The sequence below is a fragment of the Eublepharis macularius genome, chromosome 6 (genome assembly GCF_028583425.1).
Source record: "Eublepharis macularius isolate TG4126 chromosome 6, MPM_Emac_v1.0, whole genome shotgun sequence".
NCBI classification, from domain to species: Eukaryota; Metazoa; Chordata; class Lepidosauria; order Squamata; family Eublepharidae; genus Eublepharis; species Eublepharis macularius.
In genome coordinates, this window is record NC_072795.1 from 105,174,157 (window position 1) to 105,296,382 (window position 122,226).

The following is a 122,226-nucleotide window of genomic DNA, read 5'->3' on the forward strand; positions in this document are numbered from 1 at the left end:
AATTCTGCTTTCTGTTCACTTTTTTCTTTTTCTATAGTAATAACTTACTACTTGGTTTATTGGTAATAGAAATGGGCACGAACAGCAATACGAACAAAAAAAAGCCACAAACAGCCCAATCCGCTGTTCACAAGCAAGCTGTTCGTGAGGCCCTGTTTCCCGGCGAACATATGTTCATTCCAAGCCCTCTTTGTGGCGTTCGTCAGCCGTTCATAAAGCCAGACAGTCTGGTGCCTTTCAATCAATTTCCCTGGCAACAGGTTCGGTTTCGTTTTCTCCGCCATGTCGGACGCTCCTCTTCGCTGGCTCGAGAGGAAGCGGCCGAGCACCCTGTCCGGGCGGCTGATCTGCGAAGATTAGCCCCCAAAACTCCCAGTGAGGGAGGCTGGGTCCGGGACGCTGCGGGAAGAGCCCCCCGGAATCGATGCGGGGGGTTAATTGCCCGTTTGTCCCTACGGAGGCCGGCGGACGTGCGCGGCGCCTCGAGTGCTGCCGGGCCATGAGAAACGGCAAAGAGCAGAACTAGGCGAGAGCCTACAAGTAAGCGAATTCCTTCTGTTATTACAAGCGTACGTGAAGGAGAGGTGAGATCTGAAGCTAAGAAGGCTCACTCTTCCCCTTTGCTGAGTCTCAAAATTTGGTTGGTGCCCCCCCCCCAAAATGGCAACAAAAAAACAAAGTCCTGCCCTTGGCAAGTCAGTTTCGGCTGCCTTAAAGGGAGAATCGCTGGAGGAAATTGTACGGAGGGCAGTTGGTGAAGCTATAAAACCCTTTGTTGACAAGCTGAATGAAACAGATCAAAGGGTGGGCTTAATTGAGAGCGAAGTGAAAACCATCAAGGAAGCAGCGGGGGGGGCAGAGAAGTCTGCTCGGGAAAGTGCGTCACTCGTGAAGGCTACGAATAAAGAGCTTAAACTGGTGGAGAATCAGTTGATCGGGCTACAAGTGGAACGAACACAGACAATTTTGCGCCTCCAGAATGTGAAAGAGGAGGAAAACGAGGACTTACGGGGTCTTGTCTCGGAACTATTGGCGATACCCGCGAGGGCAACTAAAGAAGAAGTTAAAAGCGCCATTTTGGAAGCCCGTCGGGCTACTTCAAAGTATGCAATGAAGCGTCAGTTGCCGCGCGAGATCATCATCGATTTTTCATCTAAGAGGATCCGGGACACTATCCTATACAATTCATATAATGCGGATTTGGACTTTTTGGGCAATAAAATTAAGATATTGAAAGACGTCCCATTTCTAGTCCGGAAAAGACGTTTTAAGTATAAAAAGTTCGCAGCTCTTCTGAGAGAACGTGGAATAAAGTACAAATGGTTATTTCCAGAAGGAATCTGGTTCACCCATAAAGATCAAGCCTTTAAGATATTATCAGAAGATCAACTAAGGGATTTTGAGGACAGGAACCCAGAATTCCAGTGCACCAAGCTAGACGAAAAGGAGAAGCCTGAGGGGGAGGGGGAGGAAACGAGCACTGCGGCTGCAGTTGCGCAGAGAGAACTCCGTCCGGGACCCAGGAGGGGAAGAAAAATCTAACTTGAAATTAAATTGTAATTTGCATTTAGTAAGGTCAACCACTCCATCAATATAATATAAAGCTTTAACTTTTGAATAATGGCAGTATGAAGGGAAAACAGAAATGTAGTGTTTAGTGTTTAGTGTTTGTAGGGTACCTTCCCCTTTTCTCCACCCCTCCCTCCCTCTCTCTTTTTTCTCTCTTCTTTCCTACCCCTTGTGCTATTGTAGTCTTTTGTAGTTACTGTTTTGTAGGGTATGTATGTATGTAGTAGTTGTATGTTAGATATTGAAAATAAAAAAACTATTATAAAAAAAAAAAAAAAATTTCCCTGGCAACATAGGCATGGACTGTCTGAACTATGTCTGAACTCCTTCTGGCTTTCCTTCTGGCTTGTAACCCCCCAAAGTAGCTTCCAGCAGACAGTCTAGTTTTTGCCACTGTGAAAAGAAAATGACAGGAAAGGGAGGGACCCATGGATCATGGCTTTCCCAGGGTCCAATCTCTCTGAAACTTGAGGGGGGGGGTCTTCAGAGGGCAGTGAGGACTATGTCCCCTGCAAATTTGGTGGGTATTGGACATTGGGAAGGTCAGTTTGTAACCCGTCAAAGTAGCTTCCAGCAGACAGTCCAGTTTTTGCCACTGTGAAAAGAAAATGACAGGAAAGGGAGGGACCCATGGATCATGCCTTTCCCGGGGTGCAATCTCTCTGAAACTTGGGGGGGGTCTACAGAGGAGAGTGAGGACAATGTCCTCTGCAAATTTGGTGGGTATTGGACATTGGGAAGGTCACTTTGTAACCCCTCAAATTAGCTTCCATCAGACAGTCCGGTTTTTGCTACTGTGAAGAGAAAATATTATGAAAGGAGGAGACCCATGGATCATACCTTTCTTGGGGTGCAATATCTCTGAAACTTGGGGATCTTCAGAGGACAGTGAGGACTATGTCCCCTGCCAATTTGGTGGGTATTGGACATTGGGAAGGTCACTTTGTAACTCCTCAGTTAGCTTTCAGCAGACAGTCCAGTTTTTGCCACTGTAAACAGAAAATGACTGAAAGGTGGAGACCCATGGACTCTCCTTTCCCCTGCTCAAGTTCAGCTAAGTCCCAAGGGGGCTGTTCTGGCTCCCACGAACCTCCAACTACGAACATGTTCATGAACATGTCATGTCCATCGATGTTCATGAATCCCTGTTCATGGATGGCAATGAACAACAAACATCATGTTCATTTTTTTCATGCCCATCTCTAATCAATAACCCTAGGGGGTTTGCCCCAGGGGGTTTGTGGATCACTGGCGATTGGCAGGAGGTGGCAAACTCCCCCAGCGATCACATGTGGGCAACCCAGAAGAGCACGCACTGAGCATGTTTTGGGTGGGGTGCAATAACATCACTTCCTGAAGTGACATCATCATGCTGCCCACAGCTGTGCTTCGGCACTTTGCTGGATCCAATTTTGTCACCAAACAGGCCAGAATTAGTCATGCACAAAGCATGGGAGCATGCCCATGGCCAGTGTGATGATGTCGCTTCCTGGAAGAGATGTCATCACGCCTCTGTGGGAGCACATGCATACAAAACTACAACAGGTAAGTCCTGGGTCTCCCTCCTCCTGCCAGGTGGGTATAGGGAACCTACTTACTACCTTCAGTGCCATGTTTCCATGTGTTTACTCACAGGGAAATGTCTTTAGAATTGCACTGTATAATTGATTGGGATTTTATCATTTAATTGATTCAACAGACCATTTCTCTCCCCTCATGGCACTTTTCCTCACAGCAGAGGAGGAAGGAGACAGGTCTATGCCTGGGCAGTGCTGCAAAACAAACCAAGATGAACTTCAGCAGGTCTACTCAGATGTAAGTCCCATGTTATTTAATAGTGCTTATTCCCAGGGAAGTGCCTTTCAAGTTGCAGTCTCCCTTCCAAACATTTCCAAAGTTGATAGGAGGGGAGGGGTATCCCCTTGCAAGGATCTGATTGCAGGGAGACAATGCCATTTCCTGGGTAGCAATGAGATGGGGAGGGAGATGCATTCACATACATTGTGCTCATTCCCACTTCCTGCCAACAGTAAATTAATAACATAAGGGCTCTCTCCCCTTGAGATTGGTGAATGCTGTTCAGGAAAAACAGATGCTGCCCAGTGAGTTGAGTCCAGTGCTTACTTGCTGTTGCAAGGTATGAAACAAAACAAAACACACATTTTGGTGGAAGTGAATCATTACGATTTAGTTTCCCGGATTTGTTTCAGTGTTCCAGAAGCTGCTTTAACAAAACCAAACAGCAATTTCCGGGTGTATTTTTGTCTCTTTTTTTCTATTACGTACACCCCTAATTACCATGTCAGAAAGCAAGTAGAGTGATTTTATTTATGCATGCTTTCCATTAAAATAAGATAAAACTATGCATATGAAAATAAAAACTAGCCTAAGAAGAAGAGTTGCAATCTTGTCTTCTTCTTGACATGCTAATGTTCTATACCCAGAGAATGGCAAGATTTGAGTCCAGTAGCACCTCAAAAACCAACCTGAAATCATACCCAGGGAGTTTTCTCTTGGCATAAATTCCAGATGCCACATTAAACCTCCAAGATTTCTTCTCTCAAAAATTTGAGAATTTAAAATGTAACGAAGGAAATTAGCATTTGCAATCAACCTGTATGAAGTAAGTTTAGCCTCTGCTGACACATACAGATTGCACTTACCTAATTTCTCTTAGTGCTTTTACCTGCCAAGATACTAAAAAGCTAAGAACAAATAAGCAAGAATGATTAGGCACACACACTGCATTCTAGAATAAAGAATCACGATTGTAGAGTCAGGATTTGGAAAAGGTTAGGGTTCCTGCTGAATTGCTTTAGACCCTAAACAAAAATTCTAGAAGGGCAGCTTTTGCAGCAAAAATTATAAAGATTCTTGTGGCACCTTAAATACTAACAAAATTGTATTCCAGCACAAATGGTCATAGACTAGAGCTTACTTCATGAGATGCGATGAGTGTATTGTCACTATGTGATCATTTTATGTAGTGACATTTGAGATACCTGTTGGAAGAGAAGGATCCAGCGCTGTCTCTCTCCTCAGGTTTCAGAGGGGGACAAACAAAAGAGTTAGAAAGATAGAGAGGTCAGGGCACTCTGTTTACTGTTTACTGCTCTGACTGTCCTTTGATATATAGATTGCTATTCTCAGGATTTCCTCCTCCTTACTTCCTCCCTCTCACTCCTTCTCTTCCTGGCTTTGTTCCAGGCAACACCTCTCTCCTTCTCCTCCCTCCATCTTGGCAGCATGGATGCAGGCCTTGTCCTGCAATCCATGTCCATTATTAGACTAGATAGGTAGTTAGGATCTGCCTCTCCTCCTTTCCTATCAGAGTATGGAGTTCTTGCAATAAAGAACTCTTATTTCTTTTCTAAATATAAATCAAGTGTATGCTTTTGTTATTTTCTCTCCTCCACACACACCAGCCACCAGAACAAGCTCACAACTACCTATAATCACACTTCCTATGGAATGGAAGTGTGATTAAAACATGGCATCCTTTAATTAGGTTTCTGGGGCCTACATAACGATTTATTTATCAATACCAACCTCCAGCTGTAGCCTTGAGATCTCCTAGAGTTACAACTGTTCTCCAGATGACAGAGATCAATCCCCCTGGAGAAAATGGCTGCTTTGGAGGATGGACTATATGGCATTTTATCCCACTGAAGCCCCTTCCCTCCCTATATCCTTCCTTCCCCAGGTTTCACCTCCAAAATCTACAGGAATTTCTGAACCCTGAGTTGGCAATCCTAAGGGGCATGATTTTTTTTTTAACTAGTGGTAGGGTTAAGGGGCCATGAAACACAAGCAGTACACTGCAACCAAGATAAATATAGAAGGTTATGCTAAGCTAATTAACATCTGTAATGGGTGGGGAATCCTAGATATTGCTAAGATAGTTATAAGTAAGAAATCTTAACTCTTTGTCCAAAGGAGAAGAGAATAGACATGTGAAATCTCTTAAGGTATCTAAGTTCAGCAAGTGTCTCTCAGCAACAATTAACCCTCTGGGGTGTCTATGTGATATACCCCATGAGGTAAAAAGAAACTACAAGCATGAGAGACAATATTCTTCTAGACATACCCTGTGCTTCCCATACTGCATGAGGAGCGAGATACAATCAAAGGATTTTTTATTTATAAGTTTTTATAAACAGGACAATCAGCTGCATAAATGAATGAGAATTAATGGGAACACTGCTTGTAGACTTTCACTTTGAAAGTTTACTCTGGGCTTTGACTCTGTTTTCACTGAGGACACGTTGTATACAAATGCTTTCCTGAGTTTATTTCCGCTAGTACAAAGTAGGCGCCAATTCATAAAAATCATGGCTAAATGTCCATGTGATTATTTGGTGGTTTACCAGGTGGGGGGAATACTTTGGGATAACCCTTTCCTCTGTGATAACAGTAACCAGCATAGACCTGTAAAAATTTGTAAAGAGCTATGAGACAAAGAAGATTCCCCACCACCACCATGCACACACTCCTTTTCCGCCCTCTACTTATGTTTCCCAGAGGGAAGCAGCTCTGGAAACAACTGCTGTAGCTCTTCTACTGGAGTCTGAAAGCATCTGACAGAGGGGCTCCAGCAGATCTCCTCTGGAAAGAAACTTGTCTTTGGCAAAATGGAAGGGGGCAGTTCTGGGGCTATTTTTACCCTCCTTTGTGGTCATTTTCTCAGCTGAAAGAATCCCATGAGGGGTAGGCTCTGAACTCCTTCCTCTTCTTGCCCAATCCCTCTTCCTCTTTCCTTGTCTTCCTTTTCTCACCTAATCCCCTTCACTCCCCGCACCCTGCTCTTCTGCACCTCCAAAGTAGCCAGCCATTGAAAGATATCAGTGGATTTCCTGCCTGTTCAAGAAAGTGGCTCCTTGGCAGGAGATGGAATTAGCCCCTCAGAATGGTTTTACTCAGGGTTTTTTTTCTGGGAAAAGAGGTGGTGGAACTCAGTGGTGGACCTCAGGACCGCACAATGACGTCACTTTGAGTCAGCTGGAACAAGGGGGGAGTTTTTTAAAGTTTAAACTGCCCTCGGCGAAAATGGTCACATGGCTGGTGGCCCCGCCCCCTGATCTCCAGACAGAGGGGAGTTTAGATTGCAATCTAACCTCCCCTCTGTCTAGAGATCAGGGGGCGGGGCCACCAGCCATGTGACCATTTTCAAGAGGTGCCGGAACTCCATTCCACCAAATTCCCACTGAAAAAAAGCCCTGGTTTTACTGCATATCTCAAAGTTGCCCCTCATTGGAAGGAATGTATCTTCCTGTTTTCTCTCTTGCATTTGCACATGGCACACAGTATAAAATCAGTGGTAAATAATAGATATTTATTTATTTACATTATTTATAGACCACCTTTCTCACTGAGACTCGAATTGGTTTACATAATGTAAATCAATACAATCAAAAGGATGAGACATCTAATAAGCAATGTAATAGGACTGGGATTGCAGAAATAGTTAACAAAGCAGGAATCTGAATAAAACATACGTATTAAACATTACATGTTAAAGAAGCAGTTCATGGTATTACCGATGTAGAAATACAATGTACAGTGACAGATAACACATACAATATGCAGTAGTCTACAGACCTTTAAACTTCCCCTGAACCATTCCATTATAATATAGCCCATTATAAAAATGTCCTGCTGAACAATTATGTTTTACTTAGTTTGTGGAATACCAGAAGCATGGGAACCTTCCTCGGGCAGGGCATTCTACAAGGTGAGGGACCCTACAGAGAATGCATGTGTACAGTCAGTTGTGGATCTTGCCCATTTGCAGAGTAACACTGCAGAATAACACTCAGATGAGCTAAGTTGTGGTGGAGGAGCATAAGAATAGAGAAGGTCCTGCAGATATCAGGGTCCAAGGCCATGAAGGGCTTTAGATGTGATAGCCAGTACCTTTAATTGGATCCAGTAGCTGATGGGCAGCCAATGAGTGTGATATACATGTTCTGGCTAGCTCCTGGTAATGCTGCAACATTCTGCACCAGCTGGAGTCTCCAAACTGACTTTGCAGGGAGATCTATGTAGAGTGCATTACGGTAGATTAGTCTCAATGTTACCCTGGTGGGGATTCAGGCGGCCAGGTCATCCAAGTAAAGGTAGGGGGCCATCTTCCAAGCTATACTAAATTGGAAGAAAGCATTTCTTCTCCAGCATTGCTTCTCCAGCAGTAACGCTGAATCCGTTATAACCCCTAAGCTCTTAACCAAGTCAGCAAGGGTCAGCTGAAGTCCATCAAAAGTAGGAAGCACAAGGTCCTTCATGACCTCAATCTTCCCAACTGGCATTACTTCTGTCCTGTCAAGGATCGTTTTCAATTTGTTTATTCTCATTCATTTTGTTATTTCTACTGTTTCAAAATTTTTACAACAGTTAGAGAGTTTGAGTGGTTGTGGTGGATACTGTTATGCTTAAATCTTGCTGCACACAGTAAATAATAGCACACAGTAAAAACCAAGACACCAGCTTCAATTTCCCCCCTTAGGTTACCGACAAGAATTGTTACAGAATCTTCAGCCAATTAAAAGTTTATGATGTCCTTAGGGCTACTAACGATGTTATTTAATTCTACCTAGGCCTTGATAGTTGAAAGTTAACATTCCAATCCAGAGAAGTCCAGTTGAACCTGTACTAATACAAACACAAACTGAATATATCCTTTTATTAATATTACTGTTATCCAAGTTGAAATATGAATGACAATAAACATTAGGAAACATTAATACATGTTGAAAACTATAAAGAGTCTAGTAGCACTTTTAAGACTAATCAACTTTATTGTAGCGTACACTTTCGAGAACCACAGTTCTCTTCATCAGATGCATGATGCGACTGACGAAGAGAACTGTGGTTCTCAAAAGCTTATGCTACAATAAAGTTGGTTAGTCTTAAAGGTGCTACTGGAATCTTTACTATTTTGTGACTACAAACTAATATGGCTAACTCCTCTGGATCTATGACCATTGAAAACTATGGCAACTACTGCACCTACAGTGTTGGCAACCTAAATCTTCTTGAACAGCTGAAAAGAAGGTTCATATATCCCCCAGGATCATGGTTGGGTCATTAAAGTGACCTACATTTTGAGTGCAGAATCAAGATAGTTCATCCCTTTTTTGTGCCTACACAGTCAGATTGACTGTATTTTGTACTTACATGCTTGGTGGCATTCTCATGATGGTGCATGTACAAGATTTCCAGATCTAAATGCACCTGTGTGATTGCTTGTGATTCACCTCTGCTCATCGGTGTGCTATGTACCTTTCTGTAAAGAACACCCCCAAGCAAAAAAAAATCAATTCAAAAGAAAACATTAGAAATGACTGCAATATAACAAGCCCATAGACACATCTTTTTGTGAGTATAGAAGTATGAACAAAAAAGATTTTTGCAGACAAAATCAGGGAAATAACCTACAATTCCCACGAAGCAGTGCAAGAATACATGTGTGAATTTATCCAGATCTGAACAGCTCGACATAGGGTTCCGAGCTGTGGGTTGGGAAATTCTTGTCGATTTTGGGGGTGAAGCCTGGGGAGGGAAAAGACGTCAGTGGGATATAACACCATACAATCCACCCTCTAAAGAATCTCATCCTCCACAGCACCCGTTATTTTTGCTCATTTTCTTTTCTTTTTTTTGCCCTTCCTGTGGAGGATCCTTTGGATGTGGGAATAATCTTTGAGAATTTCATTCCAAATGGATGGAGAAAAATATTCCTGCCAAAACGTTTCCCGTTATACAATGAAGAAAATTAACTTGTACAAAATTAAACCTAAACTGAGCGGGGGGAAATACAATTTTGTATAAACTCCTACTCCATTTCTGAGTCACGGGTATATTAATGGTTACTCTGAATTCCTGTGTGCATAGGGTCCCCCATTCATTATAACAAAGACAGCAGTCCTATGAGTACACAGAAAACACGTTCATGTGCATCCGATGAAATAAACGAGGAAGCTGTTCCTAGGAGGACAGGTTCATATTGACATCAGATCTGCTTTTCCCTCAAGAGGCTGATGGACCAAATAGTATGATTTACTTCAGCCAACTCCACGTTCATGTTTTTCCAGAATAGATTCTCCATCCGGGGAATAAGATGACAATAGAAGGGAAAGGTGCTCAAAGCATTTTCTAGATGAAAATGAGAAACAACCCATAGTCATGTCCCACAAATATCACACTTGGTAGAAGGAACTCCTTTTACTTCTGTAGAGAAGGCCCCAAAGGAGGATCCAGCCAACAAACACTTCAGCCATTGTAACTGCCAGGTGAATGACTTCCATCCTTTTTCTTTTGTTAGTCTCCCTGAGAACTAGACAGGAAGCCAAGTGGCAAAGAGCCTTTTTAAACAATGAGCTGAACTTTTATATTTTCTGATCAGATAGAACTACCCGAAGGCCTCATATGGTCAAGAAACAGAGACTCTATGAGCAGATATTTAAATGCCGCATGCAATTTCTGCCTGCTGTAACTTTGACCAGATGCGGGTACTTTCTGTGCCCATGGAAATGAGACAGATCTCTTTCTTTTCAGCTTGTCCAAGAATCTTTGCACTCTGACTCATTCCAAAAAAGAAAGAAAGAAAAAGAAAGAATGGAAAGAATGTGAGGCAACTGTGTTCAGTACACAGTATTTTATGAGTTCAGGGTCTATTGAAAAATGGGAATCTGAGTATGTAAGCAGCAAAAAATTAGATATTTATAATGCTAAAAACATTGTTTTGCAGTGAACAATATTTTGCCCAAGATGGACCAGAAACAGGAACACGGATAATGCTTTATTAATTTCTGATTTGCATTTTAACTCTTGCATGGGTAAAAGTAGATTAATTTGCTGATCTTGTACTATTGTTTCATTTTCAACAACCATATTACCTGATAGCCAAAAATCTGCAGTACATTTGTCCTAGCTTGGAACAAATCTGAATTCAGTATCTGAATCCTCAAATATGTGGAAACTTAAGGTGATGATTTGGGGATGGTTGCCTAGGATTAATATAATGTTCAAAATAGATAGATTTTGGTTATCTGTGTCCTCTAGTAGCCTATCTATTATGTACAGATGCAGTTGCTTCTCTTGCGGGAGAATATCCACAGTATCCACACAGTTGCATTGTCAGAGAAGGGCTTAATGAGCACAGCCTTTTTCTTTCAGTGGGCACAAGGAGAAATGCAAATCTCTGTCCTCAACTGTTGCTTCAGAAGCACATGGCGGTTGCATCCCCCTTCACCTGCGAAGCAACCATGAAGAGGAGGGCTAATGGCTTTAGCGATCGTGTGTGCACTTTGGCAGGCTATCACCTAACCCAAATCTTCTGTAACAATCATTTCAGGGTTCAATGGGGGTCAGTCCTTCCTTCCTCTCTGAAGCAACTGCAGGGAAGAAGAAGAACACAAGCAGTGACACTTTGTTTGTAGACACAAATGTGCTCAAAATTTATTGCTACCTAAAGGTATATTGACTCAGCTTAAGCCAAATTCGGAGCAGGGAGAGGTACTAGTGTTTAGAAGTCGAAACTCCATTTGCAATGAAAGTGTGGATATGTTTGAGTTGCCATGCTGGATCATATTAAAGGTCCAGCAATAGTCCAATACCGTTTAATATGGTGGTGGTCATCTTATTTGTCAAAAGATCATGAACATGTCAAATTTGTTCTCATAACCTAGCAGTCAGAGGTATTCTAACTCTAAAGATGAATTCTAATTATTAATAGGCATTGACAGAGCTGTGTTGTATGGATCTTACTATTCCTTTCGTAAAGTTGTCTATGCCAGTGGCCACAGCTTAGGGTTGCCAGGTCTCCTTACCCTCCTGGCAGGAAGTGGGAGAAACAGCACTCACCTTTCCCATAGTGCTTGCACACGTGCAAACTGTGCACGTGCTTCCGGGCTGCACAATGATGTCACTTCTGGGAAGTGATATAATTGCACAGGGCATTGTATTACTCTTGGGAGGGCTCCTGCACTCTGCAGCGGGTTGATTTTGGTTCGTTTGAGGCCAAATGGAGTGCATTTGGTGCCTAAATTGCCCTGCGGTGACACACAGGAGTTCTTCAGGGCCCTTCCAGCCATACTCCCACACTCTGCAGCAGGCCACATTGGGCCCATTAGGGGATGAAATCAGCTCACTGCAAAGCTCAGGAGCATTCCAGGGCCCTGCATGACGATGTCGCACCACCCCAGCAGCGCTCCAGTGCTCTGTAGTAGGCTGTTTCAGCTCTAAACGGGCCTGATTCAGCCTGCTGCAGAGCACTGGAGCACTGCTGGAAGGGCCCTGGATAGCTCCTGTGCTTCACAGCAAGTCCATTTAGGCCCCAATTTGGCCCTTTTGGGGCCCAAATCAGCCCACTACGGAGTGCGGGAGCACTCCTGGGGTGGCGCATTGCATTACCAAGGGAGCACGGCCCAGGAGGCACATTCCTCCACTTTTCCCCCCCTCCACCAGCCAGGTGAGCAGTGGTGGGGAGTGGGAGGTGGGAGTGGGAGACTGGTAACCCTACCACAGCTAGTTGCAATGCATTGCATAAAATCATTGTGTACAGTGTGAAGAAGTTGTTATGTTTTATTTGTCCTGAAGGTTAACCTACTTAAGAGAGCAAAGTCAGGAACCTGTCGTGCTGAAATTGAGCAAGATTGTGATACCTTTACCTGGGAGTATGCCCCACTGAATAAACTGGGACTTACTTCCAAGTAAAATACATAGGATTGCACTGCAAGTCAGGTAGTAAAGTAGATAATATTTTGATTCATTTTGTATTAAATTAAGGAAGGCTTACTGATGGATCAGTCCCTTTCTTGTGCTCCTGGAAGATGAATGGAAATATATACCTAGAAGGAAATTCATTTCCCTTGTAATTTTCCTGAAATTTCATAAATAATTCATGATGAGATGAATACAGTAATGTTCATTGTCCCATCCGAAGCAGTCAAGTGTCATTAGAAACTAGCAACCCACACAGAATTTTCTGCCAAACTGCAACAGTTGCCAAACTGGAAGTATGAGACACACCAATGCATTACAAATAGGACTGTTAATCCTACTGTACTATGGCCCATTGTAATCCCGTTCCAACACTGGGATGTTGGCAAGGATGACTCCTGTGTGATCCAGTGGATCTCTGCACACTCTGTGCACATAAACACTGTAGCCCACCCACTATAGAATTTCTGTCATTGTGGACTAGATTGTCCACAATCAGGGAAGAGGGTATGTTTTGCCATCACCACAAAAATGTTGCCAAGTGCAGCAATGAATCATATGAATAGCTACCATATGGGTTGCTGCCATATTGCAGTGGAGGCTTAAACCCACTCCTATCTTGATGAACCCCAGTCATTAAGAATTTTGTTCTTGGAATAGCCCCACCTATTCATGTGTAAGGCCCTTGAACTCTGTTTCTTGGCCATGCTACAGTGTGAGAATTCAATGTTGGGAAATGGCTTATTTAAGTATATAAGACTACAAACTCCCCTGACCATTCTAACGGGGGAAGTGAGGGGAGCTTGGAGAAAGTGCTCATGTTACAAGCAGTTATGAAGAAGCCCAGAAACAGTTCGGTAACCTATCAGAAGCAAGTTCCAGATGCTTTCAGGAAGATACCACATGGAACAGAAGAGAGATATGTTAGTCACTGCTGAAACTATCAAAGTCTTGGCAGAGATCAGTGAATACTGGCTTGTAATGAGCACAGTTTGGAAAGCAAAGAAAATCGCAAGAGAACAGAAAGAGCCCATAATGAAACAGATATGCACAAGAAATGTGATGGACAGCATGGCTTGCATGAAACAAAACAAAACAAAATCAGAGAACATTCAAATCCATCAAATACAAGAAGTTCAGTAATCAGAACAAAAAAGCAGTAATATAAAAACAGTAAAGGCTCCAACTTATTTTGCTGTCTATCAGGTTTATAGCTTGACTTATAACTGAAGAGACTAAAAGATAATAATAATCTAATACAGCAAACAATGTATATCGTTTGACATAGTTGATCCCAGTAATCTCCCCATAACCCTGTTGTGGATCCAGGAATTGTGAGTTTGACACAAAGCATCATCCTGGTGACCTTTTTCTTTGGAATGTCAAATATTGACAGACTTCATCTGTTGCAAGGACCACAAGTAAAACTGGGGCTTAAATTGTGGAGGGACAGCTCAAATGAAACAGCAAGACTTTTACAAGTTCCCGCAAAACACCATACAGCCTGATAGCTGCACCACAGCATCTCTTTAGTTCATTTGCATAGCTGCATCTTGAGTTGTTTCTTGGCCACACTACTGTGTGACACTAGAATGCTGGGATATATATATATATATATAAAAACTAGGGAACTGCAAGACTCACAGGAGATGGAAATTACTTCAACCAGCCCCACTCTTCCTTCCCAGATCTTTCTCTACTTTAGCTCCCTCATTTTTCCACTCTTCCTTTCTCTGTTGCTACTCTTCCACTCTGTTGCTACCGTTTTCCTGCATCCTGCAGAAACTCCAGTGCCTGTGTTGCTAGGCAACCTCACAATGCTGACTGATCTTGTGAGATTTCATGGGATCTCACTCAGCATTCTCCATTTTGAGGGGTTCTAACACATTTGGTTGTTTTATTTAGCTCCCCTACGTTTGCAGAAAAATCCCTCTATTTGTACATGACCCCATTGTGCATATTTTTGATCTGCCCTTGAGGGTCATTGTTCAGAATCAGATATATTTAAAATCCTGTCCATTATAGTGGGTGGAGTCATGGGAGACTGGAGGAAGTGCCCATGGTACTCCTTGGATCATATAATGTAAGTGCTTGGAGCAAAAAAAGTACCCTGGGCCCTTCCCAAGCGTGGGTCTAGACTTCAGCACATTTTTTGTTCTGGCAAGCAAAGCAAGAAAAGGTTCAGGGAAGTGTATAGGTTGGAAATTCTGCATTGATGAATGACAGGAGATATGGTGAGTTACAAAGCATTGGCATGAGGTACAATAGGGAATTCAACCATGAACTATAAGGATTTTTTAAAAAGAAATATGGAAAAGGCTGTGTTCTCAGAATGCTGAGAAGGAAAATGTAGTAGATAGTGCTTGCTTTCTAAGAAAAGATCTATTGGGGTCAGGCTTGTATTGTAGCACTGCCATTTGTTCTGTATTCAAGTCCTGTTCTAAGTGATTAAAGCTATAGTTGCTCAGTGGTAAGAGGAAATGCATGTACAGAGTCATGTTCTATATTGGTATTTGTTTCTTTCAAGGAGCATAGACAAAGATGAGTGGGAAGGAGTAAATGGTAGCAATTAAAAAGGTGTCAATGGAACTTCAAACTATTTGCGCATGACTGCACAAACTACCAAAATATAGGAAGACATAGAGTTGGGTTCATAAACAGAGTGCTTCCGTTAAGTGACATAACTAATTAGGAAAACTAATACAGAATATTAGATTCAGATGAGAAGCATAACTACAGATTCGCTTGCTAGGGTCTTGTTCATTTACTTATTTATTTTACCTACCTATTTTTCTCTCCAATGGAGACTCCAAGTGGCTCACAACATTCTCCCCTCCCTCATTTTTTTCCTCACAACCACCCTGGGAGATAAATTAGACTGAGAGGGTGTGACTGGCTAAGGTCATCCAGGAAGTAATGACTTGAACCTGGGTCAGTCTAACACTTTCATCACTGCACCATGCTGGCTTTCATATCTCTTATATTGGCACTGCAGTGTTGCCTCTTCCTGATAAGATTGCTTAGAGAAAAGTGCCATGTCCCTTTAAAAGAATCATAATGTGTGGAAATGAACAGCTGAAGCTCTTCATAGCATGAGGTAAATAACGTCACCTGGATAACAACATCCTATTAGGCTTCTTTTAAAGAGACAAAGCATTTTTCTGCAGGCCTGTTGGCAATCTTACTTCCTGAGCTCCTGGGTAACATAACAAGCCAGGGACCATGTAAAGGGAGCCCACACTGCACTTCATTGTATATCCAGTTTCCAAAGGATTGCTTCCGGCATGAGGAAGGAGCCATAATGTTGGCTCCTCCTACACAGCCCAGAGCTTCTCACATCACCCAAGTAACATAACAGCTGGTCTTAGGTGGCAATCCGAACAACATCTTCTTGGATGTAAGCCCTATTGAATAATATGGGATTTACTTCTGTGTAGACCTGCCTAGGCATGCTCTCTTCAAATATATAACAGTGATCAAAACTAACAATACCCACATTTTTTTCTGTTTAAATTCTAAGGGCCATGTTCATGGCTGTATGAGGTCAACAGAACAATGTCCAGCCTTCTGGAATAGCCTCTTATACATCAAGCCAAAAAACGGAAACAAAAAAAACCCAACCCTGGCCTTTTCTGCAACTTATAACAAGATAAGAATATCCTTCTTTTTGCTAAAGCAGATCCATGAAATTTCACGATAAACAAAAGCCCTCTTGTGTGTAACAGGACATGGTGAAACATGCCAGCAAGAGAACTGAAGGTTAAAGTGTAAATTCCATTTGCACAGACAAATTAAGACTAACTTTTTATACTACCCCATACGAACAGTGTCCTGCAAACTCACAATCAGCACTTTGCAATGGACGGAACTTTAATTTTTCTGGGCTTTGTGGGGATAGGCTTAGCTAAGTGGCTTTTTTTAAAAAAGTGGTTTGAATACAATGCATGAGTCTTTCAGATGCTTGTGTATTCAGTATGGAATGCGAAAGATTAAAGCATCTTTAGTTGTTTTTAAAGTTCCTACATGAGGGAACAGAAAGAGAAGGAAGAAAAGCAGTGGCAAAAAAAGAGATGAGTCTGACAATAACAAACAAGTGGATTAAAAATAACAGATGGAAAGGAAAACGCCCCTGGCCCTTCCAAAACCACTATTACAGCCTCCCACACCCTGGCCAAATTAAAGCGAGTTTGACATAATTAAGTCAAATGCTGCGTTTGTGAGAGATATTTTCAACAAAAAGAAGCAAGAGTTGGGGGGAGGGTGCAGAGCAAAATGGCTGGATTTAAGTATGACGATTCCAAAGAGGATTGCTTCAGGATCACAGCCTAGGTACACAGGATTGCATCCCAATACGAGTTCTTAAATGAAACGCTTTGTTTTTTGTACTTTGCTTTAAAATGAAATGTTTTGATCTTTCTTTCCACATTCTCTGAGCATGGCTACTATCACTACTTTGTATTGAGGTTATGCCTATTTGATTGTCGTAGCTTTCCGTAAAAAAATCTCAGGAACTGTTGTATTGTAAGAAGCTGAAAATTGTCTGTTGGAAAGCCTGTTGAAAGTCTGCAAGGTAACATGCAAGTGGTGGGGGGGGGGAGAATTTGGAACCCCGCCACACAGTCTTATCAGTAATCCTATACTCCCGTAGGGACTTAAAGGGCCATACTTTTGTCACCTTCATTTCCCCTTTGACTGACCTGCAACTGTTCTCAACATTCTGTGCTTTTGAAGCATATCAACTCCTCATCAGGGTACCAAGCTAAACTAATATATTAAGTCTCTAATGTAGATTGATAGTTGAATTTATTAGTGTGTATCCAACAATCTTTTTGAAACAAGTCTTTTCTGTTTCCTCCCACCACAGCCACCTGAGTCCCCTGAAATGTTGTTCCTGGGAATTACTCAACAGAAACAGCACAGGGGACAAAGGACGTAGGCCGCAAATCAGGCTTCAGGACAGCAGACTAGGCCTGGGATTCAAGGAGTTGCTACGGATACCAATTGTAGCCACCTCGCAGGAGATTTGCAAACTGAGCCTAGAGGGATAAACACAGGAAGCTTGCTTCAGGGAATCCATGCTGCAGAATTCCTTAAGGAGCAAAGGCAAGATGAAACAGTGCAGATTTGTGGCAGAGGGCAGCAGAAACTTCTCAAGAAGAGACTATTGAAAGTCCTTGTCTATTCAAGATCTTAAAACAGAGACCATATAGAGTGTCTATGAGACATAAATGTGCTGCTATTTGAAAGCACAAACAGCTAGTAATCCCCAGGAAACATAGGATGCAACTTTTACAGCTGGCCCATGAGACACCTATGGCAAGGATTTTTGGGATCAACAAAATCAGAGATAGGTTCCAAGCCAGATTCTATTGGCCCAGCAAGGGAAAAGACAGGAGGGCGTTTTGCAAGTCTTGTCAGGCATGTCAGCTAGTGGGCAAGGCACAAGACAAAACGAAAGGACTGTACCACTTGTCTCAAAAGTGTTCTGTAAGATCGGAGCGGACATTGTCAGGCCAATTGCCAGAGCAACCCAGCAGAGGAATAACTATATTTTGACCATAGTGGACTATGTTACAAAGTTCCCAGAAGCAATACCTTTAACGGACATGGAAGCGACAACCATAGCGGAAGACTTACTGATGATGTTCACCTGGTTGGGTTTTCTATGGGAGATGGTCACGGATTTGGGAACCACATTCATGTCCCCAGTGATGCAGGAACTCAAGCACCTTACCACCACAGCTTACCACCCACAAGCAAATGAACTAAATGAAAGGTTCAATGGCACCTTGAACCACATACTGAAGACTTATGGTGTAGTGGTTAAGAGCACGGGACTCCAATCTGGAGAACCGGGTTTGATTCCCCACTCCTCCACCTGAAGCTAGCTGGGTGACCTTGGGTCAGTCACAGCTTCTAGGAGTTCTCTCAGCTCCACCCACCTCACAGGGTGTTTTGTTGTGGGGATAATAATGGCATGCTTTGTAAACCGCTCTGAGTGGGCATTAAGTTGTCCTGAAGGGCGGTATATAAATCGAATGTTATTATTATTACGCTATGAAACATCCTAATGACTGGGATCAGCAACTTCAATATCGTGTCATGAAGTGCCACAAGAAAGTTCTGGTTTTAGTCCCTTTGAGCTGCTGTTCCAACGTCAGGCCAGAGGGCCTATGGACATCCTTAACGATGCATGGACAGGATGAGAGAACATTGAAAGTAGAGATGTTCTCTAGCTATCTTAAGGAGCTACAGGAGACTCTGCAAGAACTGAGAGCAGCTGCAGTAGACAATGTGCAAAGGGCCCAGCAGAAACAGAAGACCTGGGATGACACCAAAGCCAGAGAGAGAGTCTTCATGCCAAGAGACCAAGTCCTCGTGTTTAAGCCTCGGAGAAAGTACAAGGTGGAAGTACCTTGGGAAGGACCTTTTAGAGTGGTAAATAAGGTTTCAAATCTAAACTATCTGGTAAATGTAAATTCTGAAGTGAGGGCAGTGTATGTTTCATGTAAACATGCTAAAGCCTTACCATGATAGAGGTAATCAGGTCCTTATGGCCAGAGAAGTACAGAGAGAGGAAATTGCATTGACGGGTTGGGGGAAGGTAACCCAAAGTAGCATGATTAGTGAGGTGACTTGGACACAAGAATGCCAGACTGCATTTGACCACCTAAAAAGAGTACTCGCCACAGATCCAGTGTTAAGGGATCCTGACTTCGTAAAAGCTTTTACCCTCTACGTCGATGCATCTAATTTTGCGATAAGGGCCATGTTAGGTCAGACTGGGGAGGATGGAAATCATCATTCCCATCCTCTACATTAGTAGACAGTTGGTGGAAAGAGAGCAACACCTTTCTGTGATTGAGAGGGAATGTTTAGCAATAGTGTGGGCCAAAGGTAAGTTAAAATCATACCTATGGAGAAGGAAATTCACTTTGTGCACTGGTTAAACCAGGTGACGAATTCAAACAGTAAACTGATGAGATGGAGTCGTCAGTTACAGGATTATAATTTCAACATAGTACACAGAAAAGGGAAGGAAAATGTCATTGCAGATGCCCTCTCCAGAACCACCTAAAAGGGGAGGTTGCAGAAGCAGACTGGTATGCCTTTTCAATGCTGTATCTATGTTGGTATAAGATGTTTTATCGGTATGCCTATTAAATGTTGTAGATATGTTGGTATAAGATGTTTAACTATGGGTATTAATGTCAACAGAGAGATAATATGCGCCCACTTGCTTCACCCAGTGCACAGGAGAGGCTTGTGAGAACCTCCCCTGAAGCAATGAACACAAAAAGTGGGACAGGGGGGTTGGCAGAATCTAGGAGAAATGACATCTGGTCCTGCAGATAGACGTTAAAGTAATCCATGGCATGAAGCACTGTTAAGCGCATTCAATTGGTATACCAGCTGTGGTCCTTCCTTGAGAAGCATGGCCTGCCCACTGTTCTCCATGCCCAGTGACATTCACATTGGAATATTATATTCTTTCTATAGAGTACTATCAGTGGGAATGCTTATGAAGGCAACCTCTAACATAAACACTCTTTTCTGAAAAGTTCAACCTGTAAGACAATCAACCAGTTAAAACACACAATTATTGCATAACATCCAAAGGCAGTAAGGCATAATATAACAGGATACAGCTGTGAGTTTGTTAATGGGAGCAAACAGAACGGAATATATTTTGCCATTGCTTAAAGATCTTCATCATTAGTTTATTCGGGGCCCAAATAAACAGGACAGAAACTGAACATTTTCCACTGTGTCCAACAGAAGGCAACATTTAGACAGCAATTAAAATTATGTGCAGAGCAAAGAATATATTTACAACTGAATGCACACCATTAAAGCTTGCAGCATGGCATAACTAATAACCATGCGCACAACTGAGTGAACTTGCCACATGACTAGTCTTAAGCAGCACCACACCATTTGGATCTCTAGCAGACAGCCATAAATCCAGATTAATGCCTTCAGAGCACTACATGACCCAATTACTCACTAAAGTAGGGACTTATTCCAGTGGTATAGGCTGTTTTCATGGTGCAAAGCACAACACTGAGCAGAAAGGGGACAAGAGCCTTGGCCCACACCTAAATTTGTTTTCTGATAACTTCAGGAATGCAGTGTGACTTCCTACTTCTAGAAAGTTCCTCTCCAACGTTGACTGGTCATGACTTTTGCAAAAACAGTTAGTGGTCTCCTTGTTGCGGAATTACAAGATGAGCAGCATGCGGCAAGGGTGAAGCCGTCCTAGTAAAACAAACAAAAAAAAGATTACTGACTGATGAAGCAAAAATATATTATTGATAGACTGTCTGGGGAACAAGCTAGGAGAGGGGAATGGCTTCCAAACACTGAAGAAGATCACATAGATGGCACCTGTGGTAGGGTTGCCAGCCTTCAGGTGGGGGCTGGAGATATCCCAGAAATTCAACTGATCTCCAGGTGACAGAGATCAGTTCCCCTGGAGAAAATGGCTGCTTTAGAGAGTGGACTCTGTGGCATTATATCATGCTGAGGTCCCTTCCCTCCCCAAACCCTACCCTCTCCAGGCTCCGCCACCCAAATCTCCAGGAATTTCCCAACCTGGAGCTGGCAACCCTAACCTGTGGATAGGGACGTCAGGTCTTCTTACCCTCCCGGTGGAAGGAGAACCTGGCACTCACCTGATTTCTCTCTAGATTCTATCACAACATGTTCATCTCATGAAATTCAGAGCATTATTTGCAGAAATTATTTACAGTGGGGGCACTGGGGGAGGAGCAAGGTGGTATCCAGCCCCCTTCTGGTTAAATCTCCACAGCAGGCTTTTCTGGCTCTCCCACTAATCTTTCCTACCCCAACAAGGGCACTGAGGTGAGCTGAAATAGATAATTACAAGCAACCACATTACCTTCCATGAGAGAAAATTTGAAGAGCCAGTGTGGAATGCCAGACTAGGCCTGAGAAGACTTGCACCATGAAGCTCAGCAGGAGATTCTGGGCCAGTCATTCTCTCTCAGCCTATCCTACCATTCAGGGTTGTTGTGAAGATATAACGGAGAAGGGAAGAAGCATGCACACGCTGCCCTGACCTCCCTTGAAGAAGGATGAGAAAAAATGTAAATAAACAATTTTAGTAGTAGTTACCGTACATCAAATAAAAACATTCCAATAACATACTGAGGTGTTTTCCCTTGCCTTTGAGACTGTAGATTTTCTGTGGTGGCCCCTGTGATGTGGAATATTCTCCACCCATTCTTAGCCTTTAAAAAGTACACTAAGGAGGATAGTAGGACAGCACAGACATTTTAGAACCTAAAATACATATTCAAAACATAGTGCTATGATTATCTGGCAGGAAAGTGTCTCTGAACAAAAGCTGTGACATTGCCTGCTTTTTTAGTAGCAAGCAATGCATTTTTCCTTAAGTTCCTAGCAAAGTGGTATTTATTTATTTATTTACTTTATTTATAATGTAAGACCTAGGTAAGAAAACTAGTAAACTTGTTAGTGGGCACTTTGGGATGCCAACCTTTTAGCCCAATTCCCAAAACATCCTTCGTATCTACCTATGAAGATATCGATATGCTGGCAATCAAAGAGAAGGGAGACAGTAAAACCGTAGTTGACTGAACATGCTGGGAGCAATCCAAGACTTGAACCCTGCCAGGGCTGGGTAAGTACAGCAGGCAATGCTAGGCATAAGTCGTACCCTCTCTTATGCCACCAGCCTATGTTTCCCTAGAAACACTGCAGGCAAGTTGCAGGCAGTAAGGCTGACAGATGTGTAGGACTAGGATATCTGTCATTGTTTAATTATTTTTATATGCAATCACGTAAATAATCCAAAGATTCAGAATATGAGGTCAATCTAACCCAGTAATGTAACACAAAGAAACAGCTCCGCTGGCAATTATTTAATCCAGTGTAATTGTTAGGGTTGTCAACTCTAACTTCGAAAGTTCTGGAGATTTGGGGGTGGTGCCTGGGAAGAGCCGAGTTTGGAAAAGGTGGGAACTCAGCTCCTGTAGAGTCTGTCCTCTGAAGCTGTATCATTTCCTTCAGGGAAACTAATATCTTAATTTCAGGAGGCCCCATTTTGATATTGTTAACTAGCAGTTGTACTGAAATCAGTTTATTTGTTTGAATACTTATTATAGAACACTCAAAAGAAATATGCCGTTTACCAAGGTCACGGATTTTTGGCAGATTATTTATTTAGTACATTTTTATTTCGCCCTTCCTCCAAGGATCGTAGGGCAGCCTACCTTTTTCTGTGCGCCTCCATTTTATCCTCACAGCAACACAGTGATGTAGGTTAGGATGAGGTACTGTGACTGCGTCAGAAAAAAAATTTACAGGAACAGTAAAGCAATGTCATTAGAGCCAAAGTTCAGAAATAACCTAGGCAAAATTCATCACACTTAACTCCACCGGTTTCAGTGGGAGGATTCAACATGTGTTTATATCTTTCCCACTGAAAAACACAGCTTGCAGTTCGGCTAAATGATATCCTATATGTTGCCTGTGAGCACTCCAGGTACACAGAATGGGTGTTCAAGGGGAAAAAATTAAGTAGGGAAAGGATGTTTTTGGGGTCTGAAGTTTATTTCAGTTAAGATTTTCATTCATAAAGGAGGGGCTGTTGCTCAGTGGCAAAGAACCTGTTTTGCATGCAGAAGAGCCCAGGTTCAATCCTGATCATCTCTAGTTTAAAGGAGAAGTAGTTGGTTGTGTGAAAACCTCTTCCTGAGACCCCAGGATGATTGTCCAGGAACAAAATGGTCAGATCCAGTTTAAAAGCACTAATTATTTCATTTCCACTCATTCCTGCTTCAGAAATGGACTATATAGTAACTTTTGCTCCTTCTTGTGCACATATTTTATCACGGAATACATGATCATTGTGATGGAAAAGATAACATCAAACTTAGAGCTGAACAAACTTAGAGCTGAACAAACTGGCTTCTTTCCTAGCCTAAGGAGTCGCTGATTTCCCAGGCTGCATATAACCTTGCAAAAATTATGTACTGTTGAATGGGAAACAAATAAATGAAACTTATCTCCTGCATAAACATCTGCAAGAGATTCAAGTGCGTGAACCTAGTCCTTTGTATAAATGCAGATGTACTTTGGGAAAACAATTAATAGCTGTGGATATGTGTGTAGTTCCTGTTGGGTGTCCAAACAGACAATCTTATACAACCATTTTAGAATTTTCACAATCAACACTTCTGTAGTGTTTTTAAAAAATCAAAGAGTTGGCTTGCTATTTCTGAATCTAACCCAAAAACGGTCAGAGCAGAGAACAATACTAATGCTAAAATCAATACTATGGAGAGCCCCAACAGCCTGCTGGAGAAAGATCAGAGTGCAAATACACAGCAAAGGTGGAAACCAAAAGAACCAAAAGAACTTTTTACTTACAATCCTTTGGATTTAAAATCCATCTATGGGGATTTCAGCGTATTGTACGCTCCCCAAATAGCTATCAAAGATTTATTTTTATTGTTCTAGGTAACATACCCCATTATCATGAAATATGAATATTCTTCTCATAAGGAAGTAATTTTTGCATACTTTTAAACCAAAACTGCTTTTTCTGCTTAAAAAAAGTTTATTACGTAGTGCATTTTGAACTAGAGCTGAGGTAATAGCTGTGATCAAAGTTTTATAACTGGAATGCTGTTGTGTAGGGTTAAGTGAAAAAAGGAACATATAGGCCAGGGGTTTCCAATCCTGATGAGACTGTAGGCACTTCTGGAATTTTGAGACCAGAGAGTGGGCACCGCCATGGGAGGCAGGACTAATCACAAAATGGCTGTCATGGGGGCATTTCAAACAGTCAAGAGATCCCAAGCCAAGCATTCACTTAAGATGGGGACAGCTATTTCTAAATGAGCACTCCTTAAGACACATAATGCGATGTTTCCCAAGATTTTCTGAAACACCGCCTGGTTCCAGTAAGGTGAAGACATACAAGACTGGCTCTTTGCTTTGGGGAAGCAGCAAGTGGGCACCAGGAAACATTGGTTGGGATGGTCCCAAACCATGTTGGGCCCATTGATGAAGGCTCTTGTTTAGCCAATGCTATACATATTTCCCAATGGACAGTAATAACTACAAGATACTTTTTCAATGGCTTGTAATGGCTGGTGGGCAGAGACAGCAATATAAAGAGAAACAGTTGAGCAGCGAGAACACAGCCAGTAAAAGAGGATGGAACTGAAAGCAAACCTTTTTGGAGTGAAAGGACCAGCTAAATTCCTTCTCTGCATTTGTTCCAAATATATGCTTACTTGTCCAAACAAGGACTGAAAAAATTTCTGCAGGTTTGCCCCAAAAGCTGATTGTGCACGGTACAGACTGGCTATTGCTTGTCACAAAGAAAGACCTTCTCCTCCTTCCTCCTTCTCCTTGAAGCAACTTTGCATTTACTAACTGCCCATGTGAGAAGCAGTCCTCCTTCAAGTCAATTTCTGCCGCCTTCAGTATGTGCCCCTGGGACTTGTTGACCGTCATAGCAAAGCAGACCTTGAGGGGGAACTGCAGTCTCTTGAACTTGAAGAGAGTATCTGATGGTATGAATGGTATGCGTAGTATGAACACCGACTCCCCCTGAGCACTACCGGTGAACAATTTGGCCTCGATGATGTTCCTGTGGAGGGCTTTCACTCATAGTTTGGTGCCATTGCAGAGTTTGGGTGGGCTGAGGTTCTGAAGCAGCATCACTGGAGCCTCCACTTTGAGGAGAAGCTTGTGGGCTGGGAAGCCAGGATGGTTGAGCACGTTGAGGAACTCCACAGGATAGTGGACCGCATCATCCAAATGCACCACTGAGTCCACAGATCTGTACTCCATTTCTGCCCCTTCAAGGGAGTTAAGTTGTGTTTCATTAATGATGGCAACCTTGTTGTTCTTGTGGGTCAGAATGGCACGCTTGCACAGCCAGTCCATGGATTCTCTGTGATAGTGACAATATCAGGGTATATCATGGCTATTAGGTCTGCTAGGGTTGTCACTACTGTGCCCAGGCCTGCAGGGATGGTCACCTTTCCCTTGGACCCAGGATATGCTCCATCTCCTATTTTTAGTAGGAGTTCAGAGAATTCTCCAGTGGATACCTCGTATCTCAAGTGGACCCTCATATTCTTTCTTAGCGAGAGTTTCCAGATGAGGGGCCACAGATACGATGCCGTGACACACAGTAACCTCATCAGCTCAAGTTCCCCTTGGGACTACTGGTAGAGTCTGCCAGAAGTCTCCAGCCAGCAGCACAGTGACTCCTCCCATTGCTCTCTTGTTGCCCCTGACATCTTTGAGGGTTATGCTGTACCTCAAAACACTCCTTAAGCGCCATGGTACTCTCATCCCAAACAATGAGCTTACAGTTCCACAGCACTTGGGCCATGTTGCTTTGTTCTGAAATGCTGAACAGGGGTGTTTCTGCAAAGATGAGGTTAATAGGCTGCTTGAAGGTAGCGAAGGATCATATGCCATGCCTGAGTGAGCCTTGATCTTCCATGGAAGTGAGCGCCTCTCTACTTGTCTTCCAGGATTGCTTTGCTCATAGAGAGACTCTGCTGCTCTGTGCACTTCAGGGTGATCTTGTTGGTACTTGGCCACTGCTGCTCGGTGCACCAGAGGAGTAGGATGTGCATATTTCTTTGCTGCATCTCTAAATTGTTTCCTCCTTTTAGCGTTGGTGTATCTTGCAGGACGTCTGCCAGGAGGCTTCTTGGCTACTATCTATACACAACCAGGGAAAGTAACAATTACAAAATGTTTAAATTTTATAAGTCTGTTAAACATGCAAAGTGCAAGGTGCAAAGTCAATTAATATAAATATACATATAGTATAGTCAATCAGAACATAATAATATATCCAACAGGTAAAGTCAAAAGTCCATCTGATGAAAATCCAACTGGTGGAGAGTCATACAAAAGTCAGTATTTCATAATCCTTTCTTTCATAAACAAAATTTTTCTTTCAATTCATTAGCAAGTTCTTATATATTGAACATCATGCAGTCTAGAAGGATTAAAGCTGGACGTTCCTTCAAACATACAGCCGATGGTTTTTTGCTAGCCAATTTCCAATTCCTGTTTCGTACTCTCACTTCCTCACAGGCAAAGTTTTTAAAGACTGAAATAAAAGTATTTTACAAAATATAAAGAAGCATTACATATTCTTTATAGTCCAGTTAATGAATTAATAAATTGTTTATGCAATACTCGCTGGTCTCCAATCAAGTTCACACACATCCCACAGTTGGAAAAATGACGGAGTCATACCGTGAGGGTTGCTGGACTAAAGCTCTTAAGTATTTCGCATTTAAAGGAGGCTTCTTGGCGGCCGTAAGAGGTGATGGCTGCGAGAGGTGTGAGGTGAAGAGGTGGTGTGGTGGGCACTTTGGCAGGTTCATATGAGAGGTTTGCATTGAAATGGCCCCTAGAAAGGTCGTGCACCATCTCCCCATGAACATTTAAAAACTCAGTGCCATACTGACTTATATAAAATCCCTGTTTAGGAGTCTTGTACTGTCTTTCTTCAACTGTCCGCAGTTTCCTTTACCTGATTTTTACCTCAGAACACAGAGTTCCACAGCTTACCCATCAGGGACGGGGAGGGTGCGAGCAGGCAATTAACAGCAATTATTGAATGGTTTTTGTGAAGAAGTATCTATGAATAACATTAATGAACTTTTACTCTCTGTGTGCTCTTTGACAAAGATTATATGAAACGGGTCACATGAGGATCTAGATAACCAGACCTTTGTTTTTGGATTCCACACAGCAAGTATATACAACAAGGATCGAAGTTGTTTTATTGGACATTCTCACTCACTAATTCGATTTTTGCTATCAAGGACCTATGGAATAGAAATATGCTGGGTTGTTACCATGCTCTTGCACTTTAATAGTTATATGTGCAATGAATTTATGTAGCAATTGCACCAGCAATTGCACAAGCACTTTATTATCTTGAGGTACCTGTATTTTAGCAATTGTATGAATGGTTTTCTACATGTGAAGTGTAGAATTAATTGTATTGTAAATTGTATTGATAATTGTTCATTGTACATGCATTTTACTGTGTATTGAGTTTATGTATTGTATTACTAAATACATTGTGACTGTTAGCAAGGCTAGTACATGGTCATTGCTGCTATAGCCGCACAGGAAAGCCAAGCCCCACAGAGAGATTGGTAACTCTAGAGGGGAAGACTGGGAGGTGTATTTTTACCTCAGGACACATCCAATGACTCCCAACAGCAACTGCATACTGTTTAGAATGTTGGGGTGATGACCAATCAGGCCGCATATGCAAATGACCTCAGGGAAGAGTGGCTGAGTTGGCAGTTGGCGGGGGCGGGGAGAGGAGAAGCCTGCTAGCCACACAGGGAAGCTGTATCCCTATGGGAAAACACATTTTACTCCTTTTTATCCCCTTAGGGGGCGAATTTCTTAAAATCCCTTCTTAGTGAGTCTCTGCATCACAAAAGGAATGTTATCTCCAAATTTCATGTTTCTAGGGCCAGGGGGTTGGGCTGGGTGTTGATGAGTCAGTCAGGACTTTATATATATATATAGACTAGCTTGATGCCTGAGCTTTGCTACAGTATTTAGCTACTTTAAATCCAGTTATAATACTTATGGGTATGTAACAATATGTGAACTTTTAGGGGAAGCCTGGGAGGTGCATTTTACCTCAGGACACATTCAATGACTCACAATAGCAACTGCAGACTGTTTAGGATGTGGGGAGTGAGGACCAATCAGGCTGCATATGCAAATGAGCTCTGTGTTCCAACTGTCTTTGTGGGGGGGGGGGATGAGGTGTGGAATGTTGTGAGCCCCAATCAGCCTGCATATGCAAGGCTGAAAGGCTGGCCCAATCAGGGAAGAGCAGCCTGTTTTTTGTCTCCAAACATCCACAAAAACCCAAATTATCAATCATGTCAAAACAAACCTTTGGTAATTTGCCTTGAGTATCTTTTATGTTTTTCTCAGAGCACCTATCTATTTGTGGAGAAATTACACCATTCCAATCACCCATCAGCCAACAATTTTCAAAGGACAAATCGACCAATTTTCTCCAAAGATATTTGTAGAACCTCCCCTTTTCCTCACTTTGTACATAGATTCCCAACACCAAAATTTTGCTCCCATTTAATGTCACCTCCACCCCCACAAATCTACCATGATTGTCAGATATAACAAGTTCTGTTTTCAATGCTGGGTTTAGATATAATACCACCCCATTTTTCTTTTTATTATCTGAAGACACAAAATTTCCCCCTAAAATTTTGTAATCCAAATACTTGATGTCTTTTTTTCTGATGAGTTTCTTATAGGCAAATGATATCTGCTTTCAATTTTTTCAAATAATGAAATATTTTCCATAGTTTTTAAGGAGCATTCACCCCATTTATATTCCACATTATACATTTGTAATCTATACTTGGGTTTTAATTATTATCAGAGTCCTCATCTTCTTGTTCTTTCTCATCTTTCTGTTCCAACAAGGGCTGTTGTGGATCTTCTGAAAACTCTTCTAAATCTTTCTTGTATCTTTCAAAAAAATCTCTTGCTTTTGGAACCGAATTCAACCTGAATCTCTGTTGTTTGAAAGTAAAAATCACTCCTTCCAACTTGTCCCATCTAAATGAGATGTTCTTCTGTTTCAGTTTTTCCATTAAAAATACATAGTCTCTTCATTTCCTCAAGATTCTGAATGGTATCTTCTTTAAAATAATCACTCCAACTTCCTGTATTCTCAATTTCTTCTTATAATGTTGTTGTAGAACTTGATCTCTTATCGACTTTTTGACAAAATGCACAATATGATATCTTTCAGTAGCTTTTTTCTGAGTTGCATACCTGGTGGAGACTGTATACTTTATCCAATTCCATGTCAACTCTTGGAATGTCCCACTGGATAAATTCTGCCAAGGCCTCTACCACCCTATGTTGAATATCTTCATCTTGTATCTCCCTAAGTCCTTGTAGTCTCAGAGTATATTCTTTCTCCCTTAGTTCCAATAAGGCTAAGTTATATTGATGTTTCTCCAACTCTCTATCAAACACTGCTGTTCTGCTGACCAGAGCCTCCATTTGATTGTTCAACTTCTTTACCTCCTAAGAGGGTTTTTAAACAGCATCTTCAATATTTTTAATTTGATCAGTTAAATCATGTTTTAAATTTCATAAAATTGTCTTCCATTCTTCTTTCAAATGAGTCCAGTTTATCACTTAGTTGATCAAAGAGTTTTTGCATCAAATCTGTGGATGTAGGTGTGTCTATAAAGGTAGCTCATTTTTTTGTATCTTGGGACATTTTCCACAAGATGGCTCTGTTTCTCTATGAATAATCTTGTGAAGTCTTTTTACAGATAGTATTGTTTACCATTAACTTTGTTTACATTCCAGTCCCAAGTTTCAAGGCCATTACTTCAACATTAGCTTCTTCTACACAGTTTTATTTTAACCAGTCTGGCCAAAACACTTTCTCCCAATACAAATTCACAAATTACAGAGAAAAACAACAGTATGCTTTTTTGTTCCCCTTAGTCCGTTAAATCTTTCCTTCTCATATGTAGTTTAAGAGCTTACTGCTACGGATGTATCATTAGTTTTCTTAGCTCAATTAAAAAGAAATAAAAAAGAGAAAGTCCAGGAAAACAGAGTATTATCTCACCACACAGTAAATAATTGTGTCATAGAGTTGGTTAATTCTTTGGAGTCCTTAGATTTAAGTCTTGGGGGTAGGCTTGCCTTTGACCTCCAATCGTAGCTGCAAGTAGATGTTTTCTTCCCATCTTCAAAATGCCCCAATTTCCAGCCATCACCCAGGACAAACCAGGGCAGTAAGACCTTCAGCAGAGCTGTCAAACGGAGCATAAGTGGGTAAATTAACGATCCTTCCTTATCCAGAGCAATTTGTCAGTTGGAGTTGCATCTCCAGCCGTTAATCAAAGCTACATTGTCTCAGCACAGAAAGCTTCAGGCAGCTATGCCCTCCCATCACTTATAATCTGAGAGCTTTATTTTTAATGTTGCATGGGCTCTGGGAGTCTCCTACCACAGAAGTACAGAACAGATCACTTAATAACCTTTTATAATTTTTACATAAAAAAGAACGCAAAGAAGGAACCAGTAGAAATGTTACAACACAACTATCTCCTTATATGGGAGAATTGACAGTTGTCTCAGTGTTGCCAATACTCCCTTGTACTTCTTCAAGTTGCTGAGATAAGGGAATTGGAACACCAAATGAATCTCTTCAGACTAGGCAGAGACTTGGCCATTCAGAAAAATCAGCAGTGGCTGAACATAGCCTAACTCAAACAGGACACAGTATCCTATTCCAGGACACTAAAATACTGGACAACACTTCAAACTACTTTGTCAGATTGAACAGGGAAGCCATTGAAATTCATAAGCATAAGCACAATTTCAACAGGAAAGAAGAGACTTTAAGAATGAATAGAGCATGGTTTCCAGTCCTGAAAAACACCAGGCTAACAAAATACTCTATACCCGACAATAGCCCTGCAGAGAAGATTAGCATATCAAGCACCAATCCATATGCAAAAGAACCTCCTCAGGATACAGTGAAGCCTCCCTCCATTAGCATTCCACACCCTGGGAAACTCCTACAGGATGACTCAGCCCAACCCCACCGTCCTGAGTAGATATAAATTACCTGCCAACATCTTCTCCACACTGTGACACTGAGAGATCTCTGTCTTTTGGTGCTACACCTCTGAAGATGCCAGCCACAGCTGCTGGCGAAACGTCAGGAACTACAATGCAAAGACCACGGCTATACAGCCCGGAAAATCCACAACAACCATCATTCTCCGGCCGTGAAAGCCTTTGACAATACATCAATTGCCATCAATTGCCAGTGTTGCCAATATACCCTTGGGCCTAGCATATGTACGTGACCTGCTCACTTTGAGCTTATGGCTCCACTCCTGATCTCCATCAGGAGCTTAGTCAGATTTCCCAGGACAATTTGTATCAGAAAAAGTCAAACCACAGAAGTTGTTGGGCTAATTCTAAAGTGCACAATTCACATTGATGAAGCCTAATTGGCCTGCCCAGTGTTCTGCCTCCCCCATATGTTCCAGAATCTTCTTCAAGTCACAAAACTTCTCTGCTGGCATGCAAGGGTCCTTGTTAATATGGAAAGATTTCTTAAGTTTAAAAGGCTAAAAGAACCCAAAGCTTCAAAATACACATGCGCGCGCGTGCACGCACACACACACAGTGTTCCAATCAGAAAACATCCATCTGTTTGACGGCATGGCCTATTCAAAGTTTATTAATAACTTTCCACAGTACAGGATTACAAATCAAATATGATCTACAACACAGAATAAAAATCACAAATATATTTAAAATAATTCTTTTTCAGTTTTTGTGCAAATTATGCATGACCTGCAACAGCAGGAGCTTAAAACTAAAACAAATTGTCACCTTAGTTGGAAGAATATTTTGGCTGACCTATTTGGGCAGGAGGGGATTTGAGAAGAACATAGTACGATACCACAAACTTAAGTTTGGCACAGATATCAACAAATACAAAGAAAGAATCATTTACAAGTAGCTCTGTTCAACATGTCAAAGGTTCAGAGTGAAGATAGTCTTTTGAAAAAACAAGGCTAAACGGTAACTTTAAGCACGAGCTGGCCCAAAATATCAGTGTGGAATGAAAGCCATGTGCCAAATGGTAGCACAAGGAACACTGAAGCCAATTCATGATTCTGTATTGATATGATTAATAATGGCAGGAAATTTTATTGAATGACAGTTTAAGCAATGTTCATCATTACTGATATTTTGCAATGCATTTTGGATATACATCATGTCACAAATATAGCTAGAAATATAGGGGAACAGTTGCTAGACTTGACTAAAAATATCATGGAAGATGTTTCTACATACCAGAAACAAGAGTTGGTCTAGCCTGACATCTAAACATGCCAAAAAGGAAGTTTAGAAACCCCCATCCCCACCCCACACACACACACACAATGAAGATAGGCAAGAAACAAAGGAGTGACACAATTACACGACCTTTCAAAGATTAGAAACCATCCAATCCATATCAATGGATACTATGTGCTGAGAGGCCCAGGTGCAAAGGCATCTGAGAAGGCCGAGAATATCCAACTTCCCAGAAAAAAAGATATAAAATTAGTTGAGGGACAACAAATATTCATATGTATGAGAAACTTGTAATTACTATTTTTAAATAGACTGTGTGATGAAAACCAGTAGTGAGAATGAACTTACAGCTGTTATATGGTTTAAGAAGATATTCAAGTATATATAAATTTGTATGGTGTTCGAATAGATAAAATATTTTATTTTATTAATTATTTTATCTATTATTTATTTATTATTATCAACAAATTGTTATTTTAGAATATTAAATATGTATTAAATATTATAATAAACTAGTATATTAATATTTTATCTAATTTTACAAGCATGTACACCATTATCAAACAGGACAGCTATTTTGGGGAGATAATTTTAAGAAACTGTAAATATGGGAAGCTGAATTGATTGGGAGCTTCTTCTCAGAAGGGACTGCTTGTTTGTGACCTGCTTATCTTTGAGTAAGATAATTTTCCGGACTCATGTAACTGCACTCCTTTAATTATCTATGTAGCAATAATGGATGGCATAATTTTCTGTTGAGTTAATATGCAAAATAGTTGAGCTTGAATAAAAGATTAAAATGAAAGCAAAGATTCTCTAATAGTATCTCTTGTGTATTGTACCCATAACGAACTTAAAATGTTGTTGAGGTATATTTCTTGCCAGGAATTAAATGAGCTGATATAGGAAAGCCAACTAGACACCTAGAGTTTCTAAAGTGCACACCTATATCTGAATCAGGCCTGACGAGAGTTACCCAGAACAATCATACAATAGATGAAAATTTCAAAAGGCTTCTTGCACTGTTAGCAGAATGGAAGCTTTGGATCCACCCCCACCCCCCAATACAGTACAAAACTAACCAGGGTCCCCAGGCTTTTTTGAGACGTGGGCACCTTTGGAATTCTGACAAAGGGTAGTAGGTATAATCACAAAATGGCTACCACAAGATGTGGAGCCAACCACAAAACGTGAGGAAATGAAGTCATGCATAACTCTAATAGTAACTGTTCAACATTTGAGGCAGAAGCTCTGTTTAACGGGCTATATTGTCATTCAATGAAGAGCCTTATGTGGTGACAGCTGCTGCCAAAGCAAATTCTTAAAGATCTGCATAGCCAGTCAGGGCAATAACTCTGCCTGTCAATATCTATTTTCTATAAACTCTTGGCAGGTGACAGGAAAAGGGGTTGGTGGGCACAATGATGCCTTCCAGCACCAGGTTGAGGGGCCCTGCATTAGACAAACAAGCTATCCACAGCATATTTGCAAGTTTTCATTTAGTAACTGGACAGAAGTAAAATGTAATTCACATACCAATTCCCCCGACCACTACCTGCAAAGTTAGCTTTACTTCTACAGCACTTGCAGTTAGAAACCCTAATCTTTGATCTGTTGAAAAGGAATGCACTTTTAAGAGTTGAGACTTTTCAACATCACCAAAGAAAATGAAATGCATTTAAAATAATGTTTCAGACCTAGCACAGCCTTTCCCAAAAGGAGATGAACTTCAGTCCCAAACAATGCTGCTAATTCTGCCTTTTAAGTTGAGCAGAAAGAAACTTGATTTTGATTTGTGTATCATTGAGCACTCTAGAGCACATGTTAGTGTTTCATGTGGGAAATACTCGGGGAGAAAATTGCAATAGATTGTAGCATTGCAACAAATCATGACAGGAATAGAGAGTCTTCACAACTGTGGGGAAGAAAAACGTGATATGTGAAACCAGGCAGTGTAATCCTTCTGTTGCACCTCACAACTGCTGTTGGACATCTATTCAGCATATTTCCATTTACAAGAAGCAAGACAAAGAAGCAAGCAAGAAAGCAAGAAAGCAAAAAAGGAAGAAGCATAGCATAGCCCAGGCTAGCCTGATCTCATCAGATCTTCGAAGCTAAGCAGAGTTGGTCTTGGTTAGTACTTGGATGGGAGACCACCAAGGAAGTCCAGGGTCACTATGCACAGGATAGCAAAGACAAGTCATCTCTGAACCTCTCTTGCCTTGAAAACCATAAGAGGTCACCCTAAGTTGGCTGCAACTTGACAACAAACAAATAAATAAGAAACAGGCGTGCAGTTTAAGACACATAGGACTTTTCTGAATGAAAGCTGAAATTCTCAGGATATTATATTCCATGCCTCTCCTCAGAGAGGTGGACAGATGCTCTGAACAAGTATAAAATAATGGCTGTATGTGTGGAGCTGTACCAATGAAGAAGCCGTTTATAAAGAATTTTTTTATTTCAAACGTTGGAGATAGACTCTATGAGTCATGCTGTACGATGAGTTGTCTTGTCAGATGTTATCTTGGGGGTACAAATTAATGCATGAAGCTGCCTTTTCTGGAGTCAAGTCATTGGTCTATCAAGGTCAGTACTGTCTCTTTTGTCAGGTAGCAGGTCTCCACTCTCACGACCAGAGGTCTTTCTCATCACCTCCTACCTGATCCTTTTAACTGGAGAAGTCTAAAATTGAACATGGGACCTTCTTCATACAAAGCAGAGGCTCTATCACTGAGCCCTTCCAGTTGTGCCCATACCCACCCACCCACCCACCCCCACAAAAAAAAGAGTACCAATAACTGTAAATGTATGAACCAGGTAATATTTGAACCTTGGCATTATCTTAATAGCCATGTTCATAAATATATAATCCTCCTCTCCTCTGAAGATATTGTTGCTATTCGCTATTTTACAGTTAAAGATTTATACACTATTTAAAAGCTCAGGAAAGACTGAAGTCCTTAAAAACTACCCAAGGTATGCTGGCAAACATCTTCATAGAACAGGCCAAGAAATTGATAGCCCAGAGTATTCCCAGTCATTCTTTACCGCCTACCTCATTTATATCATGCGCCTTTTTTCCTGTCCTGTTTTGAACGGCATAGAAAAACATACATAGCCACAATGAGAAGGGGACAACGATGAACTGGGACCCTTCTCTAATCATGCTGGCTATTCCCCAAATAGAGTAACACAGCCTTGACATCCATCCTCAGAACTCAGGGGCACAAACCACAGTCCTTGGTGTCTATGGGCTGTCAGGAGGAACATTCTGCCTTTAATTTTTCCTCACTGGGTCTGCTCTATCATCAGAGCAAGCTACTGAGACCACAAAACAGATGTCAAATTCTGGCATGCATTTTTCCGAGAGCAGCATCTGGTTGGCCTCTTCCCAGGCTTGTTGTTTGGCTTCACAGCTGGCTGCTGGGTAACTACAGACCTACCCATGGGGCTTTGACAGAATTGCCAGGACACCAGATCTTTGTGCCCTTTTGAATGTCCGATTCCTTCTTCCTGACCACCAGCACTATCACTTTACAATTAGTATGTTAAGAGAACAGGGCATGTACCTGCCCTTCTAAAATTATGACTTGCCTTGCCAGTGTGATGAGAATTATTATTTTCCAGCTAAGAACAAGCTGCAAAGTTAAAATAAAGATTCCCAACGGCAGATGGTCGAGCAGACATGTGACCATTTGGAGACTCAGGGCTAAAGGTTTAGATGAACACTGTCACTTTAACAGAGTGTTATTCTTGTCATGGGATGGAAGCCAAAAGCTTACAGCAGTGGAAGATTCATAAACTTTAAAACATAATAGAGAAGCTCAAAAACATCCCTGTACACAAGCAAGTGTGGGTAGAACAGATAAACTATGCTTGCTTTGGGGTCTAACTTGAAGACTAAACAGAGCAGAAGAGAAGATTGAAGCCATGGGTTTGTGTGCATTGTGGCCTTACATGCATTCATCCTTATTTCTAACAGAGCTAAAACAGATGAGCTGAAGCCTCACATGATGAGTTTGCCACTGGGCTGAAACATTTCATATTGCTGGTAGAAGAGGAGAAGCTTGCCTGTCTCATCGCTTAAAATTATTTCCCCTGTGCACCTTAACAAAACTTGAGTATTAGAGAACTAGTTAGCCCAGAATTCTCCTCCAGCATTCTAGCTTTCAAACAAGCAGTCCTCCACCTGCAATATGAACCAGATCAGCCCTAGATGTGTCACATGGGGATTCTGCTCATCTGTTTTAGTTCTTAATGGGCATTTCATGAGTGGTGTCTGCATACAAAAAAGCATAGCCTCTGGCTGGGCACAGATAGGCCATAGCTTACTAGCAGAGTACATGCCTTGGATACAAACAGTCCCATATGTTTGATAACTGGAATGCTTCCTTAAAGGATCCTGTGCAGCAAGGCTGGGAGAAGTCCCCTGCCTAAGAATTCAGAGATCTTCTGCCAGTCATGGGCTAGAGGGACTCACTGTGTAAGTCAGCTTCGTGTACACATATTAGCAGGGCTTTTTTTCTGGGAAAAGAGGTGGTGGGACTCAGTGGTGGAACTAAAGACCACACAATGATGTCACTTTGGGTCAGCTGGAATGGGGGGGGGGGGGGTTAAAGCTTAAATTGCCCTTGGCAAAAATGGTCACATGGCCGGAGCCCCTCCCACTGAGGGCAATCTAAACTCCCTTCTGTCTGGAGATCAGGGGGTGGGGCCACTGGCCATGTGACCATTTTCAAGAGGTGCCGGAACTCTGTTCCACCGTGTTCCTGCTGAAAAAAAGCCCCGCATATTAGGATTGGGCCCACCGTCAGGGTTTCCAGGTCCCCTCACCTTCCCAGTGGGAGGGAAGGGATCTGGCACTCACCTTCAGAGTCTCTTTGCATGAAGTATCAACTCGTTTGGGGCCCAAATTGGCCCAGCACGAAGCACGGGAGCACTCCCAGGGCCTGTGCGATGACATCACTCCTAGGAGTGGCGCTGTTGCGCCAGGAGTGTGCCCCAGGAGGCTTATTCCCCTACCTTTCCCCCCTGCTGGCCAAGTGAGCTGCAAATATGACAGAAAGGCAAGGAGCAATACTATGACCTCATTGTGGTCAAGACTAGGACTGTGGGCAGCAGACCAACAGAGCCAAGGACAAGACTACCAGCTGAACTCCAGATGATGTACAATAGTGAAGAACAAGCCAAGGCTGAAAGATATGGAATACTCTCCATAATTAGCCTTTCTGCCCTGCTGCTCTTTTCAGCATATATGCAAAGAGAGGCAAGAGGTGTGATCTCCATGCATACACTAGACACTGAAAAGGATGAAGACCACTGCTTTGTCATCTGTCTACAGTTAACAACAGAGTTATCTTATGAATTTATGTACTTCATTTATACCCCACCTTTCTCTTCAATGAGGACTTAAAGCCGCTCACATTATTCTCCTTGTCTTCATTTTATCCTCACAACATTCCTGTAAGGTAGGTTAGACTGATAGGGTGTGACTGATCCAATGCCACCCAACAAGTTTCCATGGCAAATTATGGATTCGAACCTGGGCCTCCCAAATCCTAGTCCAACACTCTAACCACTATGCCATGCTGGTTCTCACCTTGCAATGAGTGTAAGCATCAAAATAACATGGTGGGTCTATAGGGGCTTGCAACTTAGCAGATGGGGCGACAAGACTCTCCTGAGAGTACCAGTTCATAAGCTGAAAACCACTAATAGAGAGAAATTAGTAACACTGGATTCACTTATGACTGGATGGTCCAGAAAACTGTCTCCCTTCATGACAGTTAAGTGCCCATATTGAGTTTAAAACCTGGCCACCACGGGGCAGGCCTGATTGAACATCTATCAAGTGAGTTACCCTGCTGAAAAATTTCCTAGAGTGATTTACATAGAATGTTTCAGCTGAACAGTGTTCTTGTAAGAGGCATGTGTGTGCAGTAGGGGTGATTGACAGAGGGGGGGCAAAGTAGTTTCTGGGGTCAAGCTGTCATGCACACAAGCTGTTAAGGCAAACATGCTTGCTTGCTCAAGGTCAAGCCATTAGTGCACTGGGAATTCTGCGTCTAGAGCTCCCAATTATTTAAAAAAAATTCAGCTGCATGGGGGGTGGGGGGTGGGGTCTAATCTAAATGAGGACCATCTTCAGAGCCCAGATCTGGATGATGTTTGTTCATACCTGGAAACTGTTTTTAAAAATCACAGGAATTCCTGTGGAATTCCCATGGTCTCTTTGGTCTGGGTCTCAATAGCTTCTAATTTCCAGCTTCCTGACAATACAAAAATTATGTGTAAAATACAGGAGTATGGGAATGAGATGGAAACAATGTAAACCAAAACCACTCCGCAGATGTAACCGGGAAATTCTACAATACAGCTACTTGTTAATGGCTGCTTTTATGTTTGGCATAATATGTAAGTTACAAGAGTAGATTGGGAACTTTTTTCCTGCGCTTGTAAAAATTTAAGTATGTTAAAGTGTGAGGGCAGTCATACACAGGGCTCATTTCAAGGGGGAATGCATAGGAATGCAGTTCCAGCAGTTGCCCAAAGAGGTGACGTCAGGTGACCCCCCCCTTCCCACCTGACTCTCAGCCATTTTGAGCCAGTTTCGTCCTGGATTGGGGCCAAAACAGCCCAGATTGGGCCTCTGATGGGTCACCACCTGCTCAGCAGTGGCTCAATCCTGACCATTTTGGGTCCCTTTCCGGCTATTTTCAGCCCCTTTTTGCCATTTTGGGCCCAATTTCAGCCCTGAATGACCAGGATTGGGTCCAAAACAGCCAAAATAGGTGATGTTAGGGGGTGTGGCATATGCAAATCAGTTGTGCTAATGACACATTTCCGGTGATGTCAAGGGGTGTGGCATATGCTAATGAGATATGCTACTGAGTTCCTCCAACTCTTTTTCTACGAAATGACCCCTGGCCATACACATAGGTAGTTGGGAATAGCCAGCCTTCTGGTATCTCTCACTGTCTTGCTGTAAACACAAGTACAGAGTTAGACATGCAAAAGAAAAACCTGAACTTTACTCATGGCTTGGGGAAGCAAGCCTCAAGTCTGGAATTGGTATGCACCTCGTACTTGCTTGGACTAACCCAGCAACATCTGTCCCTATCAAACATCCTTTAGAGAACAAGCATCTTAACCACAAGGCTTGGGAATGGGTGCTGAAATGGGCAAGGAGATATATCCAGGGCAAGTCCCCATCGTGCACTCTTCAGGAATTCAGCATCCTATTTGAGGCACTTGCTTCCCATAGTCTAGACACGGCAGGTTCTGCAGCTTGACAGGCTTCCTGTAGTATATAGATCCAGAGGAGTTAGCCGTGTTAGTCTGAAGTAGCAAAATAGAAAAGAGTCCAGTAGCTCCTTTAAGACTAACCAACTTTACTGTAGCATTAGCTTTCGAGAACCCCAGTTGCAGCTGATGAAGAGAACTGTGGTTCTTGAAAGCTTATGCTACAGTAAAGTTGGTTAGTCTTAAAGGTGCTACTGGACTCTTTTCTATTTTGTAGTATATAGGAAGGTGTCAAAAGGTACAATGAAAAATGTACCTGCTTCTCTCTCTCAATCTCAAAAAAAATTGATGCATGCTATGCCACCAGATCAGGGACACTGCAAAGCCAATCCTGGTATGATTTGCATTGGATTTTAGAATGCAGATGTCTTAATTATTTTGGACAAGGATGGAAACACTTAAGAGTGACTGCCTTACTTGCCCACAAGAGTGGAACTGAATACCACCACCAGCCTAGAAGTAACCCTTTCCATTGGCAGTTGCAATTCCCTCTCCATCTGACTGCCCCATGAAGTACATGTATAAAGCTGCAGTCATCTGGAGATTACAAGCATCTAGCAAAATGTTTGATGAGTGAACTGAATGAAGAGGGAAAACTCGTATATTGCAAAGTCTACTAAGGGTTCTGGATGTTCTAGGCACTTTCCCCAATTCTCCAGGATCCCTTTCAATAGAGATCAGTTTTTTTCTTCATGATATCCCTGAAGGCAGCATGGTATTTTTATCAGAAGTGCAAATGACAACTGTTCACTTATCATGAAGAAATTAAAGTATGTTTTCAGAGACACTACGCTAAGAAGCGGCCGCCCAGTCAGCAAGAATCAAGCCTGCTCCTATCTGCACGGGCCCATTAAGAGGAGTCTGCAACCTTTTATCATTAAAAAGCCAAGCTGTGTGTGAAGCTCTCCTCTCTCCAGCTGCACTGGTCAACATTCAGCCATCTTGCTGGGAGCTGCATGTGGGTCTCCCCAAGCCTCAGAATGAGAGGGAAGGGGGTTGCATCACCTTATTCCTTCTCCTTCCCTTGAGACGGCAGCTCTCCTAGAACCAGAGCGGCTTCTTCTCCTCCTCTTTGGCCTTTTCTTACAAGAGCCCTTTTAAAAGAAGCTATTTAGCCCCATCCTTCCTCACCAGCCACACCTGGCCTGTTTCTGAGGTGTGGTGATTGATCTCCTGCGAGGCTGTCATCCCTCCCTCCTCCTCTTGGCTGTGTCCTGGGGCTGGCTGGGATAGGCTGTAGGTCCTCTGGGCCCACTACTCATTCTCCTGGGCCGGCCTGTCCCCAGGCCTCAGTGCCTGGGCTATTGCTGGACCTGGCTGATTTTTTATTCTCCCATCCTTTATGCTCCCATCCCAACCCTTTCTTGCTTGCTGGTGTCAACACCTCATGGAGACTGCCGTGAGATGGAGATCAAGTCATCGTTGGCTGTGGAGGCTGCCTCACCAGTGGGGGTGGGTTGGAATCTGGCACTGTCCTCAGACACTGGCTGCTTCCACACACGTTGGATAATCCACTTTCAATACACTTTAGTGAACATTTATAACTGATTTTCCATGTGAACAAAAAATCCACTTCTAAAGGATAACTAAAGTGCATTGAAAGTGCATTATTCAACATGTGTGGAAATGGCCAAAATGTCAAAATTCAGTGCCAGAGATCAAACAAGAAGCATAAGAAAGCCCATCTGCCTAACTGAAAAGATACAATGTAATGATAATTGGAAGTCTGATTAAATAATCCATACAGTTTTACTAGCCCTAGGGTTACCAGATGGGGTCTGGACAAATACAGGACCCTGGGGAGAGGTGGGGGGGGGGGGCTTACTTTTCTTAAAGACAATGCACGTGCACAGCACAGATACACTCCCAGGATGGTGCGATGACATCACTGCAGGAAGTGACATCAACATGCTGTCCCCCCCACCAGTCACAGAAGGCCACCTGGTGCCTGGGCTGCTGACTGCTTTCCTGGGCCATGCCATGCAGCAGCACTAGGCCACAGGTGCCACACAGACCAGCAGGAGGAGGGGAGAGTTGAGGGGGAAAGGGGAGGGCCAGGTGTCCGGTTCGGGCAGAACGTTTTCCCCAGACAGTCCCCCAAAATACTGGACTGTCTGGGTGAAAACTGGACACCTGGCAACCCTGCCTAATACTGGTTGTTGTGAGTGTGCACACATGACGTCTCTCAGTAAGTAATAAATAGACACAGGAGTGCCCTGTGTTATTATTTTAGAGCACTGGAATAACTCTGTATATGGTTCACACTTGGATTACCAGGCACTATCATTTCCTTTTCTGTAAACCATCTCCAAGAAGCCCTTCAGTCTTTTTTTTAAAAAACCTTTTCCTGCCATTCCTTGCAAGCATTGGTTATTCTAGCATCACGACTACCCTTTCAGCATACATTAATGATTTCATTTTCTTTTTACAAGAGCCATGTTTGGCACTGGAGCCATAGGTTGCAGACCCCTGCATGAGAGAGCAATGATATGCTGGGAACTAGCTAGAGACAATACAAGGCACAATTAAATTTAAAATTGAGGCTACTTTAATTTTATCCCTGCAACTGGGAGGAAGAACTAAATGTATTCTAACACTGAATATGATTATGGTCAATCTTTTAAAATCCTTAATTTGGGAAAATATTTGCACTAAACTATGTATATATCTATATGGACCGTCCATGGTAACTATTTTTTTTTTGCATGCAAGACATACAGAAGAAGAGTCACCTTCTTGTGGGCAATCAAGGCTGACTAAGGCCCCAAAAGCATTTAGCTGATTTACACCAACAAGGTGTCATTCAGTAGCCCATGGTTGGTTTTAAATTTAACCAGGACTGCTTTCTGAAGTTAGAATTCCATTTCAAAGAACTTCCCCGTTTCCTTTCCCGTAAGTGCATAGCACCTTGGACTGTCTAGTCTCTCTGTGACATCAGAACAGTTAAACCAATAGCAACCTCTGCCTGCAAGCAGCTAAAGAAGCCCTAACTTTTTATGGGAGTACATAAATACTGCCCAGACCTGAATAGCCCAGGCTAGCCTGATCTCATCAGATCTTGGAAGCTAAGAGTTGTCAGCCTTGGTTAGTAATTGGATGGGAGACCGTGAAAAAGGACCAGGGTGTTGCTATGCAGAGGCAGGCAATGGCAAGCCACCTCTGTTAGTCTCTTGCCTTGAAAACCCTAGCAGGGGTCACCAAAAGTCAGCTATGAATTGATGGCACTACTTACCACCACTACATAAATATAGCCCACCATACTGACAGGCCCCTCATTGGTTATTCATACCAGCTGCGGCACAGCAGAAGAGATCGATGTTGTTTCACTGTCTTTTGCCAACCCTGAGCCACCAATGCCATTTCCAAAGGCCAATCTCCAACAGTGGTAGAGCCCTCTCCCCTATTTTCCACTGTGAAAGAACCACAGACTCACAGAGCCAGGCCGGGCTGTATACTGATTCTGTATACATCATGATATAGACATATGGGACTACAATCCAATTTCGAGTTCACTGAACTCTTGGGTTTGGGAAGGAAATTGCTGTTAATGAGTTGCAGCAAGAACACAGGCTCCAGGCCAGCATAAGGAAAATCACTTTAATGGGCAAAGCAGATGTTGCTTAAACTCATTGCAAAAGTTAGGTGGGCTTGGGGCCAACAACTGCCTGGAGAAAACAGAGACACTTTTTTTAAAAAAAAGAAAAATGTGGAAGTCTGCGTAAGGAGTGCTTTGATGTTAGATACAATCAGATAGGACAAATAAGGAGAATGGAGGTCTCACCCCTCTAATGTCAGTGAAGGGCAGGCAAGAAACAGTTTTGCAACTAGGACAACCACCCTGACGTGGATGTTTTAACTTAGAAGAGCCACCTTCACATTCACCACCCACTAGCTGTTTTCCTTCTACCACCCCTCGGGGCAATGGGTTGGCCACTGTGTGAAACAGTATGCTGGACCAGATGGACCACTGGTCTAAACCAGCACAGCTCTTCCTATGTTCTTGTACTGATGGTTTACATATTTATTGAGTTTTCATTAGTTTTCACAATACCTTCTTCTTGCTTTTGATCTTTTCATGATACTCTCCTTTGGGTTACATTATTCTTGGTGTAACAAGTGAAGGTACAACAGGATTTCAAATTGAATTGGCCTTTTTCACAACTGGTGTTTCTTGCTTTCGTGCATTGATAACACTTTCTTCCAATAGTTTAGTTCTTAGTTAACATGTGCATATAATTCAAATAATGCAAAATATAATCCGAACATTTCATTTCCAATAAACTATCATATAACAAAATAACCTTCTAACACTGAGTGGGTTTTGAAGAAAAATTTCCAAAGCTAAAAATACAACTTACCTATGGCATAAGATGCAAGAATACAGAACATGTACATACAGCCCTCCGAGAGTGACATTTAAGACTCCGATCTAGAATTTCAGAGAAAATAATACAAAAATGCCATCAATACATAACCAGTTTTAAAGGGGAATTGGTATTTCTTTTTATCTCATGGTTGTGTAACAAGCAAAGGGAGCTATATATTGACTAAGATGACCTGTGAAGTCTCTGGTTCAAATCTTACCTCAAACATAAATTCAGTAGGTGGTTTAAGGTAGGCCAGTGTCCCTGGCCTACCTATTATTAATATAATAATCCTTACATGCATGTTGTTATATAATCCTAACAAATGATGCTACTAAGAGCATGGGACTCTAATCTGGAGAACTGGGTTTGGTTCTCCACTCCTCCACTGGAAGCCAGCTGGGTGACCTTGGGTCAGTCACAGCTTCTAGGAGCTCTCTCAGCCCCACCCACCTCACAGGGTGATTGCTGTGGAGATAATGGGCTCTTTCACACTTGGTCTTTCCATCGTCTCCATACCTGGTTTGCATCCCATATTTTCAGCAGTTTCAGACTACCGAAGTAGTCACAGGACGTGACCACACTCTTTGTCCGCTTTTTCTCCTTGCGCACATAGTGCAACTTTAATTTTGAATCAGCTGTCCATTTGCGCTTGTTGCAATTAATGTCAGTATGAATGCCTCTCTCGTTGTTCTCCCCTCTCTCTCCTCTTTCTCGCCTTTTGATTGGTCAGTGTGGACCCCAAAGTCACTTCCATCCTCAGCTCAACCCTGCATGCATTTGTGCGATTACACTTATTTTAAATAGATCAAATATGCAGTAATGGTTCTGCATTGTTTATCCTTCCTCCATAATCTCATCTAATGGAGTAGCCTGGCCACAGCCTGGAGCCGTGTCGCTCTGTGGGGCTGAGCAGGGGGGGATGGAGAGGCAGCAACCCTCCAGCCCGCCCGCCCACTGCCACACCGCCCCAGAGAAGCCAGGTGTGCTCGCTCTGTGTGGCTGGGCAGGGGGAAGAGGCAGCGACGCTCTAGCCTGCCCACTGCCGCACCACCCCGGAGAAGCTGGGTGTGCTCGCTCTGCGAGACTGGGGGGGGGGGAAGAGGCAGCGATGCTCCAGCCCGCCCACCCCCGTGCCACCCCAGAGAAGCCGGGTGCATTCGCTCTGTAGGGCTGGGCAGGGGTTGGGAAGGGGCCATGAGCCGGGGATTGAAACTGGGACTTTTTGCATCCCCAAACAGATTGCTCCCTGCAAGGAAATTCTTTTGGGGGAGATACAGGGCCAACTAATGAAGAACACAGGGAGGGACGGGATTTTGTAGTAAAACGAAGAAGCAACGTCACATCATCACATCGTTACCGTGCACGCTCAAACTTTTTAAAAAAAGAGTGACGTTACATCCAAAGCCCACAAAACCTGCAACTGTACCGGTACCCGTTAACAAGTGTAAAATGCAAAACCCCACACACAATCGAATAGGCAGCGGACTGTAAAATGCACAGGTGCAAATCAGAAGCCACCACGATCGAGTCAACTGCTGAGAAATAGCGATTTTGACCGTGAATGTGAAAAGGGCCAATAACAACACTGTAAACTGCTCTGAGCGAATATTAAGTCATCCTGAAGGGTGGTTGTCATGATCAGACTGTGCCAGGAAGGCCTAGCAAGGCCTCAGAAGCCTGTTAGCAGTGGGAGTAGGCCTGCCTACAATTCCCAGGAGCCCCTGGGCTGTTTTGGCACCCTTTTTGGCCAATCAGAACACAGGGGGCTGGTGCTATATAAGTATGGGAGGGAAAAAAGCCTGTGTTCTTTCTCCCAGGGAGCAGGCCGGAGGATGTTTCTGCTAGGGGGAAGAGGCCCTCATCCAGGTAGGGTGAGAAGACAGGCTTGGCAGACAGAGGGACAGTGAGTTATTTTACTTTCACCCATCTATATTTGCTAATGCACCTTGTTTGCTTGTTTGATATTAACTGACCTCCTTGTAAATAAATCCTTTTGTTTGTTGTTACTCTGCTGGGTCCTCACGCCTGTTTATTGGCCAAGCTATGGAAGTCAGAAGAGTTGGGAGGGTGCTCTGGGCCTTCCCAAGGGGCCCCAAATCCCAGAGTGGTGGCAGCGTAAGGTGGCTAACCCCACCTGAGGCATGACAGCGGTATATAAATCAAATGTTTTTATTATTTTCCCTTTACACCCAAGGGAAGGCTCAAACACAGTCATAAGAAGATGGCTTGGTTAATGGTGTGTGCCAGGACAGAACAAAACTAGGTGAAAAAATCCATTCCTTTAAAGCATCTCAACAAACTACTTTTCCCATTGGGAGTGGACAGAAGGGGTGTTATTACAAACAACTTTGCCATCGAAGAACTGGACTGTCTAATGTTCCAGATGACATCATGACTGTAAAACAAAAAGCACCACTGTTCACCATCCCTTTGCAGCATTGCAAATCAGTACAGTTTGCCCTCCTGCTCTTCCATATCTGCTTATTGTGACATTTGTGTGGTTGATCTTGCAAGCAATGTGCAAGTCTTAAGTTGCTAACTTCCCTAGTGTGAAGAAACTGCATGCTAGCCTTAATAAACAAAGTTGGAGTAAGTAGATCATAGGGGGTGAAGTCCGCAGGAAGGCCCACAAGGCACTACAGGATTACAGCAAGCCAGGACGGGAGGGCTTCACTACAGGACAGAGCAATCCTAAAGGGAGCCTGTCCACGAAGCCTAAGTCCGCTTACTGTTTGTAATGGATGGCTGTTGTTTTCCTCTCTGTGGCTCTGCCCGTAAGAACCTCACTTCTCTGCAAGCTACTGAGAGCCAAACTATAAGTGCCAGCAGCCATGGTTCCATCCAGAAGCAACTGATGCTATTGTAGAAGCATGTGTAGTTCTTTTAAATTGCTGTGAGGCCTTGATCTGGAGTGCACGTCCAGCACACAAGCCCCAGGAGCAGTTCTCCCCTGTATCTTTCCAGGTACCAAAACAGCCCCCCCATTGCTGTTTCAGCACCTAAAAAGATGGGGGGGGGGCAAGAGCTCCTGGGGCAGCCGTGCTGTGTGTGAGCCCTGGATCAGGGCCTCACTGCAATTTTAAAAGAACTACAAATGCTTCTAAAATGGTGTTGGAGGAGGCCACGGAATGGACCTTTGGCCACTGCCCCCTGTAGTCTGGCTCTTAGATGAGTTCAGCCCATCAGTTACAGACTGAACCCTGCCCCTTCTTTTGCAGATGAAGAAAGAAGGCAAGACTGGAGGAAGAAGCAGGCAGGAGCAGCCAAGGAGGCCTTGTAATCAATTGGACAATTGAAAAAAATTGTATGCAGGGTCTCAGTTGTGAAATGGCAGCCTTATAGGTAAGTGATGGGAGTGAAGGCTATGAGACTGAAGCTGAGTTACCCTTTTAATCCTAGAAGTCAAACAGGGCTTCCTTATACAAAACAAAAGGCCACCTGACCACTTCTTCAAACCATTAAGAAAGGGTTGGTAGAAGCCCCATGCAGGCTGAAGCTATTCAAACATCATTAAGAACCCAAAATCCAAGAGGACAAATGTCAAGACAGCAGTTATGGCTGGGTAAAGGCTAACTTACATTCCTAAATGACTGTGCCTTTGATCTACTGCACATAATTTGGTTTTGAGGCATTTGTTTTGTTTATTCGTTTTCATCTTCCCTGGTCAAAAAGGCATTTTCCCACATACCCAAATCTGCCTCCAATAAAAACCTGCTTGCTAACATTCATTCCACTCCATTTTTGTTTCCTCCCTTTCCTTCTCCTCTGCCTAAAATCTAATTTATAACTCTAATATCTTGACTAAAATAATTGCACATATATACTACGTACTACTTTGATTACTACTCTGCACTAATATGCACATGCACGTGTGCACATGCATACACACACAACACCCACAGGTTAAAGCTGTGAGAATCCTGATGTACTTTTGATCTATTGACAAAACGGAAATTCATGACACTGAGTAACAACACGATCCACTCCAAGCAAAAAAAGACTAAAGTGCAATGCGGTGACCCTGTACAGAAAGTTTTGGGAATTTGGGCTGCCTTTGAAAGCAGTTCAGAAGATTTAAGTGGTCCAAAATGTAGCAGCAAAATGTGGTGCAAATTATATAGAGCACACATCCCACAGGCCTTTAACAACATATGCAGGTTGGCTGTTGTCTTCCAAGTGCATTTCAAAGTAATAATAAATACCTTTTAAGCCCTACATGATCTAGGATAAGGATCTCTAACATGGTGCACACCAATTCTTTTTAGAAAGTGGGTGTGGCCAGGTAGGGTTTTTGCAAAGCATGGCTTCTTAATGGCCATTGGGGCATTGATTGGCTGAGCAGATTTTTTAAAATAGTTTGGGCAGAAACTGCTTCCAGAGCACAAAGATAGTCACTGCATTACTGAAGGTAAGCAATTTTGTGGCTGCTTCCATCTCCTGCAGCAGCCATTTTGTGGCAGTCATATTGCTATGCCTACCAGTGTGTGTCAGAATTCCAAATGTGTCTGCAGGCTCAAAAAGGTTGGGGACCCCTGGTCTAGAACAAAAGTATGTCTTTTAACATACTACTATAATCTGGGGAGAACTTAAGGGCACTACTGGTGGGCCCTGGGGATGTCCCAGTGTCACAGCTGAGCTCCAGACTATACAGATCAGTTCTCCTGGAGAAAATGGCTGCTTTGTAGGATGGGTTCTATGGCATACCCCTCTGAGGTCGTTTCCTTCCCCAAACTATACCTTCCCCAGGCTCCACACCCGTCAAATATCCAGGAATGTCTCAACCCAGAGTTGGCAACCCTGACTAGTTGTTCACCTAGTCCAGCAATTTGTTTCATACAGTGGCTAACCAACAAACAGGGCAAAGGCAGGAAGGCCTTGCCCTGATGTTTCCTCCTAACTCTGGTTTTAAGTTTCCTGCCTCTGAATATTAATGCAGCAAAGCATCTTTTTAGATTACCACGGCTTTTATATTCTGTAACTACTTAGAGCGACACATGAAGTTGCCTTATACCAAGTCAGTTCATTGGTCTTTGAAAGCTATTCTGAGGGGCAGCAGCTCTCTTGGGTCTCAAGCAGAGGGTCTTTCATCCACCGCCTGATTCTTTTCACTGGAAATGCTGAGGGTTGAACCTGAGACCTTCTGTGTACAAAGATGTTCTATCAACAAGCTACAAACCCTGTTTTTTAAGCTTGTTGTTTTGTATGTTTAATATTTTTTGTTACTAAAGCCTTGTGTGTTTTACTGCTTTTTAAAAAGTTCTTATATTTAATGCTAGTTACTTCTGACACTTACAAATCATTTTTGTAACCTGCCTCAGAAACTTTCATGTTGAAGGTTGGCTTAAGAGACTGACTGAACAATACTAACATGATATTTATCATTAAAAGCTTGGGTTTCTGAAGAGGAGATAAGAAACTTCAAGTGGGTTGCATCAGCGCCATTACCATCTTAGCTTTTTTTTTTTTAAAGAGAGTAAGACAGAAAAGCCAACTTTTAAAAGTTAATACTCCTGCCGAAATAGAATTTCCCAGTTACCATTATACAAAATTTGTTTTATTTTACTTTGTATTATGTATGTGATAATACTTTCTGTATATAAATTCTTCCCTTTCCCAAATTTCTGGTAACCCAAATGTTCTTATAAAATTATAGGCAACCGAGTTGGAAAAGAACAAAGTCAAGTCAGATTCTTGCTAAAAGAAGCCTATTGGAAATAATTCTTAGTCACTCTGTACCTGTCCTAAAATTGTCACACCAAGTCCCAGGGAACCGGCACAGTTCTGGCAGGTAGCCAGAAGTCTCAATGAGGCCCAACATAGTGGTTGTGGTTTTGATCTTAAGACAGCTCAGCAAGCAGAAACCTGATGTCCTTTATTTTATAGTTTAGTATCCAAGATAAAGCCTCCTGTGCAAGGCCTAGGTCCCAAGTTACATCAATGGAACCCAGTCTTTCTCCCTCAAAATAAGCCCACATGGGTATTCCCACCTATACTTCTAAGTATTTGGCTGCTCTCTCTTCATCTAAACTCTTCCCAGTCCCAAGTATGGGTTTAACCCCCCCATCTCTACCTTCCAGTCCTGTAGATAGATCAAGATGGGTTGCAGTGTTTGTCTATAGCAGTAGAAAAGAGCAAGAGTCCAGAAGCACCTGTAAGATTAACAAAATTTGTGGTAGGGTATGAGCTTTTGTGAGTGACAGCTGGTATCTGAAGAAGTGAGCTGTGACTCACAAGAGCTCATCCCTACCACAAATGTTGTTAGTCTTATAGGTTCTACTGGACTCTTGCTCTTTTCTACTGTTTCCAATCCTATAACGATTTTAAACCCTAAACGCTCTTTGGTTTCTTCCCTGGCCGCCCCCCTCCCCCCAATTTAGTTCCATCCTTTGCCTCCTTTCCTTGGTTCCTTTCCTTTCTGAGACCTTTCTCATGCATTCTTCCTTCCTCTGATTTTCACTCCTGTAGATTGCAAGCCTTGGTTGGCACCTCTCTTTGTGTCAGCTGCCAGGGCTCACTTGTGAAGTGCTCGCTGTAGCTGGCTTCTGCCCACACAGTCAGTCTTAAAGGATCAGTGCAGTTTCCTTTCCATCTGTGAACACTCATGGGAATTTGTGTACACCTCTTACGACAACAGAGGCTGAAGCTACCTCAACTAATCCAACCAAACGCTAGTTTCAACTGATTTTAGAAGCTTTTAGCAAGGTGAATTTCCACAGTGCTCCTAGATAACCTCTCTTCTGATGGTTTCAGATGGGTAGCCACATTGGTCGGCAGTCAAAGAGCAAGATCTATAGTTGGTCTTTAATGTGCTCTTTGACCTGGATCTTGTTCCGTTCCAGTGCTTAGAAAACAAGATTTTCAGACTATAAGCTTTCAAGAGTCTTCTTAAGACATTAGTTGGAATAGAGATCCAGAATGAAACTGGTAGAATAATTTTAATTCAGTATATAGAATAATTAAAAAAAACTTAACATAGGGATGTTATCCAACCAGAACCTTAGAAATGGAAGATGAGAGCTCTGGAAAGACACTTCTCAAAGTCTGCATAAAAGGAATGAGAAGGCATCTGAGAGACCAAGCAAACCTTTAAAAAAAGAAGAGAAAGTATTATCCTTCTCTTAAAGGAGCAAAGTAGGATGCTGTCACCACTGATGACTGAAATAAACAGCCATGCACTCCCAAGGGAAGGGCTCAACCTACCAGCTAAACCATCTACGTGTACAGGAAGAGCAAGGTTCCTTTGTTGGACGGACAGAAAAAGGATTAAGATGCTAAACATTTCTTGTTTAGAAAGCGTATGAATGGGAGCAGCAAACAATTTTTATAAATGATAGAATTCATCTAAGGATAGAATATTATCTACAGAAAGCCAAATGCATGATCCTTTATCAACTAAACATCACCTCATTTGCTTCTGCAGAACATCAGATGCCAGTAAATAACTGTTCAAGACAGGAGGATTGTAGCAATCTTTCAAATTGCGACTGCGAAACCCCTTTTTGAAAAGTCTCAATGTGTACCAACACTAATAGAACCTTAATAGAACCTTAATAAGGAGGCATCAACACCGCCCTGTTCTAATATCTATTTAAGAAAAATAACATTTGCATATTTTCTAAACAATAGCAAACATTCACACACACACACACACACACACCCCAATGTCGACATCCCTTTGACATTATGGCAGCAGCAAGTTTCTGGACTTGCATTTTTAATCATGTTAAGCTTTGCACCACTCAACATAAATCAAGCTGATAGTTTTACACCAGTTCTGTGCAGAATTTTATGCAAGCACTTTGAATGTGACAGAAAGCAAGAGGAAGCCAAAATGAAACAGGCATGGGTGGATTTCTTTTATGATTTTGCCCATACTTCCTCTTTTCAGACGAAGCATATATCTTAATGTCCTTGCTGTTCTAACTTCCTCCACAAAGGTGGAGGCATGTGATTAAGGTTAATTAGCAAAAAGACTGCAAATCTTATAGCATATTACTTTAAAACAATTCAGATTTAGGTTGTGCCTGCACTGCTTCCATTGGTTCTGCTCCACAGTGGCAAAATATACAACTCTGATACTCAGTATGGTCATCTTCAGACACCCTGCTGTGGTAACCCCTGCCTTCTGAGATGAGGTGGGTGGCAACCTGAGTGAGGGCCTTCTCAGTTGTGGCACCAAAACTCTGGAACTCTCTCCCCAGGGAGATTAACCTGTCTCCTTCTGTTGCTGTCTTCCACCAGTGGTTGAAGACTTGTTTCACTTGCCCTTCCCTCGCTGAGCCCTCCTCCCTCCCTAATGTTTTAAACTGTTGTTTCTCTCTTTTGTATATATTTTAAGCTCTGGTTTTAAAGATGTATTTATGTGTTGGTTTTACTGGCATTTGAGATTTTAATTTGTATGTTTTAATTCATTAGCTGTCTTGGTGACAGAAAAGCCGGGTAAAAATTCTGCAAAAAAAATTAATATGTATGTATATCTGTTCAGAAGTTTCTCTGCGTTCAATGGTGCTTATTTTCAGGTAAGAGTGCACAGGATTGCACCCCTAATGTCTAAAAGCAGGAGTAGCACAAGAGGACAATATAGCTCCTGCAAAGAAACCAGTACAATCTTTGGAATGGAGCAAGCAACTTCCAGTGACAACCCTGGCTGTACAAGATGGTAGACACAGTGATACAGGTGTGCTCAGGGCAGGTCGAGAGAGAATGAAAGAAATGCGTGTTTTTTGATGGGGGGACACATGATACAACCAGGGTGGCAGGGAAAGGCTTCCAAATGAAAAACTAGAGAAGGCTCCTATGCTTCCCTTTACACAGTCGGAAGAAAACAAAAAGCAAGTTATTATTACATCTAGTCAAGATGAGGAGCAGTAGAAGCATGAATCCCTTTCAAAGCCACACTGTGGCTTGTGTATGCACGACATGTGAAGATTGCATAGATTCCTAAGTGTGGGAATTAAAGATTATGGTCATATTTTAGGTATATTGAAGACAAATTGGAAAGTAAAACTATGGTTTAAACAAGTACTTACTAAACAAGCTCTTAGTAAAAAGAAAGAACCTAACTAGAAAGGCATATAATCATTTACATCCTCAAGAATTTTTGATATATTTAAATGTACCATTTTCCTTCTCTATGCATGCTCACATCACAAACTTGACTCCTTGTATGGAAAACCTGCAATGTTAAACTTTGAAGTTAATTAAAGCAACAGACACTAATTGTTCTAGCATTCTTCGCGACTACACATCACACCGTAGATGTTAAAGCTCTGTGATGTTAAAGCTGTACAAGCCTCAACTTTTAAATGTCCATTTCAGTAAACTTGTCTGGAGCATCAGTTTATACCATGTTGTATTCTAGAACTAAGCAAGTTTTGAAAGCTAATAATTTGGTACAAAGTACCTAGGACAAGAACATATAGAAAAAAATGCATGCCAGATATGTTCATTTTACAAACATGAAAAGAATATAAGAACAGCAACGTTGTAATAGACATTAGATAGCTTCCTTCCTTCACACACAAATGGCAAAGCAATTCAAATGGTCTCTATTAAGACTCGTACAGAATCTCACAAGCATACTAAGTACTGAAATTAAACAAGATCTAAAATCAATGGGTTCAATTATTAAATATCACTGTTGAAACAATCTCTAATTTTAGTAGTAACATTTGATTTCTTACGTAGGAAGCAGTTTACCTTATAAAAATACTAGTTTCTAGAAACAGTGAGACTTGAAAGCTACAAAATGTAGAGAAATGATCTCATAAGCCCAAGTTTACTATATTCATGCTGACCGTTTACTATGGAACAGCCCAGAATGTAAAATACAGAATGTCTGTATTAGACAGACTTTGAAACAAAAGTAATTGTTCTACAACTTTTGATAAACAAGGAGCTCTCTTAGTCCACTCTTTGCCTCAGTGTATCTAGCTCAGTACTGTCTTCCATGACGGGCAGTAGCTCTCTTAATGTCCCAGTCTTGCCAAGTATGACCTTTAACTGGAAATGCCTGCAGCTGAACTTGCAAAGATTGTAAAGACTGCTTTATTAGAGTTATGCCCCCTTTAATGCAACAGAACTAATGTAGTTACATTAGAAAGCTTGGGAAAGTCGATTACTTCCAAAATCCAGTCAAAACCACATCAATAACCTCACAGAGCTGAATCTAAAAAAACCCTGATTAGCTTTGCCTTAAATTGCTGTCCGATAAATAATCCTCACTGTTCTTACCATATATGCTTTTCATTATTTTACAGAAATTAGTATTTTATAATAATACACCCAACACAGTGACAAGAATGAGACTTTAATCAGTTTTAAGTGGAGTTTTAACACTAAGATAAAGGGCTGTTAAACACAATAACAAACGGACATTTGATTTGTATGAGACATTATCCTGTACATGTCATTTTCTTGCTTTGTGTATCCTCAGTGCATAGCATTACACACAGAGCCACTGTTGCACAGCACAATAGTATCTGAAGAGGCTGAATCAGAATAAGGCTGCTTAACAGACATTTTTTTTAGTATATATACTCTATATGAAAACAGACTGAGAATTTTGAACTGGCGGAGTAAAGAGGCAGCTCTACCAAACACTGCAGTTAAAGCCTCCTTTTAGTGCACAGTTCCACCCCCTTCCATCTGCATGCATGACACATTAACAGTATTTTTAAAAGGTAAACGAGGCACTTTGTGGCAACCACAGGCATCGTTAACATATTGCACATTTGCTAGAATTTAAACAAGGAACTGCACACTGGCACCCTAACCTTTATTTCTTCTTGTTTCTTAAAGCTGAAAACAATTGATGCTGTGTGTAAACGTCCCTTAAGTTTACAACTTGTGCCACAGCAAAGAACCTTGGTGCAATTTTATATGACTGCCCTTTAACTACTGTGACGAGCTATTTTAAATGGGGCTACAGATGACTAGGGATGGCACAGGGCCTAAGAGTAAGCTCCTGTCAAAGTGATGCCTTCAAGTAATTTCAGACATGTAAGCGGCTGCACATCCAAGAATTTAAGCACACAGTCCAGAAACTCAAGAAATTACCTACAAGAATGCATTTTCAAGCTAATGAATACTGTCATAAATAAAGTTTTAATCAGGACTCAAACCTTTCAGTCATAGTAATTCTTGCCATGTTCTATAGGGATGGTAGCTGAAATAAAGTATAGGAGAGTATGCATAATATATATTATATATAATATATAATGCCATTTTCCTTTTTCAATGACTATACCATAAAAACGTAAGCAAGGCTTCTCAGAACCACTGACACATTCAAAATCCAAACCCTCATTCAGACCTTCACATTCCAAAAGGAAGAACAACAGTGCAAAAGGCCATTAAACTATTCCCATCTGGCCCTCCCATTTTACACAGTAGAACTGTACAAGATAAAGTTCTATAAGACACCGAACACTGTCAACATCCAAATATTTTAAAGCACAAACTTTTTAGTTGGTTAATGTGGTTTTCAAATTGTTTGTCAAAATTCAGGTTAAACTAAAATCACAGATAAAGAGTCTATGGTGATTTGATAGTCAACTCTTGCCAATCCGTTTCATCTATGGAATCGTGTAATGGGATCAAAATAAGCCTCAACATTAGCTTTGTAAAAGGTTCACATTATGGATGAAAGCTATTATCCTGTGTAGTTATACACAACTCCCACTAAAGTCAGTATGATCTTACAGGCACGCAACTACAACACAGGATTTAGAAAAGGGAGCAAAATTCACCAATGAATGTGGGAGCATGCTGCCCCTCTGTTTAGCATTCAGTCCGAGTTCTGCCTTGACAAGTTATGATTTATACCCTATTTATTAATGCTAGTGGACTGGGCAATAAGGATTCCAAATTCATTTAATTAAGAGGGACCACTGCTGATGAACAAACTTAATGCCAATAAACACAAGGGATTTTACACTATGAAGCTTCAAAAAGCAATTGTTTGAGACAGAGTATGTGTGTTTTAAGAAAAGTCTACAACAAAAGCTGTAGTCTTCTTTTTCCATCCACAGCTGGGGACACATCAACTAATGCACAAACTATAGTTTAGGCCCATTTCTGGTAGACAGCCTCCACATTTGTATGGTTAAGTCATTGTTACTGTGTTTCATATGTATCCGCGTTGGTTTCATATCCCTTCATTTTTTTTAATCTTAAGATGTTGTGGAAGGTTCATTCCTGTACCCCTAACACAGAACCACTCCCTCTAGCTGCCTTTTCTAGCACCAATTACGCTTAAAAAATAAAAAAAAATGCACAAACAACAAGCAGTGACAGCGGCGATTCCTCAAATGTCCAGGATTTATTACTGTAGCATGCTGAAGAGGTGCATGTAAGTAAGCTGGAAATGGTACACAGTCCAGGGTCCAGCACAAAACATTCCTTTCTGAGCTTCTCTTTCCACTCTCCTATCCATATTACATGCATTCAAATGTAGTAAAACCCCATTACTTCTCCAAGCCAACTGCAGACTTATCTGTTGCCACGTAAGTGCAAAGAAAGGGGCAGGATGTGAACCTGTGTATTAGAAAGAGCTTTACAGCAACTTCAGTTGATGACAGAACACAAAAGGAAAATTCCTACGTATACACATCAGATCTGTCTCCACTTTTATAAAACTGGAATCAAATGGGAAAGTGCCATCTTTATGTTTTCCTAATTGAAATTTAAATGTCCTCTTGACACAAAAAGGTATATACATAACATAGCTACGTAACCTTTTTTTTCCTCAACTGGACAACAAGTGTCAAGCCCGGCGGCTTCATAGGGCAAAATGAGATTGGTCAGGAAGGTTCCTACAACTGATAATTGTGACACAGTGTCCTATTGCCATTTCAAAAGGTCCATAGTTCAGTTTATTCAAGTTTTCTTCTTTGTGGTGTTTTTTCCCAAATTAAAAAAAATATTCAGACTTTTGTAATCTGTGTATGCTGATCTTCATCAAAAGGTTCATTCTCTGGATCAGAGTCAGTTGTGTCAGAATACCTATAATGATCAGGTTCATTATCACTAACGTCCGGTGTTACTGACGTTGAGCTGCTTGCTTCTGCATTCGATGGCTCCTCTACCGTTTTTGTGAAAAATAGCTTCACCTAGAAAAAGAGGATGATTGCAGAAATAAGTATTTATCTGCTGGAAACAGAAAAAGAGGGATCTTCTCATATTTCATAATATGAAATATTGCTAATAATTGCTAAAATTTGATATTACTTTGTCTGTATACAATGTTTCTATTAAAGGAACACTACGGATTAAAACCTAAGAAAGTGCAAAGCAGAGAAGCAGGTACAACCAATATATGAATAAATGAAGGCCTTCAAGGCAGCAAAAATTTAAAGCTTATTATTGCTGACAACATTTCCTCTACAGTGATCCAACAGCTTATGCAGCAAAGGCTCCACATATTTGGCTACTTCACATTTTTTTTAAGTTGTCCTTTTCATTTTTCATGTTTCATTTTTACTGACATTTTTAGGATCCAGCCAATAGTTATTCCTATTAGCAGAATACCATGCTCACCAAAACAAAGAGGAGTTCCCCTCCCCTCTCTAATTCTCAACATGGCTAAAGCTGTGAATACTCAAATCCCAAAACTGGAGGCATAAACAGAATGACAGATCTTTCTACAAACCTAAGAACACCAGGTTTGCAGAAAAAACTGAAATCTTAAAAAAAAAAAACCCACCTGGGGGTTAATCCCCCCCTCCCCCAAAATAATAGAAGCAGCACCTGCAGCTTTAAGGAACTAATGCCCTCAGTAGCTGTTGCTGAACAACCACAACAATATTGCCAGCTGAAGCCTTGATGTCTATCAATAAAAGAGAGAGGGAGAGTAGGGCTCCCAGAGAGGGAGGACTCACTGGGGCTAGGCCTGGCAGCAAACACCAGGAGATTTGATACCATGCTACTTGCGTGTAATTTAGTGATTAGTGTTTCAGATTAAGATCCTGCAAGATCCAGGCTCAAATCCCCAGTCCACCTAACCTACTTTATAGGGCTGTTGTCAGCATAAAAGAGGAGAACAATAAAAGCTGATTTGGTTTCTCATTGTAGTGAAAGGTGGGGTACGTTTGACATAAATAAATCCAGCTAAAGATGGGGGCAAATAAAAGACAAGTTGGTGGGTGGGTGGAAAGAAGGAAATGGAAATGTTAAGGATATGGGGACTACTAGGAGGAAAGAAATAGTGTGGGGAGGGAGATACAGAGGGAAGTGAAGTACCCCTCTGCAAGTCCTTGCAGATTCCCCATCATACAACTGGGCCCAGCCCAGTAGGCACCACACAACTTGGTCCAGCCTGGTAGCTGGTATCACACAACTGAGCCAGACTTTTCCTGGGGAAAGACTACCAGGAAGGGGGGGGAGGCTAAAGACAAGGGGACAGATAAAGGTAGGTTGGGATGTGTGGGAAGGATAGAAGGAAGCAGTAAAAGGGGAGAGCCTTTGGAGGTGGCTTTCAAGAAAGAGAAAGATGTAATATTGGGGGAAGGGAAAATGATATGTTCTCTGCAAATCCTTGCAGGCCCCCTGCATGTATGTGTGCGTGTGCGTGCGCACGCACACACACCAGACTTATGAAGTGGAACAATAAAAAGCAGATAAATGCCAAATTCTTCTAATTCTTTCTCACATACTAAACTTAGTGTTTCTTTTTTACTGATTTTTGGTAGAATCCAAAGGAAGCTGAAACCTGTTAAGGAGGAACCTCGTCAAATCAGGGGCAATAGATAGAACTTTGCATAATATAGTTAATATGAAAAAGCTGTGTGCTTCATCCAGCTCTGTATTTTTGTTGCAATGCATACACAGGAAAATATAAATGCAATGGAGAATCTTGTGTTTCAGCAGGCTTAATATACACCACAGTTGAACATAAAATTAATTCTCTTAAATCTGAACCTCTTCACATACCACTTTACATGCTTCAGGAAAAGTGGTGCATAAATATTTTAAATAAATACAATAATTTTATAGTAAGTGACATTCATTACTAATTTATCAAGCATGTACTGAAGGCATACAGTAAATTACTTCTATTTTACAAAGTATAGCATACTTCAAATCACTAAGCACACTTGAAGCTCTATTAGGGGAAGGCTTTGAAAATACTTACCTTAAAGTTTGGAGAGAAGTAACGATTTGCCTTGTCTTTATTTGCCTTGTCTAAATCATTTTTTGTTAGTGTAAGTATTAGATATTCCTTGTCATTATCTGAGCGCTCTGTACTGAAAATGCCATCAAGTTCCTGATCTCCAAGAAGACTTCCATTTTCTACTTTATCAGAATTTTCTTCTGGTCCTGGTATGAAGAATGTATTTACCCAAAAATGAAACATTTTGTCCTAAGAGAGGAGAAAAAGCAGAAGCATATTATTATACCCCCAACTGTGATTTTTGTGATGAGAATGGCATAAGACAACTCCAGTGGTACAGAATCCAATGATGCAAGTGACCTCAGTGTAGTTTTAAAAGATTTACCATAAACGTCACACACAACTATCTTGGTATAGAAGGCATACTTCCCTAATCTGTTACTCATTCTGCACAACCCCTGATGTATCTATCTAGTGCTGTCAAATGTTCAAGGCAAACTGTATGGCTAGATTAGGCATAACTATTCATGGCAATGATTGATGAGAAGCGGTAGTTCTTCTCACCAATACTTGGACCTAAAATTCACCATAGGGAGGAAATACTGTGACTGCAATATTGACAGTATACAGCCATATAGACAGGTCTCATTAATAAATATTTAGACTTAGGCTGCACATCTTCTATTTTTGATTTGATAGTTTCCCGTAAGAAATTATGACCCAGCAAGCTGAAAAGAAAGATCCTGCTTGTCATTAGTGTAAGGCAGGTGTTGAAGGTTGCCAGAGAAAAATAATTTAAAGTTAAAGATCATCTAATCAAATATGTATGTAAAGTGCTGTTAAGTAGCAGCTGACTGATGATGACCCCAGAGGGTTTTCAAGGCAAGAGATGAGCACAGGTGGTATGCCACTGCCTGCCTCTGCATAGCAACGCTGGACTTGCTTGGTGGTTTAGCTCAGGTTAGTCTAAACTATTCCAGCACCTATATAACATTTGACACTAAGTTGCTACTGACTCATGGTGACTCCCTCATGGGGTTTTCAAGCCAAGAGATGAGCAGTGGTGGTTTTCCAATCTTCCTCAGTGGTTGCCCATCCTGGCTTAGCTTTCAAGCTCTGACAAGATCAGGTTAGTCTGGGATATGAGAGCTGCTACTCTGAACAAATAGCTGGAAATAAATCTTTTAAATAAACATCTTTCTGTACTGCTGTACAAGATATATACAGCAAATCCATTGAGAGAAGATGTGAGAGGAAGTTTCCCTTTATGTTCTTATGTAGCTAATTCGCTCCTCCCCAGACAACAAAAATGAATGAACATTTCTTGTTCCTAATTTTAAAGGATTGTAAAAGAATTTGAAGTGCTTCTCTTTACAAATATCTGGGTAAACTCTACCAAAAGCTGTTTAAAAAGGTCATATAGGCAAACCAATACTGTTCCAGACAACTCGGACAGAAAGGGATTCAAGTAACTGCACCTTTGTGATGTATAGGGCTTATGTATACTGCTTTTCTAACTAGAAAATACGCACAAGACTGGTGTTTGTAATATAAGCATGATATTTATATGGCTAGCAAGACTGAACCTCTAGAGACAAGTACTTTTGCAGACCAATATAAAGCAAGTATGTTTCAAAGAAGTTACTGATGTTGAATAAAGAGAATATTGCGGCCAGTAGAGGGCCTACTTTAACCATTACCCTACCAAAGCTGATTTCCACTGTGAAGAACAAAAGTTCGCAAGGACAGAGGGCGGGAAATGAACCACGATCATCAGGACAACAAGATATTTCTACAACTGTCATAAGCAATACAGTTTGATTACCTTCTAGAAAAGCTATTGCTTTCTTTTCCATTTAATCTTCAACAGGATGTTTCCACTGTTTAGTTACCTACTTTATTCCTATCCATGCCACCCAAATGCAGAAGTTTTTCATCCTTTTGAAAACAGGTTGATTTTTAAATTTGTACAGAGACTCTATATTGTGCCATGGAATGGGTATGTCAGAGAAGCAATTAAACTGTACGTTTTTCTTAATTTTTTAAAAATAGAATGTCATTCCTTTTTGTATCATAATGTTTTGTATCTTTTTAAAACAAGCTTTCTACACCTACGTTTCCCACAAGGCAAGAGTAGATTTTGAAAGAAAATTAATTTAAGCAGTTAATAAATTATCAAAGGGTTTATCATATTCACAGAGAAATTAGGTGACTGCAATACTTAACATGGATTTTTTTTAGTTGCAAGGAGTTTCATAAAATACCTTTTACATACACAATTTAACAGCTGCAAAAATTACAACACAATCCTGTTATCTTTAGTGGACTTGCTCACAGGGAAGGGTGCATTAGATTAGTCTTAATTCAACTAAGCTAATTAAAAATCTCCTGATAAATTAAAAAGGTGATTCTAAGTATTATTAAAATTATTTTTTAAATCTTTAGAAATGGCTTCTTTCCCACACAGGAAGCAGTGCTTCTAAGATGATGCCTGCTACAACACAGGCATGCATCATCTAAAATTAATTTCAGAACTACTGGTTTTACTTCTATGCAAATTTTAATTAATAGATGAATCAAGATAATAGATTAAATCAATTAAACTAAGAGTTCATTACAAGCCTATGGTTTGCATTCATAAAAATATCTTTCTTTCAACAATATCCTTCAAAACTGCAAAACTGCCCATTCTCAAATGCTCCAAACCTCACTGTATTGTAATAATCTCTCAGACCAATCTGTAAACTTACACATGACAGAGGACATTCATGCTTGCTTAGGGGAGTTCACCATGCACAGTCAATGTCTTTAGGCTCCAGCCTGCAACCTTATTTCATAAATAATGACTTAATGCAGTGAACTGAGTGAAACTGACTCCAGAGAAAGTCTGGAGTAATAATGGGTGGCAGGCTTTATAACTGTAGAGGAAATGGGCTTGCTGACAGAGTTTGGCCTTCTCTGTTTACTCAGAGCCAGGCTAGGTGCAATAGCAGCAGTCATGGTTGATTTATTCTCATCTGGTGCTCCACCCTAACACCCCTTAATTTACTACCCAAATCTCCTTTTCCCAAATGATACCAGAAAAGAGCTGGGCAAAAAGTGCCTGGAGTGATACAACATGGATGGGTGTGCAGGGGTGGGGTGGGGACAGACTTAGCCATGCACCTCTTGACATTAACATTGTACACAAAACACACCATCCTACTTTACACACCAAGAGGACAGACTTATAAAGCCCCCCTCCTTGCCCTTGCATCTCATTTGGACTTGCAGCCTTGAAGAATTTGTGTGAATGCTGCAGCGCTTGGCCCTTTCCATCCCAGGAATGTCTGGAAGAACATCTTACCAACTGCATCTAGTCAAAAAGTCTCAGTCCTTTCAGAACTGGGCCATTATGCATGCCTTCATAAGATTACACTGAAATCCTTAACAGACTTAATCTACTTTAAACCCACTGAAATCAATGGGTGTAGACTTGAGTAACTCTGTTTAGGATTTCACTGTTACAGTTATAAGCAAGGGATTCTCAAGGAGTCTGTCCCTCTAAAAACTGTCTATCCATCTCACTTCCCAACTTTCATAGAAATGTGACTTGTGCCTCCTACGATAATTTGTCAGAATGTGTAAATCCACCCATTTAGAACTAAGGAAAATGACAAACATGAACATCTCTGATTAGAAGACAAACCTTTTTCAACATTTTGTTTTGTTTATGGAAGAATTCCACCTTGATATCACCACAAACTGGCAATGGCTGAGGGAATTCAAAGTACATGTATTTATCTCCACGTCTTGTGGGTCCTGAAGAGGAGGTGAATATCTTTACCTTAAGCTGGTAGACCACAAACTGAGGATCTATATGACAAAAACAGTAATTTCATAATAAGCAGTTTAAATTAAGTTCAACAATCACAGCTAAACAACTTACTGCAAAGTATTAATAAATGTTTCTCAGTAATAACCACTATATTTAGGTATGTTGTTTAGGTATGCCAACATTTCTATATTACATATTAAGCTGTTAGTCATGAATAGCAGAATTCAGTATTTTCAGATCAAATCTGCACTAGATAACTGAAAACTTCCTACAGAACATTTTTGTGCTCCGTTTGATCATTTAAATGATCAAACGGAGCACAAAAATCTGGTAGCAATGGATCACTAGTAGATTAGTGCAAAAACTAACTAGTATACACAAATGTTTTATGCAACTACAGGCTTGACACAAATACATACTGTTGCAGGCAAGATTAAATTTTACTAAGTATACCCATCCTGTATTTTTAATTCTAAAGTAATTACCCTATTATCAGTGCAATCAGAAGAAAAGTCACTTCAGTCTAAACCCACTGAAAACAATGTGCTTGTACTGGATTAACTCTGTTTAGGATTGCACTGTTAGTGTATCATTTGATGTCAAATATTTAGGGGCCAGAAAAATACAGGCCTCAGAAACAGCATTTTGATGCCATGAATGGAAGATACAAAAGTATCTCACCTTTGGAATACACCAAGATATTCGGGGGTGGGGGGGGACCAGAACTAAAATCACTGAAGTCTCTTACACAAAATATAGAATGGCAATTGCATAATTCATCCCAATACATGAAATGGACTGGAAAGCATAAACCATTAAATGGATGGATAGAAGCAATGATGTTTCTCAGAGCACCCATGTAGCTTAAAAAATGGAACTCAACTGTCACCTAAAATAAAGACGTTAAAGCCTTGGCTACCATCATAATTAAGGTGGTTACCTAACAAGGACATTTATAGTATGTTGTCAGAGTCTTCAAAATTAACACAAAAATCTAGTACCTACTTCCTCTGCTACAAATGAGGAAGTTCTAATAGTTTTAGACGTCAGCAACTGTGGCAACATGCAATATACATTTTATTACAGTGCATGCCATAAGGGGACAGGAATAAACCCACATGTAAGTATATGGCAACATCCAGACCTAATTTTAGAAACTAAATATTCTTGGACACATAAAGAGTGTTTTAGGTGATTTTTTCCAACTTTAGTATAATAACGATATATACTAACTGTTTTGAATAGATTCAAAGTACTAGTTTCAAAGTGACTCCCTAGTTTTATCGCATCTGCAGTGGATACAGCAGAACTATACAGCTAGTAAGACGAGTATCTCTGGATAAGCACACTATTCTTACTATGTAAGCATTACATCCAAGATGTAAGATACTATATCTGGGACTGGACCTGACGCTTTAATGCATGCACAGAACACCACTGACCTACTGCCCCTCCAGCCTTGTTCAACAAAAGGAATCACATTGTCGTTGTAGAATAGCCTTAAATTAGTAAAATTCTCATTCTACTTTACGATCCTCCTAGGCCAGTTCTGACACTTTTTTACCGGGGGGTGGGGTGGGTTGACTGAGTTAAATCATCAACTCTTACCACACTACAGATGATTGCCATGGTGCCAAGTTATCTACAGTATCTAGCAGAATTCAGCAGGTGTGCATGTTGCAATCCATAGAGTGCTGGGTCAAAGAGACCAGGATTCAAATCCCTATTCAAACACTCATTGAGTAACTTTAGGCCTGTTTCTCTCTCAGCCTAACCTACTTAACAAGATAATTTGGAAAAGTCATTAAGGCCAGAATTGTCTACTGTGACTATCAACAACATATCTGTCTGGTCAAAGCTTCCTTCAGTGTCCCTTGTACTGGAGCGCTAGGGCTACAAAGCATTAGAGATAAGGGGTATTTCTCAGTTCACTCACAGCCCTGCCATCCAACCCGCATCCTCTCTCTAAGTTGTCAGAGAGGACTCTGGCATGTCCTCCTAGCAGGTCATTCTGTCCTCTTTTTAACTAGGGAGCTACAAGGTGGTTGGTCTCAGGAATTCCAAGCCTAGCCCTGCTCTTTTTCCCCTCTGCCCTGCTCTGAGCCTACTAGCTGGCTGAGGCACATGCAGGCTGCTGCAGTGCTGCACGCTCCCCCCCCCCCCCACACACACTCAGGGGCACCATGGCCCACTGCAGAGCAGTGTGGCCAGTCCAATGGGCTGTACCAATTGCTGCCTGCCCCGTCAGTCCCCTAGCTGTCCCTGTCCTGGCCACCACTATTGGAACCAAGCAAGGACAAAGGCCGCAAGCATGTCCAGGCAGACCTGCTCTCCTGCTTGCCCCCAGGTATGTCCAGGCGTGGGGCATCCAGTCCCAGACAATATTCATTCCAAAGGTCTGGAAGAATTTAAATGGCCTGCAATAGTAAATTTAAACATCTTGGTTGAAAAATTAGTATGGTTTTTATAAGAGTCTAAATATATCAAACTCAGCATTAGGGAATGAGGGTAACTGTCCCCCTTCTTAGTATAGTTATTAGACGATACAGTTTCATGGTATAGGTATTTAAAAATACTTACTGCAAGTGCCGCCACTGAACATTGGAATTGTTTCAAACATCATTTTGTGAAAGAGCAGAGCTACTGGTCTGTAATCCAGTTGGTTTTTTAACAGGTAGCTATAGTAATATACATAGCGCCTCTGACTGGGAATCGTTACTCCCTAAAGAAAGAAAGAAAAAGAAAACTTAGCCCAAGAACATATATTATTTTTAGCATTCTCATAGCTTGTGGTAAGAAACTCATTTTCTTAATTGTTAAAAATTCATTACGGATGTCATTTGTAAGCAGCTACCAATTGCACAATTGTGACGGGTTGAAAAATTTACACACCCCACAACGCCTCAAAATCTAACTGATATAACTCAAAAGAAAGTTTATGCAAAATCCAAATCAGTTTCTCCAATAAGGATTTACTGGAAAGGAGAAAGTCCATCCCTGAGAAAAGAAGTAAAGTATATCTAAAGACAGAAGTAAGTGAACAGATTAATGGATCCCAACCATGGTACGAAGTAAATTAACAACAATGCTTCCATTTGGATGAGTAAAAAATTGTATGTGACAGGTTTCCTTAAGTTTAGAAGCACTTTCTGTAGCTATAATGATTGCACTTGAAGAACTATTATTTGTGAAATCAAGACAGTTCATGGCAACCTCCACATATTTTCCCTCAATTCTGCAAAAGGAGGCCTTTTGCCAGAGGGAAGTGAACATGAGGTCCAAAGGCTAGACAGAACACAACTGTGAACCACGCTTTATGAAGCCAATATTAGGTGTGAGTAGGACACCATCTGCCTTGTTGTACAGTATTTTGCTGAATGTTTTAAGGATGAAAACATTTACAGGAAGTCTGTGGTCCAGAAAATTTAAAAAGACAATGCTTAGAAAGCAGTATCCTAGACTCACTCTACAGCAGCAATTGTTGTTGACTGCTGAAGAAAACGTGTCTATGTTTGGCCAGCCCCACCAACTGACAACTGGTTCTAGGACAGTCATGGTGAGCAGCCTGACCCTTCCAAAGAGAGTCTGCAAGAGTATTTTTCTTGTCTACTCCAGGCATGATCCAGTACAGTACATCTTTGCCCCATAACTGGTATAGTATGTGTCCTGAAACTTGTTTTCTTTGCTTTTTCTATCTAGAACACTGAAGCAAATTGGACAACTTTGCTTCCAAAGACCGGCAAGAAAGCCACCAAAGGATTTGTATGCTAAAAAGAGCTCAAGAACATTAGCACTTATGAAACAGTAATGATAAGACGGGTAATAATGGAATAATGACGGGGTTTTTTTCAGGACAAGTAGTAGAAATAAATTTGAATTCTATACATGTTTATTTAAAAATATATACACTAAACTTTTAATTATTATTCTAACACAAAGGTTCTGATTTTGTACTCTGTACTTCAATAGTCCTTGGAGCACACAGCTTTATATTCCTTTATCCTTTTTTTCTGTATTCCCTTTTTGTTATAATGAAATAAAATATATATTTTTTAAAAAAATAACATTTAGTGTGATCTCTTGAGGATAGTTAAAACCAGGCCTGCCTGATAAGAGTACCCCACTGTTTACAGGGGATACCCTTTGGAGGCATCAATAGCAAAGAAAATGTGTACTGGTAAGGCAAAGAGAATTCCTTGCAGGAAGATTGTGATAACTCCTGTACAGCATGGACCATCTGAGGGCAGTTGAACCATTTGTATTGGGAGTTTCTAAGAGGATGGAAATTGCATAGAAAACAAACCTACCTCGTAGAGTCTGGTGAAGGGAACCACAAAAATGGTAGAAGCCATGAAACCTTGGGTATGCTGGGCCAGGACCATGATCTGTCAAGAGTAGGTCATAATCTTGATGGCCAAATGGGGGCAGAAAGGTTTGCGTATCAGGGGAAGATGCCAACCCCATGACAACACTGGTAGGCAGCCACCACTGCCATGCCCTTTGTGAACATCCTTGGAGCTCTAGATAGTCCAAAGGGGGAAACCTTGTATTGATACTGGAGTTGCCCAATTGCAAAGTGGAGAAAGTTGTGTAGCTGGGGCCTGTGTGGCTTAAGGCCAACATAAATTGAGAACCATCTTCTCCTATATGAACCTACCTGTTCACTCCAATCATCTTCATAGCCCTCTGCTTCTGCCCTTTGAGGCTAGATGGTGATTACCCAAGAAAGGGCCTTTCTCAGTTGTGGTGCCAAAACTTTCAAATTCACTCCCCAGAGAGATTAGTCTGAGACTCATTGTTGCCTTCCGCCAGCAAGTGCATACTTATTTTGCATGGCATATCCCCAATGACTGTTATTGACTCCCTGGTTTTGATCTTATGTATGTTTATATTATATACTTTATTTTAAATGTTGTTTTAATGTTGAAATTTTGAATGTTTTGATGTTTGCCACCTGAAGACTACCTGAGCATAAAGGTGGAACAGAAACGTTTTAAATAAATAACGCATAAATAAATCAATAAACAGAATTATGAGTCTCAATCTCAAGCAATTATGAGTCTTTAAATACAGGGTGGGGAAGGAAGGCAGCATGGTATAGTCTAACCTCATCGCATCTCAGAAGCGAAGATGAGTCAATACTTGGATGGGTGATCACCAAGGGAAGACTTTGCCGAGGAAGGCACTGGCATACCACCTCTGCTTCTCATCTGTCTTGACAGCCCCTTGCTAAAGTTGCCATAAGTCAACTGCAACTTAACAGCACATACACACAAATACAAGGCAAACTGAACTCCTTAAGTCCACAGTGGAAGAATGGATATGAGGTGCAGGGAAACTAGGTATAGTTCAAGTCACAGAAGCAGATCTGAATATCGGGCAGAGGGCAAGGAGCCAAAGTGAACAGTAATGACTGCAAGGGCCAGATGTAAGAAGTAGGGTAGAGATCAGAATAAAGGTCAGAATACTGAATAAGCAGTCCAAACTGCAGCAGATAAAGGAAAGAAGAATAGTCCAAGGTAGGCAGGATTAAGTTCCACGAAATCAGGATGTGTGAAAACAGGCAAAAAAAGCCAAACTTAGCCTAGGACATGTCCTCACATGCTGACAAATTGACCAGGAAGCAACTTGCAAGCTCAGGCTTTATAGTGTCCAAGACTTGCAAACTCACTTGTTGAGTCATGTACAGTCAAGGTGATCCTAATCCAGAAGAGAAACTGCATCCCATAAAGTGCTATTATATGCAGGATGCAGCAGCTGTGAGTATGCCACAGGCTGTGCAGTACTGGGCCTTACAGCAGTTCCTGTTTTGAGTCCCAACGCAGATGGTGACCATCCAAAAACATTTAGCAAAGATGAGATTGATAGCTGAAAAATTCTTCAGAGTGTAAGCCTCCCATCCATTTAAGATAAAGTAAAAACCAGGAATAGAACCCCATTCAGGTTTTCAGAAAAGCAATGCCTGTTGACTGATCTTATCTCCATTATGGCGTTTCTGTCATTGCCTGCTGATAAACTTTTCTGTGACTGATCCAATGCTGTGAAAGGCCTCTTAGAAGAAATCAGAAGATCTATACCTCTCCTGTAAAACAGAACTGTTCATAAAAGCATTTAAATCCTTATGATTGCTTGCAGGTGCCCTGAAAGACAGTCTTAATTGAACATTTAAGAGTTGGTTTAGTTCTTCTGTTCTTGGGATTATGTTACGTTGTGCTGATTTTATGGTTGTTACCTGCCTCAGGACCTGATCATTTGGGACAAAAGCAGGTTTATGAAGGTTTTAATTACAATAAATTTACTTCCAAGATGGTGGGACAATCTCTATTGCACTTTTCCCTTGAAAAACATTACATCTGTGAAGGGGGTCTAGATTGAACAATCGCATCAGAAGACTTCAGAATAGAAAGTAAAACTTTTTTTGTTACTGGAATTTAAATAAAGACTTCTACAACACAGAAGAGAATGTTGTACACTATGTACACATAGAAGACAGATCATTAGGTAAGCAAGAGAAATGGTTCCATCTCTGAATCACTGCAACTGTCTCTCTGGATGAACATTATTTGGGGCACCGACAGTGTGGCCAGCTGATCTCAATTTTTGAACGTCACTTATATGAAAGGCATCACTCATCATATTGCTGAACTGACCTCCCCTGCTCAAGAACAGGTACTCAGTTAGTTGCAGAAGTGAGGGTGGCAGAAGAAGCCAAACATCTTTCCCAAGGAAAATAGAAACCACATAACATGGGCAATGTACTGATCTGTTTAGTGAGCCAAAGTGCCTCAGTTCTTGGATTGTCACCAGGACACTCCTGAGTGGAAGATGGTACTATGGGTGTGTGCTAAGAAAAATTTCCATTTCAGTTTCAGTTCTGGGGTTTCTGAAATAATTCCATTTCTTTATTGGTTTATCCTGGCTTGGCTGGTGCCAGCACGAATTTGATCCACTTGTTTTGTTTACATGAGTTTCAGCATGTTGCATGGATGTTGCACAGATGCAATCTGTTCTTTTCGAAGTGGGGTGGGGAAGTGAGGCCCTGGGACAGCTGTTTTTGCATGCAACTGCATCAAAACTCCACAGAACACACACAGTCTTCCCTCTAAACCATTGACTCATCGAGTTTGAGAGCACACAGCGGGATTCCATGTTTATAGACCCCAAAGAATGTTTGGGGAAGGCGTGCACCAAACTGAGTGTTGGGCAGATGCACACACATGCACACAGTTCTTTTGGAGAGGAAGTTGAGGAAACGAGCTTCTAATGAAAAACTGCATCATCCAAAAACCCATCAATCCAGTAGGTTTCTCTTCAAGCACACGAAAACTCACACAACAGCGGACCCAAAGAAAGTGGCGCACACACAATGGCAAAAAGTGGCACTGGCATGGCATGCAAGCAGGGGAGAGAGCTCCATTGCCAATTGGCACAGTGCAGCAAATTTAAAAAAAAATCATGCTTTAGTGACACAGCTAATAAACTGTTACCTTTGAGTCCTGCTGTTATGTTATGTTCCCATGTGTCTTGTACTTTCATTCCCACAATGAGAGACTAATCCTCCTCACCCCAATTTGCTTGGAAACAGTCTGGGATTGCCTATTTAGACATGCCTCTTGCCTGTCCTTGCATTGTGCATAAAAATGCGCAGAAAGGGAATGACAGGTGTTGGTTTTCCCTTCAAAGGAAAGGAAGCCGAGGGAGGATTACTCCCATTTTTACTAGTAAAAGTGGGAGACTGGACAGGTTGCCAGCTGCTAGTCTCCCTTTCCAACTAAAAGAGTTAATCCAGAGTTGAATGAAAATGAAGAAACAATCACAGGCAGAGCTGAACAAGAGTCTTGTTTGTGCGCTCAAAAATAAATAATCTGATCAGCTTGATCCAGCCATGTGGAATACTGATCTGGAAAGAAATGGATGTGTGCGCGCGTGTGCATGCGCATGCATATATGCCTGGTACCTCCATACCGTTCAACACTGGGTTAACAGTTTTAATCAGAAAATCAGACAGAAAGCTTTCAGGGCAAGATTAAATTCCTCTTGGTGCTCCTCGACCAAGCGTATTTGGAGGACTTCTTTAGTCACCGTAGTGGCACTAGCACCATGACATCTAAGTGAAGGACAGCAGCAGAAAGTCACGGAATGGGCATGAAAAAGCTCCACAGGCCTGGGACCTCCTCAGTGTGGCTTCATTTTAATAATTTCTTATTCTTTCCAATTTTCATCCTAACCTGCATAACATGAGCCTTTGCGGCAACTGAGAGCTTGGAGATTGATAGAGACCCCCCCCCCCCCTCAAGCCAGTATGTGCAGGCCTGCATGGATGTTGCTAGCCTTTCCTTGCAAGTGCATTATTTTATTTATTTATTTAATTCAGCTTATATCATTTTGGTTTGGTTTTGGTTTTCATAGGAGTGAGGAGATAATTCTGGTGTAGTGGTTAAGAGTGCAGGACACTAATCTGGAGAACCAGGTTTGATTCCTGACTCCTCTGCTTGAAGCCAGCTGGGTGACCTTGGGTCACTCACAGCTTCTAGCTCTCTCAGCCCTACCCACCTCACAGGGTGTTTTGTTGTGGGGATAATAATGACACTTTGTAAACCACTCTGAGTGGGTGTTAAGTCATCCTGAAGGGCGGTATATATAAATCAAATGTTGTTGTTATACACCACCCTTCCTGCAGCTTACAAGAATGTACAGCATAAAAAAACCACATGAAGTGAGTAAAATCATCAGCAGCAGGTTACTAAAGCAGAAAAAACCTCCCAGTCTCCGGAGCCACTTTCCCTCAAATTATTTCTTTTTTGAGTGGGTAGGACTGCCCCACTTCCAGACCACCGAGAAAGGAAGTTTCACAGTAAGTGAAAACAAATCTTCCATTCTCTGGTGGTCCTGGGAGTGAGGGTGTCCTCTCTTCTGGGACATATAAAAGCAGTGTGCCCCAGGGAGGGTCAGTTGACCTCCGAGATTAGAGGGGGTGCTGCAGTAACCTTTTTCGAAAGGCTACTTCAGCCAAGGCGATCTTGTCTATTCTTTAGTGCCCAGTAAAGGAATGCACTGACTTCCAGGCTGCCACTTTACAGGCTGCCACTTTACATATCTCAAGTGAAAGGAAGGATTTAGATGCTGCCAAAGTTGTCACCCCCCTTAGGGAATGGGCTGTAATATGCTGGGGCAGCCCTAGGTTCCTCGTTTTATATGCCAAGATGATACACTCCCTAATACACCTACTCAAGGTAGGAGTAGATACATTCTTTCCCAGGGAGATACATTTGCTTCCTGAATGACACAAACAGTGTCTCTGACTTTCTCAACTGTTTTGTCCTATCCATGTAAAAGCTTAAGGCTCTGCAAACATCAAGGCAGTGCTACTCCCTTTCTTTACTGTGTGTCGGATTAGGACAGAATGATGGAAGAATGATCTCCTCACTCCTATGAAAAACTGGGTTTATTTTGGGGATGAAAGTTGGGTCAGGTCTTAGAACCACTTTATCTTTGTGAAAAACACAAAGTTGCCTATCGACTGATAGCACTTTGAGGTCTTGCTGAAGCAATATCTATTAGAAAGATGGTCTTAAAGATCATCTCCTTCATGGGAACTGACGCCATAGGCTTGAAGGGTTCCTTAGTTAACACTTTCAACACTATATTGAGATACCACATGTCCCCATAGGAGATTGATCAGTGTGGTTCTTCTCTCTTCATATGTGGATGTTGAGATAGTTCACCCTTCCTAGGACTCCTAATAGCTGAAATAGCTGACACCTGTCTTTTAAGGGTACTGATACTAAGACTCTTATCCAGTCCGTCTTGGAGGAACAGGAAAATCTCCCTAACTGAAGTGCTTAGAGGGTACCCTCCCCTATTCAAGCACCAGGCCTGAAAAACTTGCCAAGTATTATTGTAACTTCTGTTTGTGGAGCTCTTTCTAGATGCTAGCATAGTATGAATCACTGTCTCCGCATATGCCCACTCTTTCAACTGCTCGCACTCAACCTCCAGTCTGTGAGGCTTAATAGAGCTGGCTGAGGGTGTGGAATTGTCCCCTGGGTCATCAGGCCCTCTTGAAAAGGAAGATGCCACAGATCCATGATCAATAATCTCATCAACTCCTGGAACCATGCCCTCCTTGGCCAATAGGGCGCGACCAGTACCGCTTCCGTCTGTTGTTCGATGATCTTCTGCACCACTCTCTGGAGTAGTTGTATTGGAGGGAAGGCATACAGAAGTCGGCAAGGCCACTCACAGCTCAGGGCATCTACACTCCAGGTCTGAGGGTCCCTTCTCCTTGATATGTATTTCTGAACTTGACAGTTTTGGCTGTTTGCGAGAACAGGTCTACTTCTGCCTTTCTGAACCTCTGGCAGACTTGCCAGGATATTTCTCTGCACAACATCCACTCCACTTGATTCACTGCTTTCCTACTCAGCCAATCTGTTAATGAGTTGTCTTGTCCAGCGACATGTATAGCCTTTACTGATCTGTCTCTTTGCCCACTTCATGACAACACTGGCTTCTCTGTGAAGTGACTTGAACCTGGTACCTCTCTGCTTGCTGACATAGGCTTTTAACAGTCATGTTGTCTGTTTGCACTAATACATCGCAACCTGATAAGAGATCCTGGAGCTCCATTAATCCCCTCCTGATGGCTCTGAGTTCCAACAGATTTATGCTCTTGGACCTCTCCTCTTTCTTCCAGGTGCCCTGTGACATGTGACATTCTTCCCTGAGAATGTGCTCTCCAGCCCCACAGGCTGGCGTCCATGGTCATGACAATCCTTTTCAGCTCCCTGAGTGGAACTCCCTCAGAAATTTGGTCAGGTCCCACCACCAATTGAACTCTTGTGTTAAATTCTCCAGTAGCTGTACTAAGCTGTGCCTTTTGTGTGCTATAACATCTTGAGTCTATAAAAGAAATATCTGGAGAGATTGTGCGTGGAATCTTGACCACTATACCATGTTCTGGCAAGACACTATGGTCCCCAACAATTGTGCTAGTAGCATCACTCCACTTCTTGTTCCCAATGGACCATGTCTATCATAGATTGGAACTTTTTCTGTCTCTCTTGTGACAGGAACACTCTGTCCAGGGTTGTGTCTATAACCACTCCTAGATGTGTGATCTTCTGAGTAGGAAGGAGGGTGCTCTTCTCCTTGTTGATCACAAATTCATGGACTCTGAGAGAAACTTTTGTGTATTTTATTGCTTCCAGTCCCGTAGATAGTGATGAGGCTTTGATGAGAATGTCATCTAGATTAAGGAACAATTATAAGACCTGAAGCCTCAAGTGCACCACTAGAGCTACCAATATCTTGGTGAATATCTTGGACAATGATTTCAGGCAAAGAGTAATGCCTGATATTGGTAGTGCTTCCCATTGTACGCAAAGCGCAGAAATCTTCAGTGTGACTCTTATCAGGACATGCAAGTAGCCCTCCAAGAGATCAATGGAGGCCAAGAAGTCTGTTTTCTGCCCACGAAAACAGTGACCTTGCAAAGAGTGAATCTGCCACTAATGCTGAGTGAAGTGGCAGATCTTCAAAGTCCCTGCACAGAGCTTATTCTATCCTTCTATCACAGGGATCCCTGGGCAGGCCTTCTGCATCCACTGGTTGTGCTGAAATAAACGTAACGCTGGTCACTGGGTCATCCACCAGGGGAAACTTCACCTTCCTAGCAGCCTCTGGCAGTAATGAACAGAACTTATTAAAGACTGCATGAGAGGCTTTTGGTTTGGCTGGAGCTTCCCATTCTACCTTTATTAGATTGTAAAAGGCTGCCAGAAGAAGAATTCCTGACAGTGCCACCCCGACTTATTCATCCCTTCCTTGCTCCACGTTGGGCTGCTGCAGACTCAACCATACCCCCAACTGGTCCGATGGGCAGTGATGAAAAGAGGAGCCACCAAGCCAGATGGCTGGGGCCCTCATTAGCAGTCCACGTTGTGCAGAGGGTCTGGGGAGACCTAGCACCATTGGCCAGAGCCGGATCTAGGGTTGCCAGCACCTGGGGCATCCCAAGTCAGGCGGCGCCCCTGCCCCTGCCTGCGCGATAAGTGTGCATGCGCTCCCAGGAGTGCATGATGATGGCACTTCCGTGACATCATCATGCAGGGCGTCCCCCCCCCCAGAGCGTGCCACCTGCGTTGCCACTGGAGGGTTGGGAGCGCGCGGCAAGCCAGCCATCCCATCCACACTGCAGGTGCATGGCACGGGCAGCTTCCTACCCTTCCACGCCTCCGCGGCACTGGAGGGCCAGAAGTGAGCGGCAAGCTGGCTGCCCCGTCAGTGCTGCAGGCGCATGGTGCAGGGGGGGGACGGCTTCCTATCCCACCGGCACTGCCGCCGGAGGGCCAGGAGCATGCATTCCCAGACAGCTACCACTCGGTGCCCTCTGTTCGGCAGCGCTGGGGGCAAGTGACCCTTCTACCCTCTCGTAGATCCGGCCCTGCCGTTGGCTCTAGTGCCCCCCATTGCCTTGTTGGGGGCCAATACAAAGGCTGTGGGGCCCAGGCAGTGCCTAGGATTGTCAGCTCAGGTGCTACACTCAGCTCGCACAGCAACTTAGGAAGGGGGGTGGGATAAAACGCCAACCTCATCCTTCCCTAGAGCTAGCTGTAGATCCTTGTGCGTCCCAGCCGATTGCTGCCTTCTTCTCTCTGCTGCCCTAGATTGCTACTCTTGTCAGAGCGCAGTTGGAGCTGTCCTGCTCACAGGCAGGGCCAGAAAGACTGAGGATTCCAGGAATGAGTCCCTCCCCTCCAAGATCAAAAGAGATAGCTGACCCTGCATCGGAGAGGAGGAGCTGCATTCCCAGAAGTGAGGGCTGCCCCACTCCCAGGAACACCAGAGAATATTTCTGCAACCATGCGGCCAAATAGCAGAGAATAAAAAGGACTGTAACATTCATTTTAATCATACTAATTCCACCCTGATGACAGAAGTACAACATCTGACTTTTTCCCCCCTTCCAGATTATCACTTTGTGAGAGAACTATTTGCTTCTCCATATTCTTCATGTATAACAAGAATTTTTCTTTATCAGGAATCTCAAACATTTGCTTCCCTCAAGAACCTTGCAGTTCTCAATGTGCCTTAGTCAATACTTCTACAAGGATGCCAAAGTTTATAATATGTTAGAGAAACATGTATATTTATAAAATGATTAATAATAAAGATTTTGTCCACATACCTAATTCTCAACATGGCCAAATCTGGGGATATTTAAATCGAGATATTGGAGCCCTGAAAAGACAAGACAGAGCTTTCTGCAAACCTGAAAAAAGCTCCAACTGTGCTACTGGACACAGCAGCCAGCACCATGCAACTGGGCCATAGTTTTCCTGGGTAGGGGCTGCTAGGGGGAAAGGAGGAGAAAAAACTAAAGACTTCCTTCTCAGATAAAGAAATTGTAAAAACTTGGACTGTATAGTGTTAATGTAAGGAAGAGAAGATGTCATGATTTTGTGTATCCTCAATATGAATCTGAATAGAGTTACTCCTTTTGTCACTCTCAACAGTATCTTCACAAATATGGAGATCATATAATGAAGAACAGAGAGTGGTTACATCCTAGGAAGCTCTGGTTGGGCAATTCTGATGTGCAAAGCAATCAGGGCAGCAACACTTGCACATGCGAATCCAGTATTACTGAAAATAGCAGGAAGCCACTTTGCCCATGTAATATTAGATACTTGCAGTTACATTTGCACTGATCAGATACAGGTAGGTCTGTCCAGGTACCAAGATGTTGCCAGATCCAAATAAATCTATTCACTGAGTTTATGAACAGTTTGAAACTCTCCAGAATTTGAAAGCAACAGCAAGTTATTTTAGACAGGTTAACAAAAGAAGAGTCAGTGGCAGTAGCATAAGTTTAGATGCTGAAATTGAGCTCCAAAAGTACAAGAGTATATGGTATCAACCAAGTTCTAAAGACTTTGCTAACAGGTTAAGCATTGCACGAATTAGGAAAATTATGCAGCTACCTAAGCAATTAATAAGGATTGAGATTCAAGGAAGTATCTGGGTGTGTCTATCAAAGAAGCCTAAAAGTCTCTTCAAGCCAAAGACTGAACCACCCTATAGCTGACAGCAAGGATGCTATTTTTTCTAAGCACCAATAGTATATGCTATGCAGAAACAGTGCGGGAATGTGCCTGCAACAGAAGCAGGCTATAGAATAAAGTCTCAGGCAAAGGATAATTTCTGGATGATCCTTAAAAAAGAGTAACAAACATCTGGCAACCCTGAGATTTAAAGACCATTCATTCAACACTGACTTACTGAGAACATATCAACAAGAACACTGTGAACTCCAGCCACAAAGCCAGATTATCAGCTTCCATATAGGGACCATAAGCTAGCACAGAAGAGTTTCTCCTTTCTTGTTCAGGTAGACATAGATGAATATATTTGGCTTGGATCTTAGCCTAGCACTTCTGCAAGTTTAAGGATTTCTATCTGCAGAGCCATAGCTTTGGGATTGTGCCTTCCTAGTCACTCATCCTCGCCCTTCATTGTGGCAGAGGTGGTCCAGTCCAGATACAAATATGGTTCCCATTCCTCCCCTGTAGACCGTGAGGGCAGGCAGTTGGTCAATATTGGCAGGAAAGTTTTCTCTTCAGCCTCTCTGAACTTTCGGATTGCTATTTCTGAATCAATCATGGGCTTGTACAACCTCTTCCTTTGGGAAAGACTGTCTAATTATCTTCAGGACCTTCCATGAATTCATGGCCAGTGAATACTTAGCTGCTGTGAGATCAGAAATGACAGGTGATAGAACCTTTCACAGCTCTAGAACCAGAAATATCTGAGAGGAAAAGGTCTTGCTCTTAAAAATTCAGAGCAAGGCATATTTGTTGTAGGAGGCTTAGATGACAACTTTGATGACAAATAATGAGAACATGGCTTTAGGAGAGTGACGACAACTCCTTGCAGGAGTGCCAAAAGTGCCAAATACATGAATGCATCGCTTCCAAAAAAAGGAGACTCAAAAAGTAGGAGTTTGATGGACAGGCACAAGGTAGGATAGGCCATTTCACTGGTTGCCTCAAGATCCTTCTTCCACATTCACTTAAAAGTTTGGGGTCCATAAAATGTTTGACAATGCTAACCTCTCAAACAAAGGCCACTTTTTGCTGCTGCTCTCTGTATGGTCAGAAAAAAATTGAATGGAGAATGGCTAACTCCTATGTGTGGGAAGTGACTGAACATGGCTGTAATGGGGGCAGGTGAGAAATCCTAGTCTTCCAGAGTTGGAACGCTGGAGATTGTCATTGGCATTGGAACATTTCAAAGTGCAGGGCTGTACAGAACCCCGAAGAGCCAAGTAATATTTCAAACATAATTTTAATCTTAGTAAGACACAATAACCATTTCCACAAGAAAATGAACATCCACAGTACTCTAGTTGAATTTATATCCTTAGTACTAGATCGCTATTTATTACTCAAACTATGCTTACATCTCATTAAGTAAACTTATCAGGAAATTAAATGGCTTTACTAGCTATTATTTTCTAATTATGTCAAAGTATTTAAAGAACAATTCATATCCAGAAATCAATGGTCCTAAATACTTGCTAATTACACTTTTGTGTGCATTACAGACCAATTAAGTACAATTTCAACAGGGCCAGAAAGCAAACTAGAGATTTTCAGTATGCCACAGATCACATTCAAGGGGGAAAATAGAAGTTGAAAAACTAGATCTTGTCCTGCCATCTCCTTTGTTCCCCCAATCTTCCAAGGATCATTTGAATCTACACAAATGAAATGCACCACACTATGAGGAGCCACAAGACAGAACTGAGTGAAACGCCTTCCTCCACTGCTGGAGCAAGACTGATTCTCTTTCCCTACTGCAACCCCTTCAACAATGGTGCATTTATAGTTCAGAAGGATCCCCAGAACCATAGAGCACTTTTGTAACCAGCATCAGACCGGGGGCGGGGGGGGGGGGGTTCTCTACTCCAAATCCTTCCACCAGTTTTTCTGAATTGTTAACTGAATGTCAATAACCTTTGAAAATATTCATGGAAGACTTGAACATCCTGCTATGAGTTACAGATGGAAAAATATGATTTTTGCAATATGTGATAGAATAGGTGGCTTGTTTCTTTAGTTGGTCATCTGTGCAGCCGTACAATATGGGTTTTGTGCATCTGCAAAACAAAGTGTGAAACTATCTTGAACTAAAGTCTACCTATTGGTATTTCTAATCTGTAGGGGGGCAAGACTGTTTCTACACGAGGCACATGCCAACCTACTCAGCACTCACTGTAAACTGCCACAGTATTTATTTATGTTATAGTCCTCCTTTCTCACTGAGATCAAGGCATATTACACAGGGTGAGTCAGTACATCAGTTTCAAAGACATTTCAATAAACATACAATAGGGTATATATACATGCAAATGTGCAAAAACTTAAAACCGATAGAAATCCAATACAGACCTGATGAAATGCTGAAACATAGCACAAGCAATTCTAAGACTGACATATAGCAGGGTCATTCATACCGCAATAGTAGTAAAGTCTATGGTCCTTCCTAGAGATAGGCACGAATTGAGGGGGGGGGAAACGAACCATGCAGTTCATGGTTCGTTGTGTTTCAACCTTCCCCAAAATCAAATATTTATGAACACTGATAAATGCTGGGATTCATTTCCTTTTGCCACAATCAAGTACGTATTATCAAAACTCACTAAATGCTGTTTAAATTACAAAGAACAATGCTGTAAGCTCACAACCCTGAAGCTGATTTCAAATGCATAATACAAGTTTAGTAATATAGTCACACATATGTATCGCCAAACAATAGTTCTCAGACACATGAATCTTCCCAACAAGTCAATATGCAAGGAATAAAATATATGAAAATGTAGCTACAGGGTTTTAAAAAAGCAAGCAGCATCTCTACTCTTTGAACTGCTCTTTCCTCTGAGAGGTTAGTAGAGGGGCAAAGTTGTCTATTCCCGAATTCAAACAAACCCAAAGAAAAATCTGTTACATAAGACTACAATGTTTAGCCGATAAATTTTAAACATTTTGATTTAAAGACGTTTACTTTTTTAAATCAGGCAGATTTTGAAAACATGATAAAATGTAAGCCTTTTCAAATCATGGGTGGCAATGTTGTTTAGAGGAGGCACTCCTCTCCTCTCCCACATGGGACAGAAACTAGTTTATTTGGATTTGTAGCCTGAGATATAAAGGATCTTGGAGTAATACCAGAAAAATGTCTCTTCCCTGAACGGTTCACAACATATGTACTTAATGCAATTAGAGGAATAACTGAGATCCAGAAAAGGTCCAGCTCTTAATACTATCTAATTTCTGTTCTGATTTTCATCTTCCATGCTCATATACTAGAAGTTTCCATATTCCCCTCTAACACAGATCAGAGTGAACAGAGAAAAAAGTACACACATCCCATCAAACATTGCCTTGCTGATACAGTTGTTGAGAGATGACCAAGTTCTAGTTCAAAACAAAACAGACGCCATATCCCTTCTCCATCCAGTATGTGCCAGTGTAGTATACTGTTAGTGTCAGACTAGGATTTGGGAGACCCAGGTTTGAATCTACTCTCTGCCATGGAAGTTTGCTGGGTGACTTTTAGTTGATGTGGGTGAACCATCTCAGAGGGTTGTTGTGAGGATAAAATGAAGAAACGAGTCCCCAGTGGGGAAAAAAGTAGGGTATAAAGTAAAAAAATTTTAAAAATGTAAATCATAACTAGGGTTGTCAGTTGCATAAAGAAATTAATCAATCATGCGCAGGTTTAGCAGATTAAACTGCATCCATTTGCATGTCAGGAAAAACAGTTCCTATACCTTAGCTTCCTTTCCAATGGAATGATTTCACGGAAGGATTTCTGCTCACAGAGTATGACTTCCTTACAACCCCCTCCTGCTGCAGCCCAAAATTCCCCTGAAATGCTGCTTCTGAGGACAAGGGATCTACATGAAAAGCATGGGGGAGGGAAGGCACTTTGGCCTTCACAACCAGGGAGCAGCAGGGAAGTGAGGCTGCACAGGCCAAAATCCTTTTATTTACAAAAATTCTCCACTGGATTGAACCCAGTTTTTAGATGGTGCACACATGTCAGAGTAGACACCATTTCAATGTGCGTTTATGTACATGTATTGCTTTGGGTTAAATTCCAAACCAAGTTGCCAGTGCAATGGATAAAAGGAAACTGAGCAGGAGAATGTGACTCCTCCCCCTGCAAAGCACACACAGTCTAAGGATGCATTCTGAGGGGGCAGTCTTTGCACTAAAACTTGAGTTCTATCCATTTCTGAATCATTGACCTGAGCAGGCACAGACTCTTTCATGTTCTCCACAGAGACCATGAAGTAGTAATTACACTATATATTATATAGCATATAGTATACTATATATTACATAGTATAATTATACTACATAAAATGTTATGTTATGATTGGCTGAGTTTGCTGATCACAGAGGAAAGGAAGGAAGTGTCTAAAAATGGTGAAACAATTTTAGTGATTCTGCATATTCACAATTTGAACATAAAGAACATACAAATGCCACATAACAGATTCAACATATCCTACATGAAGTTTTACAAACAAAGCAAAGGGGTTAAAGCATCTTACCTTTTTATCTCTGGTCCGTACTTCTCCATAGAAATCTAGGGCTTCTTGTGCCTTTTGAAATCTTCCTCGATGTAACAAATATGCACAAATCATTACACCAGTTCGTCCCTTTCCAGCTTTGCAGTGGATTGCTGCGATGTTGCCATCTTCTCTAAGCCATAGGTCAAGATCTTCACAAAAAGGTTTGATAAGCTCTAGCTGTGGTGGATTATGGTCTTCAAAAGGATACTGTGCAACTATAAAAACAGAAAAGATTAATACAACTGAGAGTCAGTTAATATTACATCTAACAATGCTACTATCAAAGATGCAGATTATTAAAAATGTAAACTTTTCAGAAATGCTCAAATCATGACAGCTCTCCTGCCACCCCATATAGAAATGTTGGAGAAATTGATGTTTACTTTATCAAACTAATATTTCGCTACTCTGACATAAAATGCATAATTTTAACTAATTCAGCAAAAGTTGCAAATACACCAAGTATGAAAAGTGAAAGTGCAGCAAACTGCTGCACCTTGTACTATATTATCATATATATTTTTAATTTTTGCCATCTGAGATTTAGGAGCAAATGTGAAAACAGAAAAAAACAGATTTTATAACAAACAAAAACAAGCGTTTTCTGAGACAGGCTGCTGGTATGTTTCATAAACAGAACAAGTGTAGCCATTTATCTGGCTACTGAGTTAAAGATTATGATAATACTGTGCTTATATACTGCTCTTCTACACAGATTGGTGCCCACTCAGAACACTGAACAAAGTCAGTGTTGTTATTATCCCCATAATGCAGCTGGGAAGCTAGGGCTGAGAGGAGTGGCTTAACCAGGGCCATTTACTGAGCCCATGGCAGTAGTGGGATTTGAACCAGCAGAGTGCTGATTTGCCGTCTAACCTCTTAATCACTATGTTACAGCTGCTCTCATTGAGAGTATATATCCAACACCATTATCTACACTATTCAATATTGTATCACTATCAAACAAGTTACAGAGTAATAAATGTAGACAAAAGTAGTCATATTTAAACCATCAATTTATATGTGAAAAATAGTAGCATTGCCTCCAGCAACGCAGGGCTATGTTAGCTACTTTTTTCCAGTCTGTATCCATGTTACAGTCCTTCGTGAAGAGAGCTGGAAAAGGTTGATCATAGCAGACCAGGTCAAAAGGACAGCAGATTCCAGGTACTAGCTTCTACTAACTACAGCAAGCTAGATCAAAGCAAAGGAAGACAAAATAAAAGGCCCCACCTGTTCCCCTGATGAAGATGCAGCACCTTCTTGGTGCATAAATACATCTTGAGTTTGGGTGCAGTAAAAATCTTCAGTACATGAAGTATATGTACATCTTTGGTACATAAAGAAATTATTCTCTTATACTGTAGACTAGCCTACATTCAAATCTTCATATTGTGTGTTTTTGAGTGAACAAAATATCTTTAAAAGCATTTCACTCATTCCAAGAGAAAAACTATTTCACAGGAGATTCTTCTTTCAGCAGTTCCCAAAATTTCCAAGTCTCCCATTGGAAAAAAAGGACCCCTGGGGAAAAAAACAAAAACAAATCTCCCCCAGCCCCAAATTTTTGGGACCTTTACATCTCTATGCTCCACTCCAGAGGTTTCTATAAGATTATTGGGCAAATTTTCTATCTAGAAGATATTATAACAGATGCTTGGTTTCACAGTTCTCAAAACTGTGAATTTGTGTCTGCAGAGATCACGTGCATCTTCTTCACAAAAAAAAGTTTTAGACAGAGTTGAGAAAAGACCTTAATCCCATTGTTCTTTTGCAATTTTATGTACCCCTTACTTCTTATGTGCATAGTTCAAAAAATTCAATGGGAGCAGAATAGATCTGCACAAGAAGCTAAGTGTGAGGAGGGAGGGGCAAGCAGGAAAAATGAAAGTGAAATCTTTTGAGCAGAATATTCCACAAGTCTTTGGATCTTTGTGTGTATAGCCTGAGATTTATCATATTATTCTTTCCCTGGAGGAGAAAACCTATAAAGGCAGCAGGCTGTAAAAGAGACCCAGTTTGGGAATATTTTAATGAAGTTCCTCTACCTATGGGTAAGGCAGGCATGTATGCAAAATGCAAAATACTGCAACAAAGAAATGCAAGGCCTGGTGGCCCAAATGAAACAACATCATGAGAAGTGCGGTGATGAAAATGACAAAAGGAACATGTTTGAACTGGCAGGATCTTCAGATCGGTAAACATTTTGATTTCATCATATTTAAAGACTGCCTTGAGGAACTGTCATGTTTGAGCAAAATTATATTTGTTATTATTATTACTGCATGTTACTGTCATTTTGATACAGCTGTTATAAAGAAGAGCTGAAGCAAATATTCTTTTTGGGACAGTACGGAGTGGCAGTGAATACAATGAGTAATACTAAATAAGCAGAAATGGTATAAATAATAAAATAATGGCATTGACTTTTTTGTTTAGGAGAATCCATTGTCAACATAAAGGATTCAGGAAACTATCCGCCTTTGAAATCACCATCCTCCTATTCTACTGTTTCAGAGCTATCTGTCCAGGATAGTGTTTCAGTCACATCATATACATCACACATCCACAGTATTATCACCTAAAAGAAAGAAAAAAAAGCCAACCACCCAGGAACGGCCATAGATAAGTTTGTGATAAAACCCAGCAGATTAGAGAAAGAGTTAATTGATGAAAAAATTGCCTGGTTTGTTTACATAACAAACTCTTCTTTCTGTCTGATTGAAAACCCACATTTAATTAATATGGTTCAGTCACTGAGATCAGGATACAATCCACCCAGCAGAGCAGATGTTTCAGGGAAACTGCTGGATAAAGTGTGTGACAGAAATGGAGCAATGTGCCACAGCTCTAGAGGGTAACATTGTTAACCTAAGTCTTGATGGGTGGAGTAGTGTCCACAATGACCCTGCTTGTTTAACAACAGAAGGGAACGTCTTCCTTACAGAAACAACTGATACATCAGGAAATGCACACACAGCAGAATACTTACCAGAAGTGGCAGCAAAAGCTATAATAACATGTGAACAAAAATTCGAATGTCTAGCACGTGGTTTGGTCACAGACAATGCCGCAAATGTATCCAAGATGAGAAGAAATTTAGAAGAGCAGGAAGAGAATACAAAGCTAGCAACATACGGCTGCAGTGCTCATTTGCTGCACTTCCTAGCCAAAGATGTTCCAGAAATAAGACTAATGTTGTTGAAATTGCTAAATACTTCCATAACAATGATTTTGCTGCAGCAGCTCTGAAAAGAATGGGTGGAACCAAGCTAACACTTCCACAAGATGTTAGATGGAACTCTGTAGTGGACTGTTTTGAGCAGTATATCAAGAACTGGCCTATTCTGATGACAGTTTGTGAACAAAATCGACAGAAAATAGATGGCACTGTCACAGCCAAAATCTTCAACATTGGGCTTAAGAGAAATGTTGGGAACATATGCTGAGCATCCTGAAACTCATTTCTGAAGCTTTAAACAAAATACAGAAAAATCGCTGTTTTATTGTTGATGCTATTGAAATTTGGAAGGAACAGAATGATAGAATTAAATTACAAGCATTAAAAAAAATGGGACAAGCACTGTTTCTGGCTCATTTGATTGCAAATATTGTCAATATCTGGTACCGGGGTCAAGTAAGCTATGACATGAGTATTCATCTGTAATGCCAACTACAGGGCTAAGGGGGAACTATTCAAGAAATGTATGTTTGCTGATGATGTTTTAAAGAAAGTCACACCAGTGAACAGGTGGAAGTCATTTAAGCACTTGGATTTAGAGACTGTTGAAGCAATGATTTCACTTTTAACAGCAATAGCTTCTTCTGATGGCATAGAAAGAATATTCTCTTCCTTTGGACTCATTCTAAACTGAGAAATCGTTTGGGACCTTATAAAGCAGGAAAGCCTGTTTTTATTTTCCAGATTATGAACAAACAAGAAGATGAAGATGAGAGAGCTACCGATGACAGTAATGTTTTTCATTTGTGGACTGGGCTGACAGTCTAAGGTGTTTTTTTTAAGGTTATTTTGTTTAACCACGTAAATTAACAAACGTGGATGTTTAAATACATATATGTTATTGTTTTAGTTAAATAAAGCTATTTAAATTGTTATTAAGCTAATGATTATTTTTCTCCTTCCAATAACGTACAGCAAAAAGTTGTTAAAATATAAATTATTAACCTATTAAACTGGAGATAGATAATTATGAAACTACTGTGAGGTGAACTATGTTGTGCTTCTAACAGTTTAACCAAATTAGTAATTTTTTGATATAACTGTAAAACCAATCTGAAAAGTTATTCTAAAAATGAAACCTTCACTTGGTTGCAAATATTAAGAATATACTAGCAAGAATGCAGTGTTCAAGTCATAATAGATACGACATTTTATCTGCAAAATGCTGAGCAATACAGTCACCGTGGCCACCGATCAGTCCACTTCCTCCTGCAGGTCAGATCTCAACAGGTCTCTGGTGACCTGGAACAGCTCTGCTGGGCTACACTCTGCAGAAGCAGTGGTGGCAGGAAGTGATTCTTTGTTGTCATCACCACCACAGAGTAGTTTAAAAAGAACTTTCATCTGTATCTTACTGGATTTATCCTGATTCTCCTTCCACTTTTGCTCTAGCCAGGGCTCATTTCGAGGGGGAACGCACCGGAACGGTGTTCTGGCAGTTCCCCCAAGTCAGATGGCCCCGCCATCTGACTTTAGAGCCGTTTAGGCCTCGATTGGGGCCAAAATGGCCCAAATCCAGGCCAAAACGTCCTGGATCAGGTCAGTGCTGGGCCCGGCACCGACCTGATCCAGGACATTTTGACCCACACCCAAAGTGGCCACTTTAGGCCTGTTTCAGGGCTGAAATGGCCCAGATCAGGTCAGTGCCAGGCCCCCGCCCAGCACCAACCTGGTCCCGGCCGTTTCGGCCCTGATCCAGGCCAAAAGTGGCCATTTTAGGCCATTTTCATCCTGTTTAAGGGCCGAAATGGCCCAGATCGAATTGGTGCCGGGTGGGAGAAGCCTCCCGCCCAACACCAACCTGGTCCTGGCTGTTTCGGCCCTGATGTGGGCCGAAACGGCCCAGATTGGGTCAGTGCCAGGCGAGAGAAGCCCCCCCCCACCTGGCACTGACCTGATCCCAGCTGTTTCGGCCCCGATCCAGGCCAAAACGTGCCAAAATTGGCCATTTTGGTCCTGTTTTGGCCTGGATTGGGGCCAAAAGGGCCCTGATCGGGCCACTGCCAGGTGGAGAAACACTCCCCTGTCTGGTAGCAGCCAAATCCCAGCCATTTCAGCCCAATCAAGGGGTGTGGCATATGCTAATGAGGTATGCTAATGAGTTCATGCAGCTCTTTTTCTATGAAATGACCCCTGGCTCTAGCCATCTTCCTTGTCTTTTGAGTGCATGCAGCCCCTCATTAAACCAAAGGTCTAACCTGGGCTCAACCACTTCTATACAACTATTATGCAACTAATAGCCTACAGCAGGACTGTACAATTTGTGCCCCAACTGTAACAGACATCAGCCATATATCGTGCTTGGGCTAGCTATCTGTCAATCTTCTGGCAGGAATCCAAAATTGTTTTATTCAAGCCTTTGGTGGGCCACTATATGTGGTAGACAGGATATATTTAACTTGGTGAGTCATATTGTGTTCTAGTCTAGAAATATAGTTAAAATGTTTGATATTATAATATTAAAGTTAAGAATTTCCTAACATCCAATTCAATCAACTAGGTAAGTATATAAGATATGTAGAGTATACTGCTGGTATATTCTCTTACCAAAAAAGCCATCAGTACATTTTAATTGAAGGATAAAAAGGTGAGGTACTCCCAAGAATTCAGACTAAAGACCCAACAAAAAACACCAGACTTACTGCACTATTCACTATATCAGATGCTGCTCCTTGCATCAATAAAATTCTAGATTTGTTAACACTACTCTAGAATATAAATTCCTTATATTTTATGTAAAGATAAGATGAGCACTTTAACACTACTGAAGATTGTAGCTGTTACTTCACTCTGAATGGAAAGGATGAGATAATTCTGAATCCCTGTCAGTCATACATGTACCTGGATAAATTACATGTAATAGATTAAAAGCAGAAATGAAAGGGTGATGAGAGAACCGAAACAGGGTTTTATTTAAAAAAAAGGGAGGGGTGGATTTATCCTTATAACAAGTTATGAAAAGAAACATTCATTATGTAGTACTGCTTTGTTTATTCTGCAAATCGATATGTAAAACACAGACATTTTATAATCTTCCACAAGAATAAGAAAGACCAATCTCCATCAACTATAATACCCAAGTCCGAAGTAAAAAAATTTTTTCCCAAAACCACCACTGTTGGTGGTATTCTGTATCTATGTTAATCTGTATTAAGCTGGAGCAGCTTGTATTCTGTATACTCAGTCCCAGCCATATTTAATTACAACAGTGAAAAACAATGACCCACATGGCATACTTGTTCCTATAGCCACTATTATTCCAGTTACCATACTAACATGTAACAGGAATCTATGAACAAACAATACTGCAAGGACTGCCATCTATACTACTTTGAAAGACTCATACAGCAATACTATGTGATGATAGATATAAGACACACACTTTAGGAATATCAACAAAGGTGTCTGCCGCTGGTGACAGATTTTTATAAGCTTTCTCACCCAAGAATGTCTGAAAACCTTTTTCAAAAGCTCTATGCAGAAAATCTATGTTCTGTTCTCCGTAGAGGAAATGTTTGATTCTACAATCTTAGAACATATTACTTTGTTCATTCTACCCACTCCTAAATACAATTTAATCCAAACCATATTCTCTGCAGCTTAGCTAGACCAAACTTTACCTTCTCAAAAAACCTACTACCAACAATGTCAAAGGTAACTTGTTTTATGAGTATTTATTTTTTTTAAAAAGTATTTTTATGTTAACGTAAGAAACTCGGCTTTAATACAACAGCAATGTTTTATGCGCATCTGATGCACAAAAAAATACTTTTACATTAATAGACCTTATTTTCAGTTTCAAAATTCCTATCACACAATGTTTATTATCTGGGACCAACACAGGAACAGCTTAAAGCAAGCTAATAAGGAATACGTGACTTCCAATAATTCTATTTTGCTCCTGTGTTTGACAGAAGAGTTAAAAATTAGAGGAATATAACAAGGCAAAACCATAAACGCACCTCGGCAATTAAATTTGGCGGTGTCATAATGTCTTTCAGCACATCTGAAAAAAAAATAAGGCCACATTAAATTAAATACAAACTGATCACCAAAGACACCATATATAATATTCAAACATCTTAACATCATACCCATAAGCAGAACATACACATATTATGCCTGTTACACTTAGTATATGAATATATAGAACTCTCAGATGTTCCCCTGAACATATGGATACATCTGAATGTATTTGAAGATAGAACTTAATACAGCATTTTAAAAATAACTGGTTTTTCTTGAAGGCGCCTTGTAATAAATATATTTATTATGCAAAACTATGTGTACTTAAGTTCTAAAAACTTTCAAGGGAACACAATATAATAGAACTATTACGCTACTATTAAGGACTCTTAGTCATTATCCAATGTGACATGAAGGTGAGAGTGCTAGATTCTGAAATGCACTAGGTGTCCTTGTGTCAGTCCCACACTCTCATCCTAGAGTATCTCAAAGGATCATGGGGGGGGGTGACGAGATACACTACCATGAGCTGAGCTCCTTGGAAGGACATAATAAAGTAATCCATTAAAATGAACTCCACATGTGAATCAAATTGTCAACTGGCTAGTGGTCAAGCAGCAGCTAACCTCCCAACCTCCCAATTCCAGGCACAATGTCACTCACAAAGCCAAATGAACTGACTGTGGGTGAGAAGCTGAAAGCACCTCTAGAAGATACTTTTCTTTACAGATGGGCCCTCATTTTAACTTGTTCCATGCAGTCATGTAGCAGTTCCATAGAACTGCTTCTTTAAAAAAAAGTCTAAATGGGCTTGGAACAACATCGCGGGGGGAGGAAAGATTCCTGGCTCCCCTAACAGTTTTCTCATGTGAAAGTCATGTGGGGAGAATCGTTTCATCAATTTTGTTGCTCCACATGGAGCATCTGTGAACAAATTCTCCATACGAAGCAGCAAAATCAGCAAAACAACCCCCCACCCCCATGTAATTTTCATGAGAGAAAACTGCTTGGGGGAAGACGATGACCTTTCCTCACTCCCGCAGCACCATTCCAAGCCTGTTTGGGCTCTCTGTTTTGGGATTGTTGTTTAGAAATAGTTCCCTGCACCTGCTATCTGACTGCAGGGAGCATGTTAAAACAAGTGCACACCCATGCAGAAAAGTATCGTCTAGAGGTGCTCTGAGAGGCATGTCAAGTTCAAGCACAGAAAACAGGGTTAACATACCTGTAACTTATGTTCATCGAGTTCTTCTGTGCTGACACACATGGGGACTGCGCAGTCCCCATGTGTGGAGGCACAGAAGAACGAAGATGAACGTCGTGTTAGTTGATGACAGGTATGAAAGTATGTATAGCAAAGGAGGATATTTTGGATTGTTTTCAACATATATCTGGAAAACTTTACCAGACTCTTCTTGAAAGAAGACCCAGACCACCACTCTTGCTGCATCCCCTTTCTTTAATCTCATGCTAATACATACAATTCTTACTCCTGTTAGTTCACCTCAGACAGAATTGCAAAGTATTTTCCCACAATAAATGCTGAATTTGCAGTTACTCCAGGGCGCTCATTTACGCACCAATGTGTGTGATGTGGTTTGCAAAAAAATTAAGAGACAACCAACAAACCTAAAGGACAGGAAAGGAAAACACTGTCTTGGTGAATTGTACAATTTGTTCTGATGATGAAGACTGATAGAGAGAAGAGCCAGGAAGGGTTTGAGCAGATTATATCCCTGACTATGGCTCCTCTTTAAAACAGGACAGAAACTCTGCCCACAAAGAATCAGGGACGGACATGGGATCATGCACACATACACGTACAACCATTAAGTACACACTTCTCACTATGAACATCCAAAAAACACCGTGCTTGGATGATCCCTGAATAGAATCTAGAACAAATAACTGGATGCATTGTCTTGCTCAAGACAAATAACAAGCACCAAAATTAAAGAAATGACAATAATTTAGATCAATTATGTCATTTTGTATGTTTGCTAAGTCCAGATGATGCTAAGAACTTAGCTCCTGAGATCAAGAGGATGACTGTTAGAGAAACATTTATGACTCTATAATGAAACGACTGAGGCGCAAGCGAATAAGCACTATTAATTCTTATTAAATACTGAGAAAAACTGTTCTGTGGTTTAATTCAGAACACAGTTCTGGATTGTCAGTTGTCGACAATGAAAGCCTCTCCACTTCTCCCAGTATGACCTATTAGTATGCATACATAGAGAAGTTTGCAAACATCAGCATGTCTATTTTAGAAAGAAAATTAATATTCTTATTTTACTGTTATGTTGTAAAACAGGGGCTTTTAATCATAGAAGAGGCTCTAGATTACTTATGCAAGGGCAGTTTATTTATATACAGCCAAATTCTCATCATAACAAATACTCTAGATTAATGCAATTGGCTATCCGGAAGCCAGTTATTGCAAAATATGTAATTTCAACTAAAAATAAAATCATATAGGAAATTCAAATTAAAAATCTGCAAGTTGTGAACCCATGAAGAATCACAGCAAAAAAATAATCAATTGAAAAATTTCTATCTTCATTATAGTATAGTAATACAAGACGGCTGAGTTTCAAGGGGAAGTGAGTGGTTTCCCTGAAATCTAGTGCTATAGCAAAGGCACCACTCAGTGCCGACTGCTAAGCCAACCTGAATAGTACAACACATGCAGGATATATTTTTTAACTTGTTCTGCATTCTACGTGGGAAAGCTGATGGGGCAGGAGGAGACTGGAGCGAACAAACATTTCCTGACCCAGATTTCTACACACTTCCTATTGCAGGATATTATACTATTACCTTTGAAGGTAAATGGGGCAGGGGAGAACTCTCTTAGATTCAAAACGGTTAGAGTCCTTAAAGCTGGACTGGCTTAAACAAGATAATTTCCCCACCCACCCAATGACTCAACATGTTGTTCCTCCTGGAACATGCTTAGTTCTCATTAGGAGGATGCTGAAGTTTGAATTTGTACACCTGGAACATTCCTTATGCCTGTAGAATTTCCTACTTGTTTATTGGCCTGATTTTGCTTCTTTTATGATCACCACAAAATACCAACTGTATTATTAGGTATGTTTCCTGTAGGCATAATATATAATACCTTTGTAAGAACCAAAAAAATTCAGGGTCATATAGCTTTTCCCCCCACCCCATCAGATTCCATGAAAATAAGTTTAGTTGTCAATTTGATTTTTCGATTGAATCTAGTCCCTCTTCTAGGTCCATAAAAATGCGCCCATTTTTAACAAAGGGCATCTGGTCAGCAGCAGAAGAGTTTTCTTTTTGATTCCTTGCAGATAAGCCACATGATGCCAACCCAAAATCTTCCAGGTAGCGGCATGATGTCTCATCCGCAGCTCCGTTTACTTTGGTGGACTGATGAGTAAAGATGTATTCTATAGGCTGGGAACACTTGCTGTCCACGGGGAGAGCCGCTGGGGATTTAGATGGGACAGGAGGTGGCAAAGCTGGAGTAGGCCTTAGTTATAACCACTTCTGCATCAATTGCAGCAGGGGGAAGAGTCTGAGGCGATGGCGTAGGGCTGCCACCTTTAATTCCCAGGACTCTAGATCTCAGTTGTTCCAGTCTATCGGTGATCTCCACTTGCTCTGGAGCTAGAAGGGCTGCAAAAGAGCTAATCAAATCCTAATCGAGGGTGTTCTCAGAGAGAAAGTCCTTAGTATTTGTTTCAGTAGAGACAAGGGGATCAGCCCTACTAATTAGATCTTGGTGAGAGGCTCTAGCTGGAGATCATTTGGAAGGATTAATTGCAGCTACTGGGCCAGGGTGGTAAAAGTTTTTCATGTTGAGAAGCGGAGTTAGTGTCATTTTAGCAAAGACCCGTGTAGGGAAGATTCCTTTAGGTGTCAAAAGTCTTTTCTGCCGAAGAAGTATTGAGGGAATAGATGGACTATCAAAAATTAATATCAGCTTATGTGCCTGATAAGTATCACTGAGAGTCTCTATTGATCTCAGGTCCAGTGGGCTAATTCCGTTGCCAACTAGCCTGCTCAGATGTTGTAACACATGAAATTTTGTATTCCAGGGAGGGATATTATTAGGTATAGTAACGCTGGAGGCCTGCAAGTAACGAGGGAGAGAAATTACTGGCAAACCCCACATCCACATCCTCTCCAAGAGACTTAAGTGGACTTATTTTCTTATCTCCCAGTGTTTTCTCTTTACTTGGACTCTTCAACATTTTAGGGGCAATGTGCATGTTCCATCTGCATCAGGCTGCTGGAGAAGTGGGGGGGGGAGTTCTTTTTAAATTGCAAGCCACTGTTTTCTATATACATGAGTCCTCAAATATGCAGAACTTATGATCTTGTCTTCATGAGGTTCAGTTTCAATGACTTTTAATAAGTATCATTAACTCTTGTCATTAAAGGGAATAATAATATGCAAAATGTAAGCTACCTAATATAAACGATTACATTCATTTCAAGATTTTAACACAAATTTGAACTTTTAGGCTTTATTCATGATCAGGGGAATGTACCATATGCCACACAAGCTTGCAGGTTGACATTGGGCCAAGAAAGCAAATGCGGTGTAGTAGTTTCAGACTAGGATCTGGCAGGCTCAGGTCCAAATCCCCATTCTGCCATAGAAGCTCGCTGGGTTACCTTGAACCAGTCACACACTCTCAGCCATCCTCCCTCATAGGTTGTTGTGAGAGATAAAATGGAGGAGAAAGGAATGATGTAAGCCATTATGGATCCCCACTGGGGAGAAAGGCGGGGTATAAATGAAACAAATAAATATGCAGCATTAAAGCTACAATCCTTAAAAATTATTATACATAATATACACAAGTATATTAGCACATGAGTATGTATAACAGATAGTAGCTTAATCAAAATTAGCAGAGGTATGTGTTAAGTCCACAGAATGTATATTAGAAGTTCAAACAAACAAAATGGCTACTAGGTTTTTTCTGACTACAATAGCTCTTAGGGAGAAACATTCTGGTAGGATAACTGATATAACAGATTTGATCAATACTCTGACTGTTTGCCCTCCAAATTGGAAGACAACATTAGACTTGATTATGATGGAGTCAACTAACTGTAGGACAGCTTTTAAAATAGTTTTAAGATCAGTTTTACAAACAAAATCATATGGTGAGCATCCACTTGCCAGATTCTTCTTCCTCCCTACAAGATTCTAGAATGTAGGTAAGGACAGGAAAGACTGCCTCCATTAGCACAGTATTGTGATAACAGTAGCTATTCTTCTTATCTTCCAGTCATACAGATAATGATTCAAAGTGCAAGGAAGCTTGATACACAGAAGTATAAAATGCAAGCCCAAGCTTGGTCTCTATAACAATGCTATGGAAGTTATGCATGACCTTCAATCATGAGTAGCCCTTTTACTGTCCAGAAAACACTCATTTAGAGCTTCACTATGTTCCCATCTTGGCATATGCAACAGAGCTTGCTGGGTTCTCCTCTGCCTCAGAACACAAGGGGAAAAAAAGTAACAACAAGCTGGCCTGACTTGGAAGCAATTCTTTCTTGACCTAGGTGATCAACTGAGTCATTTTTACAAATATGCAGTAACAAAACTCTGAATTTTCTGGTGTACCCAAGCAAACTAATATTAAGCCAATGAAGGCCATCACTGCATTCATAATTCAAGATGGAGATTCATGGGTCATCAGCTCCACCCGTGAGGTACCCTAGTAACAAACAGTACTATAGGGGAATGCAAAACATCTGGGCAAAAGGCAGTAGGATTGCCAGGCCCCAGTCCTGATTCCTCTGCTCCTCTGTCTCCACCTGGCTGTCCCCCACCCTGTTTGTGAGGGCCATGCAGCCTTTAGTGCCAGCCAGAAGGAACAGCTGTTGGGCAGACTAACTCCTGTTTATCTGGCTTCCCAACCCCAACCCCCACATCTGCAGCTGTTGAAGCCTGTTCACCCAAGACACTCTTTGATGACAAGGTGTCCTGGGTTAGACCGTTTTAATGAGCGGTGCTGTGGCAGGCTGTTCACTACCACCCTCCCTTGCTGCCTGCTGCACTCCTTGAGGTGGCTGGACAGAGCTGCTGGAAATGGCAACAAGTAAATGGGGCCCCTTCCTGTTGGCATCACCGGCATTCCAGTGACCTATTGGGGGGAGGGGGAGGCCCAGGCCCTACTAGGTCAGGGCTTCATTTGGGCCACACTCCAGCGCTAGCCCCAGACAATACATTTCAGATATTAATGTCAGAAATTCAAAGGCTCAACTTGTTCCACTGCAATAAATTTGGAGAATGTTGTGAACTTGTAAGATACATTCAAAATGTTACTTATGATCAGCTTCAGTATCTTATAGTAAAAGATTTCAGATTTGGAGCATTAGGATAAAATAGTTCATGTAACAAGCTATCCCTTCGTACAGATTTTAAAAACTGATGAAAACTGCAGCTAAAACATAACTCACTACATCACTGTTACTTCTCTTCCTAATTCACTGTAAGCCCTAGAACACTTGACAAAAAAATGTTAATTACAATCATGAGAAAAAACAGACCTTAACAATACCATGAATAGCACACATCAAAACTGTAATGAAACAATGCATAATAATTTTGATTCAATGCAAAGATGTTAGCAATCAACAGAAACAATGAGAATGTTCGTTTTAGAAGAAGGCTGATTGCTTAAAAGTGAACTTTGGTCAACTTACTTAAAGCAGACCAACATTGTTCTGCTTCTGCTTACCCTTTCTTTTACCAAACATTCTAGCAAAGCTTACATTCATGATTCCTGGATATTTAATTCAGTATTTAAAATCTATCTTAATATAAAGAGAATTTGGCCAGGGAGACATAGTTAAGGTCAGTAAATGACAGAGGTAGATAAGAATTATACTTACAGATTGTATATCTTGTAATGGTTTTTATGTTTTGAATCCAAAAACCTTAAAGAGAAAAATTAAAACCATTATTATATATTTCTGCTTAATGATGGCATATATATCATCACTTGAACTTTCATATGAAATTTTAAAAACAGAGCACATTTCATGTACTATGCCCTACTACTGCTCTTCATACACACAACTTCTTCCCTAGAACTACTAATGAGGGGCAAGTATATCACATTATAACTGTATTAACCATTCCTTGAAAAACTAACATTGTAATATTACTTAGCAGGTACTTTTCCAGAGATTTTTTAACCAAGGATCATAATTAGAATGCCTGAACGATGACATTAGATTTCAGCCTTCAGAGAAATCTCTTAACACAAGACAGATTCAGTACTAAAGCATTACAATTGTCTTTAATTTCATCTGCAGTACAGTAATACATTAACAATCTGACCATATTATGTTTACTCAGAAATAAAGAATTCACTCATTTAATGACAAATTCCAAATAAACTTTAGAAATACTGGTGCCTAAAAAGCATTAAATCTTTTATTGTTATTGAAAATATTGAAAAATAAAAATTTAACACACTTTGCACATGGTATATTACATCAACCAACCAACCAGGATGCCTAACAAACTGCCTATTGCTCTCTATCAAACCTGAACACCACTCCAAACTCACTCTTTTTCACTTTTAATCAGTACTCTAAACCTCTGATGCTGAATACTAGGCTTGGTTGCTTTGAGAGTTATGCTGCTTTTTTGAACAGAAGAAAGATGGCTCATTTTCTAAGCAATAAATGTCACTGAAACCAACAGACCTCCTAACAGTGAACACATGGGCAAACAAACTTTTTCCTCTTTTATGCAACACTACGCCTGAATTCTTGGGCCCATACTTCTCAAATTCAATGAAAACGCAGGTCACCCCTTTGGGTTTCATCATCTCCCAGAGGAGCTAGTAGGGCACAGCCTTCAAGACTGTGTAAAAACTATTGCACCAGAGACTGTGATCTGTAGCAACATTACCTAATATTAATACACGCTTCCATTTTATAAGTTCCTTTAGTGCTTTCTTTAGCCGAAGAGTGACTAACACATGATCAAAATCCTTAGAACAGCTGACTTGGAAGAGGTTTTAATCAAGTTTAAGTTAGTTGTATTTCAAATTCAGGTAACTTATTCACAAAGCAACAATGGAATTTTCAGGAAAGGAGGAAAGACAGGCCCCAGCCGCACTATATACTTAGTCTATTTCATGAATTAAAGTCAGAAGTATTCTTGCAAGACTACATTTACTCTTAAGTCTTATTTTTGGATATTACAAAAATCTTTTGCATTAAATTAGTCTATATTTGGAGCGAACCAATCCCCTCTTGTTTTTGTCTGGCTAGTCTCCACATACAGGTTTTTAAAAAAAGAATGGTCCCATAGGTTGCTGATGGCTAAATATATAAAAGCATTCTATTTTGTAGTAAATACAGCCAGCATAGAAAGACTGGACCATACAACAAGAAACTTGGGAACTGTATTATCTAGTTATTATCTATATATTAATTACATGACATGCCCCAGAGATGCTCAGTGTAATACCATCAATTGACCTTACTGGCCATAAGCATTTTGTGTCTTAATAGTATGTTTATATCGGAGGCAGAACTCTCATGAACGTTGTGATGAGTAATACGACAGGAAACAGATTTAATGGAAGTTATTGTAGAGATCCCCAATCTTGCTGAGCCTGCAGACATTTGCAGAGTTTTGAGGAAGGGCAGTTGGCAATACCATAAAAAAGCTGCCATGGGGGAGACACTTTAGCATTTCTTTTCTCCAGGGGCAAAAGAAAGAGGGAGAACCCATCATTTAAGTACATCTGAACTTATATTCCAGGAAGGGTTTGCTTTTCTCCAGTCCTCACCTTCCCTACTTATTTTTAAAATAAAGTTTCAATTACATTAAATGTTCATGGAGGACAATGGAAGATTATAATTTTAGAACAGGGTAGATGTTAAGCTTAAGAACAGTGGCCTACAAAGACTATCAGTCTTTGTAGGACTGGGGGACTGTGACAGAGGAATCCAGTTGAAGTCACTACCGGAGATGGGATAGAAGAGCAAGTATAAATTTATTTATTTAATTCACTTATAACCCACCTTTCTTCCCAATGGGGAACCAAAGTAGCTTACAGAATTCACCGCTCCTCCATTTTATCCTCACAACAACCCTACAAAGTAGGCTAGGCTAAGTGTGTGTGACTGGTCAAATGTTATCCAGCGAGCTTCCATGGCAGAGTGGGAATTTGAACCTGGGTCCCCCAGATTCTAGTCTAACACTCTAAACACTACACCATATTGGCTTTCATTGTTTGGCTCTATAAATAAATCCTCCAATCTCTTCCTCCTTCACCTCATGTTTACCATCACTTCTCGCATTGAGGAAGTTTTAGGTAGATACCTGTGCTGGTCTGCAGTAGAACAAGCAGGGTTTGACTCCAGCAGCACCTTAGTCAACAACAAGATTTTCAAGGTATAAGCTTTCAAGACTAGAGCTCCCTTCTTCAAATACCTGTAGCTGAAGATGGGAAGGGGAGATAAAGGATAGGCCAAGGAAGACAGCAATTGAGCACTATGGTGCTCAGGCAGGTGCTGCTGCCCTAACTCTTCCTCTGCCCCCTCCTGTTTATCTTCCTCCTGGATGCCAAGAGGAAAGGAAAAGGGTGGTTGTTTGGGCTGGGAGCTAGCCCGAGAGTCTGTGGCTAATCCTCATGTACTATGGTCACGCGGCAGCTGAGTACCAACAGTGTTTAGGCTAGAAGAGAGGCTGCAGCCTCCTTCACTCCTTCCCAGCCCAAACACTGCAGGCCCTCAGAATCTGCCTCTTTCAGCTGCCCACCTTTCTCTCCCTTGGCAGCAGCAAGAGAATATACCTATTTCTTATGGGTCCCTGTTTGTGTTCTCTGCACGCAAGTCATCATAGCTTTTGTTTCAGCTAAAGTCCATTTTAAAATCTACAAAACTGTAAGAGATCAAAATGGTCTCCCAGTTCCCTAAAACCACATTATCACCCACTTTCCAAAAAATATGTTCCACTACCAAATGTCTGTTGCTCAAATGAACATTAAGATTTTAGAGACAATATTTAATGTCCACTACCTTTAGCTTTGTATCTTCCATTTGTCTATTATTTCCATGTACTGTTACCCCATTCTGTGTTACATGCATTCATGTCAGCCTAAGTGACTGTCTATGCCTGAACAATTTCCACCTATTTGTCAAGCACATTCTTCCAAACCTATTTACAAAGCATGATCACAGTCTTACCTTTCGCTCCAATTAGCCTCTGTTTCATATTATTTTACCCTCTTATCATGCCCTATCCTGTCAAAGTGTTACACAGTAAACCTTCTGGGCAACAGCCAAGCTACTTCTGTGTTCTAAACTGTTCTGACACTTTGATGCCACTAAAGTACCACAAGTGTAGTACCTAAGACAAAAATAGAAGGCTCCATTTCAGAATTATTCTGTTCTCCTCATGTAATACCCATAGCCAAACATGCTCTGTAATAAAGTAACACTTTCTGCTATTTTTGCCTTCTATTTTAACCCTTCTTAGCTTTGTGTTAAGATGATTTCTTCTACACAAATGTAATGAAAGGATCAAAAAAATTCTGAGTAAATTTTATTAGCCACTACTTGATTCTGCACAAGTAGTGCAGAGCACTTCTAGAGCACTTTGTATTTTCCTATATGAATTTTTTTTTTAATTTCACATCTATATGCCTGCATCTCAATTACACATCTAATTAGCCATGACAAAACTTGCTATTTTCAGATTTAACCTGAACACACTGGTTTTCTAGAAACCGAGGTAAATTTTTTTGGTCTACTTATTAGAAACTGTTTCACATACACATGTGTATCTTTGAAGATTTACAATCCACTTCGTCTACAACCGGGTGTCGTTACTGGCCTATTTGCCTCCGGCAAAAAACAGCTGCCCTAAGGATACCCCAAAAGATTTCTAAAGTAATACACTTTCACAGACGAAACGTAACCCTGGGGAACTACTCCAGCTCTTTTCAGTTCTGGAGAAACATGACAATTACAATTGCACTGTGGCACTACAGATGAGTCTTGAGTTAGCAGGGAGGGAGATCCAAGGAAGGAGGGTGGGGCTGCCAAGTTTAGAAGACCATTTGAAAAACTGATCTAGAGAGCAAAAATAGTACTTTATAAATTACAGCTAACAACCTTGTTGGCAGTTTTACAAAGTTAATGATAGCTTATCCCTGGAGAGGATCTGGATTCTCCAGGTTAGAGTTGAGGATGAATAAGGGCAGTTAAAATGACCATGAGTGGCTTACATAAATATACTAGACTTTTAGATGAATTTCCTGCTCTAAAATAAGCCATTTCCAGATGAGGTTCACAAAACTTCACACAGTGCATAGCAGTATTATTTGTGGTACTTTGACTTTAGAGCTTGATAAAAGTAAATTTAGATTTTGATGGCTAACAAATGTTGAGAGAATCTTCTGTGTGACATTCATACTTCATGCAAGCATATTTTATTTATAGTTATCACAAACTAATCCATAAAATACATAATATGTGAATGATTAAGAACTTTAACCATAGAAGTGAATATTCCATGGCAATCTAATCATCTAAATTTGACATCTAATCACATGTTAAATGTGACTACTAAGTATCAGATATACTGTAATAGGTTTTTTTTATTGGACTGATATAAGACAGACATCTATACAATGAAAATAAACCAAAAGGTTAATACTGCTACTTGCTAAATTAGTACACTGCTACATCTATTTCCATGTGGAAAAGCCACTGTCAAAATAATGTATCTGAAATAAAACCAAATTGAAAGGGGGGGAGAATAGAATATATAGAATTTTAAAAACTGTACCATTACTATTTTTCATTAATTTTTGTAAAATGAAAGGTGTTTGTTTTAATGGTTAACTTTTTGGAAAAAGCACAAAGCTAAACAAATACTGCACACCTTCCATCTCAAACCACCCCCCCTCATAAATATACATTAACTCCCAGATGAAGTACATGCCTGGCTACTGTTCCTTTTGCAGAACTGAGCCCCAGCTCACAAAAGGCAACACTGTTCTCATCCAGTGTGGATACAGTAAGCTTGTGTGGTATCGTTGTAACAGGCTAGGATCTGTGAGACCCAGGTTTGAATCCCCACTCTGCCATTGAAGCTTGGTGACGATGGGTCAGTCACACACATTCAACCTAGCCTTCCATACAGGGTTGCTACGAGAATAAAACGGAGAACAGAACAATGTAAGGCACTTTGGGCTCCCCATGGGGAGAAAGGAAGAGTATAGATGAAATAAATAAATAAATCCTATTCCCGCTTATATACTGGTTACAAAGCACTGAACAATAGGATAAACAATGCATAAAATTAAGCCATTGGCAAGACAAACAAATGTGCATGCAAATTCTTACCTCACGACATCATCAATGTTGTTTCTGTATACTCCTTCAAGTCGTTCTGCAGGAAATCCCATTGCAATTATGTTTGGATAAATATCTGACCATAGAAGTTAGGGAAATATCTAGAATATTGTAAAATAATACACACAGCAAAATAGTATACGCTGTGTTAGTAAATGCTTAACTATACATACTAAATTTTTAAAAAGGAAAGTCAGCCACATTTACAGAAGCGTGACAACATTCCACGTAAACGCAAAGCAAGTTCTACCCTTAACAATTAAGCTATGATTTTCTAAAAGTAACTCAATAAAACTAAATAGATAGGAAAGGTAACAGAATCTTAGTGCACAAATGTACATTAAAAGAACTCCCCAAAACTCAATATACAGTTATAGGGGGGAAAGTTGTGTTTTGAAAACACATTCATTAAGTCATACTACGAAAATGCATCTAATAAAGCCTCAATACAGAAACTGGTCACAACAAAAGTGTACAGAATGGCCTCGACTAAGGGATAAGCGCATGTTCCCACTGACACTGAAAGCAAGCTGAATGTGCATACTCATCTACATATTGTAGTGTGATGGGAACTGAGTTGGAGGTTATACATCCATATTTAAACTGTATATAGGATATTTCTATGCCACATCTTCAGAGTCCTGCTTAAGGAAGCTTATAATTAAATCAACATCACATTTTTTAAAATTACATCACAGTCAAATTTTACAATTGTACATCTACTGCTTCATTCTTTTTAAAACAGTTCTTTCACAAATTGTTCCCCATGGGGAAAATCATACAGGGCTAAACTAATCCATTCACGCACATATCTTCCTACACATTCACTCTCAAAAGTCATAGACTAAGGATCAGAGATTTGAATTTCCAAGAGAAAAAGTGCTCTCCTGTTCCCCACTGATCAAAACAGCAGTGAAACAGAACAACAGCAGTAGAAGTAACAGCTGCTGTAACATAACATACTCAACATGCCTCATTAGTATGTGGGGCCTTATACTACTACCACCATGCTTTCTAAAAGTGGTTCTTTGGCCATCTGTCAGCAATGGCGATTCTAGGACTCCGTATGAACTTAAAGTAGATTGTGAGGAGGACAGGAAGGGATGAGCCAGTGCTTGGCTCTTGTGGGCCTCTCTTATCTGTCAAGGGTAATGCCAATCAGCATCTTAGGGACAGGAAGGAATTTTCCTCTAGGCCAGACTGGGTGGGGTTCCTGGAGATTTTTTTGCCTTCCTCCTGGCATTGAGCTGAGGTCAATGGGAGGAGAGGTAGCTGTGAATTTTCCGCATTGTTCATGGTGTTGGACTAGATGACCATTGGGATTCCATCCAGCTCTATGTTTATAGTGTGTTGCAGTAGTTAGTGTGTCAAGACTAGGATCTGGGAGACCCAGCTTCAAATCTCCATTGCTCCATTTAAGCTTCCTGGGAGGCCTTGGGCAAGTCTCACTCTCAGCCCAACCTATCTCACAGGGTTCTTGTAAGGATAGAATGGAAGAACGGTAAGTTGCTTTAGGTCCCCATTAGGGAGAAAGACAGGGTATCCTACTATATAAAAGGCAAGTCATATTGGTGATGACTCACTTTTTATCCCCGCACAGGCGCACTCGCAGGCCCCTCTGTGGGGATAAAAAGTGAGCCGTTGGCAATATGGTTTGCCTCGGAGGCCCCAAGGAGGCCACCACGATGGTGTGAAGGCCCAATGTGGCAGCGCAGCCCTTCGGAGGCCACCATGGCAGTGGGAAGGCCTGGCATGGCAGCGCGGCCCTCTAGAGGCTATTTTCTAGAGCCCATTGTTTACCCAACTGGCTTGGTGGCTATTAAATGAAATAAATACTTTGTGCGCATATATGTATCTTAGTTCCCATCTGAGGCGGGGCGGCGGAATGGAAACGGTACACACAATTTATATAGTACACAATTTATATAGTAAAGAAAAGTATTTTTGTCAAACTTCATGAGACAAAAAAGGTGAGGTATAAATGTATGAATAAACTTTGCTCAGTGGAGTGTTAGGATAGGGTATAATCCACCCATTTACATTACTACAATCTGTACATAAGAATGTCACAGTTAAAATAGAGATGCCTTCCTTGCAAATTAAAACAAAAGTGCTGCAGCACTTTAGAGACTAACATTTATTCCAGCTTGAGTTTATGTGAATCAGAGCTTCAAATCCTATGAAGAGGAAAACATATTCCACAATTTTACAGAAACCATCCTATTCTTCAGTCTGCTCTTTTCTACAGTTCTCTTTAAGTGAAAATACTTCTTGTAATTAGATGCTAGTGTGAAGCCCAAACTTGATTTCAAATAAAAGCTTGTAAATGGGATTAACAGTTTTTCTACCAAGATCGGAAAAGCAGATACTATCTTCAAGCAACACTGGAAAGGAAAAATTGTAAAGAAGCTATTACATGTATACATTAGAATATCAATGAAAGGCATGATAAAAAAAATCACATAGAAGTAATTTAGTGTTAGGTAATGTAGAAATTTACTGGTACATAAACAGCTACAGAAGTCAGACAGACCCAGATTGCTTTGAATCATAGGCTATTTTTTAACCATGTTACACAGTAAACGAAATCTGTATCTTTCAGCATGAAAGCAGAAATGAAAGCTTTTCACAACTATACTAAAACCTTGTGGTAGAAGCATGTGATTCTTGCCTCCTTGCTACTGAAAAGTCTGATGAAATAAAAACAGACTGATTTAAATAAAAGCAGTATCAATCAGCAATTTGTCACTAAGGAAAAACACTAGTTTCATAAATACATGTAAACTATATGGCTCGTCGCAACTCAAACTGTTATACTTCATAGAAGCATGATCCAAAACTTCTGATCATGTAGCCCGCTTTGCAGTTGCACTGAACGTCAATTGATTTTTAAATGCAGAATTCAACATGTTAATTGCAATGAAATCTGAACTGCAGTTATTTTTATGCAGCAAAACACACCTTTAAAAAAAAACTTTTAAAAAACGTATCTATTCTAGTCCACTTCTGAGGATCTGTAAGACTAGTTCAATTCTCCAAAACATGATACTTGAGGATAATAGGATTACACAACTACTTTTGCTGACTTTTACACTTTCTCAGGTTCTCCCTAAAGAGAACATGACACCAACTTGGTTGAAATGCAAGGTGCAAGATCAAAGTATAGATCACAGATAGTCTGCATTCCTATCAAATAATTGTATTGATAATTTCCCAGGGATCATACATTTAATTCAGAAATTAAGTGAATACAAATTCACTGCCATCAAAGCCTAGCATTCACCACCATCAAGGCCTAGCATTTTAGCATTGGATTCTCTTTGCTAAAATATTTATGCTAATAATTATTTCGGATGAGCAGCAGAATTGTAATGGCAACAAAGTATACCTACTCTAGTAAGCGCAGCACAAACTATTCTGCAGACTAAGATACAGAAAGCAGCTTTCTAAAGCACATACAAAGTGCAGTTGTATCAAACTGAAGTTGACAACTGAAAATATCGGTGGAATACCAAGGGAAAGAGTGATTGAATTCAACAAGTCCCCAACACCAGGTTCCCAAGAAATTTCATTGTGGCACCTAGTTTTTATAAAGCAATGTTTTTATTTTAGGGTCACTTGATGATCTTCAATAGAAATACCGTTTATCATCTCACATCAGAATATATTGTCATATAACGTAAATTTGCATTTGCACAAAGTTACTGCTTGTTTATATGTTAACTTTACACCATTCAATGGTGATTCATAATTCATTTCTTAACCAGCTGCTTTCTATATTGGCGCCAATATTTACTTAAATAGAACCTTTAAAAGCAGTAATGAAATTATGAAAGACTAGGAAGAAGGGTTAGAGCAGAGGTCTCTAACAGGTGGCTTACTGAGAGGAGCTCACCCATCCCCTAGAAGATGCAAGAACAACTAAGATCTATTCTAGAATCTTTTTAAAAGCATTTATTTCGTAAGATATTTCTCTGTGTTGATCAGCTGATAAAGCTCCATTTTTGGTGCTCTTCCTAGTCCACATTCTGTTTCCAAGACGGAGCAAAACTTGCTAAAACACCTGAGGAAGAAGAAAGTAGCTCAAGATATTTACTCAGAAGTAACTCTCATTAAAGACCCCTGGAAGAGAGGTTAGCCTTTAGTTGTAGTGATGACAGCCCGTATTTCTGTACTACAAATTTTTTTATCGTAGCTTATTGTAGTCACAAAAAAGAGTGAAAAGTTTAGGATTAGGTTTTGTGATAGAAATATTAGATAATATGGGCATTAAAATGTAAAATTCAAAGGTTGGGAAATAGAAGAGGCTGACTCTTAAATTTTTGGGTTGACTCCTAGAACCTAAGAAAATTTGTCAAGTATCATAAAATTCATTCTCCTTAAAAGCTCAATCCATTTCCAGTAGCAAGCAGGCCTCTCCCTCACTTTTATAAGGAATCACCTAAGCTAGGTCATGCTGCTGCCATGTCTAATCATGTCTTAGGTCAGGACAGTGTGCTCGAGCAGTTGCTTCACTGTGATAATTTTTGCTACTAACTTGTCACCTCATCTGTCAAAGAACAGTACAATACAAACTGTTTCCAGAAATTACCACATTTTCACAATACAATCAATACAATCACCACAACAATAAACAGAATTTTTCAAAACCCTTTTTTCTCATTAGTACTAGTTTCTCTACTAACTTGCTGTCCTAGATCAAACTGAATTCTAGTGACAGATAATGTAGCACTATTATTCATATTGCCTAGAGATGCAAATCTATCTGCAATAAACTACTTCAAATTTAAAAGATTCAAATTAAGAACATCATTTGTTTACCAAGTGTGTGGAAAAACTAACTAAGATTAGAGAATTGTCACAGCTCACTAAAATTTATGGTACATCTCAATATCTCTCTAAGGTATATTATGTCTTTATTAAAATCATATAATAGTACCCAGAGATATTAATATATCTCTAGGCATATTAAGTAGTTTGGCTGCGAATCAGCAATCTACTGGTTCGAATCCCATTACTGCCATGAGCTCAGTAGGTGGCCCTGGGTAAGCCACTGCTCTCAGGTCCAGCTCTCCAGCTGTATTGTGGGGATAATAATAACATGAACTTGTTCACCGCTCTGGGTGAGGCACTAATCTGTCTAGAAGAGCAGTATATATGCACTGTTGTTGTTGTTATGTGCAGACAGCTATAATGCAGAGGCAAAAAGCTCTGTAAGAAAATAGAAACAAGCAAGAAAATGAAAAAAAGCCCAATAGTTTGGCTTAAATAAATAGCTATGCCTGTAAAGCATGTCACTTTATCCAGCTCTTTCAGAAGTTTGACTACTTACTGGAAGGACACTTACTGCAATGAGAAAGTGGCAGATAATATGCTAAACTCAGTATGGCTAAAAACACAGGGCATCATTTTCAGTCTTGGTGTATAGCTCTTTACTCCTGTTACAACTTGGTAAAGTATATGTAGATTCAATGTTTACAAACAAAAGGACCTATAAATAAACTAAAATGGTTTTTTCTTCCTCTCTTAAAAAAAGGAAGTGGAAACAAGCTGCAGTTGAGAACACACACATAACAGTTCCTTTATACCTGACAAGTTACTGGCAGTAAACTAAAATATGCTATCCTACTTCCATCCCTCTCTTCTAATATTTAAAAGGAATGTGAAATTGAGCACATACAAAGTGATGGTAGGGGACAGCAATGAACATGCCAGCAGAAAGAACACATCAGAAAATGTCAATTCATTCTCTTCAACAACGGCAAGTTCTGACTGACCAGTTTACGGATGCAAGTACTAATCTCCAGGAGGAAGTCAAAACATACACCTTACACTTTTTCCTATACTTTTTAGCGCTTAACTCTGCAAAGCAGTCTAAAAACCTCCTTTAAAGATACCTTGTATCATGCTGATACCATGTTTCAACTATGCAGTTTTGGAAGTAGTTTAGTTCAGCAATTAAAAAGGCCTATTCCATCTTTCTACTTCAAACAGCAAGAACTAGCTGTGCTTGGGCAGAAGGCATCTGAAGCAGATGCCAGAAACTTCCTGATGATAAAGCTTCATAACATGCAGAGCACAGTACAGGGTTTGCATGTGTGTGTAAAGTGCTGTCAAGTTATAGCTGATGTATGGCGAACCTTGCCGAGGTTTTCAAAGCAAGAGCCTAACAGAGGTAGCTTGCCACTGCCTGCATATGTGGAGTAATCCTGGACTTCCTTAGCACCCAAGTACTAACTGACCCTACTTACCTTCCAAAATCTGGCAAGATCAGCTAGCCTGGCCCATGCATGTCAAGACTCACAGGGTTCAAAAGTTCAGAATCTGATCTTATATGCATAACTTGGGAAGAAGTCACTCAGAACTGAGTAGGACTTATTAGTGAGCAAACATGCATAAGATCAGGCTATCAATGTTCAACTGCAGCATTTCTCAAACTAGCGTCCACAAGGCTACTCCTAGGGGATCCAAGGGCATTCCCAGGGGATCCAGGAAAGGCAATGAGCAACTCCAGTGGAACTCTGTCCTTATTCACTCAAACAACAGTTCTTAGTCATGTTATACACAACTGCTCTCCAGCAGCAGAATTCCTTGTGAGGGAAAGAGATGAAGACACAGCCTGCCAGGAGCTGGGTATGCAACATCTCAGAACAGGAGCACCAGTGAAATACAGGAAGCTCCCACCTTACACATCCACTGACTTGATTTGAGGTGGCAGGCAAAAAACCAAATCACTGCCTCTTGTGTCTGTACAGAGGCCTGTGCTATGGGAGGAAATGTCTGTGCTGTTATGCAAACAGCTACCCTACCAAAAAAACTTTTTTTGGTTCTCAGGGCTTAAATTCCAAAATTACAGATAAGTAATTCCAAAATTACTTAATTCCAAAATTAAGTTCCTTTATCCTTCCCCTGTAAATCCAGTGGTAGTGTGTTTGTGCCTGTGTCTTTTGGTCATCATTAATTCACACTACACATACTCCAAAATACTGTTGATATTTCACTTTTTCCTGGAATATGCCCACAGCATTGGTAACAAGTCCCAAGCAGCGAGTACTAGCAGAGCCAGTTTGGTGTAGTGGTTAAAAGTGCGGGACTCTAATCTGGAGAGCCGGGTTTGATTCCCCACTCCTCCACTTGAAGCCAGCTGGGTGACCTTGGGCTAGTCACAGTTCTCTGGAGCTCACTCAGCCCCACCTACCTCACAGGGTTTGTTGTGGGAATAATGGCATACTTTGTAAACCACTCCGAGTGGGCATTAAGTTGTCCTGAACGGTGGTATATAAATCGAATGTTTTTGTTGTTGTTATTAAGTCACACTTGGATCTGGATCCACAGGAGTAAAAACAAGATTTGAGATACTTTTAATGGACAGAATAGAAGGATCCTCCTCCCTGAACCATCTAACCGGCCTTTGTTGGAAGACAAGCCCTGGACTATGTTGACACCTGGGTCTGATCCAGCAGAATTCTTGAGCAAAGAAGTGAACACTATAGTCTTAGCAAAGATGCTTCAGAGCAGCATTTATCAAACTGCTGTTCATAGTAAACATCAACATGCTTAGGTATTCATAAAAAAATTATCAACATTGGGGTCCTTGCTAAAGTTTGAAACCCACTGAGCTACAGTAAGCACTAGGCCAGATTCAGAAGAGCCATTTGAGTACTAGCGTGGCAGCAAGCACAAGACAACTTTTTCCCCTAGGAGACAGAAAGAACTGAAGGGAATCTTAGCTTCTATAATCCCGATAGTATATATCTATATATCCATTCACTTAACTGAAAAATCTGTCACCTCAGTATATTATTCTCTGAAAAAAACAGACTCAATCCACCTAACTTTAGCACTATGTTTTAGCTGTTATTAGTATTATAGGTAGGTACACATACAGAACTTCACTGCCAAGTGTGCAGAATGCTCAAATTTTCTCTTCGTTGTAGTTCTCTCACCAGAACACAAGGTCTACTGGATCCAACAGAGCATTACCACAGATAAAAGGATTTATGCCCATGAAGCACAACCCCCTTGCCTCCCTCTCCCACTACAGCCCCAAATGCCCCAACCAACTATTCCTGGGATATCCTCTGGCTTTTAGGAGAACATTTTGGATTGCAGTGAGAGGGGGGAGGTGAAAAGGTCATGTCCCTTGTGCAGAAATATCCCCCTGGTCCCAAGCAAAGGAATCAAAACAAAACAACTTGCTGAAGAATGGTACATTTCTGACACAATATTTTCTAGAAATCAATAGCTCCACTAATTCAAACAAAGAAATCAGTAAGAATTGAACAATCAAAAAGAAAACTTTTAGAGCAGAGGTAAAAAAAAAAAAAGCGTGCAAAGTCACAGATCATGATATTCAAGGGACAAGCCAAAGAAATATTAAAAGGTATAAATGCATTCAAGTGAGCAGGACCCAATTACAGGGACCATGGGAGTTAGTTGGTCAGAATCACTAGCGTTTATGAGGGAAACTGTATAAAACTGACACGGATAACGTGCCTTTTAAGGAATACAGTAAGCAATTACAGAAGATTAAAACAGGATTAACACCTACAGTGAAAAAAGTCAATTAATAACTTTTATAAACAAGATGCACCAATTCAAACTAGTTTGCTTTCTAAGTAACATAACTAGATTAAGTAGGGAATACCCACTGATAAATCTAGGCTTTGCCAATGCTTCGAACCCAATTCTCCGCAAGAGCTTCACAAGAAAACTTGAGAAATACAGACTAGAATTACAGCAAACTGGGTAGGTGGTTGAAAAACTGCACAAAAAACTAATAAAACAGATCAATATCAAATCTGAAAGATATTTAGTGATACAATGTAGGGGTCAGTGCAAGGTCCAGAGCTGGTCAATACCTTTATCACCAGCCTGAGTGAATTGACTGATGATACCTTAATCAAATTTCCAAGTAATCCAAAATGGAGAATTCACTACAAATATGAAATTATTCAACAGTGAAATGAGATGCAGAATAAAAATAGATACAAAGAAAAAGGCAAGATACTGTATTAGAATGATGGCTATACATGTACAACAAGACAGAGATAGGAGGTAGAAAGAGGACAAAGGGGCATGTAACAGAGGACATGTAACAGATTACATGCCAACATGATATAGTGGAATAGAAGACCCATCCTACTACAAACTGCATTAACAGCCACCTTGCCTTCATGTCTCTAGTATATTGCTATTGCATTCAGTGCCATTAATAATCTAACACATGTTCAGCTCTAGGGCATCAGAATTTAAGACAAATTGGAAAGTATTCATAAGAAATCCTGCTGAATGAGAATAAAGGTCCACCTAGTCCACCACTCCATATAGCACAGTGGCCACCTAGTTGTTTCAAGAAAGCACTGAAGCACAGAATTAAAGCAATAGCCTCCCTCAGGTGTTAGCTTGCCTGCAACTGGTACTGAAAGGAAAACTGCCTCTGAAAAGGCTTAAAATTATCTTATAACAGCAAATTATCATTGACAAGACACTTTTTTCCATGGAAGTACTTTATCTCCTTATCCTTTCCTTTGAATTATTCTAGGAGGTATCAAATGATAAAATATTTCAACAAACAAGTGGGTTCAGAAAAGAGGAATTGATGGGGAAAGAGGTGTAAAAATAAACTGATAATTAGAAGCAGGAGTTTCAAGTACACTAGTTTCAAATTAAATATTTTTTAAAAAGCAGTGGGGGACCCGCAAGGACTTGGGAGGGGCACCTCATTTTCCCCTCCCCCCATCGTGTCCTCCTTCTCTTCCATGCCCCCCTTTGCTTCTCCCCTTTTCCTGCTTCCTTTTCTCCTTCCCTCCCACTTTTTTGGGCCATCTTCACCCTCCAACAACCACCTCTCCCCAGTGGCCCAGTTGTGTGGTGCTGGTTGAGCCAGGCTCAATTGCATGGTGGAGAATATGCAAGGGCTTGTGGGGGGGGACTTCATTTTTCTTTGCATACCCTTCCCCACACTATTCCTCCTTCACTTCCCCCGGCAGCCTCTGTATGCTCACCTTTCCCTCTCTCCTTCAAACACACTAAACAACTTATCTTTTACCTGTCCCCCATTTCATATTTATTAATTTTCTTCATTTATATACTGCCTTTCTGCACAATGGGGATCCCAAGGCTGCTTACATCATCCTCACCTCCAATTATCCTCACAACAACCCTGACAGATAGGTTAGACTATGAGTATGTGACTGGATCAAAGTCACGCTGTGAACTTCCACAGCAGAGTGGGAATTCAAACCTGGGTCTCTTACATTCTACTCAGAAACTGTAACCACTACACTACGTGGCAGGAGGAGCTGCTGTTGAACAGTTGCAAGCAGCCAGGCCTGGATACGTCATGCAAGTCATGTGGTATCAAGTTGCCCAGTGTTTGCTTTTGTGGCTGGCCCCAATGAGTCCTCCCTCAAAGGCCAGTACACCCATGGAAAGGCCCTGTCCCTTCCTCATGCCTTTTATTGACAGAAAGCAAGCCTGGACTACTATCTAAACACTTACGGGTTGCCTAGCAACAGCCACTGAGGGCATCCGATTCTTAAAGCTATGAGGGATTCTTTTATCATTTTTAGATTTTGTTTTTTAAAAAAACATGTATTTTGTTCATTCATGGCTCCAATCTCCAGATTTAAGCATCCACAGATCAGGACCACTTGGCTATTAGTATATAAGATACGAATTGTAAGACTGGTTCAACAACAGAACAAACAGCCTACAGAGGCTAAAGAATTTCCTTCCCTTTTCATGGAAAATTTGACCGGAGTTTGCCATGTTTGCAACAGTGTCTTGCTTAAGTCTGATTTAGGCGTTTAGAACAGGGTTTGGATTATCTAAATCTCAAGACTTCTTTTCAGCACCAACTCTACTAATGTTTTGAAAAGTCTTCCTGAATTTTACTACTAGTGATGCAGGAAAGTTAAATTAGAAGATTAACCTTTAGATATCTATAGCCAATATTACAGTGATGCCTCAATCTTCTCCTATTAACTGAATTCATCTGGGATTTTCCCTAGGGAGAAATCGAGAACAGGCCTTGAATACTTCCAGCCCAGCTTCCCTATACCATTCTTCTCACTAAAGAGAGCATAGAGTATCTAAAAACACAGCATTTCCTTTGACCTTAGAAAACAGCCCCCCAGAATCAAAGAGCTTGCCTTGGGGGGGGGGGGGTCCTCTTGGTTTTGCAGTACATTTTCACCACAGTAATAAACAAAGAAGACAGGAACAGAAACAGTGCAAGCCAGACTACCTGCTTCTATTCTCTCTCCACAGAGAATTCTGAGGGAAAAAATGAAGTTGGCCCACATTTTCGGCATCATCCAGTAATAGATAGTGTGGATTCAACGCATAGGGCAAATAGAAAAGCCATTCACATTAATTACTTCAACTTCTCACAAGTAAACTGTATTTCTTGAATACCACTGAAATGCAACAAGCCAAGACACAGTGAGGCACATCTCACCACCTGTCTGCAATAGACGTTGCAACTCAAAAAGATGATAATCATCCTGTAAGGAATTCAGTTTCTAAACCTATACAGCTGCATCAAAATACTCATTTTTTTCATATATGACACTGTACTAGTTTCTCTCTTGAATGGGAGACTGTCTTCACACATGACAACTCTCTTTATGAAGGAAACCTCAGGGAACCACCTCAACAGTTTGCTACAAATACAGCAAAGCTTCTTTGCGTGATAAATTCCAGAACCTGCAGCCCAATGTTGTCGTCGGCTGTTGAAGTATTTAGCTTTCATTTACTTATTCTAACAGCAAAATTCAAATATACTCTAAAAATGGAGTAGCAAGGGCATAGGAAATTATAGGAAGCCAGATCGCCCTTACGCATCAAATGCCAGATCATGAATGTATGCCTGTAAAGTCCTGCCTCTAAAAACTACCATTAATTTAACTAGTCATCATTTGAGCCTCTCACACAAGCTCCCCCGAAATGTTATTATTAACAACAACAACCACGACGACCACCACCACCAATTTATATACCGCCTTTCAGGACAACTTAACATTCACTCAGAGCAGTTTACAAAGCATATTATTATTATCTTCACAATAATCACCCTGTGAGGTGGGTGGGGCTGAGAGAGCTCTGAAAGAGCTGTGACTGACCTGAAGTCACCCAGCTGTCTTCAAGCAGAGGAGTGAGGAATCAAATCCGGTTCTCCAGATTAGAGTCCTATCCTTATAACCACTACACCAAACTGGTTCTCACTAGTTTACCTTTTTAATACAATGACTTCAGGTTTGCCAGAAGAAAGTATCACTGGAGCCACAATTTTCATGGAACTAGTAAATGTATATGAAGGCCTGTATTTTCCATTAAACTCTTCCTAAAGCAACTGAATTATTTCACTAGAACATTCATCAAAGCAGCAGTAGAGTGTTATTAATTTACTGACAGCAACTGTAGAGAGAACCATAAACCAGAGAAAAAAGTGAATTTCTTATGGCAAACCTAAGAACAACTTCCTTCATTATACGTAAGTTTTCCATAGTCATTGTAACTTTCCATTAAAAATACGTACTTTCACAAGGATACTTTGCTACACTGAAACATTAGTGACCTAGTACAACTTTTAAAGATCATAGCATGACATACAGTTTTCATACCAAAAAAAAAATTCACACAAGGTAGCAACCAACATCACTAGGAGCTCTCAAGGAGCTTTTGTTCAAAACTCCCTCCTCCCCCATAGTAACTCTAAACATAATTCTCTTTTTGCAACCCAACTTAAAGAGCAAGTTTCTAATAGTTCATAGTAAATCAAATAATGTAATGCAAAAGTTTGGCATACTCAAGAAAAGCCCTGGCATGGGACAGCAACAGTAAATTTTCCTATGTTCGAAACACAAGATGCCAGTATTGGGTGAAAGGCCATTATCTGCTACTTGTTCAATGATTAACACTAACATCAAAAAAATTATAACGATCTAACACTCTCATATGCAAAACAAAAAAAGAGTAACAGCTTTCCCACAACACCAACATACAACATAAGATGACTCTGAGTCGTTTTCCCAGTCAAATGGCATAAGAACACCTTTTTCAAAGTGTCTTTACAACCCACAGTTAAAAATTTCCTACTTACTAAATTTCCCATCATTACGAATGAGATGAAAGGGAAAGCAGAGACCTTGCTACAGCAAAGCCCGTTTTCGAAATGTAGTTCTTGCTTATCAGGCAGTGAAGCCAACAGAACCACGGCTGACCAAAATGCCTGTCACTGTAGTATATATACATACATGGTGAGCACCTGGAGTGGGAAGGCCTTCAATTAGCTCCTCCCATTTAAGAAACAGATAGATTAAACACAAGAGATGCTGAAGTGAAGCTAGTAAAGATGTCTGAACTAGATAAGAGATACCTGGCTTCAAATTACCACTCATTAAATATCACTGGGTTGCCTTGTGCAAACCTTTTGCTTAACCTCATCTATCTCACAGGGTTGTTGCAAGGATAAATTTTACATAATTCAAAGATTCTTGGGAGGAAAGACTAAAAATGGGAAATAAATGTCAGAATATTGTGAAAGTTAGGAAATGTTATTATAAACGGAACTATAACCTTATCAGCTTGGCCAAGTACATTACCCTACTGACCTAGTCTAAGTTACAAGTCACATCAGAGCTCTACGACACTGTAAGGCCAGACACAGCCCAAAGATCAAGCTCATCATTGCACAGCCATGCTGCTATTTCAACTGTCCAATATGATGCAGCATGCTGACTCTTACCTATCACTCATGCACCATTCACAAGGTGCACAGTAGCTAAAACACCAAGCAAGAAAAAAAAACCAAGGCTCTCTTCCATGCTGAACTTTCCAAAAAAGTTCTAACATGGAACACAAAGTCTGCAGAACAGAGCCTTCTGGAAGGCCTCAGACACCCTAAAGAGGGGCAGATGCTAGAGATGTACTTAGTTCAGGTGGGTAACACTGTCAGTATGCAGAATAACAGGAATATCTGAATGCTGTAACCACTCAAAAGACCAACAAGATTTCCAGGATATAAGCCTTTGAAATTCAAGTTCTGACAAACAGAGCTTGGCTCTCAAAGCTTATACCTTGAAAATCTTGTTGGTCTTTGAAATGCAACCAGATTCAAATACAGACGCACCTGTGAACATGATATGGTCACAGCCGCTTCGGGGTGTGTGTGTGTGTGGGGTGGGGGTGGGGGGGGTGGGGGGGTGCGCGCACAAAATATGGATATCAAGCAAGGAAAGAGAGGACAATCTGATCACCCAGGGACTGCCTATGTGATAGGGAGCTCCAACTCTATCAAAGATTTAAAAGCCACAGAACTTCTACAGATAAAAAGAAGCCTAGATTACAACTTCAGTTCAGGATGCCTGCATCACATCCCCTGAATTACAGGTTAAATCAGGTTACTATTTAAGATTTTTTCTTCTTTGTCTTTGGTATGATATCGCTGATAATGTTAATCCTGGTACAGTTTATCACATAGCTGGACAAACATGAAGCTCTTCTTGCTGCAGATAAGCAGTGATTTGTGACCCACAGTAGCAAACAAATTAGCTATCTTTGAAACTTAATTAGATAAACATAACCTACTACTAGCATGAGCATACACATGCTTTCTGCATATAATTTGGATGACTGGAAACTAATTTTTTATGGATAACTTGGCAACCTAGGCAATAGGCAAAAATCACTGTCTAAAGGGCCATCAGCTACCAATATGCAATATTTAAATTACTGGTATTTACAGGCATTAAATATATTGGTACTTTTACTCTATGTATCACTTCTATTATATAGTATGAGGATATTTAGAGACTTAAGCAAAAAAGATCTAGTTTTTCTATGTGTTATTTATTTTTAACCCACCCTCCCCATAAGCGGACTCAGGGTGAGGTACAACATTGATTAAAATACAACTTAAAATCAATCATAAAAACAGCAACAAATAAAATACTGTACCCCTTTCGGGGCAGCCAGTGTGAGCGGACTCTCCATACCCCTTCTAGAGGGAGACTGGTGGAAGGCTCAGCAATGATGGACTAAAATTAGCCTCCACCATATGCCTGGCGGAACATCTCCGTCTTTCAGGCCCGCCTAAATGATACAAGAGCCTGGTGGGCCCAACTGTCCTCAGACAGAGAGTTCTACCAGGTTGGGGCCAGGACTGAAAAGGCCTTGGCCCTGGTGGAGGCCAGCCGAGCCTCCCTAGGGCCAGGGACCACCAGTAGATGTTTTCCAGTTGAAGGAAGTGCTCTCTGGGGCACATACAGGGAGAGACGGTCCCATAGTATGCTTGTCCCAGTCCATTTAGGGCTTTATAGGTCAAAACCAACACCTTGAACCGGATCCGGAATTCTACTGGGAGCCAGTGAAGCTGCTGCAAGATAGGCATAATGTGTGTCCTACACGAAGCTCCAGTCAGGACACGAGCAGCGGCATTCTGGACCCGCTGAAGTCTCCGGATCGAGCACTGCATAGAGCGAGTTACAGTAGTCTAACTTGGAGGTGTTGATCCAATCTAAGTTCCATGCATGGAAGTTCAACTCCCCCACCCCCTCGACTCCTGTCAGAAGCCCAAAATGCTGCTCCTAGAGGGCAGGAGACTGCCACAAGAATAATATGAGGGGATAATTGAAGGGCTACCAAAGGCGGAGAGAATTACCCCGTTTTCATTAAAATCCAGCCCTATGTGCACAACTGCAGTGAAGTTCTTCAGAATTTAAATGAGTTTGAATGTATATAATCCTTGCCTTAAAGTGCTGTAATTAACCCTACCTATTTTTAAGCAACAGTATTGACCATAACTATCCCTTGTATACAGAAACAAAATGAAAAATAAGCTTATGAAGATAAGATTACAAGCAGCTGGGGGAAAACATGCTTTGCACACATAAGGTTCCAGGCTCGGTCCTTTGCATCTCCCTTTAAAAATTATTTCAGGTATATAACCGGGAAGTTTCTGCCCAAGGTCTAGGAGAGCCACTGTCAATCAGAATAGGCAACACAGGCCCATGTGCACCAATGATCTCACTCTGTATAAGGCAGCTTCATATTGTCCTAAGTTACTCATTCACAAAAACCTAATTATATTAAAACTTTCTCTCAGTTCTGTTTTACACTCAAATTAATTAACAGGTTACTCACCACTTCAAAAGTCCACTTGTGGCTAAAATACAGAATATCTGGCTATTGCTTGTACAGCATCAATTACTGATCACTATAGGACCAAAAGCCGTGATTTACTGTGTACACAAGGAATGTTTGTTAATTTTTAACTTCATGTTTAGTTCGTATAATTTTACAAATCTGCACATACTATGACTTCTATGTTTCAAAGTTAAGTAACTTCTCTGAAGGATATACTACCCCAAAATGCTTCGAAGAAAACACAAAAATTAAACAAGTTACACCAAATTTCTTCTGCCGTTAAAAACAGGGAGGAGGTTTTGTTCTCACAAACACACACCAAATCCAAAACCTCTTATTTCAACTACATTTGAATTATTAAAGCAGCATAACTGAAACCTTAAAAAAAATCCTTTAACATAAGCACAAGAAAATCCCTTCTCAGTACTTTTATGCAGAACAAACACACATTTGCAATGCCAGTCGCACGATATGGTTGGTATACTCTTTCCAACACAAGCTAGTGATTATGAAAAAGTAACATTCAGGGCACCTTGCTTATAACTTTCTCCTTAGTTAAGGCAATACTGCACAACTCAAGTAGCTAAACAAGTATTTCAGTAGTTAATACCCCCCTTCAAAGCAACAACACATAATAACAGCATATATAATAACTCAAGAGAACTTGCTGTGGAATTGGAACTTCCTAGTTTTAAATAAACTAAAAAATGGAAATACAAAATGTCCAAACCAAAGCATCTGCTGAAACCTTAAAGACTCATGGATTTATTGTGACATAAGCTCAATAAGCTTCCATAAACCAGTAATGTCCAAATGTTAGTTACAACTAAATGTCACCGACAACAACGAAGCTTACACTGCAATCACAAGTATGCATATTTAAAAGCAAGTACCACTACATTTAACAAGATTTATTCTCTAGTAAGAGTGCATAGGATTGCAGTTAGTTTTGACTAACTTTTGCCTGAATAAAAGCAAGCACAATCATACATTAACACCTTTCTAAAGCCACATGACACAGCATATATTCACTGCATAGCCTCAGGAAGTTCAGTTGAAATTGAAAAAGTAATGCATTTGCAGGCTTATTTCAGAGGAAGTGATAAAAGGACACAGAAGTGCATTATAATACACCAATACTCCTCAGGTAACAAATTGTTCTGGATTTCTTGGACTATATTTCTGTTTTCCCATTTATTAAGGAATATCTGCACGTAATTTAATCCAAAATACTAAATCCACTGGACTGCTACTTAAATATTTAGATACTTGCGCCAGTGTAAGAGATTCAAATACAATTAACCACCTGATACGTTACGAGATTTCATCTATTATGAAGTGACCGTGAGATTGTTTAATACAGTGGTTTAGACTTCAATAAGATTATTTTTTCAATTAACTATACATAGCTATTTAAATGCTGGAAATAGCTGAGCTGTATATAAAACAGAAATAAAACTATATAGGTAAGGACAACAAAGTTACTATTTTATACCACAAATATGTCAAGAGAATATTTTCAGCAAAATAGCTGAATTCTATTACACTTCACAATGTAAATTCATCATACTGAATATTGTGCAAATCTGATATAAAATTGAAAATTGTTGGGTTTTTTTTTTTTAAAGAAAATGATCAGGGTACTCCCATTACGCCCCCCCCCCCCAAATAGCTAGCATATTTTCAGTAAGAGTACCCTAATTCTCCAAAAGAGATGAAAACCAACAAAGTGCTGATAAACTGAAAAAGTGTTCTCACTTTCATTTAGTTTAATTAAATTTCTAAATTTTAAAAGGATCACTGTTGTACAAAACCTAGTGCAGCTGAAGCTGCAACAGAACCACCTATGCTTTAACTCAGCTAAACGTTATGACCTCTGTAGCAGCACAACTACACCACAAATTAAAATCTAACTTTAGTTCTCTTTACTTTGACTTATATCATAGTCCTAATCAAATGGTTTATTACAATCCTGTATTTGTCTATGCTCTCTATAGCTAAAACAATGCTACCATCAGCTGACACAAAGAACCTACCATGTGTTCATGTGTACATTGGCCACACCCCCCAAGGGATCTATACAATTGAGAACTAAAATCAATTCTTTACTCACTAAAATGTATTATTGTCAAACTCAAGCACTAGAACTGACCACTAAAGATCAGGTTATTTTGACTTCATGAACTTAATGTTCAAACCAGACTGCTCATTTAATACCAAAAAGTTACTGAACTCAAGCACAGGCTTAAAAAAATATTTAACAGAAGGCTTAGCTGGTAGTTTCAGAAAGATATCACCCTACGTGAGATATGAATCAAAGCAAATCACACAATAGTTAAATTTCAAATGAATGCTAGTGTTAATCTTTGCAATCATCATTTACTGGACATAAGACACAAATTAAACTATATCATCAACATTTAGACTCACATACCAAGACACTATTTTTACTGGATAGTTCAATACACAAAAACCTATCAAGCAGATAATACCTGAGGTCAATCCTCTATCTGTATCTGGGAACACTATGTAATTGATCTACTGTGGGTATTTTCTCTATCACAAGAAGCATTTTCCAGAAGACAAAGGTGTTATGGCCTATGCAGAGGTCCCAGCTCTTGTCAGTACAGCTAATAGTCTTCATATACACCCCCACCACAAAATATTATTACACCAAATTATATTATACAGAAGGCACTGAAACACACAGGGTAATCGTTGCAGGATTCTGATGCAACAGCTGTACATGCACTAGTGATTTCCACTTCAATTTCATCCCTGCCTTTTAGTGCCAGGCCTAGGCCTGAGCTTGCCAGATTCTTAATGCTGCAAACCTGGGAAGAACCACACCAATTTTTCTAGAAGAATGTGCACGGAATACTGGGGGAGGAAGAAGGAAAAGAATCAGAGGAAATAGACACAGGTCTCCGGAGAACGGGAAATACGTGGAGAGGGGGGGAAAGATGCCCAAGGGGTTACCTCCTCGCTTTAGGGGGGGAAAGGAGGTCCACGACCTAACACGGCTAACTCCTCTGGATCCACGACCGCTACCACACACACACACACACACACACACCCTCCAAGCAAGGCCTGCGCAAGATCTAGGATACAGGTCAGGTCTAAATCGAAGCCATCCTCCTGGTATCGCCTTTTGTTCCTGCTGACCATCTCTTTGATGATGGCGGTCATGTCTGGGAGCCGGGACCCGCTCAGGAACAGCGCGGACAGGCACGGCGGCGGTGCTGGCGGCTGCAGGGCGCAGATGGCTCGAGTCTTGGCGGAGGAGGCTGTTCCCTCTCCCCGCCGATGCTGAGGCTGAGCAGCCAGGCGGCGGCGGGAAAGCAGCGCCGCTGCCCCTTCTCCAGGCGCCGAAAGGATGGCACCGCCGACAGGGCCTGCTGCTGCCGCCGCCGCCGCCGCTGCCACGGCCGATTGCTGCGGTGGCGGCCACTCAGGCGAAGGCCCAGCAGAGGCAGAAGGGGCCTGGCCAGGCGGCGGGGGAAGGAAGCTCCTCTTGCTGCAGCAGCTCCCGATAGTGGCGCGGCTCCTCTCGATCCCTCCTGCTGCCGGCGGTACCCGGAGCGCGGCGAATGGGCAGAAAGCGGGGCCGAGTCTCTCCGGGGGCGGCGGCAGGGCTGCTGCTGCTGCTGCTGCTGGGCGAGGAGAAAGAGGAACCGCCACCGCCGCCGCCTTTGAGGCGCTCTCCCTCTTCTTCCCTCTCAGGCGGCGGCGCCCCAGCAGAAACGGTGACAGCGGCTCGGCAGGAGGAGGCGAGAGGGGCTGTTCTCCTCCCTCCTCCTCCGCCGTTCTCCTTTCCTCGCGCCCCCCCCCGCCCCGCTCCCCGCGCGAAGGGGGGGCGGCTGGGCGGGCGGGTTTTAAGGTTCAGCGAAGACGGCCGCCTTCGAAAGTTTGGCCGGGCTGCTGGCTCCTCGGCTCCCCCTCGCCAGAGGCGGCGAAGGGGGGGGGAAGCTGGGCCTGAAGCGGAAAAAAAAACTGCGCGCGCGCGGTGAATCTTTCTTCGGAGGGGGCAGCGAGAGAGCGGGCGAGCTCAGGTCCTGAGGGGCGCGCGGGGCTGGAGGCTGCCCCGCGTCATTTTTCGCTCTCCCGGTCGTTAGTCGCCTCGAATCAGTCCGGCGCGCCCGCGCGCTCTGTTACCCGCGCGCGCCCTCAGCTTCGCTTCGCTATACCGCCTCGCTCCTCTTCCTCCGCCCTCGGCGAGCTAGTCCGTCCGCCCGTCCGGTGCCTGCTGGGCTGTGGCTCCAAACCCCTCGGGCACCCAGCGCCTCAGCTTCAAACTGCCATCATGGCTGCAGCTTCCGAGAGAGCGAAAGAAGGGAAGCAGGGAGGGGGAAGAGAAGAGAGGGAACGGCAGCGACAAGGAGGGGAGGGGGGGGGGTGAGAGAACCGTCCTACGACTCCGCTCTTCTCCGGCTCCCTCCGCCGCCTCTGACGAAAAAATTAGTCTCCCCTCGCCACATCACCGCTTCCTCAGACATCTCCCAGCAGTCTCCCTACGGGAGTAGCCTGCAGCCCCTTTGTTTTTAAAACCTTCCCGACTAGAAGCGGCTGGTTCTTTTCGCCGAGAAGACAGCGGGGAAGAAGAGTCGGGTGCGAGCGCGCACGCACACACGCTGAGCGGCGGAAGGATACAACGGGCGAGAACCTCTGTACGATGACGGGCTAATTCCCTATGGAATCACGTGATTCGCCCTTGTTGGCGGGGGGGGGAGACTTCCCGCTCCCCCCTTCCAGAGTCGGTTGCCGGGTTTTGTACCCTGAACGCCTCGAGGCACGCACCTTGGTCATTGCAATCTCAACAGAGGCGCTCGGCGGAATGCAGCAGCAGCAGCCGCCGTTGCAAAACTCGGTTGCTAACTGATCCGAAAGGGGGGAAAGGGCCTGCTCTAGCACCTTTCACAGCCTCTGGGTTTCCAGAAATCAGCCCGCCAGGCTTTTCTAAAGCGGTCCGGCGATAATAGTTGACGTCTGGCC

The 122,226-nt window shown here is 41.3% G+C and overlaps 1 protein-coding gene across 1 annotated transcript; it reads right to left on the reverse strand.

Annotated features, from left to right (window-relative positions):
• Positions 1-54,200: 54,200 nt before the first annotated feature.
• Positions 54,201-121,095, reverse strand: PTEN (phosphatase and tensin homolog). Its single transcript, XM_054982959.1, has 9 exons — positions 120,345-121,095; positions 101,074-101,158; positions 95,587-95,631; positions 88,689-88,732; positions 81,465-81,700; positions 65,420-65,561; positions 62,711-62,877; positions 59,044-59,271; positions 54,201-57,022 (listed from the first exon to the last, which is right to left on the reverse strand). The coding sequence occupies exons 1-9, from the start codon at positions 120,421-120,423 to the stop codon at positions 56,837-56,839; spliced, it is 1,212 nt and encodes a 403-aa protein (XP_054838934.1). The 5' UTR covers positions 120,424-121,095; the 3' UTR covers positions 54,201-56,836.
• Positions 121,096-122,226: the final 1,131 nt, after the last annotated feature.

Coding starts and splice junctions, on each gene's coding strand:
- PTEN (XM_054982959.1), bottom strand. CDS start 120,423: ATGACCGCCATCATCAAAGAGATGGTCAGCAGGAACAAAAGGCGATAC. Junction 101,159..120,344: donor CTTCGATTTAGACCTGACCT/GTATCCTAGATC, acceptor TTCTATGGTCAG/ATATTTATCCAAACATAATT. Junction 88,733..95,586: donor CATTACAAGATATACAATCT/GTAAGTATAATT, acceptor TTTTTTTTTCAG/ATGTGCTGAAAGACATTATG.